This window comes from Momordica charantia, assembly GCF_013281855.1.
Source record: "Momordica charantia cultivar OHB3-1 chromosome 3 unlocalized genomic scaffold, Mcharantia_2.0 BLBB01000003.1, whole genome shotgun sequence".
NCBI lineage: Eukaryota > Viridiplantae > Streptophyta > Magnoliopsida > Cucurbitales > Cucurbitaceae > Momordica > Momordica charantia.
This window is the reverse complement of record NW_028275161.1, coordinates 12,895,086-13,039,264: the sequence shown is the minus strand read 5'-3', so window position 1 is coordinate 13,039,264 and position 144,179 is coordinate 12,895,086. Positions and strand designations below refer to the sequence as shown.

Genomic DNA, 144,179 nt, shown 5'->3' with positions numbered 1-144,179 from the left:
GCTTTCAATCAATTAAATTCATGTTGCATATTACTCGCTTCATCATATCCTTGTCCTTGCAAATTATGGTGCTTAATCCACGTTTAGAAAAAAAAAATATCAATAGCTTCCTTACGTGATAGATCATTTTTATTGGTGATATATATAATTCCAACAAATCATCCAATCACATGACCTTTGTCTGCATATCGTAATATAACTGACATTTGCTCATTCGAAGATATATCATTGGATTTATCAATCCAAAATAAAAATAACTTATCACTCATATCTGTTATAACTGCATTCATACTTTCAACTTATCAATAGAATTCACAATATATTTTGAAATCTCAGGTGCAATCAATTTCAAATTGTCTATAGTAGTTTTCAAAGTCACAACTTCAATATCCTTATTGTGATCACATAGTCATCTTAAAAGTTCAATAAATTTACCTTGATTTTTTTGAATCATCTATCTCATCGTCATCATACCACGAAATGGAAGTTATTATCGTAATAAGAATAGAATACAATCAATTGATGCACCTAATCGAGTTTGATATTCAACTCGGTCTGACATCCTATTAAAAAGATGTCTCAATATGTTGTTTCAGTTTAAAAAAAAGTCTCACATGTAACCCAAGCTTGATTATGTATACTATTAGGACCACCAACATGAGTTTGCAATTTCTTTTTTTTCTTCCAATTAGAATACCTTTCACTAACAAAATGACCACCTCCTGATTGTTCACGAGTTTCTAGCTTGAACAAGTAGTAATGTATTAAACCGAGCTAGATTAAATCATCTTGACCTTGGTCCAAATTTCTTGAATGGAAAAATGATTTTACGGCTAACAAGGACTTTTTTGTAAATAAACTCAGTGAATTTAGACTTAAAGATTACATTGGTAATTATAAATGTTAGATCTTAGAATCAAGATCGGCATGCAGTTCTCCTAAATCAACTTCTGTTATGAAACTATCAGAATTAGTATTGCTATTCTTCTTTGGAGATGATGACACTCAATTATTATTTTCTTTTATAACATCTCTCAATATTGATTTCAAGTTAAATCTAAAAAAAAATATTAATAGAAAAATATTCAAGAACTAGAACATAAATTTAACATTTATGAGAACGAAAACTAAAATTCTAAAAGGAATTGGAATCTTACCTGTAGGGGTGGGGGATCGAACTCACAACCTCATAGTTTGAAATATATGTCAATTACCGCTGAGTTATGTTATCTTTGGCCTAGCAACTAATGTTGTTGAAAGTGAGAAATTACGTATTCTTGGCAGCTAAGGGCTCGTTTGGTAGCGTTCCTGTTTCTTGTTTCTTGTTCATGCTTCTCATTTTTTGAGTAACAGACATGTTTGGTAACCAATCACATTTCTCGGTTCTAAATTTTGAGAAACGTTTCCAAAAAAGGAACCAATTTTTGGAAATTACGAAATGTAGTTTCGTTTTTGTCGTTTCTGTTTCTTTATTTTGTGTTCAGGCGCAATCCGAGTTGAAATAAAATATTTGTCTCAGAGAAAGTAATAAATGGCTTTGTGTTCAACCCCATAGTTAAACAAAAAAATTTTTAATTTTTAAATTAATAATATTTTAAAATTTTATTTGAAAGTTTATTTTTATTTAAAATTATTATATTTTCTTAAAAAAAATTTTAATTTTTAAATTAAAATATTTTAAAATTTTATTTGAAAGTTTATTTTTATTTAAAACTATTATATTTTCTTAAACAAAAAATTTTCTATTTTTTAAATTAAAAATATTTTTCCTTATTTAAACTAATAATTCATACTTTTATATTAAAACAAGTTTATATTGTAAACTATATTTTCTTTAATAAATCACAAATTTGTTTTTTTATGTTTTATATTTTTTTAACTTAAATATTTTGATAATTTATTCTTTATTTAAAGCTATTATATTTTATTAAATAAAAAAATTCTATTTTTAAAATTAAAAATATTTTGAAATTTTATTTTTTATTTAAGCTAATAATGGATACTTTTATATCAAAAAAATGTATATTCTAAATTATATTTTCTTTAATAAATATTATTCTTCGTGTCTATGTTATATTTTTTTATATTATATTTACTAAATTTTATTCAACTAGAAATAAAAATTAGCTAACCTGAATAAGGTATAAATTCTCCGTCAATTAAATTACTTTTGAACCATCATGCATGGGTGGCCCATTGGTCTAAAGGGATTATAGTTAATTAAGAGGAAATACCTTAGGAATTAGTAATTCTTATGTATTTTCCGACACTTAATGTTGTAGGGTCAGACGGTTGCCCCGAAGAGGGAATTCGCTATCACTAAGGTAAAGTCGAAGCCCTAGGCTTTTCTTTATTCGTTTTACATTACTTCTTTTTTTTAGTTTAATCACATCTTTCTTTGTCTATCAATCAAAGAGATTAAGGTTTGATTTAGTTGGTAATTATCAGTTAATTAGCAATCCCTATAGAGACGATACTTTACTTATCACTTTATTACTTGTAGTGATCCGTACACTTGCGAAATAGAACAACAGGGTGTTGTTTGAGTCAGAGTAATGCCGGATCTGTAGCTGCAGGTGGAAAAAACTAATAGTATGGTAAAAATGGTGGCTAAGATGGAGACTTTTGTCTTGTGATTGTAGGGAGAGAAAAGTGACGGCAATGAGTTTTCACTCAAAACTAAAGAAAAAAAATAATTTTTATTCAAACCTCTTCCCCACCTTCCTAGCTTGTACTCTTTTTTTTTTTTTTGAAAAAATAGACCCTTCATTTAATTTAATATAAAATATTATTAAATGTTATTATTCTAATATTTAATAACAATAAATTATATTTTAAAAAAATCTATTGATATTAATTAATAATAACAAAGTCAAAATTAAAAATTAAGTATACATTTATAATATTTTATAATAAAATCATGCTCACCAATAAAAGTTATATAAATTTTTATTGGAAGAAAAAATATTAGTACTAGAAATGAAAAAGAAATAATTTATAAAATAATTAATTAAAAAGTTGTGGATCTCATTAATAAAGAGGGAGAAATGGTAAAAAAGTAGTAAAATAACTCTAATAAATGTGTGGGGTCCACAAAATAAGGAATGGAAATGAGATTGATGAGGGTGTAGGAAATAAATGAGATTGCTTTTTTTAGGGAATGAGATTTCCAAATTTGTGGTGGGTCCCACAATTTGATTTCATTCCTACAACTTGTTAAACATCATCAAATGGAATGGAAAAATTCATTCACATTCCTTATTCTCATTAAAGTAAACATGACCTTACTGAAAAATGAAGTTATCTCCTTTGAGTATGTAAGATTCAAGATCACGAATGACTCACCAAAGGCCTAACAAGGAGGGTAATTTTTTAGTTCTCATTATGTATGAGAGCAAAACCTTAATGTTTGTATGTACTGTGAGAATCCATAACCTTTTATTTGAGTGATATGTATGGACTTGATGGATAATACACTTGTGTTGTGATGCACTGCGAGAATCCATAGCCTTTTATTTGTATGGTCCGTATAGACTTGATGGATAATGTGTAACATCTTCACAACTCAGTTTTTTAGTGGTTTATCTCTGATAGACTTGATGAAGCAATAACGTAATAGTGAAGGTGGGCTATCTTATATGAAAGAGTTAAAGGGTCTCTTCCTAGAGCTTTCACAATGACCCGAGGTTTTATGTATATGACCATTAATAGCACTCAATTTCTATCGAGGAATCGAAAAACAAATGATTAAAACATGTTGTGGGAGTCTCAACCATAATTATTGGAAGTTTAAGAGGTAACTCACTTTCACTACTTAGGTTGTTGCCTTACTTTACATATTAATTCAAATCGAAAGATATTAATGCTTAAATTTATTTTACTTTTTTTTCTCAGAAAACTTTTATTTTTACCATTTGTCATTGATGGGATAGTTGTTGAGAATGCCAAAGGAAAAATATGTTTTTATAGAGCAAAATAAGTAATAATTTTATTATTTCTTCTTTTTACAAATTTTAATGAAAAACGTTTTATTTCTATTTTAATTAATTATTCAAACGTTACTGAATTAATTATTTAACAGTTTGATTAATTAATTCATTTTTGTTTTGAAACATTTAATTAATTAATTTAGTTAAAACGTTTCATTTTTTTAAACAAAGTTGAGTTTTCTTCTTTGGGGGCTTTTTCATGAACTTGGGACAACGTTTTCTGAGCATGTTCTTCGGTTCCATTCGACTCCGACGAGTGCACACTTAAGTTCGAAGTTGTGTTAACCATAAGGAGCAACCGGCAAGTATACGATACAGCAGCGTGGTCGTACCGAAATTATTTTCAAGGCAGTGATTCATCCCACGACACAATGATCATCTTCATCTAAATTTCTCCTTTTAGTTCCAACAAGTCTCTGATGCAAAAGATCTAAAGTATTATTGTTGTTTGAAGTAGTAGGTAATTAATTGCAAGAATCAAAACTATTACAAAGAGAAACAAGAGCTTGAAGATTATTGTCACTTAGCTGAGAAGATAGGGACCGATGTTGATAAAGATTGAAACAGTAAAGGCCTTCATGGAGAGTCCCTTCATGGAGAGTCCCTTGAGCAGCACCTGTCGTGTGGCTTGGTCCTTCACACAACAAAAGAAAGGGGGAAGCTCAAAGAAAACTGAATTTTCTTTGGCGAATTGACTTTCACTTCTCATATTTCTAGTAATGGTAGGGAAAATGAAGAAGATTTTTGAGGTATCACTTGAATGGTGATTTTGAAAAATCAATTATACTTAAATCTCTTCTTTCAAAATCACTAATTCTACAATCACTCCCAAACTTACCCTAAGAATTTTCATTATTTTGATTGTGCCTATGTTTTCGTGTGTTTTATTGAACTGAAAGATTTGTCGTAGGTAAGGTTCCATCTGAGTTTATTGCCTTATTTTCATTCCAAGTTTCTTGTGTGAATAAAAGTGTCATTGCATCTTGTATATTTTAAGGGTTTGTTTTTTGGCTGTAATCACTGAAATCATCGACTCAAACTCTGTACCAAAATCAGGAAGAATATACATGACGTGATATTCTGTAGGAATGGGTTTGCCAACAGCTGCTAGAGCATCAACGCATTTCTTGATTTTCGAAAAATAATCTTTCAACAAACCTCATTTTGCAAATCTGAAGTTTTGATTTGATTTTCATGACTTGAGCTAAAGTTCCAGAGGTGAAAATTTGGAGTAGGCAGTTCCAAGTTTCTTTAGAAGTGGAACGACACGCTGGCGCATGCTGCCTTCCTGTGTCTACTAGCCTTCCATTTCCTCCGACGTTGAACTAACAAGCAAAGAAGAGAGATTAACTTATGTTGATGCTAGAATTCTGCCTCCCGGGATCTCACTGAATTCGCACTCATCTTCAATAACAAAAGGATTGATGAGACCTGCAAAATAGTACAACACTAAGACCGGTGTGGCTTTTGCCACACGGGCTCCGATGCCTAAGTTAGTATCGGAGTAGTGGGGTATAAAGAGTAGGGTTATTAGGCATACCTCTAGGGTTTGACTTACCCTTATATTTATAATGGTCGACTCCTAATCCCTTCAGGATCAGCTGAATTCTAATCCTCCTAGGGTTTACATTCGTCAAATCCTTATGCACTCAGGAGATCACAGAATGGGCCTCACGTTGTACTATTCAGGGCCGAGACCAAGTCGACTCGGACTGGGCTTACACGGGGTCGGGAATCATTACGGCCGGCCTAGGTCGCTGGGCCCCAACCCGCTTACCTCTCTTCGGCTCTCTTTCCTCTTTTCAGTTACTTAGCCTGATCTCTACATATCTTTCTGATCTTGTAATGCCATGCATTACCTTTAACAGTATTTTCATGAGATTATATTATTATTGTTTTTTTTAGGTAAGCTAGTCAAATCTAATTAGCTTTATGCCAATAAACTTTAATCAATCCTAGTTAATAATTGTAGGCTTCTAATACTCTAACTAATTAAGCTCAAGTTAATTTTATTTACTTATTAAAAAGAAATTTACAACAAAATTTAGTGATTCATCTTATCAATGTTTAATTAATTATGTATGTTAATCAAAAATAAATATGCATAAGAGATTAATAAGATTAGCGAGATTAATTGTATTTAAGTAACAAAATTAACAATACTACTTTAGTAATTAGATAAATGTTGTGAAATATGGTAATTGTAATGGTAGAACTATTTGAGTATTTATAAAGTTTCATACATTTTATCCAAAGTTTTATTTTAAGGTAATTAACCAAGTAAAACCTCATATTACCTTTATTTTACTCTTTATTTTTCTACCTCAATTAAATTAACTTAATTGGGGAAATATATAAAGTTTTACTTAACTCATAACCATGATTAGGCAATATAACTCACCTTCCACTAACCATGATTAGGCAATATAACCCACCTTCCACCTAAGAGACACATGTAGTAATTAAGTTAGTTAGTAAGACCAAAAAACACTAACAATCCCATTAAGTAATTGGCCATGTATGAGGAGAGAGAAGAAGTTTGTTCCATCTTCCAAGATTCATGTTTGTTTCATCTTCCAATTGTTTCATCTTCCAAGTCATTCTCCTTAAGTTACCTATGTTTGTTTCATTCATTTTCCTCCAACAACATTTCTAAACAAATCTGAAAATGTCCTCTCAATCATCTATCCTATGTTTTAAATCACACCTTAGAGGAGTTGTGGTTGCTTTTCCAAGTCCCTTCAAGGATCGTTCATTGCGGTTTTGTCTTTTCGGTAAGAACGGTTTCTTTTAGTCTAGTTTTGTAAGTAGATTTTTCCTAATAATTTTTATAGAACCTAAGCATGTTCATATCCATTTTCTAAGGTTTCCATCATCATTTCAAGCTCTCTTAGTTGCTGAAAATTTTCTCTTTTTATTTTTTACGGTAGAGAGGAAAACGCACCAACGATAAGCATCATTCTTCCTTGTGTAAATTATTTTAAGGGTTCATTATTAAGATAAAATAGGTACTGTTTAGTCCTTATTTTTGTTGATTTGAGATCTGAAAATTTGAATTTAAAAGGTCGTAAAAATGTTCATAAAATTCCTTCATAACGGTTTTTAACGGTTTATGTTATTTTCATAGTTTTAGCTTGTTTAGTATCAAATTTTGGATTGTTAATTCTGAATTTTTGAGACATGACCAGCACCTTTAAACTAACCTAAAATGTATTTGAATGTATTAAAATTGATTTTTATGATTAGTTTTACCTACGGTTTAAAATTGTGAAAACTAGTGCTATGTGTTTTCTCTAGTTTTTTTGTAAATTTGCAAAATCAGTAAATTATTTTTATCGATATTATAGTATATAAATCAGAGGCTAATATGAAGATTTAAAATTACTTTTCACAAATTTATATATATATTTTATGATTATTATGGACTAGGTTAATTATTAAGGGATTTCTACTAGTAGAATAGTGAACATATCTAGTTATGAGAACTTATTGGAGAAAGCTTAGTTTAGGTAATTGAGTCCTAATTTTAGTTGTGTTAATTGTTATTAGGAAGCTTTAAGTAAGCTTAGTTTAGGTAATTGAGTCCTAATTTTAGTTGTGTTAATTGTTATTAGGAAGCTTTAAGGAATTTCTTTTAGTTTGCGAAGTTCAGGTAAGTGGATTCTATCATAAGTTACCGCCTTGTATGTTTTGTTGTATTATTGTTTGATTGTAAGTGAATTATGTTATGTGTTGCATTGTTTTGTTATTGAATTATGTTATTCATGTTGCTTAAATATATTTTGTTATGGAATGGTGATGGTGGTTAAATTTTATGTATTACAAAGCATGTTATGATTCTATGGCTTTATCATGTCATTTTAAGTATGTTTAATAGCAAATCATGTTTAGGTAAGGCATGACATAATGTGTGATGCATTGCATTCGTAGTGAAGTTAGTAGTCTTATGTGTCATGGATTTAGGTAAGATTAATGTTATGCATGAAATACCCAAATTAAGCAGTTATGTTATGCAGCTAGATGTATGATATGACATGTATTGTTTCTGCTAAAGGCTGGGCCCTAGGAAACAAATTAGTTCATGTTAATGGTATTTATGGGGGGTAATTACCCTATAAATATTACATGCGGAATTGACGGTTATGGTATGAGGTATTTCTGTATAGCATGGCGCCAAATTAAGGATTTAGATATGTAAGTTTATGCTAGGAAGCACAAGTATCTTAAGTTAAGTTGTTCGTTGGTTTATATGTTAGGTTGAGGTATGCGTTCATATAAGCATGATGTGTGTGTTTGAGCATGAAAGGTTCCTTATGATGGGAACTACTTACTGGGTATTTTTTTTTATACTCATTCCATGTTGTTTCAATTTTTTTACAGATAGTTATATAGTTGACGGGAATAACGTCGAGGATGACTTGGGCATTGACGAGGAGGAGATATGAGACACAGTTTAATTTTATTTATAATCTATACTTTTAATTATGACTATACCACATTTTTACTTGTTTCATTTAAGGATAATAATTTTGTGATTTCCGCTGCTAAAGGTTTATAAGTTAAGTTTTATTAAGTTATCGTTTTCATTTTTAGATGAAAATACAAGTTCTTATCTTATTTTATTTTAACGAAATTATGTTTTATGAGTAATTATCTCAATATTATATTTGACATATAAAAATTGGGGTCATTACAGATCTCCTTTACTTCTATTTATATGATTTTTGGCAATTTTCTCCCTATAACAACTTATCTTGTTGTTTCCGTTGATTGTAGGCTAGATTTGGTTTCTTCACAGAAATAGAATTCTCGCTTACATGTATGAATTCTAGTGGGATCTCTCAATTTCCTTGAAGATAGACCTCCAATCCATGACCTTCAACAAGAGTTGTAGTTACTTGAAACTTCCAGAGTAGAAAATTGCTATAATTTAGTTTCACAGTTTTTTTAGACAACATGTTGGGGAGAGGATTCAAACTCACAACCTCTTGACAATTTAGTTTCACAGTTGAAACTTTGTTTTCAGATTTATCACTTGCGAGACAAAAGTACCATTGTTGACATCTGAATCCATTGATCTTAGACAATCATGAGACTAGGTTTCTGATACCATCAGAAAATAAAGAGAGAAGAAGATAAAAAAAGAATATTGCAGCAGGAGAAAAACCTTGTTTCATTCTAATATCATTAATTATATTTATATGTACAATTATCAGAATTTATAATGAATGAGGTGAAAAAGCTTTCACTCATAAAATGAAACCAAAATAGAGAATTACAACTCACACTCATCACACGTAATAATATTTAACTAAGCCTAAACACAGTGGTTACAACTAATTAACAGTAAAGAAAAATTATCTTAAAAAAACAGTAAAGAAAAACAACTTTCATTCTATTAACACAGTAGGCATGATACTTCTAATGGAATGTCTTGACGAAGGAGAGTAGAAGGTTGAAATAACTCAAACTACAGGCGTAGTGAGCGATCGAAAGGAATGGTCGATATTGAAAGTGTGTAAACAAAGTCCTACATTGGTTAAGAAAGAGAGTGATTCATATGTAAAAACTAAGGATAGAGACACTAGAGAGACATACACGAGAAAAGAGAAAAGAAATAAATTCTCAAATTGATTGATCAAAGATGAGGAATAGAGGCACTATTTATAGGTTACAAGAGGAAACAAAATCTAGGAATAACCTACTAACTTCCCTAACAAAAAATGAGATTTATTTGCTAAAATTAAACACAAAATCTAAACAACTTCTAACTAAGTCCAAATAATCTTAACTTCTAACTAATTCAACACTCCCCCTCAAGCTGGACTATACAGATTGAACAGTTTCAGCTTGATCAACAACCTTTCAAACATGGGTCTCAAGAGTTCTTTCGTTAGGATATCTGCAGTTTGATCTGATGATGAAACATACATCAGATTTATAAATTTCTCTTCAATCTTCTCTTTGATAAAATGTCTGTCAACCTCAACATGTTTAGTACGATCATGATGCACTGGATTGTGTGCAATAGCAATTCCAGCCTTGTCACTATGGACTTCCATTGAACTATCAAACTTGATCTTGAGTTCTTGGAGAAGGAGTTTCAGCCACATTATCTCACAAATACCATGAGATAATGCCCTGAATTCAACCTCAGCACTACTTCTTGCAACAACTGATTGTTTCTTACTCCTCCATGTAACAAGATTACCCCATACGAAGGTACAATATCCTGTCGTAGATCTCCTATCTTGAACAGAACCTGCCCAATCAGCATCTGTAAACACCTTAATCTTTCTGTCATCATCCTTTCCAAAAAATAATCCAAGTCCTGGAGTTCCTTTAAGATATCTAAGAATATGATACATGGCTTCCATGTGTTCTTCAGTAGAAGCATGCATGTATTGACTTACAACACTCACTGCAAATGCAATATCCGGCCTAGTGTGGGATAAATAGATTAAACTTCCAACAAGACGATGATTCTTTGTCAACGGGTACCCCATCTAGGCTCTCTCCCAACTTATGATTGGGACTTATTGGAGTATCAGATGGTTTACATCCAAGCATTCAAGTTTCCTTCAAGAGATCTAGTACGTATTTTCTTTGACATACAGATATACCAATTCTGCTCCTTGCAACTTCCATCCCTAGAAAATACCGAAGTGTTCCCAAGTCCTTTATTTCAAACTTCTTTCGAAGTGCCTGTTTTAGTCTCTCTATTTCTTCATGATGGTCACCTGTGACGATAATATCATCGACATAAACAATGAGGATGGTGATCTTACCTTGAGAGTGCCTATAGAACATTGTATGGTCAGTTTGAGCTTGGGTATATCCTTGTTTACAAACAGCCTTTGAAAATTGCCCGAACCATGCACGTGGGGATTGTTTAAAACCATAGAGAGATTTCTTCAGCTTACACACCTTCCCATCATACTTATCAATGTCAAATCCAGGAGGAAGGTTCATGTACACCTCTTCTTCCAAATCTCCATTGAGGAATGCATTCTTGACATCTAGTTGTTGTAGTTTCCAATCCAAATTTGCAGCAAGGGACAAAAGGACAAGAATTGTGTTTAATTTTGCAATGGGTGCAAATGTCTCCTGATAGTCTACCCCAAAAGTCTGAGAGTATCCTTTGGCCACCAATCTTGCTTTATACCTTTCAAAGGACCCATCAGCCTTATATTTGGCAGTAAAAATCCAACGGCATCCTATCGTTGGTTTATCTTGAGGACGATCAACTACTGTTCACTTATCATTAAGCTTTAAAGCCTTCATTTCATCATCTACTGCATTTTTCCACTGTGGATTGCTCATAGCCTTTTGAATGGATTTTGGTACCTCATTGGCTTCCAGATTGAGAGCCAAGGTCTGAACTGCTGAAGATAAATGACTATAACCAACACATCGAGCAATTGGATGTTAAGTACACGATCTCACACCCTTCCTAAGTGCAATAGGGAGATCAAGATCATTTGTATTGTCTTGAGGCACAAGGGTAGATTGTTTAGTACCTAAGGACGAGATGGATTCATGACTTTGCTGTAGAGGCTGTGGTAGCTCCACTCCTCTTTGAACCGTTTGTCGCCGAGAATAAACAAGAGTCTCAAGTTGCTTGTCACTTCGATTTGGGTTGACTTGATCATCTTCATTATTACAGGAAATAATAGGAACTGACTCTTCTATCTGAGTAATTGGGACGATCGGGGTAGGTATTTTTGGCTGAGGTGACTCGGTATTTAGCCCATCAATCTCAGGTATTTTTTACTGAGGAAACTCACTTATGGTATTTAGATCGTCAATCTCCCAAAAATTTCCATCAAGACTACTTGTAATGGGAATCCACGTAGAGAGAAGAAATAAATTCTCAAATTGATTGATCAAAGATGAGGAATAGAGGCACTATTTATAGGTTACGAGGAAACAAAATCTAGGAATAACCTCCTAACTTCCCTAACAAAAAAGGAGATTTATTTGCTAAAATTAAACACAAAATCTAAACAACTTTAAAATAACTTATAACTAAGTCCACATAATCTTAACTTCTAACTAATTCAATATGGTATATAAAGGACAATGATCTTTTATTTGTACGAGACATCCTAGGTGAAACCAAAAGTGAAGTTGTGCTCACCACAGCTATGATACGAGGATGCTAAATGACAATTTTTTTTTAATAATTATGGGAATGGGTATCGAGCTACTAACTAATATTCAAAAAGTAAAATTATTTTTAAAATAAATTAATAAAATTTTTAAAATGAAAGAAAGTTGTCTGAAAAAGAGTATTAATAGTGGAAAAGTAACAATTTTTTTTTAATTTTAATGGGAATCCACGTAGATTTTCCTTAATAAAATTTTCCAAGTTGACAATTGAATTCCATAAACAGCCTTTAACCACTTTAATTTTTTTTTTCTTTTTGGGTGTAAAAAGAAATGCAACGTGTTTTGTGTCTAAATCCTTAATTTTGACGTGTTTGATTTGTGAAGCACGTCATTAAATTTCTCAACTGTCCTTTTTCTTGAATAGGAAACTTTTGCAGCTTACTCCATAAAAACAAAATCCTAGTAACAAAATCACCCTCTTGCATGTTTATATTTTCAAAAATGCCATGCTTATTCATACATTTTGGCCTGACTTGAATATAAAACAATTGGTTAGTGTATATGTCTTGGTCGTAAAATCAGATATTTGAATCATGTTGAACTCAACAAAAAAAACATATGATATTTTTTTTAGTACAATAAATATCGAAATAGAAGGTTGAACTTCTGACCTTTAAGAATGAAATAAGGTATTTTAACCACTGAATTATACTCTTATTAGCTATAACTAATATATTCTTTTAAACATCATGGTAACTCCTCGAATTAGGATGCATTTTAAAAGAATACGAATCAAAGAAGTAAACATAGTAATCCTATTAACTTAAACTTTTTAATAACATTGGTTTTCTTAAGAGAAATTTAGAAAGATGTTTGTTTGCCTAGTTTATTCTTGGGAATGTTTTAAATTTATATAATATTCTAAAAGTACTTACGGATATTTATATAATTTATATATTAATTTATTGTGATTTGCATTTATATAATAGATTTTTTATTAATTTAATATTTTGTTGTTTCATATTAATTTTGTATATACATATCTATTTCTTTAGAACCAATCAATTCCATATTGTTTTAACAAATAATTATATTAAATATAAATTTCATTTTTAACTTTAATTTTTTCTAAAAAGATAATTATAATAATTGATGTTATATGAGATGAAATTTATTTATCATATTCTCGCATTATATTTTTTAGAGGAAAAATATTAAAGGTATGTTAGCGCTAAAAAAATGTTACTTTAAAATTATATATTTATAATATAAATATTATTAGTAATAATTCATTTCAAGTATTAAAAACAAATAGAGATATTATATATAGTTTAATTGAATTGAGTTGAATTTTATTTTATATGTGAATGTAATATAAAAATATACCCAATTTCATAAATTAAGTTATTTACTAGTCATCAGTACATTTTTATTAAATTATAAAATTAAAAAATAAAGAAAGTAAATGAAAGTAAATATATATATATATATATATATATATATATATAAAAGAATGAAAGGAAAAAAGGTAAAGAAATGATATCCTCGACATAGGAATCTCGAATATTCATATTTCAAAAGGTATCCAAAATATTTTAGATGTCCCCATACGTGCACTCCACGATACGCGTATATCTTGAAGCTCAATTTCCCCTCCCACATTTGTTATACAAAAAAACATGACGTATATCGCACAGCCACAAATACGAAGGAGAAGTGGAGAGACCTTCAAAGGTAGAGAGAAAAAGATCTTGATATCATCTCAAGTATTTCCTAAATTTTCAAATAACCAAATTTTAATTTTTACTATGTACCCAAGACATTAGAATTTTGAAAAGTACTTCAAATTAACCACGCTTTATTAGAAATTATACTAATTTTATATTTGGATTCATTTTTTAAGTGATTTTCAATACCAGTTGGACAACAAATAAAAACCCCTCCTTAAATAATCAAATTGGTTTATAATTACTTAAGAATCACTCTAAAGTTGTTAGACTATCCAAAAATGATGATCCAGAATTACTTTAGAATCATTTTATAGTAATTTAGCATTCGTAGAATCACTTTTAAATACTAGTTAATCTCACGTGCGCATGTGGTTATAAACATTTTAATATAATATTTCTAACAATTTAACATATAGAATAACAATTCAACCGAACTTTTAAATGCACTAATATTTTGTTTCAAATAAAATATATTTAATATAATATTTCTACCAATTTAACCTATAGAATAATTAACAACTCAACGGAATTTTTAAATGGTACTAATATTTTATTTCAAATAAAATATATTATTCGTTGTCAATTTTTCTTTCTTAAGAAAACAACAATAATCTTTTTGTGTGTTTTCTTAAATTATTTACTCATTCTTTTATCTTTTGTATATTATGTAATAAGGAAGAATGAACCAAAAATTAAAGAATTGAAATTTGAGAGAGAAACTGAATACTAGGTATGCCATGAAATCATTGAAAAAATGTAGAATAAAGAATCACATGACCAAGAAAAATAAAATAAGAACAACAACAATCAAAAAGTCATATTAAGATAAATAAGAAAACTAATACTAAAATATAACATGAATATATTTTAAAACGTGAAAAGAACCTTAACTAAATATTAAATCAAACTTGAAAATAACATTAACTAAATATTAAAACACGAAGGTATCATGAATATATAACTTAAAAGTAATCCACATAAAAATATTAAAATAATCTAAAAAAAATAAAATTTGAAGATAATACGAATACATAATTTTGTTACTCTACCTCTTAATCGATTAAATATGTTTTTGGAATCTCAAATATTCTTTTGACATGGTTCAGTTTTCACACATGAAGATAAGAAAAATCTTCATTAATATTTTGAAAATGAGTTTTAGGTCATGTTTATGCAGAGATGTGCACAACAGTGTGTTCCTGATTGTAGCTCGAACTCGGCCTCCGGACCGACCTGAACACTTGGGCGGACCTGCACAAAAAGGTGAGCACTCCGACGATCAAGTCAGTATAGGTCGGATTCCAAGTTTAGTTCGGAGCCAGAAATCATCGTACCTGATCGGGGAGTGAGGTCCTCTACTTATGGGTGGCGGTCCCGCTAATCTAGCGACTGTTACATTCGGTAATCTCGGGGCCGTCGGTTACACCCGGTAATCTCGGGACCGACGGTTACGCCCGATAATCACGCCGCAGACAGTTGCTCATCTCGGTCCCTACCGAGCTCCCCGGTAGGTCAGACCTGGGCCAGGCTCACCTCGGCCCTCATACTTAGCATTTGTCGGCGTTGGTGGCGGCCATCTCGGCTATCCGAGCTGGGCATGACTCATGAGCCATCTTGGAGCATCAATGGGGGTCCTCCACGTGTCCAGGGTATTCCCCTCCCCAAACATTGGCCCCCTTTCTGTCTGGTCCGATCTCGACCTGGCAGAGAAGTTCATTCGACTTGCTTTGGACACGTGGCGACTTCCTATTCGTGGGAAAATACAACCGTCGCGGAAGATTTATCGTCGGAATATTCAAATATTCCGACGCTTCGGATCTCAGAGAGGATCCTTGCCGCTCGTTGATTACACGTGTACGGTGGGGAAATTCTTCCGGCGGGCTATAAATGCCCCTAATCCTTCAGATCATACCTTACGTTCCTTGAATTCTTGGAGTTCGATCTGAAGGCAGCTCGAACCCTTGGTAGGTCGGTCTCTTCCCTCTCTCTTTCGAACGTAATTGCCATGTCGTCCTCTATTAGCAGCAACCTAGGATCCGATTTAGCTCGTAGGTTAGAGTCCGAGCTCGAGGAGATAGAAAACTTTAGAATCTCCGATGACGGGGAGGATAGTGACGCCTCCACTTCAGGTCAGGGTTTGGAATACCCTTCTAGGATACCTGAGCACTACCTCGGATCCCTTCGTAGGGGGTTTGCTATCCCTGAGAACATCCTCCTCAGGCTTCCGGAGGAGGGGGAGAGAGCTGACAATCCTCCAGAGGGATGGGTCACTCTCTACTTCAAAATGTTTGAGTACGGCCTCAGACTTCCCCTTCACCCTTTTGTCCAAGAATTTCTCTTCCGGACTGGGTTAGCTCCGGCTCAAGTGGCCCCCAATGGGTGGGGTGTCATTTTCGCTTTGGCCATCCTCTTTTGGCTACGAGCTCGGGATAGTGAGGAGGCCGAGCTGTTGGACGTAGATCAGCTCCTCGCGTGCTTCGAGGCGAAAAGGATAGCTAAGAAGCCTGGTCGGTTCTATATGTGCGTAAGAAAAGGTGCAGGCGGTATAGTTAAGGGGCCGACCTCCATCAAGGGATGGGTAAGGAAGTGGTTCTACGCTTCCGGGGAATGGCTCGCGAAGGACGAGTCAGGTCGTTCCTTCTTTGACGTCCCCATTAGGTTTGGGAACCTAGGTACGGAGTAGTTCTTACTTTTCGTAATTTTCTTCTGTCATTCAGGTCTAACTCGGATTTTGTCTTCGTGCAGTTTCAATCCGACCAGTCCCCGAGCTTACGCAAGCCTCCTTCGATACGCTGAAATACTACAAGGAGCGCTTTTCGAGGGGTAGGAAGGTCGGAACCCTGGTGACTGACGAACTGCTGCTTGAGTCCGGGCTGCTAGATTACAACCCTGCAGTTCGTCCCATTGAATCCTCAAGGCCGAACTCTGAACTTGGTATGCCGAGCTTGCTTCCCCCCTTTTTCCTCTAACCTTGCGCTGACCCTTGTTTTTATTTCGCAGCCATGGTTTGCGGATTTGCAAGCGGCGTGAAGCGCAAGTCTAAGGGCCGAGCCCATGCTCTTGAGGCCGCCCAGAGTTCGAAACCTGCCACCCCTGCCGTGGCAGGGCCTGCCTCGGAAGATCCAGCCCCAGTGATCGAGCTGGAGTCTTCTGGGGGTCCCTCGAGGGAGAAGCGCCCCAGGGATCAGACCGAGGTGGTGGACGACCAGACCGAGGCGGTGGACGCCCCGCCTTTGGGCGAGGAGGCGAGGGAGGAAGCCCCTCTGAAGCGAAGAAGGAAGAAAAAGAAGGCGATCTCCCCCTCGGAGGTCGGGGCTTGCAGGGTCTTGCCTGCAAGTTTCGCAGATCGGGTGGACGATCCTGTGGCCAGGATGGGCGGGACGTCCGACGTGACGGCACGGTTCAGAATTGAGCCGTCAAGTTCCGGGGTGAGGGACCAGGTGTCCCGCATCTCAGCTGCAAGTTTGGACCGCTGCCTAAGGAGGGCGTCCAAATTTGTGAGCGACCCTGGGTCCGTTATGCAGAGGACCATCGACTACGCCGCCGAGGTAAAACTAGTGCCCCATTTTTGCTTGATTTCGCCCAACTGGTAGTCCGATCTAACTTTTTCCTTGTATCATTTCTTAGGCGTTCGTGGCTTCCATTCAATCGGCTCTGGCTGTCAAGGCCGAGCTGGATGGAAGGGAAGTTCTGGCAGCAAGGGAGAAAGAGGAGTTCTCCGCTGCCTTGGAGGTTGCTTCCTCCACCATGAAGGATGAGCTGCTGAAGGCTCACTCTGAGGTGGAGGCTTTGAAGGCCGAGGTGGAGTCCCAGGCCGAGCTGCTGAAGAAGGAGGAGGACAGGTGCAAGGCCCAACTCCGAGCTGCCCACGCTATTACCAGGGGCCTGGAGAGGGAGAAGTTCCAGCTCCTGAAGGAGAAGGACGACATGCTCCAGGCGCTTGAAGCGAAGGATAAGGAGCTGGAGCATGCGACTGCCGAGCTGGAGACGGCGAAGGAGCGCCTCAGCAATGGAGTCCTACTGGAGGAATCGTTTAGGCAACATCCTGACTTCGATGGATTTGCCAAAGATTTTTCCGACGCGGGCTTCAAGTTCCTCATGAAGGGCATTGCTTCCGACATGCCCGACCTTTAGATCGATCTCAGCGGTCTGAAAAGGAGGTATGCCGAGAAGTGGGCGTCTGGTCCTGGCGGCACCCCTGGCCCCCAAGCGTTGGTGGATCAGTATGTCAGAGATTTGGACTCCGACTACTCCGATCCCGAAGAGGACCAGGTCGGCCCCACTCAAGAGGGCGCTCCTCAAGCGGGCTCTTAGGCGACCACCCTTCACGAGGCTTTTCGCTGATCTTCCTCCCTCTTCTTTGGTTTTGTAAGTGTCAGGGCAGAGCTGCAAAGTCTATAAGCCTTGGCTCTGCTCTTCATTCAATAAAGAGACTCCCTTTTGCTTCCACTTTGTTGTTGGCAACCTCTTTTCTTTGCTTTTCCTTTGAACTGCAGCTAATGTCACCTCGCACCTCTTACTTTTGAGGTCGCGCCTTTAATTAAAATAATTTGAAAGTTTGAATTTGAATCTCTGTCTAGCATTCAATGCATTGCATCAACTCTGGATTTTTAACATTTTACCCTTAACTTAAAAAAGGTAACAAGGCTAAAATCCTAAGTCCGTAGCTACTCTTCAAGTCCGTAGCTATTCTTCATATCATTCCTCGTACCCCCAAGTTCGGAGGCTTGATCATTTTGAATTTTCCACATCGCCCCCTTTGCCTTGAAGGTTTGAATTTTAAGTTCGTCAGTGGTTTTGGCATCGCACCTCGTACCCTTAGGCTTCGAAGGATTGAATTTGAACCAACTGCTGGAATGCGATCGCGTGGGAGTCCGTGGCCCCCATTTAATTTTTTGTCGAACTCGGAAGCATGAAATTAAATCATCACATTTATTCCGATCATAATTCTGTTGGAACAGTCTTTACAGATGCATTGAAAATCCTTTTGTATTTCAAGGATAATAACGCTTCAGGTGCTCCGCGTTCCACGGGTGCGCGAGGACGTCTCCTTTCAGATCGGCCAATATGTACGTCCCAGGTCGGACTATGCCCTTGATCTCAAACGGGCCCTCCCAGGCCGGATCAAGGGCACCCACATGCGTTTGGACCCTCCTTAAGACCAGATGTCCGACCTGAAAGGCCCGAGGTCGAACGCGGGCATTGTAATGTCTGGCCATTCTGCTCTGATATTCCGCCAGGCGTAGCTGGGCCATTGCTCTTCTTTCTTCCAACAAATCGAGGTTGAGGAGCAGCTCATCCTTATTCGTCGTAGGCTCGTAATGCTCTACTCTGTCAGATGGCATGCCGATCTCAACCGGGCCTACAGCTTCGGAGCCGAAGGCCAGGGAGAACGGGGTCTCGCCCGTCGACTCTCGTTGGGTGGTCCGGTACGACCACAGAACCTCTGGTAGCTCCTCGGCCCACCTACCTTTCTTGGAGTCTAGTCTAAGTTTGATGTCTCGCTTGATGATCTTGTTGACTGCCTCCACCTGCCCATTTGCTTGCGGATGTGCGGGGGACGAGCTGAGATGACTTATACCAAGTTTGCTGCAAAAGTCTTCGAACTTGGCATTGTCAAACTGCTTCCCATTGTCTGTCACTATGGCCTGCGGTATACCAAAGCGACATATGATATTCGTCCATACGAAGGACGTGACCCTGGATTCCGTTATGCGGGAGAGCGCCTCGGCCTCGGCCCACTTGGTGAAGTAATCCACAGCAACCACAGCGAACTTGGTCTGGCTCTTGCCCAAAGGGAAAGGACCAATGATATCTACCCCCCACTGCGCGAATGGCCATGGGGCCGAGATGGGGGTGAGCAGCTCGGGAGGTTGGTGGATTATGGTTCCGTAGCGTTGGCAATTGTCGCAAGTTCTAATGAACTTCTTGGCGTCCTGGCTGAGGGTCGGCCAATAGTATCCATGTCGGATCACTTTGGCTGACAGCGACCGGGCGCCTGAGTGATTGCCGCACACTCCTTCGTGGATCTCTCTGAGGACGTACGGGCCCTCTTCAGGGGTTAGGCATCTCAATAGAGGCAGGGAAAAGCCACGTCGGTACAATGCCCCATCTCGGACCACGAACCGAGCTGCCCGCCTTGCCAACTTTCTGCGCTCCTTGGGGTCCTGTGGTGAGTTGCCCCTAATGAAGTCCGCGATCGGGTCCATCCATGAGGATTCTGGAGCGCCGATCTCCATCAGTTCTGGCTCTAAGATGGAGGGATTATCTAGGATCTCGACGGGGACCGACCTGGCGAGGTCGGTCTCGTACGCCGATGCTAACTTGGCCAAGGTGTCAGCATTAGAATTTTCTGCTCGCGGAATCCTACTTACCTCGTAAGTTCGAAACTGGGCGAGGTATGATCTGACCTTGCCCAAATACTTCTCCATTCGGGTGTCTTTGGCTTGGTATTCATCCTTGGTCTGGCTCACAACCAGCTGGGAGTCACTGAAGACCTTAACACAAGAGGCCCCCAATGCTCGAGCGATTCGCAGGCCGGCAATAAATGCTTCATACTCAGCCTCGTTGTTAGAAGTCCGGAAGCTGAACCGCAAGGCATACTCAAATCGCTCACCCCCTGGTCCGAGCAAGAGGACCCCGGCTCCGCACCCCCTCTCATTGGAGGATCCGTCGACATAGACTGTCCAAGGCAGGTCGGACTCGCTCAGCTCGGAAGGTGGTGTGAGCTCGGCTATGAAATCTGCCGCTGCTTGTCCTTTCAACGTAGTTCTGGGTTCGAACTGAATGTCGTACTCACTTAGCTCTATTGCCCACTTCATTAGGCGTCCGGAAGCTTCCGGCTTGTGGAAGATACTTTTAAGGGGCAAGTTAGTGAGCACCACCACCATATGGGCTTGGAAGTATGGTCTAAGTCGTCGGGCCGAGGTGACCAAAGCGAGAGCCAACTTCTCCATCTGAGGGTATCTAGTCTCGGCTTCGGTCATAGCCTTGCTTGTGTAGTAGACCGGGTTTTGCCGCGCTTCCTCTTGCCTGATTAGGGTCGAGCTGACGGCACTGTCAGACACTGCTAGGTACAATTGGAGCTTGTCCCCCGGCATGGGCTTGACAAGCAAGGGTGCCGAACAGAGGTAGCTCTTCAATTGCTGAAATGCTTGCTCGCACTCCGCTGTCCATTCAAACGGCCCTTTCTTTCGTAAGACCTTGAAGAAAGGGAGGCACTTATCTGTCGACCTTGAAACAAACCGGTTCAGGGCCGCAATCCTGCCATTGAGGCACTGAAGCTGTTTCAGCGTTTTAGGTGCCTCCATCTCGATCACGGCTTTAATCTTTTCGGGGTTGGCCTCGATTCCCGGTTGTTTACCATGAAGCCAAGGAATTTTCCCAAGGAGACTCCAAAGGCACACTTAGCAGGGTTGAGCTTCATTTGATATGCCCTCAGAACCTCGAAGGCTTCGGCCAGGTCGGAGAGATGCGACTTAGACTGCTTGCTCTTGACAAGCATGTCGTCCACATACACTTCCATATTCCGGCCGATCTGCGTGGCGAACATTTTGTTCACCATTCTCTGGTAGGTCGCTCCTGCGTTCTTTAACCCGAAGGGCATGACCTTGTAGCAGTACAGACCTTGGTCTGTTATGAAAGCGGTATGACCTTCATCTGGGACATGCATCTTGATTTGGTTGTACCCAGAGTAGGCGTCCATGAAGTGAGCAGTTCGTGCCCGGCTGTGGCGTCCACGAGCTGATCAATCCTCGGCAGTGGGAAGCAATCTTTCGGACATGCCTTATTTAAGTTCGTAAAATCTACGCACATTCTCCACTTGCCGTTAGATTTTTTAACTAATACAACATTGGAGAGCCACTCGGGATACGAAATTTCTCTTATGTATTCAGCTTTCAAAAGTTTGTTAACTTCCTCAACAATTACATCACTCCTCTCCTTGTTTATAGGTCTTCTCTTTTGTTTCACAGGTCGGAATGATGGATCTATGCTAAGGCGATGCGTCATAATTTGCGGGTCAATGCCAGGCATGTCCTCATGGGACCACGCAAAGACGTCCGAGTTGGATCTGAGGAAGTGGATTAGCTCCTCTCTGTCGGTGGCCCCCAGCTTGGTTCCTATGCTTACCTGCTTCTCGGGACTAAGCAGAGGAACAAGCTCGAGCTCCTCAGTGGGTGCGGCAAACTCCTTCCTCGGCAGGTCGGCCTCGAACTCGAGCGTCCCATCCCTGAGAGTTTCGAGGGCGCAGACCGATGAGCCTTTGAGTGCGGCGGCATAGCACTCCCTCGAAGCGGTCTGTTCTCCTCGGACCGTGCCCACGCCATTGGGGGGTGGAATACTTCAAAATTTGATGAAGTGTTGAGGGAATGGCCCGAAATGAGTGGATGATGGGTCTCCCAAAGATGGCGTTATAGGCCGATCTACCGTCAACTACCACGAACTCGGCCATTTGAGTGACCCGAGTTTGGTCCTGCCCCAGCGTGACCGGCAAGTCGATGCAACCCTCTGGGATGACCGATTCTCCAGAGAACCCAACCAGCGAAGTCGGGCTTCTCTTCAATTGCGACCTCGTCCAGCCCAAGGCGAGGTAGGTCGGTAAGGACAGGATGTTAGCGGATGCGCCCCCGTCTACCAGCACTCTCCTGACCACCACATGATCAATCAAGGGAGCAATCACAAGGGCATCATTGTGGGGCAGGTGGACCTCCTCCAAGTCTGCACCGTCGAAGGTGATTGGGCAGGTCGGCCCCTGCTCCCTGATGATGCACACCTCGCGCCTGGCTTCACGGGCTAACTCCTTTCTTTTATGTCCGGATTGACCCCCGCTTGGCCCTCCAAAAATGGTATTGATGACCGCAGGTCGGTCGGTGCGCCGGGGTGGCGTCCTTGAACGCTTTCGCTCTTCCTTTTTCTCTCTGCTGAGCTGGTCCTGGGCTTTCCCACAAACTTCTTGAAGTAGCCGTCTTGAATTAGATCCTCAATTTGGCGCTTCAATTCCCAGCAGTCCGACGTGTTGTGGCCGTGCTCCCGATGGAAGCGGCAATACTTGTCCTTGCTGCGCCTCTCCGGGGCTCCCGAAGTTTCTCCGGACGCTTGAGTAGTTTTTCCATTCCAGAATCCTCGATGTTCGTTAGGATCTCGGAAATTGGAATCGTGGTTGGGGTGAAGCGCTCGTAAGGTCGGCTCCTGGTAGGTCCGTTCTCCGCCCTTCGATACTCAGCTCGGCCGCTGGAGAAGGATCCCTTGTCCTTGGACTTGGGATCTGCCCTTTCATCTTTCCCACTTCTGCCCCGGCCGATCTTTCGTTCAGGTCGGTCGGTTTTGGTTCGGAGGAGCTCCTGTCCATCGATGACTTTCTTCGCCTTCTGGAGCACCTCGGCGAAGGTGGCCGGGGCCTCCTCTCCAAGTTTCACCGTGAGGACTTCGTCGGCTAGACCGTTGAGGAAATAGCACATGGCCGAGTCATCGGAGCAGTGTGCAACCTTCAACTGCTCCTCCTGGAATCTGGTGACATACTCCCGCAGCGTCTCACCCTCCTTCTGCCTGATGGTGGCGAGATGGGTCGTTGTCTTTTTGTCATAGTGCCGAGAAGAGAACTGGGCGAGGAACTCCCTTCTCAGCTGAGAGTAGGTTGAGATCGACCTGGCTGGCAGTCTCCGGTACCACAATCGCGCGCTGCCAGTAAGCGCAATCTGAAAGGCGCGGCATTTGATTGCGTCTGATGCCGCTTGGAAGTCCATGAGGCCTTCAAAGACTTCAACATAGTCCTTGGGATCCTTCATCCCGTCATAAGGCTTCACGGTAGGAGCTTTGAACTTCGGAGGGATTGGTGCTTCCAAAACGTCCGAGGTGAAAGGCGATTCTCCCAAGTCGCCATCGTTCAGTGAATCGTCTTTCTGCTCACATTTGGCCTTTAAGGCCTCCACCTGAGCATCGAGCTCCCCCCTCAGCTGGTCGAACTCCTCCCTTGTGATTATCCCCGCGAGATTGTGAGAGGATTCAGCCTGCTGGTTGGAGCTCCTGTGGGAGCGGGATGGTGACTGCCCTTTTCGGAGAGACGAGCCTCTCTTTCTGTTGAGATGCTCACGGAGGTCTCCCCTCTGGCGAGTGTACCCCTCACTCTCGTTGTCTTCGGGACGTTCTTCCTCGGCTGGGCCGAGGTGGGAACCCCTTTGCTCGCGTACGTCCATGCGCGTCACTCGATTTTCAGATCGGGACCCTGCGCCTGCAGCCAGCACCATTTCGTTATACATTGCCTCCATAGAGCGCATTTGTGTGCGCATTGCCTCCATCTCTCTCTGGAGCGCATCAAAGTTCTCGCTTGTTGGAGCCGGGGCTGGACCCCGGGCGCCCTTCTTAGAGGTCCCACCTCGGCCACGGGTGGCCTTGGACGTCCTCGGGTGCGCAGGCGGTAGGGCAGGCGCGATGATCTGTGCCGACCTGCGGAGGGGTTCCGTTGCTAGGCCGTCGTGACCTTGCCCCTCTACCGCCGCTGCTCCGACCTCCCTCTGGTGGGCATCGCTGGCAGCTAGAGTCCTTCGATCTGTCGTATTAGTCGAATTCGCTGGTTGAACTATGTTCGCTCGCGTGTTGGTTTAAAGGAATTAGGATGACTTAGATTGTCAGTCGTTCCCACAGACGGCGCCAAATGTTTATGCAGAGATGTGCACAACAGTGTGTTCCTGATTGTAGCTCGAACTCGGCCTCCGGACCGACCTGAACACTTGGGCGGACCTGCACAAAAAGGTGAGCACTCCGACGATCAAGTCAGTATAGGTCGGATTCCAAGTTTAGTTCGGAGCCAGAAATCATCGTACCTGATCGGGGAGTGAGGTCCTCTACTTATGGGTGGCGGTCCCGCTAATCTAGCGACTGTTACATTCGGTAATCTCGGGGCCGTCGGTTACACCCGATAATCTCGGGACCGACGGTTACGCCCGATAATCACGCCGCAGACAGTTGCTCATCTCGGTCCCTACCGAGCTCCCCGGTAGGTCAGACCTGGGCCAGGCTCACCTCGGCCCTCATACTTAGCATTTGTCGGCGTTGGTGGCGGCCATCTCGGCTATCCGAGCTGGGCATGACTCATGAGCCATCTTGGAGCATCAATGGGGGTCCTCCACGTGTCCAGGGTATTCCCCTCCCCAAACAGGTCATAAAAGAAAAAGACATAATTTTTCATTTTAGAGATTATTTGTTATGACACCTATACGAGGATAGATGCATCGTTTCATCAAATAGTTGTAATTTTCATTGGATTAACTTCTCTCAACACACCTTTTCACTTGAACAATTACAACTCTTTTGGATTAAACTCCTTATTTCATCCAATGGTCACAACTTTTTGGATTTTTTATCTCAACAGACACCTTAACTCGAACAGTTGTGTCTCTCGTAGAAATTTGAAGGGCAAAATAGGTATATATTCAAAAGTCGGGGGCAAAATGGAAAGACAAAGATTCTCCTCCACAGCCCCATTTAGATATAGATATAGATAATGCGTAAAAAAAGAAATAGTGATTACAAATTTACAATCACTTTTAAGATGATGTAATTAATCAAAACAAACAAGTGTCGTAATTAAAATCATTATTTTAAATAAAAAAATATCAAACTCACCCGATAAAATTAAACTCAAGAGCAATGGTTGAGAGAATGGACATAGAACCAAGGCTCAGTATAGTCACAGAAAACGAACATCCATACAGTTGTATAAGATTGTAACGATTACTAAATTTATAAATAAATTCTGTCACAGTCATAAACTTTTTATTGTATCAATCTGAACAAAGTTCAATTGTTTAATATTTTTAATTCAAACGTAGAAAGTTTGAATCTCACTTCCATATATTGTTGAATTAAAAAAAAGTTTCTCCCTAGTTTAGAATAGTTCTTGAAAAAAGAAAATATTTTTTAAAAATGCATTTCATTAAAACTTCTTCTAAAAGTATTAGTAGAATTTTCAAAATCATTTGTATAATTGAGTTAAAAGTACATTTTATCCGTTCTAAATATCATCTTAAACTTATTCTAAATATTTTAGAACTTCGTAATACTAAAAAAAAAAGAAGAAAGAAAAAAAAACATAAGGCATAATAGGTATAAAAAAATAACTAAAATATAACGCCTCTAAAAAAATAGAATGGAAATAAGGCTAAATATATATTTTAATCCTTAATGTTCGAGAGTTTTTCAATTTAGTCCCTATTGTTCAACAATTTTTAATTTAGTCTCTTATATTTTAACATTTTTAAATTTAATCTCTTGTCGTCGATGAATATTCAAATGGATTTATGATAAACTTATATATGACATATACTTTTTAATCAGTGAGAATTTGGAGGATAAAAAAAGGTCATTAAGATAAGAAGACAACTTCAAATGTAACTACTTAGAAATTTTAAATAGGAATGCGAAATTTTTCTCTCTTGTATTACTTATTCTCTGCTCTAAATTTCCACCAATTTACTAACAATTATGTCAAATAATTAAGTTCATCATCAATTTATTTTAACTTTTACCAACAGTGAGAAACTAAATTAAAAAAAATATATTAAAATATAAGAGATATGTTAACCGTTCGAAATTTTCTAAGGGAGGGATAAAATTTTACGTCATTTAACATTTTATATATAATAAAACTAGAGAATAATTACGAAGTCTGAAATGTTATGGGTACTTTTTGAGTTGCGACAAGTTAAGAGGGACCATTGTTCTCTCCTTCCTTCTTTGCTCTCCTTTATCAAGAGACTAATATTAAGGACTAAAACATATATTTGGAATGGAAAGAAGATATGCGCTTATGATGGTATTGAAAATACATTTTCTAAAAGAGCAAATATATTTTTAAAAACACAATCGTTTGATAATTGTTCTTATTTCTGGTTTCTAATTTTGTTAAGAAACATTTTCAAAACTGTATATAAATTTTGGAAATAACAAAAATCGAGTTTCTTGCTCTGGTTTTAGTTTCCAATTTTTTCCAAATACATAAATAAAACTATTATTTTACTACTATTAACTTATAAAATGCATAATTAAATATAACTTACAAATTTTGAATACTTAAAATAACAAATTAATTTTTATATAAAAAATTTACTTTTTAATTTTTAATTTATAATTGTAGGGAACGAGAAATAATAAATATTTTACCAAATTTGTTTCAATTTTTTTTCAATAAATAAAAAAAAAACAGGAAACAAATCCCCAATACAATTATATTTTTATTTATTAAAAAAACGATAAAGCAAAAAAACAAAAACGTCACCTAAATTCTGTCATTTAGTAACAAGTGACTTTCACGTGATTCGGCAGAAGCCAGTAACTAAACTCCACCTCAGCTAGAAATAGAGTGAATTTCCTTTTTACTGTTTCTGAAAGAATTGATTTTTTTTTTTTTTAACTTTAACAAATTATACCTTTAAGTTATAGTGACCTACTCATTTCTAAGTAATTTTTAAAATTTATAAAGTTTAATTTCAATGAAAACCAAACCATGACAAATGAATATAAAAAGTCAAGCCTTAACAAATAAATGCACAAATTTGATTATTGAATAAATCTCCCAAAGCTTATTAATCTCAACAGTATATAAATCTAATATTGTCCCGATCAATAAAATGTCACTATTGTACTAAAAAAAAGGAAAATAATAATAATAATGAAATGACATGTCACTATTTTTGTAAGGGAAATTAAGCTATATGTCCTTTTTTTTTTGAGTTTTACCATCGAAGTCATCTTCAAATATCTCAAAATTGTTTATACGCTATCCTAGTTTTCAGTAATCGATCAAAATCAACTTTATTAAGAGCATATTTGCGTTTGCCATTGTCAAAATCACTTTCTTTTCATAGATCATGTTTGGTGATTTTAGAAAATTAATTATACTTAGATCTCTTTTTACAAAATCACTCATTCTACCATCCTTCGCATATTCACCCTAAATTTTCGATTTTCAAAGTCTTCAATGGATTTCTTTAAAAACATTTCTTAAAATGAGAAACTAGAAATAAAAATATTTCCAAACAACCCTCATGGTTGGTTTTGGGTTTGATTTTGAGTGTCTCAGTTTATTTTTATAATATATAACATTATAAATGCAGAGACATAAAGGTAGGAATTCAAACTTTCGATGTATACACAATTTTAAAATGTTACTAAATGGCTCGACTAGTAGAGAGGCGAAATTAAGTCGGTTAGGTCGGCTTTGAGAATTAAAAAATTAACCATTTTTTTTCAAAGAAAAAAAAAGGTTAATGGATGGTTTTGCATGTAAGAGGGAGAAGAGAGAAATAGGTGGGGTTTGCATGTCGGAGAGAGAGGAGAAACTATTTTGAATTTTGGGTGGTTGATCTTACATGTTAGAGAGAGATAGGTGATTAAAATAATATAGAAAAAATATTAAAGGAGAGAGAAAGTAGAGAGTCGATGAGAGAGAGCGGTTTAGACCCTTCGATCCAAACCGATCTCAATCGGTTTTGAATAATGAAAAATCGACCTCTCCACCAATCGATGTTGGTTTGATCGATTTTTAGTCGGTAAAATAAAGTTTTTAACTTTCTACTTTCACTTTCATCTCTATATGTTGCATATGTTGCATACGTATGTGTTGAGATTGACACATGAAAAATTAATTATTTAACGTTTTGTTAGGAATGAATAAACCACAACTCAAAAACTTAATTGATGGGTTAGGTAAATTTAATTTATATATTGGATATTTAACACGTTTTAATTAATTGATTGATTTTGTTTTGTAATGTTTCAATTAATTAAATAAAACGTTTCTTTTTTTCCTTTTTAAACTAAATCGAGTTTTGCCAAACCGAACATAGCTTAAGTGGTTAAGACATCTATCCTGACCAAGAGATCATGAGTTCGATCCCTACCCCCATATGTTGTATCAAATTGGTTTCGTAGCAAAACTTTTAAAAATCTTTCAGACGCAAACTTCACTCAAGTTATTTCAATTCAGACATTACAAGACACATCCAAGATTTGAACTTAAATTACAACGGATCACAATGGTTGAAATATTATTATTATTTTGAGTTCAACACATGGGGATGAGAATTTGAACCTTGAACCTTTTAGTCAATGATATATTCCTTAACCAATTAAGCTATATTTAAGTTGTTGGCCTTAAAATATTAATCATGTATCTTTGTAATTTTATATTTTAAAAAAATTCATGTAATTTGTTTGGGGTGAAAATCGTATTGTCACGTGGAGGACAAATAAAATTCCAATTTAGAAGGTCTTCCCTGGTGGCCGACCTGAAGTGGCCGACCTAAGGTCTTCCCTGGTGGCCGACATGAAATGGCCGACCTGAGATCTTCTCTGATGGCCGACTTGAAGGTCTCCTCTGGTGGCCGACCTTAAAATCTTCCTTAAAGGCCGACCTCATCAAGGCCTTGTCTAATGGCCGATCTCATCCAGGTCTTGCCTTGAGGCCGATTTCCAGGTCTTGCCCAAAGACCGACCTCACTATGGTCTTATCTGAAGATCATTCAAGGGGAGAATGATATTTCATACTTAGTCAAATTCAAGATGACAAGAGTATGAACTAGAATAGCTACTCTCGACATGCCGACCTTGGCCTCGACATGCTCAACCATTGGTCGGATTCCTTGTTGGGTACCTGAACCTATAAATAGGCACTCACTCTTCAGTCAGGTATCATATTCTAGCTTGGTCTCCATACTGAGGTCGGACTTATAACTGACTTGAGCGTCGGAGTATTTGTTATCTTGTGCAGGTCTTTTCCTCGCGAAGTAGTCTTTCAGCTCATTTAAGACACTTCAGCTCATTCGAGTCAGCTTACCTTGACCTCTTGAGCTGGTCATTCTTTCCCAAGGACCAGGTCAAGTTCTTCCAGCGATCATATCTAGACTAGGTTATACCTCGATCAATTTTTGCATAAACATTATTATTTTGATAATTTCTATAGGTTTAATTACAAATTCAATTCCTAAATTGGATATTTCATATTTGATTATAATAACTATATTTTATATTTGATTCTAATAACTATTAAGTATATGTTATTAATATTGATACTTAATGTTGTCTGATTATTCTTTTTTTTAATTTAATAATTACAAGGTGGGAGATCGAGCTAAACTGCTATAGATATCTTTATCTACTAAGTCATGCTTAGATTGATTTGTCACAGCACATTTATTAAATTAAATAATTAATGATTTGACATTATGTGACTCAAAGAAATAAGTTAGCTAAAGCGGTGTAAGTGAAAAAAAAAAATTTAGGGCAAAGGGCAAAATACATTTTTAATTAGATTTTTGGCTTGACCCCTTTTATTGAAGGAAAAATAATCTTTTTGTCCCCGAGTTTTGAGTTTATATAGTATCCATTTGGTTCCATAAGTTTCAAAATGTTACACTTTTAGCTATGAGTTTTGAGTTTACTTTTCATTTGGTTCATAGGTTTCAAAATGTCACAATTTTATCTTTGAGTTTTCATTAAAGCTCACTTTAAGTCCAGGAAGAACAAAACCCTTAGGGCCCATTTGGTAACGTTCTCGTTTCTTGTTTCTCTTTTTTTGAAAACATTCTTTAAATTGTATAGAAATTTTGGAAACAAACAAACAAGTTTTTTTGTTTCTTGTTTCCGTTTCTAATTTATTACAATACATAAATATAAATATTATTTGATTATCCTTGAATTCATTAGTGTTGGGCTATGCAATTCTATTTTTCTTTATTAAAAATGAAGAAACAGAAACAAGAAATGATAACGTTACCAAACGAGCTCTTAGTAACCCAAATGGAAAATGCCAGCTAAAATAGTGATGGCTCCATTTAATTTTAAGTGATATTATTTATATGCTTACATAGTAAAAAATATTTCAAAAGATGACGTGTTGTAGACAAAAATAATAAAACATTATCTCAACCCATCTTCCCTCTTTCGATACTCTCACCGTCAATCACCCGTTGTCTGCACCCTCTCAACGCTTCCGAAACCATGACGCCCTCTTTCTCTCCTTCTCTTCCCCTTCTCCTACCCCACGGTCACCCTTTCTTTTTGACACAACCAATAATGGTAGTCTGGTGGGGCCTTACAGATTGCTAACAAGAAATGAGTTTGTGAAGCACAAGCCATTCAAAATAGTCGCCACCATCCGATTTCATTGCGATTTTAAAAAGTGACCCATTAATTAAAATCATTATGGAGTTGAAATTATCATTAAAGTTGACATTTCGAAGCCCGAATTTTCTCATATAGTGAAATGATTAATAAGAAAAAAAACACTGAATTGAAGAGACTCGAGGGACAAAGAACCACTCAATCATTGTGAAACATGACAATTAAAAATAACTTTATGCTTCTTTGGGTTGTAAAAAATATGTTAGTAAGCAATACACCTAGTCCTCTAACATGATAACACAATCTATATTCGACACAAGAATAAATAAACTTTGCGTGATATTATTATTGAGTAATGGTTCTATTTATAGACTAATATAAACAATTATTTACAAAGTTGTTAACTAACTCAATGTATAATACTCCCTTTCAAGATGGGGACAAAAAATCAGACAAATCCATCTTGGATAACAGCAATACAAAAGGTTTAAAAGGTAAAGGCTTGAACACATCTGCAAGCTGCAAATCAGTATGAATACGGAGTAATTTAATCGAGCCATCAATAATCTTATCACGGAAAAAATGGCAATCGAGCTCGATGTGCTTCGTACGCTCATGAAACATAGGATTTGAAGCAATGTGCACTGCAGCCTGGTTGTCACAAAACAAAAGGGCAGGGGCCGAGCAAGAAATCGGTAAATCAGCTAACAAATGAGTGAGCCAAACAATTTCACTTGTGGTGGCAGCAAGCGCCCTATACTCAGATTCAGTAGAGGAACGAGAAACAGTATTTTGTTTCTTTGCCTTCCAAGAAACTAAAGATTCACCCAAAAAGATGCAAAATCCGGTAGTGGATTTTCGTGAATCAACACAAGAACCCCAGCATCAGAAAAAGCCCGAATCTGGAAAAACTTTGAAGGGGAAAGTAAAATACCCTTGCCCAGCAAGCCTTTCAAATACTGAAGTAAAGCATGAATAGCAAGTAAATGAGGATGTCGAGGCTGGGATACAAACTGACTTAACTTGTGGACAGCAAAGGTAATGTCGGGGCGTGAAACCGTGAGATATAAAAGTCTTCCTATCAAACGACGGTACACAGAAGGATCCTCCAACAAAGTACCTTTAGAAATAGACAACTTTAAATTGTGATTAAAGGGCAGAGAGCACAGTTTAGCAACCAAAAATCCAGTATCTTGAAGTGGTTGATGAGTATAATGTCGTTGGGATAAGAAAATACTAGCAGAGGATCGGACCAGTTCAAGGCTTAGAAACCATCAAAGAGACCCGAGATCTTTCAGCTTAAAAGCATGGTTAAGATGAAGCTTTAAGCTGTCAATAAGAGAAGAGGATGCCCCTGTGATGATAATATCATCAACATACATGAGTAAAACAATGAATGAAGATCTAGTGCCCCGAACAAATAGTGAATAATCTGACTTAGTTTGACGAAAACTAAGCAATAATAAAGCATTAGAAAACATATCGAACCACTATCTTGAGGCTTGCTTAAGGCCATAGATCGACTTATGAAGCTTACAAACCAAACGCTCCCCCTGAGTTGATACAACATTATGCTTGTACCCAAGAAGTAAATCCATATAAACCCTCCTCCATTAAATCCCCGTGCAGAAAAGCATTATTTACATCATGCAGTATAAGAAGCCAATTAAAAGAAACAACAAGAGACAAAAGAACCTTGATAGTTACCATTTTGACAATGGGAGAAAAAATCTCGATGTAGTCAAGACCTTCTTGTTGAGTATAGCCCTTTGCAACCAAGCGAGATTTATAACGATCAATGCTTTCATCTGAATTATGCTTGACTTTATACACCCATTTGCACCCAATAGAATGATACCCAGAAGAAAGCAACACCACGAACAAAGTGTTGTTTGTTTCCATAGCTTGTAACTCAGCAGCCACGACATCACGCCAATAGGAAAAAGGGACAGCCTGATGATAACATTGAGGTTCATCAGGAGTAGAAATAGGGTTAGAGTATTCCCTATTAGAAGCCTACTCAAATAAGAACTAGTAGATTCTCTTTCGCTTATCAGTCGACCGGCTTTCATCGTTGCAACCTTTGCATTTCTTGCTGAGATCCCAAGTCTCCAAGTGGGCCCTCTTGGCCACCCGCGACCTTGGTTTTTTAGAGAATCCCGCTCCTGCGTCGTGGGACTTGTAGCTCAGCAGTCTACCGTGTGGCGAAATATCTATAAGAGGGTGGCAACTTATCATAATTCAAGTATTTGTGCAACGAATACTTGGGAGCAGAAGAACCAATAGAACTAGTTCCATGAATGAGACCACAGTGATAATCACAAAGATATGATGGGGGACGAGTTTGGCGAGTGTACCTGGACAATAGTAGGCACAACAACATTCTCACTGGGAGGAGAATGTGCAACAATATGTTCAATAAGGAGCAAAGCAGAAGCATCAAAAGAAGCAATATCAGAACCAATATTATGATCATGTTGACCTTGTCCAACAGAAGTAGAACCACTAGGGGAACAATTAACACCAACAGCATGAGTAGCATTATCAACATTAGTAGGAGAACAAGCATTTAATTAGTAGGAGAACAAGTATTTAATTAATTTGCAAAACTATGTCTCAACAAGTCGAAAAAATCGAGGAACAATCACTAAAGCGTTAGATTTACGTTTCATCAAGAAAGTCCATGTGTATCGTGAATAATAATCTACAAGTGTAAGGAAATACTTGCAATTAGCATGAGTAGAAGAAGCATATGGTCCCCATACATCATAGTTTACCAAATCAAAACATGCATCAACAAGATGATTATGAGATTCAAAACGTAGTCTATTTTGTTTAGCTAAAGGACAAACAAGACATGGATCCTTAGAGTCATGCTTAGGAAAAAAGACAATATGCAAAGCATCTTTCAGTACAACTGAATGCTTTGATGAAGGGTGCCCAAGTCTATTATGCCAAGTATGAAAACTAGGAACAACATTACAAACTGTGGGAGAGGGTTGTGTTGCTGTGCGAGGAGCCAAGAAGGGAAGCAAGTAAAGTCTCTACCAAAGATCAGCTATGCCAATCATTTTCAAAGAAGACTTGTTGTGAATAACACAATAAGTGTCAGCAAAAAGTACCGAGAAAGACAATCCCTTATTTAAAGCACTGACAGAGAGCAAATTATAACAAAAAGACGACACAAACAGAACATCCTTGAGAACAAGTTCTGAGGTAACATGTATATCACCAATAAATTCTATTGCAACATGAGTCTGATTCGACAATGACAAAGTAATTCCAGAAGCTGGCATAACAGAAGTAAAAAAATCTTGCATATAACAAACATGAGTGGACGCCCCCGAATCAACCACCCAATGATCATGTAAGACAGTGGACAACAAAGATACATTACCAGTACCTGCAACATGGGATGAACTAGAGGCTGCCACATGAGAAGAACCAGAGGTTGAATCGGAACCAGAAACTGGTTGAACACTGGTCAAATATGATTGTAGAAGGATTAATAACCCTTGACACTAGTCAGTACTCAGGGAAGCAAGAGAAGTCAAGGACTCCGATGAAGTATGGCCTGAAGTAGTAGACTTAACAGAGTCAGTATTGACTTTAGGGTTAGAAGACCCTTGCTTGTTGCCAGAACTGCGATAACCCGATGGATAACCATGCAACTTGTAACATCGATCAATAGGTCAAGCAATCCGCAGTGGGTATAGAAAGGCTTATCCTTCTTCTTCGACTGAGAAGATGAGGAATGAGCAGAAGGTGATGATCGATTAGTACCAGAGGTCTGTGAATTTTTGCGTATCAGTAAAGCGGTGGGAGAAACCGAATTAGAAGGAATAATCACACGTTGCTATGCCTCTTGTGCTACCAATGAAAAATCACGACTGATCGATGGCTCCAATTCCATAAGTAGTAATTGGGCACATAATTGACTAAAGGAATCATTGAGGCCCATCAAGAAGCACATAACATATCCCTGCTGGTAAACTTCTAGGAGCGATTTGACGCTGCCACAAAAAACAACGTCCACATGAACAAGACGATTGATAGGGAGAAAGTTCAGTCCAAAGAGTCTTGAGATGAGTGAAGTATGCGCTAACAGAGAGTTGATCTTGAACCAAATTGGATAGATCACGGTGCAATTGGAAAATTCGAGGACGATTCTGACGTTGAAACCTTTCCTTTAGGTCGAGCCAAATTTCTCTTACCGAATCAGTGAACAAAACACTCACAGAAATTTCTTTGGACAAAGAATTTAGAATCCAAGCAATAACAACATTGCTACATATAATCCAAGAATGTAACAACGCACCAGTCGACCGTGAAAGAGATCCATCTACGAATCCAACCTTGTTCTTCACCGTTAAAGCGATTAGCATCGACCTACTCCAGGATGTGTAATTCTCATAAGTCGACAAATCAGAAACGAGAACCAAACTTGTATTATCGAAATGGTGAAGAAAATAGAGGTTGAAATATTGTTAAAGAGAAGGCAAATTCGATGATGGAGAAGCGACTTCCGTACTGGCAGTAGGATTAACAGTCTCTAGATACCTCAATAATGGTCACCTAACTTCAAAGCACTACAATGATAGGTACTAAGGAATATAGGAATGAAAAACCTAAACGAGACACGAGAATAGGTTGTTGAGAATGCTCCAGAGTCCAAAAACTCACTCTCTACTCCTCTGCAACAGTTCTGTTGCCGCCCTTCCAATTTGTCTCATTCTTGCAACCTTAAAACCGTAAATTGTTGTATTTAAATAATCGGTTACAGTGCCATAGTTTTAACGAACTCCTAGCATCCGCATTATTTTGGATTTACGACAACACTGTGGTGTTGGAATTAATTTAATAATTAATTCATATGTGGGTAACAAATCAAAGAGCAATTATATTTGAGCTATTTAATGGGCATGCAAGTGATCTTAATTATGGGCCCATGACTTCCCATTTAGTGGTGTGACTTGTTGAGTAGAAACCAACCCATTAATCTTAGGGGATTATGGAAAACCCTAGGATTCACCTATAAATATATGGTTATGGTCTCCAATACACTATGATTCTTGAGTCTCATGTTCCCCATCAAACAGAGAGTATTGCCCATATTTGGTCTGGGTTGCATAGTTGAGGAAGACCATAAACCACAACTTCTTGCAAATCATGATCAATCTATCTAATGGTTCAGGTAATTCTAATCTCTTTATAGATTTTGGTTTTCTTCCATGCTTAGATCCTTGGCCTTGATTGTTCTAGAATTTTATGGCTTTTATTTTAGAATAATCATGAATTAGGGTTTATTTATTTTTTTTCAACAAGTGGTATCAGAGCACGTTTTGCATGGATGATTACTGGATCTCTAAAAGTTAAGTTGATTGTTCTTTTAATAACTTATTTATTTAAACAAAAAGTTATTAAAATTATTTGGATTGATAAGATGTTTGAACAATTTTCACATGATTAAAATTCTTAATTGATTGAAAATTGTTCGAATTTATTCCTGACTAATTTGATAAAGTTTAATTTTTTTTATTAACAAATTAGTTGTGATGGTGAATCTTTAGTTTTCATTAAAAGAAAATTAAAGAAATTGCGGCACTCCAATAAGGTGTCGTTTGAAGATAACGGTTGGTGCATGGAGATAATGCCTTAGCATCAACTATTTTTAAATGTTGCAGTGCGCAAACTTACAGATGTTTTTTTTGTGGCTATTTATTTAATTTTTAATAATTATTTATTTAGTTATCAATTTATATTCTGTTTTGAATATTCTGGGCGAATTTAAATATGGAGATCGATTTAATTTTCCTTTTATGTTGTGCTAATTAAAGATTGTTGATTATGGTGAATAAATTAACAATTTAATCAATACTTTGCACAATTTTTAAATTTCTATGAATGTTTTGATTTAGAAATATTATTGTTAATTGTTGAAAATAACTTAGGTATTTTATTTTCATATGGAAACAATTAATAATAATTAAGTAATAATTTTGTGACATTTTTAGTATTGTTGTTTATGTGAATTGTGATCGGCCCAAAGGAATGTCACAATTTGGCCAAATAACAAATACACTTACAATTATGGAATTAATTATTGATATTAGATTATTGTGCTGCAATTAGTACTTCATAGCCTATGTTGAATTGTTGATGAGTAATAATATCAATAATATTCCTTTTGGAAAAATCCAGTTTTTATTTTTTATTTCTAGATTTAATAAATTGTTTAGAGGACTTTTCCTATTATTAAATTATGCATATAAAGATATTATTATTAATTTTGAAAATAATTTTGGTAGTTTTATTTTCATAAAGATAAAATTAATAATAATTAAAGTTATATATGTTGCATAATTGTCTGATCCTTTTGGTTGGTGTTAATTTGATGAATCATGCTACCAAAGTAGCCTCTGATTTCTGATATTGATATCTTTCAAAATTATCAGATGTTTTTGGATCTGTGTATTTATGCACCCTGTAGTCGGCCCAAAGGAAGACTTCAGTTTGGCCAAATAACAGGTCCACATATAGTTAGATGGTGATAACATGGATAATATAAAGTTATGTCATGTGAGTGATTGTCGGCCCAAAGGAAGGCTTTCACTTGAAATGATTGATTATCAATGTTTGATCACCACATGGAGAGTACCACTTGCAAATTGATATTGTCGACCCAAAGGAAGGCTATCAATGTTGTGTTAGGTATCTTGTTGTCCTCATTGAGTTTAATTATAAAGTATTTTTATAAATACTTAAGGTTAATTTCAAGCATGTTTTATTATTGAATTAGTTATTGTTAAATATTATTTAATTGCCTTACTGTGTATTTAAGAATAATTTCTATTCAAATTTGCATGAATTTTTGATAAAGAAAGGAAACACTTCAACTTTTGCAAATCAATATCCCTCTAAGGTTTAATTGAGATCTTGAAAAGTCGGAGTAACCTTAATTACATAAGTATTATGACGGTGTTTTGCAACATTCAAAGGGATTATGTTTAATGAGGAAATAATTAGGAAAGTTCCTTAAGAATTGTTTTGAAAAGTACAAAAGGAATAGACTTTAAATTTTTTGTTGACTATTTTTTAATAAAGAATAAAAGAACACTAGTGAGTACACTAAAGGATCTAATGCACAAAATTTAAAATATTAAAGGATTTACTTGTGCATTTGATACTATTTGAGACATTATACTGTAGGTATGCAGTGGGTTATGATACTTATAATTGATGTTTCAAGGAAAATGGGTTAAGTAAGGAAAGATAAAATTGTACTCATTAATTGTTTATTTTCTTAAAGAAAGAAATTAAAGTTGGTACTAAGGTTTATTTGGAACATATGTTCGCCTAAACCACAAAAGAATCAAGCTTAGGACTTCTCTTGATATTTTTAGGAAATTTGAACATATATAAGAAAAACAAAAAAGGTTCCAAATACATTGCCACATGAGGTACAAAGAAAATTTGGCTTCTCACTTAAGGTATTTAACAAGCTAGACTTGCATATGAAAACTTATATTATGTGTTGAATAGACTTTGGTATTTCTATTCGTTGCTTGTTGTTTTTCAAGATTAAACAGACATTCAAGTCTGTATTAGGAATGATCAAGGGGACATAACTGGAATTGTCAAATTAGGTGCTATTGAGAGTTTTAGTATTTTAGAACATCAATTTATAGCCTATTCAATATGGCTTCTTCAAATGTTTAACAACATTACATAAAATTATAAGAAATTAAATTTACTCTTGTTAAGGGCACCGATATTTGATATAGAGAGGTCTTTATTCCTGGATATCTTAAAAGTCATCATATATTAATTCGTAGTGAATGAAATCGTTAGGAAATATGATGGATTGAAAAGATAAGATCTAAGTCATTTGCTAACTCTTTAAGGATTTATAGAGCTAATAAGTAATATATATTTTCAGGCAAACCTGAGATGTATGTTGCTTATAAAATGATTCAAAGCTCAAAAAGGTGTGGTAGAAAATATGACAAATCATTTTTCCTTACCCTCAGTCTATTTGGAGAAAGCACTCAAGTTTGTTATAAAAAAGTTTAAGTGGTGTACCAAATAAAGAAACAACTAAAATCACTTGCAATTCAAGGTTTTACGAGACTTGAACTTAAGGTTTTTAGTTGTTACTCTAGATATAGTCTTTCAATATATATAATTTCTAAAGTTAGTTCCCACTTAAAGTTAATATGGATGAGATCTTAAAGTTTCTTAGCGATGTTGAGTTTGGAGGGAAGATAAAGTAAAGAATGTTGTATTTAAGAGAAATTTAGTTATTTTCTCTTTATAACAATATTAGCAAAGAATAAATATTCTTCTCATTTTAGTAAAACAAGTTCAACATTGTTAAAAATGTGATTAAGGTAAGTAGAAGAGATAGGAGAAATATGATTATAAAGATTAAAGTTTGATAAAAAGAGTATATTCTCTTTGGTTAAACAAAGTCTTATCTCTTAAAAGGAAAAATGAATATCATAAAGAATGTGTTAAAACAACAAACAACGATGATATTTTACATTTTGTTATATTGCTTTTAAAAGACAATGTTAACAAATATAAGGCTCATCTAGTTGTTATGGTTTCAAATCTTAAGGCTGACATTAATTTTTTAGAGATCTTTTCTATGGCTTCTCGAAAAGTTATTTCAAGTAAATGACAATACTTATAACTTTTTGAGTTTTGTCAGATGAATATAAATATTGGTTTCTTAATTGTATAATTTATGAAATCAATAAATTTGTATATTTTGGAAACTTTTGATCTAGTAACACAAAGTTTCAAAAGGTTTATATTCATCTGTGATCTCAATGAAGAATTTTTTATCTGCAATTTCATAATTTTCATTACATATTGATATTATCATATGTAATATCAGAAGGTAATAGGAGTAATAATTATGAATTACAGGTTTAGTGGGAGTAAATTTATTTACCTAGTGTAATATGCCTGCGACATAATAAAGGTCTTGTTAGAGGATGAAAACTTGCATGAACATATCTCTTTTATATTGTGAAATGATATTGTAAGATCAATCTCAAGGAACATTGAGAATTCACAAAAGAACTATGTTGAAAGGTATTGCAAGTTCTCTAGCATAAAGATTTATGCAGTAGGGGATATTGAATCACTAGTGAAGATTAACTCACTATCAATAGAGGTCCCTTGAATAATAAAGTAAAATAAAATAAAAATTCATGCTTGAAGTCTATATGCTTCCGTTGTAGTATTCATATCAAGAATGAAAGGCAATTTTTGATAACTCTTAATTGGATTTAAAGACTTATAAGGTGTTTAACAAAAAAAAAAAAAAGGTTACATGCTCACTCATCAAAATCATATTAATTAGAGATCATAAGGCTATTTTATTTTGATAATTTGAGTTGCCATCTAGTTCCACCGTTGATGCTATATTCACTAAGAGTTTAAACGATACTACTATCTCGTGGTAAAGAGTCACTTTAGTCCCTTTCACCACTAAAGTTTGTGTTTATAGCATTTTGTATGTGTCAACAAACTTAAGAATATGGTTGCAAATTTTGTCATTAGGTTGTTTTGACAAAGATATGTATTTTTCCATATTACAGCAACAAAAGCTTTTGTATGAATATTTAAGCTTTAGTTGATAAAGAAAATTCAGAGTTTTTTTGTTTAAAGAAATGCAACTCCATCATTGCGGATCTGCTCATTAAGAATTTTCACAAAAGTTTACGAGCATAATGCTCATATAGATGTGAAAATTATGATATGTCAGTTGAGTGGGAGTTTGTATTTTCTTAAATTAGACATGTTGTTTTTCTTTTCTGCAGAATAAAGAAGATAATTTATTTTGTTACTCTGAATGATTTTCTTTCTAAATGTAGTTTAACATAAAGCTCGAAAGCATAAATTTGGATCTCTTTAAAGAATAAAGTTGGACCAGTTGAGAATAGACATGTTTAGATCACATTACATGTAATTCCCATGCTGCTCTTCCACACTTGATCCATGTCGTTGAGTATATTTGGTGTGGTGATCATTGAAGGTTGAGTCGCGATTATACATGTGACAACAGCCGCTTTGGTTCTTTATCAATATGCGACATGGACCGGATTGTTATTAAAGGGAAGTTTATTTTAATAGCATTGAGATGTGCACTAAAGAACTAAATTAATATAATTGCTAATAAAGAAAATTGTTACCCGAGTGGGAGATTGTTGGAATTAATTTAATAATTAATTCATATGTGGGTAACAAATCAAAGAGCAATTATATTTGGACTATTTAATGGGCATATAAGTGATCTTAATTATGGGCTCATGACTTCCCATTTAGTGGTGTGGCTTGTTGAGTAGAAACCAGCCCATTAATCCTAGGGGATTATGGGAAACCCTAGGATTAACCTATAAATATATGGTTATGGTCCCCAATACACTATGCTTCTTGAGCCTCCTCTTCCCCATCAAACTTAGAGTATTGCCCATATTTGGTCTGGATTGCATAGTTGAGGAAGACCATAAACTACAACTTCTTGCAAATCATGATCAATCTATCTAATGGTTTCAGGTAATTCTAATCTCTTTATAGATTTTGGTTTTCTTCCATGCTTAGATCCTTGGCCTTGATTGTTCTAGAATTTTATGGCTTTTATTTTAGAATAATCATGAATTCGGGTTTATTTAATTTTTTCCAACATGTGGCACTACGTTGCAGCACAGCGACGCTGTCCTCTCTACCAAAATGGCCCTGCAGCCCGCTCTAATTCAATCCTTTTCATTATTGCTTCGTTCCACTTCTTTTTTAGCTCCACATTCTCAACACTTTTGTGTAAGGATCAGAAGAGTTACTAACAATTCTATTATGTTAGGAATCAAAAGTGAGCATATGTGAAAACTCAAGTGTAAAAGTACAACATTCTAAAACCTAATGACTTAATAGAAACTAAACTCTAAAATGTAAAGCAAAAATATATATATATATATATATATTTTTTTTTTTCCTTCAATTTATACAATCGTGACATATTTTCTTGTGTCATTTATTGTCACATCTTATCAAATTATCACTTATTAGTATATATTTTTTTTGATATCTGAGTGTTTACGTGGACCTCGACTAATCTCACAAGGCAACCGCATGACCCTACAATATTTGGTGCCGAAAAATACATAAGAATTACTAATTCTTTAGGTAGGTGACCATCATGTGGTTTGAACTCATTCCCTTTTAATTAACTCTAATCTTTTTGGATCAATGGGCCACTCACAATGATTCACTTATTAGTATGATCAACTTGTCACGTCAATAGTCAATCTAAGTAATAGTATAGTTAAATGAATTAAAATTACTGCGCTAAAAAAAACTTTTCATTTATTTAACTTCAAAGTACTAAATAGAAAACGTCCGGAAACCATAACAAAATTTGGAACTTAGCTTTCTTTCATATTAGCCAGCACACTAAGCATGAGTTTCAATTATATTTCAACGTCAGCCTCAAAAAAGAAAATAAAAAGGGAATAAAAATAATTTCAAACATCGTTTTTCACGAGGTTGGTTGGTTTGGGACAGTCAATATCAACAACCAATAAAAAGCTCCCAAAATGGCATATTTTTAAATTTCATAAAATGTGAGGGGTAACACTGTAATTACACATCGTCGGAACCCCACGTAACGGTATATACTACCACCAGGTGCCTCGTGCCTGTGAAAAACGTTTTTGTCGTTATTCCACTCAGCCACTCGAATTATTTATTATTTATTATTATTTTATTTTCCTATTAAAAAAAAACTATAAGAACAAAATTACTTGGTGGAGCCAATTTTGTCTTTTACCACCGTTACATATTTGACAATTAAAAGAGAAAAAATGTAAAAACAAAAATATTTTATAAAAATTAATGAGTTGTCAATTTTACGATGGTGGTGAGACCAGATTTGATCCTCATCGTTAAGAGCTAAACTATTTTGATAAGGACAAAGTTGCTCATTACTAGTGATGAGCACAATTTCATCCTTTTACCTTTATTTTTAATTTTGGTCCCTCTATTTTCTATTATTTTGATTAATTTATTCTTAATTTTGTTCATTTTAATTATTATATTTTTGAAACTTATGTAATAGTATATGTATTTTAAAAAGTTACTAATTTATTTTTTATTTGTAAAATATTAACACATATTTTATATCAAAATAAAAACTTTATTCTAATAAGAAAAATTATAGCTACACCTGAAGAAATTTAGGCAATACTTAGGCAATAAAATATTATGGTAAATTATATAGTAAAAAAAAATGAGATATAAATAAAAATAAAATTATCCGACCTATAAAAGGTATAGACAGAAAGGAATGTTTTGAAATTAAAATTACCTTTAAAAAATTAACAAAATACTACTCTATTACCTTTAAAAAATTAATTTAGATATTCGAATGTATTATTTTATTTAAATACAGAAAATCCTCCACTGACGACCGGCACAGGTTCCGGGTCTCCCACAACCACCAGTTCTTTCTTCGTCTTTCTCCAGACTCTGTTTTCTCAGTCTCAGTCCTCCATTCATCAAATTGAAGACCCGTTTCTCTTTCGAATTCGGTAACCACAGCTGTTCTCTCAAGATTATTCTTGCTGGATTTTCCAATTTGAGGTGCTTTTGCTGTTTCTTTCGGTTCTTGTTATGGGAATTTTTGTTTGCTTTGACCAGTTTGGGCGTTTTTGCTTTGGTCTGGAGTTTTTAATTTCTTCGAATTACCTTTTCTAACGCCTTGGATTTTGAAGTTCTGGAGTGGTTTCTTTTGTTTCTTTTCTATTCGATGCTTGTTATGGAAGAGTAGTAATGGTTTTCAATTGGACAGCTATTATCTCAGAATGAGAATTTTTGGTACAAAATGTTTCTTAGCCGGTTGAGGAGTTGCTTGAGTTTTCTAGTTTTGAGCTTCTGTTTTGGGGCTGAGTTGAATTTTGACCTATCTGCGGTGTGTTGTTGTAGTGAAGATCGTGATCTGAGATGGCTACTGCTGGAACGTTACCGTCTCAGCTTACGGGGTTGAAAGGCGGAAATGTAAACTTGGGATTCGCTAAGAGGCTGGAAATGGTGAAAGTCTCTGATTTAAAGAGCGTTAGGTCTCGTGGAAGGAAGGTTTTGGTTGTGCGGAACTCGAATCCTGGCTCTGATCTTGCGGAGCTTCAGCCTGCATCGGAAGGGAGTTCTCTATTGGGTAAAAGTTTAACAATGCATTTGGGGTATTTAGTGATTTTTGGTGGTAAATAAATTGAAGGAAGGGAGAAATGAAGTATGGATTTTACTTTTCTTGACTTATCGTTCACTTTGTCTGGAAATGGTAGAGAATGGTCTTTGAAATTAATAGGGAAATGAGTTGAATCACTGCTAAACCAAAAGTTTAGCACATCCTTTTAGTATATATTTTAAAATTATTAATATCACTTAGGGAGAAAATGACATTGTAAGGTCCAAACACAAACACAGTACCTCTGATTTTCACATGTAAATTTTTTTTATAAATCCTTGACAATATGGCAAAAATGTAATTTACATGTAGTGTTGATAGATTTGGTATTGAAATTGATAATCCTATCTGAAAAAAAGTGGTGGACTAGGTGAAATATGAGTCGTAAAAAATTTATTTCTGTCACCCTATTGTTTGTTGCATCTAAGAATTGATCGCCGAATAATGATGACTTTAACCAACCCTTATCTTAACAGTGAATCAGTGATGAGATCTGAGGAACTTAGTAGTGTATCTTAACAGTAAATCAGTGATGAGATCTGAGGAACTTAGTAGTGCATCACACACGTGCAACCCAGTGTTTGATGTTGAATTACTAGTTCACCTTTTACCTTTTTTTCTTCATTCTCTGAAAAGCCAAAGATGACATGTTCTTAAAGTGTGCCAAGATGTACTTTAAAGGGTGGTTTCGGTTTATTTGATAAATCGTCATCCATTGCAGTTCCTCGACAGAAGTACTGTGAATCCATAAACAAAACAGTCAGGAGGAAGACACGGACAGTGATGGTTGGAAACGTTGCTCTTGGTAGTGAGCATCCCATAAGGATTCAAACAATGACAACAACTGACACAAAAGATGTTGCGGGAACAGTTGAACAGGTTCGTTAATATTTCTTCCATTTTAGATATGTTTTCTTTATGTAATCCCTTCATTAGTACTCAAACAGTTAAAACATTCTTTGATTACACATATTATTGTGAGATGATGTAGTCAATGGAACATGAGTATCCACACGATTAATGTTAAACAAGTTGAAAGCTCAAAATCAAATGATGATAGGTATAATTATGCAATAAAAGTTTTTGTGTAGTTTGTCCAAATTATTGTTTATTTCTTCTCAATGACAATATGGATGATGGAGTCTACAGCAACTAAGAAACACATCAAAATAATAGAAAATTTTGATATTTTATATCATGGTGTCATGTATTTATATGATTTTGAAGATGACCAATTTGTATTAGTAGGTCATGAGAATAGCTGACAAGGGAGCAGACATAGTTCGAATAACAGTTCAAGGGAAGAAAGAAGCAGATGCGTGTTTTGAGATCAAGAACACCCTTGTGCAGAAAAAGTAGGTCTATTATTATTTATCACACAATTTTGGAGTTTTTGATTTTGTTTTTGTTTTTGTTTTTGTTTTTTGTTTTTTGTTTTTTTTTTGTTTTTTTTTTTTTTACGTTTTATGATGTCCCTCATGGTTCTATTTTGCAGTTATAATATACCTCTGGTTGCAGATATTCACTTTGCTCCTACTGTTGCATTGAGAGTTTCTGAGTGCTTTGATAAAATTCGTGTAAACCCTGGAAATTTTGGTATGCTATTTACTGTACTAACATTCTGCCAAATTTTCTTCAGAATGAATGTTTATGTGTCGAGCTCATGTTCAATGCAGCGGATAGGCGGGCTCAATTTGAAAAGCTAGAGTACACAGAGGATGATTATCAAAAAGAACTTGAGCATATTGAGGAAGTAAGATTTCTTTTCACTTCAAAACTTTTTGTTTCTACCATATATTTCTAGAGCATATTACAATTTTAGTTCTCAGAAGGAAAAAAAAAGAAAAAGAAAAAGCACGTGTTACCAGCTAGCCATATGGTCATGATAGGCTATATCACCACCAAATTCTATGTTATTTTGATTGTCTGTGAATCTTGCGATAATGTACCTATTGGAGACTTTCTCCATGAATATTGAATAATAAATTTTTTTCCCTATTTTAATTGAGAAAGGTTTTTACTCCGTTGGTTGAGAAATGTAAGAAGTATGGAAGAGCAATGCGCATTGGAACTAATCATGGGAGCCTTTCAGATCGTATAATGAGCTACTTTGGTGATTCTCCAAGGGGAATGGTGAGCAATTTTTCCTCTAATACTTATGAACAACCTTTTTTCTTGATTTCCTTTTTGAACTTGGCATAGGATTATCATTAATAAAAGTTCTTCCGAGTCATAACAGGTTGAATCTGCATTTGAATTTGCAAGAATTTGCCGAAAGTTGGACTACCATAACTTCGTCTTTTCCATGAAAGCAAGCAATCCAGTAGTTATGGTTCAGGCATATCGTTTGCTTGTAGCTGAAATGTATGTTCAAGGCTGGGATTATCCATTACACCTTGGAGTTACTGAAGCTGGAGAAGGTGAGGATGGACGAATGAAGTCTGCCATTGGCATAGGAACCCTTCTTCAGGTATACTGTCACCAGATGGGGTGATGATAGTCCTTTTATATCATTGTGGTGTACTCTGTTATCTGCTTGCACAAATTGTATGTAAACTCTGGATCCTGATATCATTAGGTTTTATTTTTAAATCCTACTGCAAGATAGAACAATTTCATTAGAACGATGCTTGATGTGTGCACATTTACTAACTTTCACTACACTTCTAGTTTCTTGTAAAGAATATGTAGTCAATTAATCTTGCAAATTTCTTCAAGTGACAATGGTTGGGTTGATCACATACACAAAGGACTGCACATTTAGAAGTCATATCAATGTGGAGCATTAAGAAAATGCTTTCTCTTCTGCAGGATGGTTTGGGTGACACTATTAGGGTTTCTCTTACAGAACCACCTGAGGAGGAGATAGATCCTTGCAGGAGGCTGGCAATGCTTGGTATGAGAGCATCTGAACGTCAGCAAGGAGTGGTAGGACCCTTTTTTGTTGTTGTGTGTAGTCAGTTTATAAATCTCTTTCATCTGAATATTTTAAACTCACGATTCATCCTTGTCTGTAAGGTTCCATATGAGGAAAAACACAGACACTATTTTGATTTTCAGCGGCGATCCGGCCAGCTGCCCGTGCAAAAGGAGGTCAGATTTTTATGATCACACTTCTCTGTCTTTCTGCTGTCTGTATTTAGATTAAGAGAAATGCTTGATTGTATGTACAGGGTGAGGAGGTGGATTATAGAGGCGTGTTGCACCGTGATGGCTCTGTTCTCATGTCAGTTTCCTTGGATCAATTGAAGGTGCACTAAGACTTTCTTAATTTTAACTCCCATGAGGTGTCCCAAGATGAGAAAGGTGGACTAATGGAAACTAACTTCTTCTTTTCCAATCTCCAGATGCCGGAACTTCTGTACAAGTCTCTTGCTGCAAAGCTTGTCGTTGGCATGCCATTTAAGGTCTAATTTGTTCTGCTTTCTGTACAAGATAATCCATATCTTTTCTACTTTCTGGGTTTTCTTTTTCCTCACAGTTTTTTGCCAATATGGTTAGGATCTAGCGACGGTGGATTCAATCTTACTGAGAGAACTTCCTTCAGTAGATGATGCTAACGCTGTAAGGACTTTCCTCTCTGATGCGTTTTTATTTCTGCAGGGTGGGGAAGGGGGCATGTAGAAATTGATGTATACTAATTTTGATTTTTTTTTTTTTTTTTTAAATTTTCCAAGTCCATCTGATGAGTCCTAATCAAAATTTGATTTTCTATCTCATGATCAGCGTCTAGCACTCAAAAGGCTGATAGACATAAGTATGGGTATTATAACTCCTTTATCAGAACAACTTACGAAGCCATTGCCTAATGCCATGGTTCTGATCAATCTCAAGGAGTTGTCCTCTGGTGCTCACAAACTTCTACCTGAGGGTATGTGCTATTTTCGATTTTAGTCAGTTCCCCTTGTTTCTATTTCAGTAGGTGTTTTTTTTTTTCTTTTTGTTATTTCCATTTCACATCCCATGTCGATAAATTCTCTCAGGCACGCGCTTGGTTGTGTCTGTTCGAGGCGATGAAACATACAATGAACTGGAAATCTTGAAAGAGATTGATGCTACAATGATTTTTCATGATTTGCCATATTCTGAAGACAAGGTCAGCAGAGTGCATGCTGCTAGGAGGTATAACAATACGACTTTACGAGCAATTTATTAATTAGTATATATATAGAGCAACATGTCATCGTATCTTGCAAATGTTAATTTCAGGTTATTTGAGTATTTATCAGAGAATGCTCTTAATTTCCCTGTGATTCATCACATTCAGTTTCCAAAGGGCATTCACAGGTAGTCACTGTTCCTTAACTTCATTGTTATTTGACGTGTTCGGGTGATGAATTATATTTTTCCCTTTCTTCTTATAGAGATGACTTGGTTATCGGTGCTGGTTCGAATGTGGGAGCGCTTTTGGTGGACGGGCTTGGAGATGGTATCCTATTAGAGGCCTCAGATAAGGATTTTGATTTCGTTAGGAACACATCCTTCAATTTGCTACAGGGTTGCAGAATGAGAAATACAAAGACTGTAAGAATTTGTCCGACCTCGTTTGATAATTATTTTATTCTTGATTTTCTGTTTTTAAAAATTAAGTTTTTAAACATTATTTTATTCTTGATTTTCTGTTTTTTTAAACATTAGTTTCACCAACGTGTTATCTTTTTCTTAAAAATCTAAGTCAAATTTTGAAAATTAACAAAACTAATTTGTGTTTTTTAACAACTCAAATAAGCTTATAAGAAAGGTAAAAAAAAACATAATTTTAAGAAACAAAAAACTCAAAACGAAATTGTGATCAAACGGGCTGTCATCTTTTAGTGAATGAAAACTTTCGTTGATTATATCCTTACACATTTAAAACTGCAGGAATATGTTTCGTGCCCATCTTGTGGCAGAACATTGTTTGACCTTCAAGAAATTAGCGCAGAAATTCGGGAGAAGACATCACATCTGCCTGGAGTTTCAGTAAGTTAACACAGCTTTGAAACTTTCATTAAATGAACATCAAAAAGCAACACATTTCAATGCAATTTGCTTCATATAATTCCTAATTTCCCTTCTTCCACAATGTCAGATTGCAATTATGGGTTGCATTGTTAACGGTCCCGGGGAGATGGCTGATGCTGACTTTGGGTATGTTGGGGGTTCCCCTGGAAAAATCGATCTTTACGTCGGGAAGGTAACACTGCATCCATTTCTTATTCTTATTCTTCGTCCGCTGACCGCACTTATCAAAAATCAATCGAAGGAAGAAAGAAAGAAACATCTTCACTCTCAGATCACAAAATAGAACCTAGGAGGAAACTAACCAAATCATGAACCTAAACAAACCAAACCAAACCATGTAACTGAATGATACTGTCTCTCTTGATAAGAAGTTGAATTTTGTTCAGACTGTGGTGAAGCGTGGAATCGCTATGGAGAATGCGACCGATGCTCTGATCCAGCTAATAAAAGATCACGGCCGTTGGGTCGAACCTCCTGCAGAAGAATGAGGGAGGCATAGGCATGGTTGGTAATGTAGTGGTTAAAAGAATTAGGAGAAGATCTGGATGAGGGGAGACCACAGCTTTGATTTGTGTTGTAAGTGAAATGTCAATTGCTGAGCTCCAAGTGAAAGAACAAGCTTCACAGCTTCCCAATTGGTATGTAACTCACTCTGTAAAACTTCCCTTCACCAATAATTTTCATCTATAAATAGAGTTTTCAACCACTTCATGCATTGAATTGCAACTCTCTTATCTCTCAATTCTTTTGATGTCTTTTTTTTCTCTCCACATGCTGCATTTTGGGAGCAGATTGAAGCAAGATATTTTTTTTTTTCCCTTCCGGTTGATAAGTGACGAAATTAAGGGTCTGTGTGGTAACATTTATTGTTTCTGTTTCTTTTTTTTTTTTTTAATAAAGGAAAATAGCATTGCATGCCTCTAAGATTCATGGATTTATGAATGATAAAATAAAATCTTTATTTATGTTAGAACAAATTGGAAATGAGAACAAAAAAAACAAGAAACAATTATTTATTTATTTATTTTTCAAAATTTCTATACAATTTTGAGATTGTTTCTGACAAAAAAATGAGAAACAAAAACAAATTAGTTAATTTTAAAGGTTTTGAGATTTGTTTTTTAGGGAGTTGTTTATTGGGATAGGGATTGGGTGGATTTTCTCATTGCTCATATTCAGATGAATGTTCAACCTTTTAAAAGAGCAAAATGGAACTTCAAAAAATTAGGGATGAACTTCGAAGTAATGTATATATGGGAAATGTAAAATAATATATTTAATACTTTTTATTATATGTGAAAAAATTAAATACAAAGAAAGCTTCTAATAATATTGTAATTAATGATGGATGACGATATTGAGGTCTCAATTATAGGGACATATGAATAAAATATTGATATTCATGGATATCTTTGTAAATAAAATTTTTTATAACTTCTTTTCTTTTCCAAAATAAATTATGAATCTGAAGTAAAAAAAAAATTATAAATCTTATTATTAGTATTTATACTAATATTTGGTGATTATTTGATAATATATTTTATGTTAAAAATACTATTTTGTTCAACTTTGTTTTATTTTGGTCATGTAGTTTCATTTTAGTTCCTGTATTTTAAAAATGTCCGTTTTGGTTCTTGTAATTTTAAAATATGCTCACTTTAGTAGACAATTCTTAATTATCTGGAAAAGATTTTTTAAAAAAAGAATTTTAATAAAATTTGAAAAGATTTAAAAAAAAAAGAATTTTAAAGTATAGGAACAAGATTAAAATTATTGTTGAACTATGTACTTAAAAAAAATCAAATTTCATCAGATATATCACGTATCAAGCATGAATTTGCTAACATTGAAAGCTAACCTGTTACGTTGCATATGTACAACGACATGAAATCGGTATATACATATATATTATGACACAAGTAGTATAGAAATGCAAAAATCGATGAGTAGAGTATACAGAAGGTCGACATTAGATAGATATAAAAACCATAAACATAAAAGAAAAAGAGAAATTATAATGTCATAAGATAGTGGTAAACTTTGATGGCCATATTATTCATATATATATATATGAATAATATATCATTTTTTTGTATCATTTGATAAATTCATATATAGAGTATATCACTTATATACCTTTTTCATATCCCTTAATATATCATAAGCAAAGATGAAACAATGAACATTAAAATGTGTTTATTCTAAGAGAGCCAAAATCCAAAAGATTGATCAATCAATCTATAGATTTAAACAATATAGGTCAATTGACTAGTTTCATAAAATGTAAAATAACTAAAATTCATCGAATCTCTATCAACATGAACATAGTTTAGCGGTAATTAACATTTACTCCTTCTTTTGAAGTTGAAAATTCAAACTTCCATACCTCAACCTTCGTTGTATTAAAAAAAATGGTCGGTCACTTTGATTTGGATCATTCTAGTTAGTTTCAATCAATTTGATTGGTTCAATCCGTAAAGTTCTTCCAATGCCAATTTTCACTGTCTTTTTGCTATAACTTTATTCGGCCTCTATCTATACTAAACTAACAAAAATTGAGTTGACATTATTTCAACGTCAAATGAATCTAAATTTTCATAATATCACAAAAGAAATAGATAAAAAATTTTAAAATATCAACAAAATATCATTACATTCTAAGGCTAAGAATTTCAAACTTATTTGAAAATGGTGGTTAATTGTTGATTTAAATATTTCTTATGAATTTTGTATGTTATGAATTTTTCTAGAAATAACTATCGAAATCGATAATTTATAGATGTTTCTATCGACATTTTTGTTAAATTGAGACCTCCACATGTTCTACATTGATCAAAATTCAAAATTCTCTCATTTTCATTTGTTAAATAATATTTAAGTACTTTGGGATAATTCTGAAAAGAAAAGAAAGGGTTTACTAAACACGAAATTCATGAAGGGTTAAGTCCTCAATCACTTCCCAATAGTATATTTTGAGGTTTGTTTATATAATTGGGATCTGATTCTAGGCCAATAGAGAATTTTTTCTCATCTGAAATTTACAAATACTAAATTCGTATACGATAACAATCGACACTTAATTTTAATAAGATTTTTTTTTATCATATGGACTAAATTGATATAAATTTTAAACTACGTGGACTAATATTATCAATTTAAATGTACATAAACTAAATCGTTACATACTACTAAATAGTACAATGAATGATCAATCGTGTATTCAAATGCGTATTTTAAGCTCAAACTCTATAGTTGATAGAATTGTATAAGTCACATCTCTCTTTTTGATGAGACACATTTATTGTAGACTTCTATCTTTCCCTAAGTTATCATTTAGGTTACATTTAATTTCTATGATAATAGATGGAAACTAAGAAAAATAATAAATAGAAGTTCAAATGGACCGAAATCACAAATAAATCAATTGAAAAAAAACTATATACCAACAATTTTCAGAATTTCTTCTTTTTTTATTTAACTTGGACTTTAAAATATTTTAAAATTACAAAGTAAGATAGATAAATTATAAAGAAAGAGTTATAAAATCGCGAATTTAAAAAAGTTTCAATACAAGATTCAAATTTTCAAATTTTCAAAACTTCAAAATTTCAAAATTTCTCCCTCTCACAATTGGAAGATATAAACAAATTCAGTTTAGTTCTTCTGTCAGTATGCAAATATGATTGTGATCTGTGAAAGGAACTGAAGAAAGACAATAATTTCCACACATAAAACCAATTTTTCGCTGGTAATATGATGCATCCTCGCCAATTTTCTCTTCTAAAACTTTCTCAGCAACCAAACAGGAATCAGATGCTCGAGAACTCGACAGAAAAGATCAGAAAATCAAACCAGGAGGCAGAGTATGAAATTTGAATTCGAAAACATTGAAACAGAGCGGTAAAAACTAACACATCAGTGATGTATAATGGAATTGTAATCGAGCAAAAAGAATATTTAATCAGGAGTTGAAGAACTGTGGATGAATCCCTAGAAAAAAGTGTATACTATCAAATCAATTACATTAAAAACAACCAAAAAGTACCAGAGCATGGCGGATTTCAGAGAATCTCTCTCCTCGCTGCGTATCCATAGCCAGATCGGCGAATATTGTCTCGGCGCTTCTTGTACACCAATCCTCCAAATCCGGCCAAAACAACCGCTCCGATCACGCCTACTGCGACTCCGAATTTCTGAGCTCCACTCATCCCGTCCTTCGATTCGCCTTCCGATTCGTCTCCTTTGCTCACATTGCTCCGGCTAACGTCGGCAGATTCGGATGGCGGCGGAGACGGAGCCGGAGAGGAAGGAGGAGGCGACGAAGGCAATGGAGACGGAGGTGAACCGGGAGCGAGATCTGATGGTGGATGCGATGGAGGGGAACTAATCGGTGCATTCCGAGGAGATGCGTCCGGTGGACTGGAAATGGAAGAAGGAGAGCGCGGCGGAGGGGAATCGGCGCCAGTCTGCGGCGGCGGAGCGGGGGATTCCGCCGGAGAATCCACAGAGACAGAGAATTGAACCAAAAGCAGGACCGAAAGAACTACACAGCAAATCGATGCGAAATTGGCCATTGTTTCTCACAAATCTTCCACAAAAACGACGGGATTGAAAGCAGCGGCACTGAAATCCAGATCAAGAACACGATCGGAACAGTTGAAAAAGAGAGGAAAAAGAAAGCGGGAATTTAGAAGAGAGCGGAAGAATCAGATCTGGTTTTCGAAAACCGGGGGGAGGGCGCTCTCGGGATCAGATAAAAGCGAAGGGCCTAGATTCACGAGCACGGAAAATCGGCGGACGGCTGAGATTTAGCCACGTAGGTGGAGTGCAGGCGTACGCGGCGGAGGCGACGGCGGCCCGGCGGGAGGAGACACCGCGAGAGGTGGCGGCGTTTTGGGATTTGAAATCGGAAATTCCCCTGTGGGATTTTGGAATTCCAAGAAAAGTATATTTAAAGTTATGGAGAGCAAGTCGCTAAGGAAAACTTGTCTTTGGATTTTATTTTATATTAAAAAAAATAACAAGTTTTTATGAGTCAACACAAATAGTTTACCCTTTTTTTTTTTACTTTTATTCAATATATTATATATAATTTGGAAGTTTATATTATATTATGTAGGTTGGGATATACAAGATTTCGATTGATTGAATTTGACGTAACAATTTGAAATCTTAGTGGAAACTAAAATTTGTTGTTTCTTGTTTCTGTGGAAGCTTGAATAAAATTCTTAAGCCGATCAACGATAATATAAAAATGTAGAAGTTGCGCGAAGATAAAGTTTGGGCTCAAAAGTTAAGTAATAGTGACGGAATAGTTGATGCATGATGGCATTAATTTTATATAAAGATATCTTCTTAAAGGCATACTTTAAGTGTGAGTAGAAGAGAACTAGACCTATATTACTTACTACAAGAGATTCATTAAGGATATTATGGGAGTCGTTGGAGCAGAAAGACTAATTCATAAGACCTACTCCTGCTTAATACTTTTTATTGAAGAATAAGAATAGATGTAAACAAACTCATTCAGAAATGCATTAAGTGCCAATGATTTAGTTGAATTTTCTATTTGTCAACATGAGCATAATTCAATTGATTAAGACATACATCTGTGAGTACGATGTGGTTCATGGATGAACCAAGTAGAAATTGGTGGGCATGTGATACCTGAATAGAGAGGACGACTACATATATGAACCAACATCACATAAGATAGGCTTAAAAGAATTGAAGGTAATTAACTATCACTCACAACCTCGTGGTTGGAGATATATGTCAATTACTGCTCACTTTAGCACCTAATGCGATTCTTAATTAGCTTTGTTTGATAATGTTTTTGTCATGTGAAAAACATTTTTCAATAGGTAAAAACAGTTTTTTCACCGGATTTGGAAATAACATAGAAATGTTTTTGAAAATAGTCAAAAGCACTTACCATTGTAGAGTACTTTTGGAGTTAGTCAAGAGGTTGGGTGAAATGCATACACTATCTTAAACTCTAATATTATCATTTATGAAAGTTTGAGAGTTTAATTTTTCTAAATTAAAAAAAAAAGATGCTATCTTTTAAAAGTCGGCACAAACCAAGTAGCTATTTATTAAACATGTAAAAAAAGAATATACTTATTCCTAAAAAAATATCAATCTAAAGTTTAGACTTACTTTCAATTTGGTCATGTGATTTTAAAAATTTCAATTTTCAATATGGTTTATGTAGTTTTAAAAGCTCTAATTTAACGGTCAAGTAAAAAAACCTATTTTTTTTACCTATTTGAAAATCCACTAATTTCTCCTCCATTTTTTTACTCAAACGTAAATAACACAACGAGTTAAAAAAAAAAATACAAACTCATTATCATATAAAAAAATGTATTACCTGTTGTATATTAGGTATACTAAAAGGAGGGAAGATTCATAAGGTTCGACCAAACTGTAAGACGAAATTGAAACTTGTAAAATTATAGGGATGAAATCAAAATCTAATTCAAAGAAAACTTTTGAAATCATCGACATTAAATTGAAAGTCAACCCGAATAAATTTATAATTTAACTATTAATCCAAACGTGGCATTTTAAATAGCTTCTAAAACGTGGAAAGCAGAATTTCAACTATTTTTTTGTTATTGATTTGCTTTTCCACCAAACTCTTTTTTTTTTTTTTGTTGAGAAAAAAAAGTAGTGATGAGAGAGAGAGGATTTGGGCCAATAGAAATTGAGTATTGTGCGGTGACCGAACAAGCCGGCGATTGTGGAAATGACCAACTGATTGTACAACTCTTCAATGCTACGCAAATGGGAAATTCGATTTTTCTCAAGTACCCCTGGAACCAAGAAATTTGCAGTTATGCCCCCCACCTATTAAAATATCTTAAAACACCTCCTCTTAATTTGGTATTTACTCCCCATCCTACCCAATGTTTTAAATATTAAACGAAAGTCAAGACGTCATGTGATATCAAAGTAGAGAGGAGGAATATATAGATGAACAGTACTACATCTGAATGAAAGAGATCATGTGGTCATGAAAATCATGGTTGTTGATGCGTGGATTTTGACCCTCTGGTTCTTTTTCTCGCACACATCTAACTCGATGATAAGGGAATCGATACCTGCAAAACCAAACTGATCTAAACCGGTGTGACCTCAGTCACACAGGCTTCGATGCCTAAATTAGCGAGGGAGAGTTGAGAAAATAGCGAGTTAGGGATATGTCACTTGCCTCCCTAGGGTTAGGATGCACTGCTATTTATAGCTGTGAGGGTGGTTCCAGAACCTTCTTGTAGTTGAGCCCTAATTCGGATTTGCGAGGCCTAATGATCGGCCTCGACCCTGAATAAGTGTGTTTAATCTCTTGATGTAGATTCGAGCAAAGGAAGCCCACATGGTATCTTGGCCCGAAGGCGATTGTTGAGAAGTAGGCGCCTTGGCGACGAGGAGGTCTCGACATCGAGGTGGGGTCGGCGCCATGACGGCCTCGGCGCTAAGTCGTCCTTTGGGCCGACCCGTTACGTCGCGTGTCGATCTCCCCTAGTCAATGATCTCGGGCTTCTTGTCTCGTTTCGGGTCGTTTCTATTCTGTATAACAATGACCCCCACCCTCAAAACAAAAAACGAATAATTGCGTCAAGATCTTTGTTTTGAGAGTACCTGTCGCTTGTCGTTACCGCGAGATCATTCTATAGCCTCATTTATAATATCAGTGGCTAATAATGTCAATGTTTCTAATGTACAGAGCTTCTATCAAAAGCTTTTGTCCAATTTTGGATTTTAGCTGCTTGGTTCCTGCCACTGGTTTTGTGCCTTGAGCTTGTCGATACTATTCATGATTTGGAAGTTTTTTCCAATTCTTCGTTGGCCATAATCAAGTCTCTTGAGCCTGGTTTTATTCTCATTTGAGTTTAAACCATTTACTTTTAGCCTTGGGATCTAACTTTAACAGAATTAATGTCGATACCTTTGGATTTCTAACTTGCCTGGTTTTTTATGCCAAACAGTTTTATATCCTGTATTTTTCTGCTCTAGTTTTGACCATGCCAGCCATTACTGGCTTTTTGCCTGTTTGGCTTGCTTCTAGGTCTGTCCCAATTTTGAGTTTCTTGATTGGTCGTAGATATGTAAATATATGATGCCCCCTGCTTGAGAAATTTATTTCAGCATGAACATAAAAACTCAAGTATCACGTCGAATGTCGAAGACTTTATTAGTAGGAAGATCGTCCTGTCGAAGATTTAGTTACAATAACCTTAGTTGATCCACATAATGGAAAAACACAAAAATGTCTAGAAATATGTCGAACTAGTGGTAGTATCTTTTGAGGTGCTGAGCGTGCAATGGGTGTAGTAAGACCTTTCCTCGTTGGTCTTCTAGAGCATAAGTGCCTGTTCGAACCACTTTAGTGACTTTGTATGAGCCTTCCCATGTTGGCCCGAATGCCCCGCTAGTTGAATCTTTGGTATTAGGCATAATCTTTCTTAACACTAAATCACCTTCTTTAAAGTCACGCTTCTTAACCTTCGAGTTGTAGTATCGAGCTATACGATTTTTGTACTCAGTCGTTCGTAGTCATGCTGTTTCTCGACGTTCTTCTAATAGGTCGAGGCTGAGCTGCATGGACTCATTGTTGTCGGGTAGACTGAACTGCTCTACCCTTGGGGAAGGGAGACCAATTTCCACTGGCACCACTGCTTCAGAGCCAAATGACAGTGAAAACGACGTTTCTCCCGTTGAAGTACAAGGTGTTGTTCTGTAGGCCCATAATGCATTGGGAAGTTCCTCTGCCCACAACCGTTTGAGCTTTTCTAATATGGTTTTCAGAGTTCTCTTGATGATTTTGTTGACTGCTTCCACTTGCCCATTAGCCTGCGGATGTGCTGGCGAAGAACAGATGTGTTTAATGTCCAACTCCCTGCAAAATTCTCGAAAGGCAGCATTGTCGAACTACTTTCCATTATCACTGATAATGGTGTAGGGTATTCCAAAGTGGCATATTATGTTCTTCCAGATAAAGTCGGTGACCTTTTTCTCAGTAATTGTAGCTATGGCTTTAACTTCGGCCCATTTAGTAAAATAGTCGACTGCCACCACTGCAAATTTGGTCTGACCCTTTCCTAGTGGGAGAGGACCTATAAGGTCCATTCCCCACTGAGCAAAGGGTCAAAGACTCATTATACTCATTAGAGGCTCTGGCGGTTGCCTAGGTACTGTTGCAAACCGTTGGCATTTGTCGCATTTTTTGGTGAATTGCTTCGTGCACTACTACAAAATTGGCCTGTAATGTTAGTTGTCAACTAACATCATACATATTAGATGTCGGTTTCCAAACCGACATTAACCCGGGTGTTATCGTATGGTACAATGTCGTTTCTCAAACAATGTCGGTTCCTAACTGACATCAATAAAACCGACATTAATGATTTGCGATGTCGGTTATATCAATGTCAGTTCCCAACCGACATGAACCGGGGTGACATTGTAGCCTACGATGTCGGTTGGTCTGTAATGTCAGTTACAAACCGACATTGATTGTTTATATAATGTCAGTTAATTACCGACATTAATAAATCCGACATCGTTCCTCTATAACTGACATTGTTTTCGTTCACAATTACAATGTCAGTTGGTTACAATGTCAGTTCTAAACTGACATTGTTTTTTAAAAAACCTGAAACAAAAATATTAATAAAATATTCCACATACCATAATACCTAAAAGACCTGTATCAAAATATTTCCAGCTAAACAATCGTACAAAATAAATTAATAATTAAAAGACTTGTATCAGCACATCACAAACACAATCTCAGCACACCACCAACAGAATCAGTAGAAATTCTAATACACATGTTCAATAGAATTCAGCAATTAAACAACAACAACATACGTTGTCAATCCTTCTATAATATCTCATTCATTAAGTAAGCAATATTAAGAAGTGTTGAGTAGCTCACAAATACAACCAATGCATTTTGACATAAACATTCTCATGGTTCAAGGTTTTACATATTAAAAGGCTAAAATGATAAAACTATATTTACTATCTAATCCAAACTAAACGTAGTTCGCAACATATCCGACCCATTCATCCCGTACCTCATCAAGTTCGGCTTGAGTATACGGCTTTTTTGAATTGAACTACATGTAACAAAGTATAAATAATATAAGTATATAATTCGAATATGAAAAGTAGAGTTGCGTTTTGAGCGTGCATGAAAGACATACAAGATTAGGTATTGGAGTGTCTGGATTATGCATAATCTGTCGAATGTTCCTCATGACATAATATCCACACTCTACTGATCCTGATTGACGTGGGCACTATACATATATAAAAATGTTAAGTTTTAGAACTTATAAAAAATAATAACATAAATGAATATAGTTATACTTACTCGTACAGGAAGCCTAAGTAGGATTTTTTCTACCTTGTGTAATAGTATTTTGTGCCATAAACATTTTCAGAGCCCTAAATATATTTTTTAAAAATATAAGTTATCAATCATACACATTAATGTATCAAACTAAAAATATAGATAATACTTATATATTCACAACATATTTAATGTCTTCCTTTATAGCAGGGTGCAAAGAGTCTAAAACGTAAATCATATTATTATGCAGATCAACAACACATAATGTCCAATGATTCCTATAAGAAAAAAAGTTAACACCAGCGTAATATATAAACAAATATAAAATAATTAAATTATGATAACCACAAGTTTTAAAAAACATTGTTTCTTACCCGCTATTGTAAGGTATCATTATTTTTTGGCTTGTCTGTCCTAAAGTGAAAATGTTAGCCAACTTTTTTGCACGTTCGTCTAGTGAGGAATAACTTTCTTTGGCAACTTCAGATGAGTCCACTATCTTAAACATGTCGCACTTAATGTTATCCTAAAAAAATTTCCAAAGATATCTCTAAGACAAAGGACTCTTAGTCTAAAAAATATTTATAATACAATTATTACAACATTATGTATAGAAAAATATATAATCACTTACGCAATATATACTATTATGCATGTGTTCGATATCCACACCATCCCACAAAATTGCATAATATCATCTCGAAAGAGAGGTATTTCCTTGAATTCGCCAAATACTTGAGCACTGATGGCGACCCAAATGAAATCATCATCTTCCATAGTGCGTTGGACAAGGCGATACAAAAATTTTATCGAAGAAGGAACATCAATCTGATCAGGATACGAATGCAAAATATCTTTTGCTTTTGATTTAGACCCCTAACATTAACACAATGTGATATAAATATGACATATAACAACTACTTATATGAAAGATTACATTCACATTTAAGTAAAGATGAAAAAAAATACCTTGTCGTCTTTTGTGATTGTTACTAGTTTACGAGGCCACGCAATAAAGCAACCATTCGTTTGGTGAAGGGTCTCGATTTCACCCTCAATTGGAATAGGAAGACGAACATCTTCTTTTCCAATGATGACATCAACAGTAACCTTGACGTTATCATTTCCTAATGGAACTCCATGGATCATACATTGTGTCTCTCCATCGAACATTGTGCCGATGACAACAATGTTTTCAATTGACCCCAATGATAGTTTGCAAGTTTGTTCCTTCAAACAAAATAAACAAGTTATAATCGAAACAAGTTATATTAATAAACCTTTAAAAATATTTTATCTTACTTTTAATGGCAATTCTGCTGGACCTTCAGGTTTATTGCATTCTTCGATATTCTTTTCCATTGGAGTACTCTTTCGACTGGCTCTGGAGGAAGGTGGAGTTTGTTGATTTATGGGAGTTTGTTCGCGCGGTTGAATTGGTACTGGACTTGGTTGGCTTACTAAAGTTCCTCCCATGTTTGACCTACCCTTTACCTGATTGAAATAGTAGGAAGGTGAAACAAAATCACCTACGCCCCGCACCCGTCCACAATGCTCCGGTGTTCCCAACGCTTCTGTTAGAACATCATCACCTTCATGTTTACTTTCTAACTCATCCTATTGCAAAATAAAGTTAACTAATTCAATTAACGATGAATGAAAAATCAAATTATATAGATATACTTAAAAATCAATCAACTTACAATCTTTTGTGCAACACGTCGAGTCTGATCATTCGAATAATCATTTGTTGTTTTCTTTAGACGTGCATGCTTCCATAAACTTGCACGATTGGATGGTTTACCAGATTTTTTCTATATGACAAAATATAACAGAATACATTAAATGACGGAGTATCAAACTCATTTGCAAAATAACATATGCAGTAAATAAGATAAACAAAAGCTCAAATTACTCACCAACTCCTCTACTAAATTTGCATAACCTTTGCGTGATAGGTAATGGTTATATTTGTTGTAAGCTCTTCTTTCTTTCTGTGCACGACTAAGATTCTACACAATAATATAAAACATGCATTTAATATAAATATACTTGATTAACTTATACTTATATCCAATGAAATTAAATTACATGGAATTCTTCTGATAATCTAGCTCGAACAAATGCATCCCAATGAGACTGCTCAATATGGTCATATTTTTCTGGAGGAGAGGCCAAACATTGTGGTTGGTCCTTAAATGGAAGGATATAAGTCTGAGTCAATTTGGTCTTAAAAGTCCTATGTTTTCTCCCAGCCGATTGTAAAATATTATGTCTCGCTCGAGGGTCAACTACAAATTTCATCTATTTCCAAATGAAAAAACAAATAATGGTCAAAATGCATGACGTAAAAAAGCGTGAGGTAATTAAATCATGATCTAAAACATACCTCAACACACTCAAAAATCATGTCTCTCAAGTCACGTGGGACTTTTTTCCAACTACTATATGTAATGGGAATTTGGTTCCTCACACAACATCCAATATAACTCTGCATCTTTTTAGCACTCTCTCCAATAGGTTGACCTTCATCATTATATGAAACCACTTTTTGCTCCTCGTTATCTTTTATGTGTGTTAATTCACGCATTGTGGTGACACCCCTAGCCACCCTCTCCCTCGACCCATCAGTACAAGAATTTGTTCCTACCTCGTTTGATTCCTTTTCGCTGCTACTACTTGCGGAATCCATAAAGGAAGAAGTCTACATATAGACATATAATTTAACATCAGGTAAAGAATAATAACAAGTAAGTGAATGAATTAATACATAAACACAAAAGAACACATTATACCAGTTGTCAATCCATGTACCATCACAGTCAATTCTTGTATATATTAAGTATCTTCATCCATATCATTAAGTGCATCAATATTAGGCATTGATTTCAATAACTCATAGCAATCAATTACTGTATCTCCCAACTCATCATCATTAGATTCATCTTCAAAATCTCGTTGAGGAGGTGTGAGAACAACTGACCAACTTGGATTCATAGGGTCACTAACATAAAACACTTGAGTAGCTTGAGATGCTAAAATGAAAGGATCCGATTTATGTCCAATTCGACTAAGGTTAACGGTTGTAAAACCAAGATCATCTACTTTAAGACCTTTATTGTTGTCAACCCAATCACATTTCAATAGCACAAACTTTAAATCATAGTAATCTAGCTCCCATATTTCTTGAATTACTCCATAAAATGTCATGTCTGAAATAACAAAACTCTTATCTTTAGTGCTGGCAACTTGCATGGTCTTGGCAACTAACTTAACACCACTATTTTGGACATTTCTTATTTCATCACGTTCTCTCGTGTGATAGTGACGACCATCAACCATATAACCAGCATATGTGGCTACCTCTAGACGGGGACCGTTAGATAACCATCTTAAAATAGGTGATATAGAGTTGTTTGGGATCTCAAGTGCAAGTGAAACCTATATAAACAATCTAGAATTATTAATCTATTTAAAATACATACATACCTTTTAAAAAATATTAAAATAATTTTACCCGTTCACGTAGCCAAGAAATGAATGTACGGTTGTGTTCGTATTGTAACCATTTTCCATTCTTCAACATTCTTTTATTGACTGTTTTCAAAAACTTCATGTGTTGCCTATAGCAAATGATACATCACATGTTATTAAAATAAATAAACACAACATAAATCAATTTTGATGAAAAGCGTATAAAAGTTTATACGTACTCTATAAATGGAAGTACATCACATGTGTTCTCTAGAACATAAAGGTGAGCTTGATCCAATAGTTGTTTTCCTGGTCTGACGTAAGACATAGCTGATAACGGCCTTGTTATCGAATCTTTGCTTTTTACATTGGAACCAAATCCAATTGGATCCATCTCAGATAAAAATTCAGAACAAAATTCCACAGCTTCTTCTACAATGTAACATTCTCCAATACATCCTTCTGGTCGATTTCGATTTCTCACATAACCTTTTCAAACTTTCATGTATCGCTCAAAATGATACATCCATCGTAAATAGACAGGCCCACAAAGCTGCACTTCTCTCACTAGGTGCACAGTAAGGTGAACCATGATGGTAAAGAATGATGGTGGAAAATATTTTTCTAGTAAACATAAAGTGATCACTATTTCATCTTGCAAATTCTGAAGCTTGGAGGGATCGATCACTTTACTACATATAGCATTGAAGAAAAAATAGAATCGAATGATGGCATATCTCACATGTTTTGGTAAGACCCCACGAATTGCCATAGGTAGCAACTGTTGCATGAGAACATGATTGTCATGAGATTTGAGACCATAAATCTTCAAGTCAGTGAGTGACACAAGATTTCGTACATTGGTTGAGTATCCATCAGGGACCTTAATTTCGGATAGTGATTTACACATACTCAGTTTCTCCGGACGTGATAATGTATAACATGCTGGAGGTATGAAAGTTCTCTTTCCATTTACTTGTGGAGCTAATTCTGTCCTTATATTTAGCTCAACCAAATCTTGTCGAATCTTCAATCCATCTTTCGTTTTTCCAGGAATATCAAGCAATGTGCCAATTATATTTGTGCACACGTTTTTTTCAATGTGCATTACATCTAGACAATGTCGTACATGAAAACTTTTCCAATATTCTAACTCAAAAAATATTGATTTTTTCTTCCAATAACAGTTAGAACTATTTGCTGCTTTATTTTCCTTTCTATTCATTTGACCTAATACAGTTTCAAGTTTACTTGTTCTAACAAAAATGTCCTCTCCACTTAATGTCTCTGGTGCTAGTTCAAATTCTTGTTCACCATTGAAAGTCTTCTTCTCATTTCTATATGGGTGATATCGGGGTAAAAAACGACGATGTCCGAGGTATGCTATTTTGTTTCCATGTTTCAATCGAATGGAAGATGTATTTTCTCCACAAATCGGACATGCATGATACCCTTTTACACTACAACCACATAAATTTCCATATGCTGGAAAATCGTTTATAGTCCACAATAAGATAGCTTTTAAGACAAATGTTTCATCTCGATACGCATCATAACATGCAACCCCCTCAATCCATAGTTGTTTTAGATCATCAACCAAAGGACCAAGATATACGTCTATATCATTTCCAGGTTGTTTAGGACCAGATATTAATGTGGTTAACATCATAAACTTCTGTTTCATGCACAACCATGGTGGGAGGTTATAAATAACCAATAAAACTCGCCAACAACTATACCTACTACTAAGATCACCATGTGGATTAATTCCATCAGTAGACAGTGCTAAACGAAGATTTCTTGGCTCAGAACCAAACTCTGGCCAAAGATTGTCAATTAATTTCCAAGGAGAATCCACAGGGTGTCTTAAAAGCCCATCATTTTCTCCACCTCTAGCATGCCAATTTAACAATTTAGATATTTCAGCAGTTCGAAACATTCTTTGGAATCGAGGAATCGGAGAAAAGCCACATGACCTTGGCCGGAACACCTTTTTTTTCTTCTTTGGAGTTCTTACGAAGCTTCCATCTCGATGTTTTGCAAATTGGACATGCATCTACATCAGAAAGGTCCTTCCTAAACAGACAACAATCATTGACACAAGCATGAATCTTCTCAAACTTCATTCCAAGAGTAGACAATGTCTTTTTATCTTTATACGTAGAAATTGGGATTTCATTCGGCTGTGGTAGGATATCATGTACTAGAGTTAACAATTCAGTGAAACTTTTATCACTCCATCCATATTTAGCCTTCAAGTTATATAATTTTAGCAATGCAGAGACTTTAGTGAAATTTTTATTGCCCGAGTACAATGGTTTCTGTGCATCAATCAATAGTTGTTCAAAGTTTTCAGACTTATTTGAAAAATAGTCTTGTGCAGCTTCAAACATATTTGTTGTATTCTTTATGCCATCATCATCATAATCTTCTTTAGTAGTACCACTTTCATCCTTATCCTTCATAGGTAGTTGCTCACCATGCCAAATCCATATCTTATAACTCTTATCAATACCATAAATAAATAAGTGTTCTCTAACTATGTTCAACTCTTGTAGAACTGCATTTGCACAGTTCAAGCAAGGACACCATATGCAGTTTGACCCTTTTGAATGTCGTAGTCCATTTTCAATGAAGTTCTCAACACCCAAGTTATATTCCACTGACATTTTATCTTTGTTCATCCATGACTTATCCATATATAATAACTAAATTATCTACAAAGAAAAAAGGAAAAAAATACAAAGAAATAAATACAAGATTCTATAACATTTTAACTTGAACAAAATACCGATCAACTGAACAAGAGGCATGAAACTTCCATTACTTCCATTACTTCCATTAGTAGTTCTGAAAATCCGATTCCCATTAAAATTTTCAAAAGTATATGGATAACGTTGTGAAAGTATAATGACTGTGACTAAAAGTTTAAAGTACGTATCATGGTCAAAACAGACATTTAAAAAATACAAAGAACAAAATAGTATTTAAATCTTTACTTATTTGAGACTAATGTTCATAAACAACCATTCAGTTTTCGGTGAGGATGAAGTAATCTAAGATAAAGAAATTGTCTTGGAGAGAGTGTGGAAGATGAAGGCATTGCGGCAAAGGATAATTGTACTATGCTTTTGTGCTCCCATTTCTTATATCACATCTTTGGCTGTTGGCTGTTTTATTTCATTGTAGGAGGACTTGAGAAGGGAAAAGTCAGCAAAATCCCGATACAATGTCTGATCATTGACTCAGTCACATGTGCTGCTAAATTTTGAGGATAATACCAAACGATATATTTCGACATACTCGTTATTGTTATCTCTTTTTGAGTCTGTTTTGAATTGCTCAGAATTTTCCTTGATTGCCTCTACTGTATTCAATTTCCATTCTCTTTCTTTTTCGAATTCCTTGCATTCCAACCTACTCCTTATCTAAAATTATGAACTTATAAATTATTAAAACATTAGGGGGAAAAATTGAAATACACACAACAGTAAACAAGAATTAAAATAACTAAAATAACAATCAAAGTACCTAACATTAATATTAAAATAACCCTAAAATTAAAACTAACAAAAATTTCTCAGCAATCTATAACTCAATCCATGTTTACAGTCACAAATACAACCAAAAAATCAGTAAAATAGAACTAAAATAGATGGTAAACGTATAAAATAAGGCTGAAAATAGTACTAACCTCGTGGATACTAAAATAAAGGTATTTGGAAAACGACAACAACCTTTCCATACTGTGGGGCCTCTGTAGACTTTAACTTATGGCTCAAATGCTGCAAAAGCACGTGGAAGGAGAAATTCGAATAACAACAAAAAATTCATTGGGGTCAACGAAGGGGACAAGTGTGTTGGGTCTCGATTAAAGAAAGTATCAAACAAAATTAAAAATTATCGACAAACAAAAAAGTATGAAAGTAGAGAGCTTACGGTTGTGACGGTTGAACTTATGGCTGGAGGAAGAAAACGACGTCTCTTGGAAAAGGTGGACGAAAACGGAGAAGGTTACGGCTGGAGGAGAAGGTTACGGTTGGAGGAGAAGGGTTACGGCTGGAGGGTTTCAAAACGACCAAAACAACGTCGTTTTGAAACCCTAATGTTTTTAAAACAAGGATTCAGAACGACGTCGTTTTGTGAATGTTAAGTTTTAAATCAATTGATAAAACGACATCGTTTGCCTTAAAGCAAAACGACGTCGTTTTAGATAACGAGGGTGGGAGTTTTAAACATAAAATAAAACAACGTCATTTTGAACCCAAATGTGCGTGCTTTAATGTCGGTTTTAAACCGACATTGTATAATGTATCTAATGTCAGTGTTAATTTAAAACGCAAACGACGTCGTTTTTCAATTCCCAAATTACGTTATTGTAAAACGAATCGTGTGCGCCTATTTCTCCTGTCTAACCATGACGTTTCTCAACCGACATTAATTGGCATGTATTAATGTCGGTTCTTAACCGACATCGAATATGACATTTCCGGAAAATAAGGCGCCTCACTATAAAACTGACATCATTTAGTCAACCGACATTGTTTATAAATGACTAACTGACATGGAAGGTAACAATTGTTGTAGTGGTGTCGTTCAGCATGGTCGGCCAATAGTACCCTTGTCGAACTATTTTGTGACTTAGGGATCGTGCTCCAGAATGGCTCTCGCAAACGCCCTCATGTATCTCTCTCGTGACGTAGTCAGCTTCGTCGGGTGTTAGGCATTTTAAAAGCAGCAACAAGTAGCCTCTTTTGTACAGATTGTCGTCTTTAAGTACGTATCTGGCTGCTCATCATTGTAGCTACTGGGTCTCTATCTTTTTAGTAGGCAGGATTTCGTCTCTCAAATATTTAATCAAAGGGCTCATCTAGTTTTCTCCTGGTTGCCCCTGTTCGTCGATATCCATTGCTTCTTGAGCTTTTATGCTTGGCTCGGGTAGGATCTCGACCGGTACAGTTCTTCCTAGGTTGGTTTCATAAGCTGCAGCCAGTCGAGCTAACGCATCGGCGTTGACGTTTTGAGCCCGTGGAATTTGTCGAATCTCATATTTTAAGAACTGGTCGAGCTGGTTTTTTACCTAAGAAAGGTATTTCGCCATTCGCAGTTCTCTAGCCTGGAACTCCTCTTTCACCTAACTTACAATCAGCTGTGAATCACTGAGTATCAGTATGTTCCTGACTCCAACGTACCTAGCCACCTTTAGTCCTGCTGGCAGAGCTTCATACTCGGCTTCGTTGTTGGACGCATGAAAACTGAACTGCAGTGCATATTCGAATCTCTTTCTATCTAAAGAGAATAGTAGAAGTCCTGCCCTGCATCCTCGAAAATTTGAGGACTCGTCTATGTAGAGTGTCCAGGGTTGCTCTTCCTCAACCAATTGTGGGTCGACACTATATACTTGAGGTTCCGTTGGGGTTAATTCTGTTATAAAGTCTGCCACAGCCTGCCCTTTCATGGCAATTCTTGGCTTATAGTGAATGTCGTACTCGCTGAGCTCCACGGCCCACTTCACCAGTCGCCCAGAAGTGTCTGGCCTTTGCAAAATCTATCGCAAGGGAAAGTTGGTGAAGACGGTTATTTTGTGAGCTTGGAAATACGGACATAGTCTCCGAGCCGAAGTGATCGGTGCTAACGCCAATTTCTCCATTTGCGGGTATTTAAGCTCTGTATCTACCATTGCTTTGCTTGTATAGTAGATTGGAAGCTGTCGTCCATCTTCTTTCTTTATTAGCGCGGAACTTACTGCAGTGTCGGATACAGCTAAGTATAAGTAGAGTTCATCACCCATGATTGGCTTTGAGAGGAGTGAGGCTGCCCCCAAGTACTGCTTTAGATCCTTAAAGGCAATCTCGCTCTCTTCTGTCCATTCAAATTATCCTTTCTTCCTCAGGATTTTAAAGAACGGCAGGCACTTGTCAGTTGAACGGCTAACGAATTTGTTGAGTGTTGCTATCCTTCCATTGAGTCCCTGTAGTTGCTTCAGAGTTCTAGTCGGATCCATCCCCATAACAGATTTGATCTTATTTGGATTGGCTTCGATTCCCATTTGGTGTACTAAAAATCCCAGGAACCACCCCAAACGTGCATTTGGTAGGATTCGGCTTCATCTTGTATTTTTGCAAAACGTCGAATGCTTCTGCCAAATCCTCCTCGTATCGCTTGTTCTTTCGACTCTTTACTAGCATATCGTCTACGTAGACTTCCATATTTTTGCCGATTAAGGCTGCAAATATCTGATTCACCATTCGTTGGTAGGTCGCACTTGCATTCTTCAATCCGAACGACATCACCGTGTAGCAGTATAAACCTCGACTCGTGACAAAAGAGGTTTTCTCTTGATCTGGTATATGCATCTTGATTTGATTATATCCGGAATAGGCATCCATGAAACTCAATCTTTCATGCCCTGCAGTGGCATCAACCAGTTGATCTATTCGAGACAAAGAAAAAGAATCCTCTGGACATGCCTTGTTTAGGTCTGTGAAGTCGATGCACATTCTCCATTTGTCGTTCGGCTTCTTTACCAGCACTACGTTGGATATCCACTGGGGATAATGTACTTCTTGAATGAAGCCTACTTTCAGTAATTCTTCCACCTGTTCAGCTACAATCTCGTTCCTTTCTTGGTTGAACGCACGACGTTTCTATTTCACTAGCTTACAGCTCTCGTCGATGTACCATGACTCCTCGATCGATTCCTGGCATGTCCTCATGTGACCACGCGAACACGTCGGTGTTGCTTCTGAGGAAGTTTAATAAGGCTTTCTCTTTCCTCATTCCTCAACCTGGTTCCAATGTTGATTCGTCGATCTTCGGCTATCAGAGGGACAAATTCTACCTCCTCAGCCGGTTCTGCCTTGTCATGGATGGTTGAATTAAGTTGATGACTAGGGCTCGGCCTTGCCTCACCCGAGGGGTCGGTCGCTTCTTTCAGGTTCGAAGCTGGTTCTCCCCTATCGATGGTGGTCGGATTAAATCGATGATCAGGACTCGGTCTTGCCTCACCCGAGTGATCTGCCGCTTCATTCAGGCTCTTCTTTTCGAAACTCTGATGGCTCTCACCAGGATTCATGTCGCCTTCCGGATTAGATAGTCGATGATCATGGCTCGGTCTTGCTTCTCCCGAGTGATCGGCCGCTTCACTCCACACGCCTCGGATCGGGATTTCACCTCGGACCGACGAAACTTGCTTTGATGTATCGTTCCCACAAACGACGCCAATTGTTGATGCGTGGATTTTGACCCTCCGGTTCTTCTTCTCACACACACCTAACTCGATGATAAGGGAACCGATACCTGCAAAACCAAACCGATCTAAACTGGTGTGACCTCAGTCACACGGGCTCCGACACCTAAATTAGCGAGGGAGAGTTGAGAAAATAGTGAGCTAGGGATATATCACTTGCCTCCCTAGGGTTATTTATAGTTGTGAGGGTGGTTCCAGAACCTTCTTGTAGTTGAGCCCTAATTCAGATTTGCGAGGCTCAATGATCGGCCTCGGCCCCGAATAGGTGTGTTTAATCTCTTGATGTAGATCCGAGCAAAGGAGGCCCACATGGTATCTTGGCCCGAAGGCGATTGTTGAGAAGTAGGCACCTTGGCGCCGAGGAGGTCTCGGTGCTGAGGTGGGGTCGGCGCCGAGGCCGTCAGCTAGGTCGTCCTTTAGGCCGGCCCGTTACGTCGTGTGCCGGTCTCCCCCAGTCGATGATCTCATGCTCTTGTCTCGTTTCAAGTCATAATTAATAGTTATTACTTATACTAACAAAGTAAACATTCATTTTTGATGACTCAATAACTAACTTCAAAGTTAAGCGTTGGAGTTAAGGTTTGTAAACACAGTGTTCTTCTAATTAGCTCACGAGATGCAGGAAAATGTTGGAGCAATTAGATGCGAATTCAGATTTCAAATCCTGTTCCGAATCTTAGGCCTAGGCCGGTACACCTCAATATTATAGAAGTGTCTATAAAAAAATATAAAATGTCGATGTCGATAAATATTTCTGAAACTTATTTGAAATTTTGTGCCGGAAAAATTTAACAGTGTTGGAGGTATATAATCAATTCAATTGTCATTACGATCCAACTAATTGTTTTAGTGAATTATATTATTGGCTAATAAAACTATAAGATTTTTTCCTCAACAGGGGGATTTTCTATTACTCAAATATCTACATATTATAAAAGCCTTTTCTTTAAATTATTATAAAAAGCACTTTGATTGGAAGCTCTAGAACCACACTGTGCAATGATCTAGCACGTCCAAAGGAAAAAAATGACAACTTAATATTTGGGTGTGCTTTTTTTCCCCCTTAATTTTTGGTTACTCATTTTTTTAGAGTTTCAATTCTATCCCTTATATATTAAACTTTCTTCAGTTAAATCCCTATACACACAAGAGTTAAGCTCAAGTGTCATAACTTATGAATGTTCGTCATTTTCCAATACAAATATTGTAGCTAACATATTTTCGTGAATATTTAGTTGAAAACATTGAAGAGGTATTAACTTTCAATATAGTTTAATTGATGAAGCATTAATATCTCTTTTCATGATCATACATTCAAATCTTTTCTCTAAATTTGTAATACAATACTATTGAAAAATATAAATAATAAATAATAAAAACTCAAGAGAGGAAAAAATATTAACCAACTCTTATATCATGTATATGAGTTATGAGATTCGAGGAGAAATTTTTTTCCTCCAAAATAATTTGACATGATATTGTATAACATTTCTCTTAATTCGTGAGGAAAATATTTATTTTTATGAGATTGAAATATTTTCTTTTTATGAAAAGAGTAATCATCCAAAATGATGCACGAGAGAGAACCATAGTTATTTCTGATATCCAATTTTTTTCCACATCGATCAGAGTGAAAAAAAAAAGAAATATTGATTAAATAAAAATTTGAAATTTACCAAATACTAAAAAAATCCAAAAAAGAAATTTAAGAAAGTGGGTGTAGGCTGTGGACTAAAGAAAACAATATTATTTACTATATATTATTTTGTTTCTAATTCTTAATTGAGTATACCACAATATTTCAAAAAAAAATTACTATACGCTAAATATATATTTTAGTATATATATACCACAAAAATGTAAAATTTCTATCAATTTTTTAGAAATTTCAGAGGAATTCCTCCCTGGATTGTGCTTAAATTTACTCTACTGCTTAAACTTCTAGAATTATATAACTACAATAAAATAATGGAGTATAATTTTTAATTTTGAACATATAATTATTATTATTATATATATTTTTTTGGTTCGTCACCATCCACTACAAATTTATTTCATAGATGTGTGGTGATATCTTATTTAATCCTTATAAATAAATAAATAATGTAATCACATCTATAAACTTTAAAGTATAATTTTTTAGTCACTATTATTATTACTAATAATTAGATAATGGCATGACTCATCTAAATTTAGTTAACAATTTAACTAGAGCTTAAAAAAAAAAAAAGCTAGAGCAATTAAATAAAACTATAATTCACCAAAATAAACACAACCAAAGCTAATTTTGTAACTTAAAAGTATTAAATAAGCACATAAAGAAGTAACAAAACAAATAGCTATCTATTTCATCAGTTTTTCAAAGGCAGATCCACTTTTTTTGCTTTACTTTTTTCCCCATGGACATACACTACAAAACTTAATAGGCCCTTTTTTTCCTTCTTTTTCTTATTGGAAAGTGGAAATTGAGTTAAGTTTTTTTTTCTTTTTTTTTTCCTAAAGAAAAAGGGAAAAAAACATTTTCTTTTAATTTCTAGTCTCTCCATATGGTCTAAAAATCTGGCAGCTGCAAAAAGTGCATAAAAGATGGGATAATAACTTACAAAACTATTTAAGAAGTCTTCACAATTCATCCTTTACGTCAGTGGTGCTGCTCTTTGGGCTCTCTTTGGCATCACCAGATTTGGCTTCAGAACTTACGGCTTTCGGACTCGAAACTGGCTTCTGTAGCTTGAAAGGGATGGATGCATTTTTCTTGATGAATTTGTACAGTGCCACAACGGTACGATCGGTATCGACAGTGATCTAAAAACCAAAGCAAGCAGCCGAAAATGGATACGATCACTTCTTGGGAGCAAGCGGGCAAGACGCAAGAAAAAAGATATCAGCGAAACCAGAAGATTATAATGTTTACTTACAGGGTCAAAGCTCTTGTTTCCAGCTGGGAAAAACAGAATTGTTGGGAATCCATCGGACTGTAAAGGGAAAAAGAAAACGAAGAGCCATTCTCTAAGTTTCAATTGAGCATCATCACAAGTTCAAAAGATTGTATGTTCCATCAAGATTCCAGAATATGGATAAACAAAAAACACAGAACTATAGCCAAACAAAGGCGAGTAAATTTGGCAAAACCACAAAAAGCGATAAGCACTAAGAAACTAGCTTGTATTGTTCCAACGGGTAAGAGCAACAATGATAAACAATGAAGGGAAACAAAATCACGATACCTTCGCCCGGGGATGTTCATTTGTTGTGCCATCCATCTTAGCAATGACAAGTGAATCGATGCCACGTAAATGTTTGGCAAGCTTGTTATAAGTTGGTTCCAGTGCTTGGCAATGCCCACACCAAGGAGCATAGATCTGGAAATGAAACCTAAATCAGTATATAAGGCACTACATGAGGGGGCAATGAAGTGAACATATAAATGCTTGTTGGATTACTCGATACCTCGAGGAGAACATCCTTCGATTCATCTAAAACAATATTGTCGAAGTTGTCTCCAACCACTACTTTCACGTCACCATCATTCTGCATGAGTAAGGCAAAACCACATTCTAAAGATCAAATGTGAAGTAAAGTTGAGTTAGCAGGGAGAGTGAGTTCATTCAACTTACAGTCTCAGGAATGGGATCTGACTTATAAAAGGGTTTTAACTTGTCTTCCAAGAAATTTTCTCCGAAAGCCTATCCGAGCGAATTAGATGAGAAAACATTAATACTTAAGAAATAACTTAGATGAGAAAACATTAAACAAAATAAACAAAGTACTCTCTACAGGGATGGGAAGGAAGATGAATCGCCGAACCTTAATATTATCCAAAGTAACTTCCTTAGCAAGCACAAATTTCTTGCTGTCCTCATTTCCAGTGTATCCAAGAACCTATATGAAAATAAAAGTTCAATTTTATCACATCATTTGAATGTACAAACAACCAAGTTCGACTAAACTTCCTCATGAAGCACAAATTTGTCGCTGTCCCCATTTTCAGTGAACTAGAATTTGTTTGTAAAAATTGGGTTGCAAACTGAATTTTAAAATCTTTTTCTATGTCTCAATTTCAAGCCTATTTGCAAAAGTACTTTTTATTGTTGTATTTTCATTTTATTTTTCTAATATATTAATTTTAAAATATACTGATGTTTATAGGTAAACAATTAACTTGGAAAATGTATGGAAATGAGAACTCACATTTTATACTACCTACTAAATTTTAGGTATCATGAACCCACGAACCAAACATAGATAACACAAACTCAAGTTTCAATAACCTATTCTATCTCTTTTTGTACAATCCAAATACATATTACACAGATTTAGACTACCTAATCTCAACCTTTACAAACTTAGGCTTATTAAAAATGCAATGCAACTAAACATTCCATGATTCGTCTCAAAATACATGTAGGAGGTAATGAAAAAATCACCTGCGGGAGAGCTTTTTCGTAACCGGTTCTTTTCCTTTAGTTATCTAATTTCATATCATCAATGAAATTGTTTCTTCTCAAAAAAAAAAAAAAAAAAAAATCACCTCTGGACCATTGCCACTAATGCCAAAGTATTCTGATACCGGCTTTCCAACATCTTCATTGTCAATTTCCACATAAACGAAAATAAGCTGCATCAAACATACAAAATTTAGAAAGTAAACAGAGAAATCCTTGGATTGCAAAATGCTGCAGTCAGAAATCCAGCAGAAAAATGCATATCATTCATAATTTCTCGTTTATGAAGCGAATATTAATTTTGAGAGGAATGATTCTTTTGTCTTAATCTCAAATGTAAAAGGAAGGATTTCTTGAAGCTCTACTAATCAACAACTGTACCTTTCCTTTAAAAGACTTCGACGACTCTTCAAATATGGGGATTAGTTTCTCTGAATCATTTGAAATCGCAAATAGAATCAACTGGCACAGAAAAATACAAATGTGTCAAGAATAAAGGCATTATAGAGCTGAACTTCACAAACAAAGTTGTTTCAAAGTGATTTCCATTTCAAGGAGCATGTTTTACACTACATACCTGTTTCTTAATTGAACTTTCGAAAATCAATGGTGCGCTTTCTCTCGTAAACTTTGTAACTAATGGAAGCTTATTGGCAAACACAAAATTCAGCAATTGCAGACTTAGAAAACTCGCCATCTGTACCAGATATGAAACTCGGTAAAATACAATCCAGCCAAAATATATCATATCAGAGAATCAGAAATCAGAATCTCAAACTGATTAGTAAAAACAAAAGTAATAATCTAACCAAAGCGGTTCAGTTTTTCAGCCTCCTTCTTAAGCAATACCAAGGCAGGGCGTTTTGCTGAAGCTTCAATGTGGAAAAGCTTGGCCACTTCAGGATCCACCGTTTGGTAAAAGTTGACATCATCTTCCAGTCTTGAAGCAGCAGCAAGCTCATTGCTCTCAGGGCCCTGTCAAATAGCAACACGAAATCACGAAAAAAATAGTAACCTATAGCAACACGTGCAGCTCATGAAGTCAATCGAAGAAAATGCCATTCCATTTCCAATCAAGGATCATAAATCCAAGCATATAAAGTGGACAGAGCATAAAACAAGCAGAAATCAAGTGAACTCACCACCAAGGAGTTCAGGTAACCAAGAACAACTTTAGTCTCAGAAGTCAGTATGCGTTCAGCATCTTCCACCGAAGTTATGTTGTAAATACCAGGTCCGATCTTCTTCTTGATCCAGGTTACTATAGCATCCCTGTAAAAAGAAGTGGAAATTATCGTATAAATACGAGTGAACAGTGAACACACGCAGATCAAGAATGCAATGTAACGTTGACTCATGAACGCATTGTAGCAAACAGTGGCATTATCTAGATCTTGATGCAAAAAAAGCAAATCCGAAGCAGAGCATTCGCTCCATTTCCCAAGAACCAACCAGAGGTAGATAAATCTTACAATTGAGTAGACTTACTTGGTCCGCTGTCCAGGGTAAGACTTGTGGACTCCATCGGCAAAGAAATAAACAGTCGGAAATCCTTGAACGTCGTACTTCTGCGACAATTCATTCTCCTCCGTCGCATCAACCTTCGCCAAAACCACGTTCTCGCCTTTCAATTCAGTGGCGGCAGCAGCATACTCCGGCGCCAGCGCCTGGCAGTGACCACACCAGGGAGCGTAAAACTCCACCATAACAAACCGGTTCTTCTCCACGAAATCGCTGAAGTTACCCTCCTTCAACACGACGACATCCTTCTCGTCCACCTCCGGCGCCTTGTACTCATCCCGATCAGCATCCGAGTCCTCAAAATCGGAGAAGTCCCCAAAATCCTCGTCCTCGGCACCTCCCTCAAAACCATCAAAGTCGGGGAGGTGACGATGAGCGGAAGCACCGGCCGCCGCATCCGGCTCCTCGAGAAAGCTGAGATCTTCGTCCTCGTCGTCGATGGTCTTGGTGGGCGGATCTTTAGCAGGGGAATCTTTGCAGATTACGGAATTGGAGAAGAGAAGAAGAACAGCGAGAGGAAGAAGAAGAAGAAGAAGAAGAGTTCGAGTTGCCATTGTGATGCGAAGAAGAATTTCGGATCCGAATCAGATCTGGATTTTGGAATTTGGAATTCGGAGTGTGTTTTAGAAGGGTTTATAGAGAACAAAGGTCAAAGGCTTAAAAACGACGTCGTGGAGCCAGGTTAGGAAATATAACGGTCGAGCTGGAAATGGGATAACTTCTCATTGGTTAATTAACGTCACAACACAATTCACACCAATTTCAATGTCATCTTTTGTATTAACAACACTAACAAATATTTCATTTAATGTCATATTTTGTATTTGAATGTCATTTATTCGTTTCAGAAAAAAAAAATATATATACTTCATTTAAAATAATAATAATAATAATATCTATAAATAGGATTATTTAATAAATAAGCCTTATTTGATAGTGGTATCATTTTTCATTAGCAGTTTTTTAGTCCAACGTGGGATTCGGTCGAATATAGATTTCTCAATTAGTTGAATTAGATTCAGGTTGGTTTATGATTTCAATTGTTTAAAACGAGGCTACCTGAATATTGTAATTTTTTTATTTCAATGTATTATATTTTATTCTAATAAAATATATCTAGATATTCCAAAAAAAAATAAACTATATTTCTGCCTCTTTTACCCAGAATCAAAATTTTCATTCCTTTTGAGGTATCTATTAGATTATAGGAACGTAAACCATTAATGTGGTGCATTTCAAACTTTGTAATAACTCTTCTTAGAATGATGTAATATTATTAATCTCTTACAACCTCATCAATCTCATTCTCATTTTTTTATTTTGCGAGTATGCACTATATAATAATTACTTTACAATTCTTATTCTCTCTCTTCTCTCTTATTTATTAATGAGATCTATAACTTTTTAACGATTGTTTTACATATTTATTGATTCTTTTTATAATACTAATAAATTTTCTTCTAATGAAATTTTATACAACTTTTATTAGTGGTTGTGATTTTAGTATAAAATATATATAATTTTTAATTTTTTTAATTCTACTTTGTTATTATTAATTAAAAGCCATAAATTTTTTATAATAGAATTAATTATTATTAAATATTAAAACAAAAATATACTTTTAGTCCTTCAAATTTGAGGTTGGTGTCTATTTAGTCCATTTAAGAATGAATACTTTTCTCTCATGGTCATTGGTTTAAAATAACTTGGCATGTCGAGATAGCAAATTTTAGATGAGGTGGAAAATTTCATTAATTTGATATTATTATTTTTAATTACATAACTTCCTTTTTAATGTTCTCCCTTCCCTTTCTCTCTCTTCCCCACTCCAACCGCCATATATATTGGCTCCTCTGTATTCTTCAATTCAATTAATGAGGAATGAGGAAGAGATTTTCTCCCGATTTTAGCATGGTATCAAAGCTCAAGTCTTGTGACCGAGTTCGAATTAGAGATGCATCTTGATTTCACTTGTGAGCCTCCTCCCAAATTCATCCAGAGTCTTGGAAAAGAAAATGAGGCGATTTCTACGGCCAAATCACAAATACTAATTCCCGAGGCAGAGGCAGGAATAATAATAATCATGATGGAAGGTCATGAGACAATTGTCGTGTTCAATGTCAACTTTATGGAAAATTTGGCCACACTGCTCTTGAATGTTATTCACGATTTGATCCTAAATTTCAAGGACCTCAAGCTAATAATGGTACTTATTCTCACGGCCACAACATCGCAATTTTCAGCCTATTTTCCCGCAAATTTCAGCAATGCCAACTGCTTCTAATTTAAACTAAGATTGTAATTGGTATCTTGATTCTCGAGTAACAAATCATCTCACCAATAACTTCAATAATCTCTCAGTAGGTACAAAATACCCGGGAGGTAATCAAGTACAAGTCGGAAATGGTGCTTGTTTGTCTATCTCTATTTTGGCTATTCTTCTTTCTTATCTCCCACAAATCGTACTCTATTTCATGTTTCTCACATAACCAAAAACCTCATAAATTCGAGTCAATTTGCTAAAGATAACTCTGTCTATTTTGAGTTTCACTTTTTTTTTTTTTTTTTTTGTTATATAAAGGACCAAATCACACAAGCAAGGTGATGCTCCAAGGGAATCTACATGAAGAGTTGTACAAGTTTAATCTGTCTTCCTCCCCTGTTCCATCTATCTATGAACATTATAATTCTCAAGTTTTCATTATGCTACTCCAATTGTTTTTTCACTGCTTTAGTTTTGTCTTCTACTATTTCACTCTCTCCTATTGATACTTGGCATAGGCGACTTGGGCATTCTGCTCTTCCTATTGTTCGTCAGATTTTAAGGTTGTGTTAATCAAATTTGTCTTCAAAACTACAATTTTGGTAATGCATGTGTTGTTATTGGTAAAAACTCATGTTATTCCTTTTTCTCCCTATGTTACTACGCTCCATTACGATTAGTTATTTCTGATTTATGGGGATCGACTTATACATCATCTCGTACTAGTTTTCAATAGTACATTAGCTTTGTTGATGTATTCTCTCAATATAATTAGATATTTTTTTCAGTCTAAATTTGATGTTTTTCTACCTTTGCACTTTTAAAACTATGGTGGAAAAGCTTATAGGTCATTCTATTTTACGTTTTCAATTTGATGGTGGTGTGAAGTTCAAGTTCTTCACACCCTTCCTTTGAAACCATGGGATTTAACATCGCATTAGTTATCCTTATACCTCACAACAAAATGACATAGTTGAATGTAAACATTGTCATAATGTTTGCCTTACTTTACTATCTCAATCTTTCATGCCTCTCCCTTTTTGGGATGATGCATTTTCCATAATTGTTTACCTTATTAATAGATTGCCTTCTACAGTCCTTACTAGTGTGAGTCCCTTGGAGAAGCTATTTCGTAGACAATATGATATAGAAATGAGTGATCACGGAGTGCACGAGGAAAACCTACAAGAGGAGCAAGCTCAAATCAACTCAAATGAAGCTTATGCTCAAAGTCAACTCAATCATGAGTCAATCATTATGCCACAAGGTCCAATCACTAGAGCTAAAAGACTACAAGAAGGGTTGAATGACAACTTCCTAGCTAAGGTGTTCACACTTGGTGAAGAGTTGCATCACTTCAAGCTTGAAAAGACATCTTGTCATCCAAGAAACTTCATTAATCTAAAAATCCAGATTCATCCACATATGTAATTTATTATGTATTTCTCAAGGGTTGTGTCTTTTCATTGTGTCTTTTCAATTACTATAAATAGGGATGTATATTGCTTCTAAACAACAACATTTGATTGATGAGATTTTAGATTGAGTTTAGTCTCTCTCAAGCTTTAAGCTTTCTTTGTATTCTTGTGTTTAGAATGCATTGTTAGAACTTTCAATCTAGTTTTATCAATTAGGTTGTGGAGAGTTTGAAATCTTGAAGATAGGAACAAGTTTTCTTTTCTTCTTGATCTTTGATCATCTTACCAAGCATAAATCTGTTTAGCTTTCTTGGGGTTGGTTCATCATATTGTTATTTGGGTTATTCTTATTATTGTTGTGGTGGTTCACCTTGAATAGGGGAATTCTCATGCATAATTGAGATAGTTCCTTTATCATTTGGTATAAGAGCTTTGGCTCTAAACAGATTATATCTTTATTCGTTTTCCATCTTCATCATCTTTCTTTCTTTCTACTTTCAACCATATCTAAATCCATTTCGTGTGACTCTTGATCTTCTCATCTTTGCTTCAGTTTTTTTTAATATGTTGACGTGTCATCTTCTTTTGATTCACACCATTTTACTAATATCCCTTTCTTTTTTCATTCCATTTTGCTTATTAGAAAAAGTTTTTGTATTTGTTTTCTAAATTTTTGATTTTGTGACTTTTCACATTCTATGCTATATTGAAGTTTTCTTGAATGATTCTCATAAGAATACTATAAATACTTGTTTAAGTTTGAGATATTAGAAGTAAAAATGTTTCACGAGAGGCGAAGACGTCGTGTGAATCGCCACATTAGTGAGGATCCGTTTTGGAAGGCTATGAGAGATAATTTTGCTGAAATGCGCAAATCTATGGAGTACATTTCAAAGTTAAATCAAGAATTAAAATTGAGGGACCAAGCCACGGAGAGACAAGCTGCACAATTCATTCAAAGGGAGGAAGATTTTCCCGAGCCTTAAGAGGATGACAAATCAATGCAAAATGAGAGAGAACATCCAAATCTCTAAAAGGATGATTTGAACAAAGTTGAGGTCGTTATGTATGATGTCAAAAAGGAATATTCAAATGATGAGATTGTTATGTGTGATGCTCACGAGAAAGATTCAAATGATGAGGTTGTTACGTTTGATGAGAAGACAACAGAAGATTGTAATGAGTTATGCTCTGAAAAAGAGGTGGAGACAAAAGTAGTAGAAACAAAGGACGGTGAAAAAAGTGACAAACGAGATAAAAGTGTTGATGAGAAAAATGGTCTGATTACGAGATTTTTTGAAGCTAGTATTATATTATTTTCAAAACGACATATACAGGAGCTTGCAAAAGAACGAAGTTACTTTCTAACAGGTGCACTTAAACCAAGTGTACCAAGATTTTCTTTTGACTTTTTGCAGAAAGTTAAAGTTCTCATTGGAAAGCAAAATTCAAAAGTTGCTTTTAAAAAGAGTAAATTTCGTTCACATGGGACACATGAGTCTAAGAGGCTACACAAGAAGCATCATTCCAACTTCACTTCCTACCACATCCAAGATAAGAAATTCAAAGCAGAGGGGGATCCAAGTAGTACAAGTTTATTGGAATGCACATGACTTCAAATTTGCCATACAAGGAGATCATTTAGATTCGATGACGAATCTTTTCGAAGAAGGGGAGAATGATATAGAAAAAAGTGATCACAGAGTGCACGAGGAAAGCCTACAAGAGGAGCAAGCTCAAATCAGCTCAAATGAAGCTTGTGCTCAAAGTCAACCCAATCATGAACCAATCATTATGTCACAAGGTCCAATCACAAGAGCTAGAGCTAAAAGATTACAATAAGAGTTGAATGGTCACTTCCAAGCTAAGGTGTACATACTTGGTGAAGAGTTGCATCCTGATATAGAAATGAGTGATCACGGAGTGCACGAGGAAAGCCTACAAGAGGAGCAAGCTCAACTCAGCTCAAATGAAGCTTATGCTCAAAGTCAACCCAATCATGAGCCAATCATTATACCACAAGGTCCAATCACAAGAGTTAGAGCTAAAAGACTACAAGAAGGGTTGAATGGTCACTTCCAAGCTAAGGTGTTCACACTTGATGAAGATTTGCATCCTTTCAAGCTTGAAAAACATCTTGTCCTCCAAGAAACTTCATGAATCTAAAAATCCAGATCATCCACATATTTAATTTATTATGTATTTTTCAAGGGTTGTGTCTTTTCATCCAAGGTTTGTATCTTTTCATTGTGTCTTTTCAATTACTATAAATAGGGATGTACATTTGCTTTTCAAATAACAACATTTGATGGATGAAATTTCAGATTGAGTTTAGTCTCTCTCAAACTTTTAAGCTTTCTTTGTATTCTTGTGTTATAATGCATGTTTTAGAACTTTCAATCTAGTTTGATCAATTAGGTTGTGGAGAGTTCAAAATATTGAATACAGGAACAAGTTCTCTTTTATTCTTGATCATTGATCATCTTTTCCCACCATAAATCTGTTTAGCTTTCTTGGGGTTGATTCATCATCTTGTTATTGGGGTTATTCTTATTATTGTTGTGGGGGGTTCACCTTGTATAAAGGAGTTCTCATGCATAATTGAGTTAGTTTCTTTATCATTTGGTATCTTCTCAAGGTATTTGATTGTTCTTGTTTTCCTTGTTTTCGTCCCCATCACAATCATAAACTGGATTTTTGTTCTCAACCATGTACCTTTATTGGTTATAGTTTTATGCATAAAGGCTATAAATGTTATTCTTTAAATGGTAGAACTTTTATGACACGAAATGTTATTTTTGATGAAGGAACTTTTCCTTTTTGTAAGAACTCTAATATGTCATCCGCACCACCCATCCATATTATTCAAAATTTGCCTTGTTTGACTTTATGTGTACCAATACTTTTTGCACCGCTTGCACCATCTAATTATCCTAGTCCTTTGGCTGCTTCATCTGGATCTCCTACTATTGAGATTGTACCTCTCGCCCCAAATATCATTGTACCTCTTCACCAGCTCCTTATCATGTTACATATTCACAACTACCATTAACTGTTGCTCCTAACGTGCCTATTTCTTCCTACTATGATATTAACCATTTGGGTAATTTTGTTCTATCAATGAGTTATGTTGATTAGAATGTTAACTCCCTTACGAAACCCTATTCCTCAATCTGTGTTCATAACTCTCATTCTATGGTAACCAAAGGAAAGTGTGAGATTTTTAAATCGAGAGGTTTTGTGCTTGACTATATTGAAACTGAACCTGCCACTGTCAAGGAAACATTGCAACATGAACATTGGCGGAAGTCAATGGTTGAAGAGTATAATGCTCTTATTCGTAATCATGCATGGGATATTGTTCCTAAACCAAGGGACAAGAAGATTATTGGATGTAAATGATTGCTCAAAATCAAAATAAAATTAAAAAAATTTTGATGGGTCAATTTCTCGATATAAGGCACACCTTGTGGCTAAAGAGTTTACATCAATCTACTAATATTGATTATACAGAGACCCTAAATCATGTGGCAATTAACGCCTTTGACTATCAGTATGTTGATTTCTTTAGCTCTTGCTCATGGTTGATCGGTTCGTCATGCTGATATAAATAATGCATTCCTTCATAGTTTGGTTATTGAGACTGTCTTTATGGAGCAACCAGGTGGGTTTCAATCTTCGAGAACTGCTCCTCTTGTTTGTCGTCTACGTAAAGCTCTTTATGCTCTTAAACAAGTCCCTCACGCTTGGTTTCATCGTCTCAGTATTTTTCTTCATTCACTAGGATTTGTGACTTGTAAAGTTGATTCTTCATTGTTGGTTTGTCATACTAATACTCATTACTGCTATGTCTTGGTATATGTTTATGACAATTTTATTACTGACAATTCTTCTCTTATTGGTTTCTCAACTCATATCGACTGTTCATGGTCAGTTTGCATAGATGGACTTAGGTTCATTGAACTATTTTCTTAGAGTTGAAGTATCTTATCTTCTAAGTGGTGGTATGTTTATTTCTCAGTCTAAGTATATTTTGGATATTTTACAAAAGGCATAAATGACATAGGCTAATTCTATCCACTCCCATGGTGGGCGGCCTGCTGTTGTCTGGTTGTCAAGGTGAGAGATTTTCTGATGTTCTCAATATTAGGGTGAAAGAATTAGATGGAGTGGGAAGAAAACCATTATCTATATGTGTGATGTTCAAGGGTTGCCCATTGCCAACAACAATAGTCTCTTCTCCATTATAAGTATTTGTCAGTCTTAAATTTATCAAATCATTAGTGAGATAAGTGTTGCAACCACTACAAACAACCAAAAAGCATTAGATGGAGAAGGATCAGTGGACATAAAATTGTCTATCATTCTGCAAGTTGCTCCAAAGGATGACGATCTTGGGCAGAAAAATTCATTAGATGGTAACAATTAAAAGCATTGTGTCCAAACTTGTTATAAATTTGACAAATAGTGCGGCAAAAAGGGGAGGAAAAAATACTATCTTGATTATTTCCAGAATTGGTCGCAAAGAGTTCGCCCGGTGAGAATTACCTTCACTAGAGGTAGGAAAATGACCACGACCATTGCCTCGAGTATTTCGGCCACGATTGAAGGAACCACCATTATTTCCACCTTGAAAGGTAAAATTACCACGAGAAGCAACCATAGGTGTGGGAAGAAGTTCAAAAGCCTTAGTGTGTTGATTTAGAGATCGTTCCCCAATATGAAGCATGACATGGAGATCTTCAAGTATGACTATCCTTGCATGTACAAATAGACGTATTGAAGGAACTAAATGCTAGAGGTAATCAATTCAACAATATTTCATTTATGTAGAATTCACATTACTTGCATCACCATTTTTCAGAAAAAAAAAATTAAATCATTATCATGGTTAACTTATGAAAATTTGAATATCATCATATTTGTTGCATTTATGTAGCTTTAGCATGCATATGCATCGTACATTCAGTGTCACATTCATTGGCTGAGACCAAGCAAATATGAAAGTCATGAATACATGTTGGATCCATCTAGCAAACATGCATATACATTATTGTACCATGCATTCAAAGTAAATTACATTGGTTAAGCGAAAGTAAAATGGAGCATATGTATACATTGTTGATTGCATCATCACATCTAAAAACGACAAAAATAAATAAATAAATAAATAACAAAAGAGCATCTTTGATTATCGTTTATCATTCATGCACTAGGGCAATGCACATTTGCAAACGAACTCATCATTCTTGTACATGTCATTCACATGTCCAGTAATGCATATTACCTTTTGATTAACACTTGGGTTTGTGTTGGTTTTATCATCATGCGTCAATTGCAAATCTCATGCACTTACGCATTTTTGTTAAGAAGGATTTCTAAACTCTGCTCTTAGTTAAAGATCTTCCTAACAAATCAAATCATTTCAACCTTTTGACAAAATTAAAACAATCTTTTTTTTGTTAAATCGAACACAATCCAAGATCGAGGTCGAGACCTATGTAAAACGTTGGTCCAGTGTATTGTTTTATATTTTTTTGTTAAATGGAACCTGATCCAAGATCGAGGTTGAACCCTATGTAAAGTGCATGTCCAGTGCATTTTTATTATTATTATTTGTTAAATGAACCCGATCAAAGATCGAGGTCGAAGCATGTGTAAGCACAAGTCCAATGCATTTCTATTTTTATTCTTTCTGGTTAAATCAAACTTGATCTAAGATCGAGGTTGAAGCTTATGTAAAGGATAGGTCCAGTGCATTTTTATTTTTTCTTGTTGGTTAAATCGAAGGACAAGTGAAGATCGAGATCAAAACCTGTTTCAAGCCAAATCTGGTGCATTTAATTTAACTTGTTGGGTAAATCGAATCTGATCCAAGATTGAGGTTGAAGCTTGTATAAAAGTGTAGGTCCAATGTTTTTTATTTATCTTGTTGGTTAAATCAAAATTAATCGAAGATCGAGGTTCAAGATTGTGTGAAGCCAGGTCCGGTGCATTTAATTTATCTTGTAAGTAAAATCAAACCCGATCCAAGATTGTGGTCAAAGCATGTGTCAAGCCAGGTCCGTTGCATTTTATTTTCTCGTTGGTTAAATCGAGCCCGATAGGTCAAAGTATGTGTCAAGCATAGGTCCATTGCATTTTATTTATCTAGATTCGACACCTAATTGTGGATTTAGGTCTTTATCTGAGCTACTTAGAAGAGCGAAGAATATCCATGTTTCCTAGTAAATCAACTAGGATGTCACCCGACACAAGATTGTTCCAAGTCAAGCATGCTTAACTTTTTAGTTCTTATGATCGAGCTACCAAAAAGGAAGGTGCACGTTGTTAATATAAATAGTAACTATCAATTCATTTAAGCTTTTCTTACCATGCTTTTCATGATCTTATGATACCTCTCATTCAGATGTGATATCAGTTCATCAATGTACCTCTCCTTTCTACTCGAGCGTCATATTTATTTTTGTTAGTTAAATCGAACCCGATCAAATATTGTAGTCGAGGCTTGTGTCAAGCCAAGTCCATTGCACCTTATTTTATCTTTGGTTAAATCGAACCCAATCGAAGATCGAAGTTGAAGTCTATATCAAGCTAAGTCTATTGATCATATTTATTCTTATTGGTTAAATCTAACCCCATCGAAGATTGTGGTTGAAGCTTGTGTCAAGCCAAATCTATTGCATTTTATTTTATCTTTGGTTAAATCGAACCCAATCTAAGAATGTTGTTGAGATTGAGGTCAAGCCTAGTGACAAGCAAGGTCTGCCACCATCTGGCCTTCTTTAAATAAAAAGTTTGTCTTCTAAATACTTTGTCTTTTTGTCGTTGTCTACCCTTATAGTCATGCCAAAGTAGACAAAGGGGGCAAACTGTAGACATAATATTTAGTTTAACTCTCGTTTTTTTTTATACCTTACCTTATTTTGATTAGTTTTTATTTTACCTTCATAGTCATTTGAAAAAAACTAGATTTTAATTTTTTTATTGTTATTTAATTATTTTATAAGGTAAAGTTTTAATTAAATTAAATGAGTTAGATTTTATTTTAAGTATTTTGATTTTATTAGGAAAGTAAGAAAATTAAAAAATATATATTTTGGATTAAAATTTTGATTTTAACTAATTTTGTTTTTTTCCTTTGTCAAACTCTAGTAACATGATTTTTTTGCTCTTGCTCTTCCTATCCTTTTTTCCCAAAATTACTTACTTTACCATAGGTTACGTTGGTTTTTTTTTTTTTTTTTGCATATATAAGGTAGGAAGGTTTCTGAAGAAACGAAGAACAAATAAAGTAGAGTAGAACAAAACTAGGGAAATGTAATAATTTTTTTATTAAAAAAACTCATTTCTTCTTTCCCTTTTCTTCTACACTCTCGAAAACCTAGCTTTTTTCTTTTACTTTTTTGATTCTTTCTCTCTCTAAAACTCCACCATTTTCCTCCATATCCATCATTTTTTCTCTTCCTCATTCTCATCTGAATCTCCCCCACCCACTTTACAGGTGATCTCCAGCGACATCGAGAGTAGCAGCGATGCCGACAAACACTCCTACGTGAACGACAGACTCTAACGGCAACGCGAACGACACAAATTTTAGCAACCCTTCATGCAACAACAAATCTGGCGGTAGATCAGTGACCCACTACAGATTCGGCGACACTGCTTCTTGCAACCCTTCCTACAGCAATATATTGACGCAAACAGTAGTTCCTACGTGACCTCCAGACCCGCGACAGTACTTTAGTGACACAACGTCACTCCGACGACCTACAACGACAAACCCAGAGTTCCAACTAGGGGTGTTTATTGGTCGGGTCGGGTCGGTTTTTTTAGGCCGAAATCCCAACCGACCGACATGTAGTCGGTTTCCAAAAATGGAAACCGACCGACCGCTTAAATAAGATATAACCGACCGACGAAATGGTCGGTTCGGTCAGTCGGTTTTCGACAAAACCGACTATTTTTTTTTAATATCAGTGTGTGAACAGTGTGCAATATCCGAGAGGCGGACCGACGGCTGTAGGACTGGGTCATGACAGGGGTTGGATCTTGGCAATGGCTGGGTCACGGTGTAAAGTGACCGATGGACGACGGGCTTTTGAGTGACGGAGATCGACGGTGTCACGGCGGCGAGGACAATGCGACAGAGGAGATGGTGAGTGTGAGTCGTTTGTGGGCGATGCGGCGGCGAGGCAGTGGCTGGGAGAGTGGATAAGGGAGAGAGATGGAGGAGGGGAGGCTAACCCTAATTTTATTATACAAGAAGATCAGGTAAAAAGAAAAATACATGAAATGGGAATATAGAAGTAGAAAAATAAGAGAGGAAGAAGATGAAAAGAAGAAGAAATGAAGAAGAAAGAACGGTAGTGAAGTGAAGAGAGAAAGGTGAGAGGAAGATTTTGGGAAATGGGAAGAAAGAGGAAGGGATAATAAATAAAAATGTAAGTGATATTGGAAAATGGAGATGAGAGAGGAAAGAAAAATAAATAAATAGAGGGTTGTATGGTTTCGAGAAAACTATGTGCCCCTAGATTTTTCTCCAAACCATTTCCAGGAACGCACCATCTTCCTTAATATACATTTATAAAAATGAAAAAGTCGGTCAGTCGGTCGGTTTTTCTTCTTCTGAAACCACCGACCGACCGACTAGTCGGTTTTACAAAAGGCAAAACCGACTCCGACCGACATGTTGTTGAAATTGACCGAACCGACACGGTTCAGTCGGTTTTGGTCGGTCGGAGCGGTTTTTCGGTGCATGGTGAACACCCCTAGTTCCAACAACGCACTATGACACCCACAAGCGGCGGCATAGCAAATATCGATGTACCCAATGGCACACATTCACGGTAGTACTCACTCTGGTGAACCCGAATGCTCAGACATCCATCTCGATGCGTTTTTCAAGTAGCCCAGTGCTAACTCCAGTGACCTTTAGACCCATAGTAGTGATGGGATGTAAATCTCATAGCAGAAGCGGATCTTCGTTCATGATTTTTTGAGAAAACAAAATAAAAATGCAAAGAAGAAAATACAAGGGAAACTTACATTTGAAGAACTTTTCTTCAACGATTTCTACCCGAACACCACCACCGAACCTTCATTGCTATCCTCTTGGATCTCGAGATCGTGCTTGTGGGAGCATCGTTTGGAATCTTAGGGAGAATTTGAGCGAGAAAGCTATTGAGAGAATTTGGGAGTTCTTCTTCTTTTGTTCGTTGTGTTATCTATTTTGCAAAACTGCAAAAGAACCAAACAAAAGCAATGACATGGGAGGTTACCCCACGTCACTTAATTGCCCACTCCCCTACAATTGCAGGAGAGTTAAATATTAATATTAATAATTAATATAATTAATTAATTAATTAATCATATTAATTAATAAACGTTAATTAATTATTAATCTAATTAATAATTAATTAATATATATATATATATCAAATAAATAATTAACCTTAATTATTAATAAATAATTAACCCTTAATTATTTATCACATAAATAGAATCATATTCTATAGCATTTCTCTCGTATAGCCTATAGTTCTAATGTACATCTTATGCACATTATTTTTAATCTATAGTTTTAATATGAGTCTTATTCATATTAATTTTATTTGAATCTCATTCAAATAATTTCTCTCCTAATATATAGTTTTAATTTAGAATTAACTATATATTATAATGTATCAATATACATATAATCCATTAAGTAATTTGAACAGTTCAAATTCTTCCAAAAACTTGATCCTCGTTTTACCCATTATGAGCTAGCAAGGGGACCTAATGGACCTACAGATCAGAAGCTCCAACGATACGAGATTAATTGGTCAAACTTATTGACTGAGATAATGAACATTCGTTAACTATGGGTCACTCCACTAAAGACCTGCAGCTGCACTCTTCTCACTGCAGAATGTTTTCGTGTCCATAGATATACGACCATTAATGACAAGTCAATCCTTCACGAGTGCTCGTAACTCAAGTTGGGTCAAATTACCGTTTTACCCCTGAGTTACATCTTACTCCTTAAATACCACTGCTCCTCTAATGAACAACCCGGTTATGGTCCGACTAATAACCGGAAGTCCCTCTCGGGCCCATGCGAGGGTGAGACCCCTTGTTCAAGTCCCGGAGTCAGCATTTAACAGAACATACATCTACTCCCCTAAGTCGGGGAGAAGTGAATTTCATCTTGTGAAGTTATGTTCCCAGTTTCCCACTCGGTCTCGTCCCCAAAATGGTAGGAATATTGTGTCGGCAACTCGGACCACTCTCACCCATACAGATCAAAGGATGAGCCCTCAAGGGCAGGAGTCCATAACTCACTCAGGATTGAGAATGAGTTGTTTGGTCATCCTATGAAATAGCAATATGTTAGTCAACGGCGTTACATCTAAAGATTGTCTATTTCGCAGTCCGGTCTTATACAAACTCATTGTATAGGATACCCCCACTCGCATGTCTCCACACGAACGACCTGGATCGAGTCGTCTGTAACATTTACAAAGTGGGTAGTATCCATAGTATTGCCAGAATAAGGTACCCAGCCTTATCCATATACTATAGACCCTTTAGGTTATTCACGAGATATTATACACTCGTATATCAGGGGTATATCAAATATACACCTAGTATATCAAATATATACCCAGTAAATATATTGTCCCGGTTACATGATAATAACCTTGGATGTTTAGTTTATTGGATTTTGGACAATGCAATGCTATGAATTCAACAACAACAAATTGATTGAGTAAAACTTTATTGAATATACATTTGGTTTTTACATAATTACAAACTACGAGTTTAGGGCAACACACCCAACAAGTAGAACTTCAACGACAACATCAGATCTTGAGCAATGGCGGCAGTAACAACAAATTCTGGCAACCTCCATCATTCCAGTGATTAGAAGAACCTATGTGAGAAAATGTGGGTTATGAAGTTTTTTTTTTTTTTAAAGAAAGGGATAGAAGATTTCTTTTTAATTAAAAAAAATATTTTTTGTTTGTAATAAAAACCAAGGTTTTTAAATAAAATAAAAGGGAAAAAAAGAAAGGAAACCTTTTAAATAAGGTTAAAAATAAATAAATAAAAAAGTAAGGGTCGTGTTAAATCGTGAAGTTTTGTAATTAATTTGTATTTATTTTCTTCTTTTATGCCTTTTGTTTCTCCTGTAATGGCTGGACACGTGTCCCTAAACCCTAAACTCTATGAGCATGACGTCTTGTTCATTTCCCCTTTTTCAGATTAGGATCTTTCACAAATATAGAATGCTTCTTTTTCAGAACATTCCTCCCTTCTCTTTCTAGCCTCCTTATGGTATTAGAGCATTGGTTCAACAATATGACACAATATCCTTCTTCATCCTCCCTTTCTAATATTCTTGAGTTCTTCATCCTCAACCCTTTTACCAACTGGAATAACTAAACCCACAAATAATAATGTACAGTCGTCGTCGAAACCCGTTACTACCGGACTGCCTCCACTACTAACGATGTTCCTTCCTACTCCTCCGCCGTTTACTGGTGTTTCCCGTCCACAGTTCGGTATGTCCAACAATTGTCTATGCCTTCATTACCTGCTCCAGCTCCGACATTCATCCCACATTTTTCCCGAACGTGTCTTACTCCCTCACGGTGAAACTCACGGATTCAAACTATTTATTGTAGAAAAATCAACTTCTAAATGTGGTTTATGCTTATGGACTTGTGGGATTTATTAATGGCATTATTCTTGCTCCACCAAAGTTTCTTGATAATATTCACCATTAGGTAAACCCCGATTTTCTCACTTGGCAACAGTGTAATAGAACAGTGATGTCGTGGCTGTATTCCTCCCTTACAGAGGAGAAAATGGGTGAGATAATTTCGTTTTCTACTGCCTTTGATATTTGAGAGTCATTATGAAAAGCATATGAATCTACTTCTACAACTAGGGTGCTCAGTCTTAAGTCACAAATTCAGCAAGTTAAGAAGGATGGTCTGTCTGTCTCACAATACTTAGCAAAGATTAAATAAATTGATGATAAGTTGTCATCCATTGGTGAACCTATATCCTCAAAGATCATATTTCATATATCCGAGAAGGTCTTGGGATTGAATATAATGTTTTTGTTACTTCTATACAAAATCGTTGTGATATGCCGACTCTTGAGGATGTGCGTACTTTGTTACTTGCTTATGATTACAGATTTGAGAAACAAAATTTTGTGGACCAATTAAGTGCAGTTCAAGCGAATGTGGCTAATTTCCAGTTGAATTGACAATCTGGTCATACCCGTAATCAACGATTTCCCTCCCAACATAATCCATGGCCTTTTAATTTCAAAACTAAACCTGGCGTACTTGGAAAACCAAACCAAAAGCCACAACCTCCATGGTCTCCAAGTCCACCGTCTCCAAGAAATCCTAAAGTCCAATGTCAGATTTGCTTTAAATTTGGTCATACAGCTTCCAAATGTTACCACGGGGCCAACCTTCAAATATAAGCTCAACCTCTTTCCCACCAACCAACCCAATCCTCATGCCTTATTTCATCATTTTAATTCTTCTAGCTCTCAGCTCCAACAATCCAATCTTACAGCCATTGTGCCTCTTACATCCAACTCTTTTTCCCTCCTCAATCCCACTGTTATACCCGATAAAGCATGGTATATGGATTCTGGTGCCACTCACCACATTTCTCATGACATTAATTCTCTCTCTAATCTCATGTCTTACACTGGGGGTGAGCAAGTTACTGTAGGTGATGGTAAGAATATTCCTATTTCTTATATTGGTCATGCACTTCTAAGCTTCCTATTAACCTCTCTTAAGTCTTATATACTCATCATATTTCTCATAAATTGATTAGCATTTACAAATTATGTTATGATAATAAAGCCTACGTTGAATTTCATCCAAATTTTTTTGTTGTGAAGGATCTCAATTCTCGGACTATCCTTCTACGAGGAATCCTTGATGGTCGACTTTACAAATTTCAACCCAACTCTTATTCACATACGGTCTCTCTTTCAACTTTGCCATCCATGCCGCCCTAATTTCCTCCATAACTACTTCCCTTTGGCATTTTCGTTTAGGACATCCGACAAATACAATCGTTAAACAAGTTTTGTCCTCATGTAACATTTATTCTTCTAAAATAAATGAGTCTAACGTTTGTATTTCTTGTCAAAAAGTAAAGAGCCATAGGCTCCCTTTCTCTTTAAGCAATACAAAAACTACAACACCTTTTGAACTTGTTCATTATGATCTTTGGGGTCCTTCCCCGATTAATGCTATAAATGGTGCTCATTATTTTCCTTTGTTTATTGATGATTTTACTCGATTTACTTGGCTTTACCTACTTAAAACAAAAAGATCAAGTTCTTCCTTTATTTTTTTGCAATTCAATACCATGATTCAAAATCAATTTCATTATGCTGTCAAAGGTATGCAAACTGATTGGAGTGGAGACTTTCGATCTCTTTCACCATTTTTAGCTCAACATGGAATCCTTCATAGGGTGTCTTGTCCATATACTCTCCAACAAAATGGCAAAGTTGAAAGGAAAAATTGTCATGTTGTGGAGGTTGGTTTATCTATTTTAGCTCATGCATCTCTTCCTCTTTAATTTTGGCTTTTTGCATTCCAAACTGCAGTTTATTTAATTAATCGTATTCCTACCCCAATTTTGTCAGATCAAACGCCTTATACATGTGTTTGGGTGCTCGTTCTTTCCTTTTCTCCGTCCTTATAATAAACACAAACTTTAATTTTGGTCAACTGAATGCATTTTCCTTGGCTTTAGTTCTAATCATAAGGGTTATTTATGTTTGGATTATGCTACTGGTCGTTTATATGTTTCTCGTCACGTTGTATTTAATGAAAATGATTTTCCTTTCTCCAATAAAATTTCTCCAATTTCTAATCTTAAATCACATAGTCCAGATACCTTTCTGTCTCCCCATGCTTAAATTCTTCTCACTTTGGCTTCACTCACTCATCCCCGATGCAAGGACAACCCTCACATGGCCTTGCTAACTTTTCACATGGTCTTGTACCTTCAACAATTAATGCTACCACACTCATCTTATCTCCCATTCCTTTCTCTTCCCAAAAGGTTGACCCTCTCTCTTCTGCCTTATCTCCTTCTCCCTCGCCTTCAAACTCCCCACCGTCGCAACCCATAACATTTGCCCTTTTTTTCTCCAGCTACTTCTTCTATATCTTCCACTTGCCCATCATCCTCACCATTTCCATCATTCCATGCGTTACCCATTCCAATTCATAAACAAATCTCAATCATCCTCAACTGACATCCTATGATAACTCATTCGAGAGATGGCATCTTCAAACCCAAAGCATGGTCGACTACTTTACATCCTCTACCCGATCCATCTCTCTTTGAACCCACCTCTTATAAGAAAGCTTTGGACTGTCCGGAGTGAAAATCTGCCATGGAATCTGAGATCAAGGCTTTACATAATTAGAATACTTGGAGTCTTGTTCCTCCTCCGATCAGTTGCAAACCAGTGGGATGCAAATGGGTTTTTCGACTTAAACTAACACCATCTGGTGCAATCGAGTGTCATAAGGCACATTTGGTGGCAAAAGGGTTCAATCAGACTTTGGGATTGATTATTTTGACACTTTTAGTCCAGTTATGAAGCCCGCCACAGTTCGAATCGTGCTCTCTTTTGCTGTGAATTTTTGATGGTCCACTCGTCACTTAAACGTTCACAACACTTTCTTAAATGGCAATTTACTTGAAGAGGTATATATGGACCAACCTCCGGGGTTCATCAACAAGGAAAATCCTCGGTATGTTTGTCGTTTAAATAAGGCTTTATATAGTCTCAAACAAAGTCCTCAAGCATGGTTCTTAAAACTTAGTTCATGTTTACTCGAATGAGGATTTTCAACTTCCACTGCCATTTTGCTTGTTCTTGTGTATGTTGACGATATAATTGTCACTGGAAATCAAGATGCTTTATTGTCATCTCTCGTAGAAAGTTTAAATAGGGAATTTTCTTTGAAATATTTGGGTCCTCTGTCTTATTTTTTTGTGTATTAAAGTGACTACTACTGACTCTGGTCATCATTTGTCACAACACCAATATATTATGGATCTCCTTAATTTTGTGGATATGGTTGATTGTAAACCTCTGCTGACGACTGTGGCTTCGGGTGTGTCTCTGTCTTTGTCTGATGGTGTGCAATTGACTAATCCCACAGAGTATCGGAGTATCGTAGGAGCACTGCAATGTTGTACAATCACTAGACCAAATTTGTCGTTTGTTGTTAACAAGGTTTGTCAGTTCCTTCATACCCCAACTACTACCCATTGGACTGCTGTCAAAAGGATTTTGAGGTATCTCAATGGTACATTGAGTCATGGTCTATCTATCGTGTCCTCCTCCTTGACTCTAACTTGTTATACAGATACGAATTAGGTGAGTTGTTCGAATGATCGGTGCAGTAAAAGTGGCTATTGTACATATTTGGGTCATAATTTAATCTCGTGGTCCTCCTCCAAATAAAAAATAGCGTCTCGTTCTAGTGTTGAATTGAAATATAAAGGTCTTGCTAATGCAACTGTTGAAATTTTTTGGGTAGCATATGTTCTTAAGGAGCTTGATTTTCTTCTTAGTCATATACCACTACTCTTATGTGATAACATTAGTGCTACTTAGCTGTGAATCTCGTTATGCATCAACGAACTAAACGTGTAGAAATCGATCACCATTTTGCTCGTGAGCGTGTGCTGAATCGTCAGCTTATTGTTAAGCACGTGACTTCTGGAGATCAAGTTGCTAATATCATGACCAAAGGCCTACCTATTGGTCGATTCCAAGGACTTCGTACCAAAGGCCTTAAACCGTGAAGTTTTGTAATTAATTTGTATTTATTTTCTTCTGTTATACCTTTTGTTTCTCCTGTAATGGTTGGACACGTGTCCTTATGAGCATGTTGTCTTGTCATTAAATACTGTTCATTTCCCCATTTTCATATTAGAGTTTTTCACTAATATAGAATGCTTCTTTTTTAGACCATTCCTCCTTCTCTCTCTAGTCTCTTTATGCCATTTGTTTTTTTTCGGAATATAGATGTCCTGACATTTTCAGATACTCGAAATCTCAGATGCCCGAAATTTTAGATGTCCTGAATTTAAGAAACACGTTTGTTTTGTAGGAAGATTTATAGAGATATCTGAGAATATTTGGATAGCCAAGTTTGTTTTGTAGGAATTATTCGTGAGAATGTTGTAAATTTATGTAATGTTCCAAAAAAATTTATTACGAATATTGATATAATTTATACATTAATTTAATATAATTTGTATTTATATTGGATTTGTTTTTATTAATTTAGTATATTTTTTATATGTTATCTTGTACGACAAATTAATTCATATTAATATAAGATTTTTTCGAAAAATTATTAAATATAAATTTTATTTTCAAATATAATATTTAAAAAAACAATTATATAATTGATGTTATCATGAAATAAAGTTTTTTCTAATTTAATATACAAATGACATAGTAAAATTCAGAAAATGAAAATAAATTGAAATGTAAAGACTAAAATGCAGAAAATTAAAATTAAAATGCACAATATTAAAATGCAGATAATAAAGAAAATAGATAATTTAAATGCAAAAGAAAAAGGAATGTAGAAAATTGAAATGTAGAAAGCTATAATGCATGAAATTTGTCAAATCATTTTGAAAATATAAAATAATGTTGTTTTCGAAATTTTGTTGGGATTCTATTTATACTGTGTTTTAAATAAATCATTCAAATAACTTTTTCAATTTTTTAAAACAAAAAATCTTTTTAAATTCCCGATAAAAAATGCAAAGGAAAAAACAATGATGAAAACAAAGAAGATATTGATCTTTCAATTGGAAGGTTTGTCTTGACATAAGTTCATGAAATAATATATTATAATTTAATAGAAAACACAATTGAAAAAATGTGAAAAGACTGAAACATAAAGCAAAATGAAGAAAATAGTGTAAAAATAAATACCTAATATTGAAGAAGGATGCAGAGAAGATTGAAGAAAGATTGAGAGTAGATTCTGAAAGCTTCTTTTCTTGAAAATTAAGTAACAGAGAAAATGAAATTGTTGCAAGAAAAGAAACATATTATTAGCTTAATATAATAGGGTTAGTGGTAAATTTGGTCATTTGATGATGTTTGATAAGAAGGTATCTCAGAAACCCATATTTCAAACGGTAATCAAGATGACTTCAAATTAGGGATTCTGAGGTTGCCATCATCCTTGGATTCCTCGTCATTTTAGGATTACCACAATCCAAACACACAGTAATCCAAATGCCCATGGGATGGGCATCTTAGTTACCACCAAGCAAACGACACCTAAAAGATTTCGGTACATAAATTTTGTTCTAAAAATTTAAAATGAATGTCTTTAAATTATAAAGTAAATAAAAAGTCCGAATTTCAAAATAAAATAATTCTGCTCTACGTGGTGATGTTCAAAATAGTGATGCATATAGATTCATGTAGGGTGTTCAAAAAAACCCGAAACCCGAAGAACCCGAGCAACCTAACCCAAATCCTAAGGGTTGGGTTGGGTTAGTAAGTACTCTCGGTTCAGATTGGGTTACGAATTTTAAGAAACGACTGGTTCAATTCGGTTCGCCGGTTCACAAATTAAAAATCGATTCAATCAAACCGAACCAATTATAAATTAAAAAATATACATATATATACATACATACATACGTACGTACGTACATATATACATACATACATTTCAAGGTTTCTTTTTATTTTTCCTGCCGCCTCCATTTTCCTTTCTCTGAATCTCGGATTTCTCTTAACAATCTTACCAAATCTCAAGATTTCTCTCAACAATCTCACTAAATCTCAAGATCTCTCTATAATCTGACCATCATGCCCTCAAGGTCTCACTTACTGATCTCTCACATCGCACCATCTCGCTCTCATCTCTCTCAAATCGCACAATTGTTGCACAAAACGTAAGGTTTCTTACATGCATCTCTTCTCTCCTTTCTTTTTTCTTCTTCCAGCCTCCAACCGCCTAACCTCAATCTTACATTCTCCTCCTAAGTTCCTCTAATTTCTAGCCCAATTTTGCATTTTCTCTGGTTGTATTTTTGCCTCAAATCTATCTTAGTCTAAGGGAGCTTTTGCTATTTCGCTTCGTCTATACTCCCTAATCTATTCATGTATCACTAGTGGGTATGCTCTTTGATCTATTTGTGCATTTTGATCTATAACCCGACGATCCAACACAAAAATATAAGGGTTGGGTTAGGCGATTGAATCAGGTCCATCAGGTTGAAGAATCAACCAACCCGAAATTTCGGGTTGGTCCAAAAAATACTCTTTACTTGACCCAACCCAACTCGTGTACACCTTTAGATTCACGTGCTTAAATGATAACTCGATTTTTGAATCTAGAGATGCTGAATTTTTCAAACTTGTGTTTCCTCTAATTAAAAAATGTTGATGCTCATGTTGCTCTTTCAAGGTTTGATCCGTTTAATTAAACTAAATAATGTCGTCACCTTCTGTTTAAAATGCACCTATGAATTATCCTAGAAGGAAAAGAAAGAAAATGGAGAATAGTTTTAGACCAGATTTTATATCTACTTTCTAATAAAGAATGTTGGTAAAATAAAAGAACAATTTGTTTCTGCGTTTTTTATTGATGATGATCTTAAATCTTATGAAAATGCATTAAGCTCTATTCACTTTCATTAACTAAGTTGTTACCTCAGTTCACTACGCATTAATATAATTGAAAGATAGTAATGCCTAAGTAACAAAATTTATTCCTTCATCCAGTAAATGTGTCCTTAAAACTAGTTAGTTATTCGTGAGAGATTCTTGAAAACGACTATTAGTTTTCAAGAAACCAATTTCTTTTCAATTATTTCAAATGAGTAACTTGTGTGAATGACTACTTCCTTTACAATTTCTAAATTGTGGGAAATGTATACTTGATATTTTAATATCCACATTTTACTTAACTAAAAATAGAATATGTTTTTCTCTATATAAGATTTTTTATTTTTTACAAAACACGTCGTTCTGCCTCCTTCTATTCTTCTATTTTCCTTTGGATAATTATAATGTTTGTTTCAGCTCCTCCCCATGAATCCACGTTGATGCTCGAGTAGATTGGAGGGGTATATATGGTGAACCAATACTACATTCAAATGAGAGAGACCCTAAGATCATGAAAGCATGATTAAGAAAGCCTTAAAATAATTGTAGTTACTACCTATACTAATAAAGTGCACCTTTATTTTTCGGTGGCTCAATCATAAGAACTTCAAAATTAAGCGTGCTTGACTTAGAGTAATCTTGGGTTGGGTGACCTTCTAGTTGATTTACTAGGAGTAATCTTGGGTTAGGTGACCTCAAAGTTAAGTTGCTTAACATGGGAATGACGGGGCAATTAGGTGCCAAATCTAGATTCTGAATCCTAAGCCTGCAGCGTTACCACCACGTGTCTTAGAATTGTTGTGTTAACCTTTGGGACGAATAGCTGAATCTTGGTTGCACCATGGTGGAGCCGAAGTTTTGTTTTCAAGGTAATGGTTATTCTACGAGACAACTTTATTATTATTATTTATAGTTTTCCAACAACCTATGTAGGTAATGGTTATTCTACGACACAACTTTATTATTATTATTTATAGTTTTCCAACAACCTAGGTAGGTAATGGTTATTCTACGACACAACTATATTATTATTATTTTTAGTTTTCCAACAACCTATGTGTAAATCGAGATCATCATTATTCGGGGTATTGTATCTTGATTATTTTGAGTTTTTTATTCCTGTACCTAAGTATTATTGGGTTTAGAATACTTAGAAGCTAGGTGCTTTTATTGGATCTCTAGGGGATATTATCGGGGAGAGTTATTGTAATACAATCCTTAACATTATTAATGAATTACTCACATCTAAGTAGAAAACTGAACGTAGCCCTTAGTAAGTGAACCAGTATAATTTGATATGTCATTTTTCTTGTGTTTTACAGTTTTCTTCCTTATTTGCATATTGTGGTTGTGTTTAGATTTTCCTGTGGAAGGGGAAATTATTCAAGACCATTAATTTCCAACAGATGGTATTAGAGCTGTAGGGTTGCAGATCATGGGAAACAAATATTACACACACCATTACTATGAAGGGGTTCTAAAGTTCACTGGAGAGAATTTCAGTTTTTGGAAGATGTAGGTAAAGGATCTTCTTACTTGCAATAAGATACACAAGACTATGAGGAAGAGATGGATGAGCAGGTCATAGTCATAAACATTAGATGTCTTTATCGATTGGTGTATCTAGCCTCGTGGCGAAAGAGATGAAAACGAAAGAATTGATGAAAGCCTTGAAAGATAGGTATGAAAACCCTTCGGCAACACTAAAATACTTCTATGGACGAAGTATTTCAATGTTCACATGGAGGAGACAACCTCGGTGAATTCCCTCATTAATGAGGTCACTAACATATTGAATAAACTAGAAGGGATGAGAATCAAAATTGATGAGGAGGTGAAGGCTATGAAGCTACTGACATCTTTGCCTGACAGTTGGGACACGATGAAGACCGAGGTGTCAAATTCGTTATGGGATAATAGTCTAAAATTTTCATGTATTTGTGATGCTACCTTATCTGAGGAAACCAGGAGAAAATTGAGGAAAATGTTTGCATCTACTTTATGGGTAGACAATAAAGTTGAATCAGCTTTGGTAGCTTAGAACAAGGGGAAGATCATGATGAATTTCATAGGGAAGCAGCAGCATATAAATAACAGGGGTAGTGAGAATTCCAGCGGAGAAGTGGAGTGTTTTTACTGCTACAAAAAGAGGCACATTAAATGCTTTTGCAGGAAGTTCAAAGAAGATTTAGAGAATGGGGACATTATTGCAAATATTGTAATGGGGATTGAAGAGTTTCTAGCTTGCGTTGAGAGGAATACATATGTAGACCATTCATCAGAGTAGGTAGTGGACACTGCAGCATCAGTGCATGTCACTTCAGATAGATGTCGATTCTCATATTTTGCTACTGGTGATTATGACTCAGTGAGGATAGAGAATGAGAGTCTCCAAAGTGAGAGGAATTGGAGATGTTTGTTTGAAGACAGGTGAAGGGATCGAATTGGTGTTGCGAGACGTCAGGTATATTCCTAGCTTCAGATGGAATTTTTTATCTGCAGGAAAGCTGGAAAGCTCAAGAGGGAATCTAGGGTGATGGCGACAAGCTACAAGGGACCTTCTGTTTATGAGTCAGAGTTTGGGATTTCCAAGGTTCACTGAGACAGAGAATGCACAGAGTGCTGCAGATGGCTCAAGGCGAGACCTCAGAGGACAAGCAACATTGATGGCCAAGAGGATCTGCCACCAGCTCAAGTTAAACTGTTTGGAAGTATATAAAAGGAAAATTGGAATTTGATAGGCCATCAAGTTCATACCTCAGCTGTCAGACGTTCAAGCGAGCTGGTGAAGTCGTCGCATAGGCGAATTAGTGCATTGAAGGGTACAGGTCCTCTGTCTAGTGTGGCGACATGCTTCAGTGGGAGTGTCAAGCCTAATGTAGAGAGAGAATCTTCTTTCAGATGCCAGTGATTTAGATCTAAGAAAGAAGCAGCGGTAACCACTTAGATCAAGTGAGAGTATGCGACTATGTCTCTAAGCTAGAGGACAAGACCACGTAGAGCTGTCCAGTCTCGAGGTAGAGTCAGATAGAGCTTAGGTAGGGTTGAGCAGTTGGATCAGTTGGTTGACAGAGCAATCAGAACTATGCCTTAGTATGGTTGTCAAGATGATGGGACACTATTGATCATTGGGAGGCAGAGAATTGTCATTTTGTCTCTAAGTGGGAGATTGTTGGGATTGGTGGAGCCAAATCGACGTCGGAACGAGCTAGGGACGAGTCGGGATCAAGCCGGGATGAAGCAGGGATGAAAAACAGGGGAAGCGGAGCGCTGCAGGCCAAAAAGCCAAGAAGATAGCGCTGCGGCGCTGTCCTATTATGTACGCGCGGACGAACATTTCCGTCCATAGCGCCATGGTGTTGGGTGTATTGCCATAAACTCATAGTTTGTATTTTGTGCAAAAAAAATGTATATTCAATAAAGTTTTATTCAATAAATTTGTTGTTGAATTCATAGCATTGCATTGTCCAAAATCCAATAAACTAAACATTCAAGGTTGTTTCATATAATCGGGACAGTATATATACTAGGTATATATTTGATATATTTGGTATATATTTGATATACCTCTGATATACGAGGTATATGTCTGATATACCCCTGATAACTAAAGGGTCTATAGTATATGGATAAGGTTGGGTACCTTATCCTAGCAACACTATGGATACGGCCCACTCTATAAAGGTTACAGACGACTCGATCCAGGTCGTTCGTGTGGAGACATGCGAGTGGGGGTATCCTATACAATGAATTTGTATAAGACCGGATCACGAAATAGCCAATTTTTAGATGTAACACCGTTAACTAATAGATTGTTGTTTCTTAGGATGACCAGGCAACTCATTCTCAATCCTGAGTGAGTTATGGACTCCTGCCCATGAGGGCTCGTCCTTTGATCTGTATGGGTGAGAGTGACCCAAGTCGCCGACTCAACATTCCTACCATTGTGGGGACGATACCGAGTGGCGAGCTGGGAACATAACTTCACGAGATGGAATTCATTCTTCCCCGACTTTAGGGGAGTAGATGAGTGTTCTCTTAAATGCTGACTCCGGACTTGAACAAGGTGCCCCACCCTCTCATTGGCCCGAGAGGGACTTCCTGTTATTGGTCGGACCATAACCGGGTTGTTCATTAGAGGAGCAGTGGTATTTAAGGAGTAAGATGTAACTCAGGGGTAAAACGGTAATTTGACCCAACTTGAGTTACGAGCACTCGTGAAGGATTGACTTGTCATTAATGGTAGTATATCCGTGGACACGAAAACATTCTGCAGTGAGAAGAGTGCAACTGCGAGTCTTTAGTGGAGTGACCTGTAGTTAACGAATTGCAGGGGAGTGGGCAGTTAAGTGACTGGGGTAACTCCTCACGTCACTAGTTTTTTGGTTATCTCTTTTGCAGTTTTTGCAAAAGCAGAGAAGGAAAAACAAAAAGAACGTCCAATTCAGTTCTCTTGATCAAGCTCTCATTCTCTCAAAAACTCTCCCACCTATTCAAACAGTGCTCCCACAAGCACGATCCTGAGACCCAAGAGGATAGCAAGGAAGATTCTCTGGTGGTGTTCGTATGAAATCAAATTGAAGAAGTGTTCTTCAAAGGTAAGGAAAAACAAGTTTTTCCCCTGTGTTTTTAATTTTGTAAGTTTTGGTTTTGTTTCTCAAAAATCAAGAATGATGGTCCGCTTCCACTCTGGGATTCACATCCCTTCACATGATACCGTATCAAAGTCTATAAATTCGCAGTTTTGGGTTTTAGGATTTTCTAAGCTGAAAGTGGGGTTTCAGCAGCCTATTTTCAGAGGGTTTTGACAGCTAATCAGTGGCAGCGACTCGGGTGTTTGCATCACACATTGGGAAATCAAGATCATCATTGTTTGAGGTTTGTATCATAATTATTGTGAGTTTTCATTCATGTACCTAAGTATTATTGGGTTTAGAATACTTAGAAGCTAGGGGGCTTTTGTTGGGACCTCTATCGGGGAGAGTTATTGTAATCCAATCCTTAACATTGTTAGTGAATTACCCACATCTGAGTAAATGACTGTACGTAGCGTTTAGTGGTAAACCAGTATAATTTACTGTGTCATTTTTCTTGTGCTTTACAATATTATTCCATATTTGCATATGGTGGTTGTGTTTGGATATTCCTATGGAATATGAAATTATTCAAAATCATTAATTTTTCATCAGGATGCAATACAAGCAATGAAATAATACAACAAAATGAAAATTAGAGGACGTGATTAATGACTATTTTCAGCATAAAATCGATGGCAAAAAATGGTGGGTGATCAAGGAGAAGAAATTTATGATAACAGTGGAAGACATGATTTATTTTAAACCGTGTTCCGTACATGATGAGTTAGCACAAAAACTAATAACAATGATGTGGAGAAAATATTATGCAAATTTCATTAAAGATCTTCAACCAGATAAAATATATATGTAGACACCGCATTTGATCTAACTTAAATTTTTTATTATTATTTATTTAATTGTTATTATAAAAAAAATAATAACATAAAAGCCAATTATGCATTTGTGGTTTTTTTTTATTGTCACAAAAAGTAAATAATAGCAAAATGTTTGTTTTTTATTTAGGAGTCAAAGTGGGGAGTAAGTTTCGTTATTCTCCCCATTTTTTCTTCAAAATTAATTTGATGTTCTAAACTGACTCACTTTTTCTTTTATATAAGAAAGGGGTTCTTTTGGTTTAAAAGAACAACAGACAAGAACAAAGGAGATGAAAAGAGAGGATGTTGAAAATTTTCTCTCTCGACTTTACTCCACTAAAAAAACATCTCTTCATCTTTTTTTTCCTCCCTCTCACTTACCATCATTTTCCCTTCTTCCAAACACCAATTTCCCTCATTTCACGCTTCCCTGACACACCCATGTCACAAAATCACTCCACTCTCTCCCTTTCATTCTTCTTATCTGGTTTCAGCCTTAACGAACCCAAAAAACAAATCCTCAATCTCTATTGGTTTCAATCTCTATTCCTTGGTGGTGTTGGGTTTCTTTCGGGCCATGAACCTTCGATTTACTCGCAGCAACTGACACAGTGGAACTTTCGACGATTACATAGCTAAACCCGACAGCAGGAACTCGAACTCCTGTGGTGGCAAACAAACCGGTGCAATAGCGACCTGCAACAACCCAGGCACGACTGCAGAGTTCAGGCACAGCAACATATCCGACATCCTGTGATCTCACAACTAGGTGGTAAGTCCTCCATGCGATTAGACTCTAAAAGGAACATAGCAACACAAACTACAAGACCTTCAGGGACCTCCAACCTCCACGGTACTGACGACCTCCAGTGACTCATTTTGGTGCAACCACGACCAATACTTCTACGACCTCCATTCCGATGATTAAGGCAACTTAAGTGAGTAAAGGTGGTGCTTTAAAAAAAATGTTAATAAGGATAAAATGTTTTTGGTAAAGAATGTTTTTTTATAAGGAAAAGAAAGGTTCTGAGAAAAATGATTGTGCAAAAGGAAATGTTTGAGAAAATTTTTTTTTTAAATAAAAGAAAAATGTTTTGTTTTTACCGGTAAAAGAAAACCAAGTTTTTAAGAAGAAAAAAAACCTTTTAAAATAAATTTTATTTGAAATAGAAACTAAAAAATTTTAGTAAATAAAATTTGTTTTAAAATAAAAAGAGTTTTTTTAGATAAATAAAAGAAAAGATTTTGTTCTATGTTTTAAATACTGTTTTTTTTAATGCAAAGCGAAATAAAAAATTTTATTTTTCAAGATAAAGGAATTTGTTTAAGTTTTTTTTTTTAGAAATTTTTTTGAAAAAAATAGTATTTTTTTTAAATAGATTTTGTTTTAAAAAGTAAAACAAGATTTTTTTTTTAATTCCAAGTGAGTAAAATAGAAGAGTTTTAGCAAATTTGTTTTAATAATAAAGTTTTTTAAATAATTTTTTTTAAATATTTTTAATTTATCACTTGTTTTAAAACAATTTTTTTAATAATTATTATGAAAACTCCAATGACAGAGATTGGAAACTTCCAATATTCTCGAGGTGATTAAATTTTCGTAATGGCCTTTGTGCCACTCATACATTTAATTCATGTTTTAGTATTAAAACATGAATTAATAACATAGAACATTTAAAATAAAACAAAAAAAATTCTTTTGGACCAATAAAAAATAACAGGATAATTTTATGATAAAATATGGTAGCGTTTTTGAATGGGTGTTGTAGGGTGCTAACACATTCCCTACATTCAATCGACTCTCGAACAAAAATCTATTTTTCGAAGAAGAATTAAAAAAAATAGGTGATCAATCACACCCTATAGAAGCGCTACAATTGTGTATATTTGCAGCGTTTTATTAATGTGTTGTTAGGAATTGCTGCTAATTTGTAAAGTCTTGTTGCAGTTAAAACCATTGCAAAAAAATTGTTGCAATAGATCTTTTTTCCTGTAGTGAAAATTTACTGTAAGCAAAGCTTACTCCCACAAATTATGGAGTAAACCTGAACTATTTAACATGCAATTGACCATGCTTTCAAAGTTCAATTCTTTCTTCCATCTATACCATTTTGTTGTGGTGTATAAGATGTCGTAGTTTGATGGATTATACCATTAACTTCAAAAAATTCAGAAAGTGATGATGATTGATATTCACCACCTTTATCTTATCTAAGCACTATTATTTTCCTCTCAAGTTGATTTTCAACTTCTATCTTATATGTTCTAAAAGCATATAAGGTTTAATCTTTACTATGTAATAGATATACATAGCAATATTTGCTACAATCATCAATGAATGTGACAAAGTATCTATTACCGCCTCTTGTGGGAGTACTTTTCAAGTCATATACATCACTGTGGATTAAATCAAGTAACTGATTACTTCTTTCCACAGATGAAAATGATTTTCTTGAAAACTTTGATTCAACACAAAGTTTACATTTTGTCTATTATCAATGTTAAAATTAGGCAATAGTCTTAAACTTACCATTATTTGTAAAGAATGCTAATTGACATGCCCCAGCCTAGTTAGCCATACATCACACAACTCAACAATATAAGTAGAAGAGTTGCTGTTATTATCTTTCTTGGGCACTTGTGCCAGTACATTCAATTTAAACATGCCATCATTTAGATAACTATTTCCCACATAGATACCCCTAGTCAGAATAAACTTATTCGACTCAAATACAAGCTTGAACCCGTTTTTATTTAGTAGGGTTCCTGACACAAGATTTTTTCGAATCTTTAGCACATGTCACACATCAATGAAGGTAAGTATATTTCCAGAAGTTCATTTCAGCAAAATTTTTCCTCTCCCTTCCATTGAGGCTGTTGAAGCATTTATCATGTACAGTTTATCACTGCCATCTAGTTTCTCATAAGTGGTGAATAATGATTTGTCCCACAAACGTGCCTAGTAGTACCAGTATCAATCCACCAGCCTTTGGTGTTAGAGGCCATATTTACCTCAGAGATGACAGTAACTAGATTGTCATCTTCCCCAATATTGGCCTGGTTGTTGGAGCTTTGTCCCCTCTTGTGTCTGTAGTTTGCAGCTATATGGTCACTCTCACCACAAGCATATTCTAGAATGCGCTTGTTAGCGTCATTTCTTGGCCCAATATTAACGTTCTTTGTTTTGGATTGGATCTTCTTGGGATGACGCCTTAAACTTCAGCAATATGTGCTTTATCTTCAAATTTCTGTGGCTCTTTTGTCCCTCTTTCTGTTGTTCTTTTCAATGCAGAGTTTCACAGTAAGATTCTCCATAGAAAACTCCTTTCGCTTGTGTTTGAGATAACATTTGAATTCTCTTCAAGCAAGGGGCAACTTCTCAATCACACCAGCAACTTAGAATGGTTCATTAATGACCAATCCTTCACTTTAAAATCAATAATGATAATTTGTAATTTTTCCAACTTATTGACTACCAATTTGGTATCAACCATTTTATAATCTAAGAATTTTCCATCAAGGAATTTCTTAGTACCAACATCTTCCAGCATATAATTCTGGTCTAATGTCTCCTACAATTAGCTTGAAGTATCAAAGGCATTGCAGTAGACATTATACAGGGTGTCATCCAGACAACTCAGAATGTAATTGTGAAATAAAAAGTCCCAATGCAACCATGCTTGCTTGACAGCTTCAGCTTGAGGAGTGATTGCCTATAGCGGAGTAGTTGGGCATACCTCTTCTAGAATGTGAGTAAGATGCAAGATGGTGAGATAGAATATCATCTTCTGTTGCCATTTTTTGAAGTTTTCTCTCTTGAACTTCTCCGGCTTTTCAGCATGAGATTTGACAATGGTCGATCCCATCAGCGCATAAGCATTGGTGGAAGTGTTTGCAGTCATCGGTTAATTGTCTTCAGATTGTTGAGTAAATATACGTTGTATATAGAAACTGTGTAATACTGACAAACAGATTACAACGTAACTGGCTACAAACAATTATAGATCTTGACAACTTGCTAAACACCAAAACTTGATAAATATAGTCGAGTCACGCTTCAATAGCGCGGACCTAAAGACAATTATTCGCTCTACACAAGTTGCTAGCAGACTACAGCGATTGTCTCAGCAGGATACAACGACTAACTCAGGTAGAACTGCAACCTCGAACTACTCGGATCTAGTAGAACTCTTAGATACTTGCTCTCAACATAAACAAGAACAACACCCAAAAAGAAGAGAGAATTCATGTGAGAGGAGGAATAACTCAAATGAGAAAACTTGATATCTCAAATGAGGAAAACCACAACTATATATAGTTATCCAAACATGTAACCCGTCACACAAAATTAAACACATATGTAACTTTTTTTTTTAGTTTACATATGTAACTTTGACACATAAATGTAAAAAACTTCTCACTTAAGAAATAACTTTAGTTTAACATATGTGTGTTTTTAATACATAAAGTTACAAATGTGTAACTTTGTAACTTAAAGACAAAAAGAAACAAAAACTACAAATGAACTTTTATTATGTAATTAAATTCCTCAATTTCATTCAAAATTCACTTTCTTTCACACGTTAAAAATCCAGCATATAATTAAAAATATGAAAATAATATTTTAGAGAAGTATATCTTTATCATACTATTAAAAAAAGACGTCGGAAAAAAGGTCATCGAAAAAAAGAAAAGATGTTTGGAAAAAAAAATCGTCGGAACAAGTAAAATGTAATGGTGGTTTACAACAATAAGAAAAATAGAGAATTAGAAAACTTTTGTATAAATGGAAAGATTTAGAGATTATTATTGATGGTAAGTTATTTTTAAAAAGTTTGAAAAGATTAAAATAGGTGTTTATAAGGGCAGATCTACGAAGGGACCAGGGGCACGTGCCCCCCTAGATTTTAGTTAAATATTGTTTAGCATGCAATTTGAATTGAAAAAGTGCGTGTGGTCGGCTAGCTTTCTACCCGTGCCCCCATCCTCCTGTCCCAATTTTACTCAACCTTTTTTTGTTTTGTTTTTTTTTTATTTCCTTTGTTTCTCTTTTATTTTTTGTTTTTTCTTTAAATTTCCTAACAAATTATCTCTTAAGCTACCTCGTATATTTTCCTAAAAAAAAAAAATTGTCTTTTAATTTTGTCTCACGTCTTGTGATCAAATCTTACTTTCTGTTATTTTACTAGTTAATTTCTTTTTTTTTTCTTCACCAAAATATATCCAATTCTTTTTAAAAAAAATTTATTCCACAAAATATGTCTAATTCTTTTAATTTAAAAAAGTAATTTTTAAATTCTTTTTACAAAATATATCTAATTAAATTTATTTAGGGGAAGGTATTTCTTTTAATAAATTTAAGTTCATGATCATCGATAAATGTTATAATTTTTATCTTTCTATTAAGTTTACTCTAATTAATCTCATTAATTTAAAAAATCTACAAAAACTTATTAATTTAATAATTAAGATTATCAAATTAAGTTTGATTAATGCACAGCGTGCACGGTTAAATAATTTTGTCAAAACTTATAAATTTAGAACAACTCTAATCTTGATTTTATCTAAATCCTATCAATTATTTTCATACCAAAACATGTTTTTTCTATTCATTTGACACATAAGATTTTTTTCAACAAAATTTCAAATGATTTCTCAAAAAAAAAAAATCAATCAAACGAAAATATGTCAATGGTAAATTGTGTGACACATTTTTAAATTCAAGATGAAAATTAAAGCATTGTCCAATTGTAAGGTGTATCTTAAGGATGAAAAAACGACCATTCAACCCAAAAGCTTAAGCTGATGGATTGGATAAAAGTTGATGGGTTGGGTAAATTTAATTCATTTATATTTGATATCATCTAACAATGTAAATTGATAAACATCGCCAAATTATTGTATAAAATTTATATTTTTCGATTATGTTATTTTTATGCATTTGTGCCCCTCCTGACACAAAATCGTAGATCTGTCATTGGGCGTCGACCAAATATGGTACGATTTAAATTACATTTAAATATAATTGTTCGCATATAAAATACATCACATTAACTTAATTGATATTAATTAAGGACAATCTAAGAGTAAAACATTATAATTTAAATCCGAAAATTTTAAATTTATAAATATATAACATAGTAGCCCTTTATGAAATATTGAGTATAATTTGACTCACATGATAAAAAAAACTTTTTAAAACTAACAGTTTACTCATTTTATAGGGTTAACTTACTCAACATGAATATGTTCATTTTATAGAAAATCGACAGGTTGAAATAAAATCTTATAATAAGAATTGACAAACTCATAAAAATTAATATTTATTAAATTCATATACTATTATAGTTTAAAAATTCAACACATATTATTATGCGGCAATCCTTTCATACAATCGTATTACATCTCGATTGTGCCCATTTGTTATTTGTGTTCAAGGTGCATTGTAAACTTGCAATTTGTTGATGATTTGATAATTGATTATGATTTGTGAACTTGTTGGTTTGAACCTGAACATTTCTTGTTTGATCGTAAACCTGCAAATAGGAATGGAACCGGGGCGAGGTGCGGCTGGGGGCCATCCCAAACTCGTTGGGGATTTGTCCTCATCCTCGCCCCATCTCCTAGGGGTGCAACCCAAAATCGACAAAACCGCCAAAATCGATCGAAACTGAACCAACTTCGATTTCGGTTTGGCTCAATTCGTCAGGTTCGGCTACATAATATGTTAAATCAAAGCATTTTGGTTCAGTTGCGGGTTCGTTGGTTCCAAACCGTATGAACCCGAACCGAACCGATTATATATATATATATATATAATATTTTTTTAATTTTCCTTGCAATTTGCATGCAGGTGACAGGTGTCATGTTCGGCGTTTGCTTCCACCCACAATTCATGTAATGTATGCTTAAGTGAATATGCCTCCTCATCTTTCCAATTCTATCTTGGAAGTTGGAAATTCGTATTGGAATCGTCACTCGTCAGACATTTCACAACACAATTGAATTCAATTAAATTCAATCCAATAATTAAATTATGAATTCCACTATTCTAATGGAGGGGAGGTGGAAAGGTGTTGGCCCCATTTATTCCAAAATGGCAAATTCCAAATTTCAAAGAGGCCCAATTCCCATTCATAATTTATTTTATTATTTCACTAATGGGTGGCCCGATTATATATATTTATTATTTCTAATTCTTTATCTTGCAACTTGCAAGTTTAGAATTTCTATTATTACCTCATTGGACATTGAATGATTGAATAATGAATTGAATCACAAAATCACTGATGGCATCGACATCAATATCTTCATTCTATTTCGGTATTTCTATCCCTTCCGAATCTTAAGTTAAATAACACAAAATCAAATTCAAATTTCAATCTTTAAAAATTTCTAAATTAAATTAGGAATCTCAATCAAGAATAAGATTGATCGTTAACTGATAGTCTAATTCTAATTTTATCAAGAAATAATTAATTTAAATTATAATTTTGATTATATCTCTTTTTTATTTTCAAAATAAATACTTAAACTTACCTTCCGACTTCCTTCCTTCAACATTGTTGATTTCATTCGTTCGTGATTATGATTTCCAGCAGGCAGCAAGTAAGTTTCTATCTTTATCTTCTAATTTCTACTGAAAAAACTACGTTGATCATTCCCTTTTCTATTTTCTTTTCTTTTCTACTAACATAAACAAACAAAGTTACAAAAAAAAAAAGAAGATAAATTGTGCTGCTGCTATACTTTTCTATTTTTTTCCTTTTATATTCTTTCAATTTCAAGATAAACTGCTTTTTATTTAGCCAATTTTAACCAAGTTTATTTTTTCATGTTTTACCTTTTGTTAAAAATGATCTTTTTCTCCACAGTTCACTTTTTCTTTTTTGGTAACAATTTATTAGTTGAGTTGGCTAAATTTCATATTGTTTTTTTAGGTAATTGTGATATCATGTCAAATTCAGTACAAAATGAAGAAAGTGCACATGATTATGGGGATGAGAACGAGGATATGGATGAAGTTGGTGAGATGTCACTACCACCCCTCAAAAAAGGAGGAAAAGAACAATGGTATGGGATCACTTTACTAGATTGCCTGATTGTACTGAAGATAAACCACGAGCCAAATGTAATTATATGGTACTATATATGCATGTCATACAAAAAGGAATGAGACCGGGACAATGAGATTACATATTGAGAGTTATTGCAAAAAAAACCCTTATGCAAAAACAAAAGACGCATATCAACAAAAATTGTTGTTTAAAAATAATGAGAATGTAGTGGTAAATACGACAAATAACTCTCTCAAATGCGCAGCTTTTAGTGCAGATAATGCTAGAAGACTCCTTGCTGAGATGATCATAATTGATGAATTGTCATTTAGATTTGTGGAGAGTGAAGGTTTTGGGAGATTCGTGGAAGGGAGCATCACTTTATTGGAACCAAAGTTTGTTCTTCCTTCACGGACTACAATTGCTAAAGATATTTTAGCAATATATGCAAGCAAAAAACAAGAGATGAAATAACTTCTAGTGAATCAAGGGTATAAAATTTCACTTACAACTGATACTTGGACATCCTTTTAAAATATAAATTATATGGTCTTGAATGCACATTTTATTGATAGTAATTGGAAGTTGCATAAGAGAATCAACAATTTTTCCCAAATTGATAATCATAAAGGGGAGACCATAGGAAAAGAAGTTGAAAGATGTTTGAAACAATAGGGAATAGAAAAGGTGTTGACGTTGACTGTCGACAATGTTTCATCAAATGATACTGCTATTGTTTATCTAGTTAAGCGTTTCAAACAAGGATTGGTGCTGAATGGTGACTTTTTGCATGTTAGGTGTTGTGCACGTATTCTAAATTTGATTGTGAGTGATGGTCTGAAAGATGTGCATGAGTAAATGACTAAAATTCGAAATGCTGTAAGATTTTTTAGATCTTCTCTTGCTAGATTTGCTAGATTTATAAAGTGTATTGAAGAGGAGAATATATCTAGCAATAGTCTTTTATGTCTTGGTGTTCCAACTAGGTGGAACTCGACATATTTAATGCTTGATGATGCAGAAAAATTTGAGAAGGCTTTTGAACGATTAGAAGACCACGACATAGCTTACTTTAACATGAAAGATGATCAGAATCCAAAAAGTACTGATTAGGAGATTGCTCGTACATTTACTAAATTTTTATCAGTATTTTATGAAGTAACCCTTAGAATTTTTGGTTCTCTTTATAGTACGTCCAATATGGTCTTCCATGAGATTTCTACTATCCAAAATTGTATAAGAAACTATTCTTGTGATAACAGTAATCCCATTCTTGCTAATATAGCAACCAAAATGTAGTTGAAATATGATAAGTACTGGGGGAATAATAAAAGGGCAAATTACTTATTGTATGTTGTATTTGTTCTCGACCCTTGTTATAAGATGAACTTTCTTATATACTGTTTCACTCAGCTATGTGAGGCTAATGTTGCAAAGGAAATGGGAAAGAAAGTGGAAGATATTTTGAGACAGTTATTTACCAATTATAATTTGTCTATGCCTAAGAATGTTACTTTTACTTCAAAGAGTCGAAAGAGTCAATCTATTGCTGCTTCTACTAGTGATAGTGTTGTACATCATTTTCGCTTTCAAGGTACTAATATGGCAAATTATAAAAATGATGTTGATGTGGATTCAGAGGTGGAACATTACTTTTCAAAGCATAATACAGAAGTGATGGGATGAGAATCCTGGAGTGGAAGCGGATCATCGTTCATGATTTTTGAGAAAAAAAATCAAATGTGCAAGAATAAGAAATACAGGGAAAACTTACATTTGAAGAACAGTTCTTCAACGATTTCCCGACGAACACCACCAAACGATGTTTCGTGCTATCCTCTTGGGTCTCGAGAACACGCTTGTGGGAACGTTTGTTTGGAACGAGAGGGCGAATTCAGAGAGATTGAGATGCAGAGAAATGCTTGAGAGTTTTTCCTTGGGCTTCAATGTCCTGTTTTTGCAGAACTATTTTGGAATAAACAAAAACAAAAAACTCTGTGACGTGGGGAGTTACCCCACGTCACTTAACTACTCACTCCCCTGCAATTTTGCAAGAGAGTTTTTTTATTATATATAATATTAATAAAACTAATATTAATAATTAACATATATAATAATTGATATATATATATATATATATATATAAATCAAATAAATAATTAACACTTAGTTATTTATTACAAAAATAGAATCATATTCTATAGCATTTCTCTCGTATAGCCTATAGTTGTAATGTACGTCTTATGCACATTATTTTTAACCTATAGTTTTAATATGAATCATATTCATATGAATCTCATTCAAATAATTTCTCTCATAAGATATAGTTTCAATTAGAATTAACTATATATTATAATTATCACTATACATATAATCTCCTTAACAATTTGAACATTTCAAAATTTTCCAAAAACTTGATCATCGTTTTACCCGTTATGAGCTAGCAAAGGGACCTAATGGACCTACAGATCAAAAGCTCCAACGATACGAGATTAATTGGTCAAATTCATTGACCGATTTAATCAACATTCGTTAACTACAGGTCACTCCACTAAAGACCCGCAGCTGCACTCTTCTCACTGCAGAATGTTTTCGTGTCCACTGATATACGACCATTAATGACAAATCATTCTTTCACGAGTGTTTGTAATCACAGATGGGTCAAATTACTGTTTTACCCCTATGTTACATCTTGCTCCTTAAATACCATTGCTCTTCTAATGAACAACCCGGTTATGGTCCGACCAATAACCGACAGTCTCTCTCGGGCCAATAAGATGGCGGGGCCTCTTGTTCAAGTCCTAGAGTAAGCATTTAAGAGAACACTCATCTACTCCCTAAAGTCGGGGAGGAGTGAATTCCATCTTGTGAAGCTATGTTCCCAGCTCCCCATTCGGTCTCGTCCCCAAAATGATAGGAATATTGAGTCGGTGTTTTGGGCCACTCTTACCCATACAGATCAAAGGACGAGCCCTCATGGGCAGAAGTCCATAACTCACTCAGAATTGAGAATGAGTTGTTTGGTCATCCTAAGAAATAGCAATCTGTTAGTTAACGGTATTACATCTAAAGATTGACTATTTTACGGTCCGATCTTATACAAACTCATTGTATAGGATATCCCCACTCACATGTCTCCACACGAACGATCTGGATCTAGTCGTCTGTAACATTTACAAAGTGGGCCGTATCCATAGTGTTGCCATGATAAGGTACCCAGCCTTATCCATATACTATAGACCCTTTAGGTAATTCATGGGACATTATCCACTTGTATATCAGGGGTATATCAAATATATACCTCGTATATCATGGGTATATCAAATATATATCTAGTATATCAAATATATACCCAGTATATATACTGTCCCGGTTACATGATAATAACCTTGGATGTTTAGTTTATTGGATTTTGGACAATGTAATGCTATGAATTCAACAATAAATTTATTGAATAAAACTTTATTAAATATACATTTGTTTTTACATAAATACAAACTACGAGGTTATGGCAACACACCCAACAAGAAGATGATGAGAATTTTAACATCTTAGACTGGTGGAAAGTAAACTCTTCCAAATATAAGGTTCTTAGCAAGGTTGCATGAGATGTTTTAGCAATTCCAGTGTCTACTGTTACTTATGAGTCTGCATTTAGTACTGGTGGGAGAGTAATTGATCATTTTCGCTCCACAATGGCTCCAGCTATAGTTAAGGCACTTATTTGTGCACAAAATTGGCTACGCTTAAATGCTACTAGTATTAACCTTTGATCACATTTGGAGGAAGTTTCTCGCATTGAAGAAGGTTTGGAACTTCATTAAAGAATTACATATATCATATATGTTTATGTTTTCTAATGTTAATAAGTTAATTATAACTTCCTTTTACTTTTGCAGGTTTCAACAAAATGTACATTAGATGAAGCAACAAATAATAACATGGATAAGATTACATAAGGAAAAGAGAAGGCTTCATGAACTATTGTTGTTTAAATTTTAATGTTTGAGTTTACGTTTACAATTTAATAACTTTTCAGTGTCTTACTGTCTTTTAGATTTTATTGTTTATTTTAAATTTTGGACTTATTGCAATTTGTTTTTCTTAGTGCTACTCGACATTTGTTTACTTTTATTTATGATTTATAATTTCATTAGCAAATACTAAATAGCAATATATTGTTGACTATTAACTCTTCACTTTTCATTATTCAATTGACTGTTGATGTTAATTTAGAATTTTATTATAATAATTATAGTTCTAACTTCTAAGACATCGAAAGTATTATATAATATATTATTAGTAAAATGATAATGAATTTGATTATATCATTATAATTGAAACTTTAACATTAAAATATATCTTAAATTCTTGGAAAGTTTTATGTAATTTCAAAATTATTTATTATTTTTTCTTTTTCTGCATCCGTTAATTTAACGAGTTGTTGCTTCCGTGTAAGAGAGAGAGAAAAAAACAGAAAAAATAAAGGGGCAAGTGCAGCAATGACCAAATTTAATAACTCGTTTTAAAAAATGTTAAACCTATCTGATATGGCAATAATAGCTAAATGATTTTTTTTAAATACTGAAAAAATGTTTAGACAAATATACCCTTGTAACAAGTTAGGTATATATGCATAATTTTAGGGATTTAAGATTTTTACGAATAACAAAAACAACCGACCTTAATATTAGGGAATCAACGGTATCTAATAAAAAATAAATCAAATTAAAATAATTATCTTAATTCTAATTTAAAATTGCTAATAAAGTAAATTAAAAAAAAATGATAAGATTGTGTTGGATAAATCTTGAAATTTACCCATCCTTAATATAAGATTTACAAAATAAGAGAGTAAATATTATTAGGGAGGAATAAGCCTATTTGTTTTAAAAAAATCAAGAGAGTAAATATTATTAAAATTAATAAGATTGAGTTGTGGTAGATTTTGAAATTTACCTATCTTTAATATAAGATTTACAAAATAAGAGAGTAAATATTATTAGGGAGGAATATTTTAATTGTTTTTTTAAAAAATGAGGGTTTTCAAAAAAATCACATGAGAGAACTCAAAAAGAAAAAAAAAAACACCTTATCTAATTGTTTTCACGCCCAGAAGACAGCTACAGCAGCAGAAGACAGCCGCATAACAGTCTTGGCGAAATCCTTAAGCCCACGTCATTGCAGAAGACAGCCGCAGAAGATAGTCACCGACGACACCGAGAATTTCCATCACGTCGTCGCTCTCATACCCCACCCTTTTCATCCCGCCGCCGCTCCCATTCAACCGCAGAAGATAGCAGCCGACGACGCCGAGAATTTCCATCACGCTGCTGCTCCCATCCCCCGTCGTTTCCATCCCGCCGCCGCTCCCATCCAGCGGCCGCTCCCATCACGTCGTCGCCAAGACTGTTCCTCTAGTGTGAGAGGAAGGTAAAATCTTTGTTCTTATTTTGTGTATAAAGCTTACTTTAAAAAGATATATTTTGTCTTCCTAAATTTCAGGTGTATTTTTTAAATATATAAATGTGGGGCCTACACATGAGCGTGTTGTTAATAACCAAAATTGAGGAGTATATGTGTTTAATTCCAACAAACTTTCTATATGGTTAAAGTTAGAGGTGGAATAACTCGACGATCAAGTGAACGATTAAAGGTTGGTGGAATAGCAGGACGTCGAAGAAAAACCTGCACAAAAACCTGTACAATCACCTTAGATAGTGAAGAAAAGGTATAGATATAACAGTTTATATATGAGTTATTTGTTTTTTTTTTTTAAATCTTTCCATAGATGTCTTTATCTTTATATATACAGATTGAATCATCAAGGACTCAAGTAGAGACTCCAATAAATAAGGGAAAGAAAGGTAAAAAATTGAATGAGACCAGCAAAAAGAGAGGTGGAGGAAACTTGGGTAAGAACTCAAAAGATGTTGATGTTGAATAGTAATATTTTAAAATTAGATTCACTAATTTAATTCTAATTTTATGTTTAAGGGAAAAGGAAAAGGTATCAAGATAGTTGAAGGAGAGGAGGTTGGTAATGAGGTAGTTATTGGGATATACATGTACTTACTATAGTTGTACAGAAGTCAATAGATATATTGACGTTTTAATTTGGTTTATGAATTGATATATACATCTATTTACTTTCATATTTTGCTAATTGCTGAATTATTAGTACATACATATATAGATGTTTTAATTTATTGGGATATACATTTACTAGTTTATTTATTTATGATACTTTAGTTGTACAACGGTAAATAGATGTATACACTTACGTACTTGGTTGTTTCTTGAATTGCGATATGTACGTAACGTACGTGTATTGTATTCTAATATTGGTTTATCATCAATTGGTATATACATTTACTGATCTTATAATTTTGATAATTTTTCTAATATAAGGATGATACAAAAACTAATGAAGAAAATAAAAGGGTGAATAATGAATCTACCGATGAAGATAAGGTAAATAACTTAACTTCTAAAAATGTTTCAGAGACAGAATCTGATGAGGATGCGCGTCCAAAGAAGGCTACAAATTTAAGAAGAAAGGTAGAACATAAAAAGGTAAAGAATCCCTTGTTAAAGAAATTGTTGTATCCATTTTTTCCATTTCACGTACCACCATATAAAATTGTGATTACTACATTCACCATTGTTACAAAGAAATAAGGAGCTAAAAGAAGAAGATATAGTAGAATGGCAGAAGGATGAGATGAAGACCGTGGAACATTGTAATACGTTTAAATTAAGTGAAATTACTAATAAAAGAATTAAAATAATGAAGATAAAATCACTTGAAGATAGGAATCAAGTTTGAATTGAATAGCAAGTTTGTTGGATTGTTAAATACGTTTAAAACGTAGGAAGGACATTATGGAGAAAACACTTTAAAATGTAAAATTCCTAATCGATCCTTTAGCCATTTTTGCAAAATTATAAACTAAGGAACATTTTCTTGAGTGGGGGACCAAATTTAGCCATTTACTTAAATTTCCCTTAGTAATACAATTGAGGACTGGCCCAAACAGATATGCAGGCTCAGCCTGAACCGTGCAAGGTCCAGCCCAATTCCACACGTGCGAACCCACTCGCCTAGACCCGAACCTGCGCCTCAATCTCATCCGCACGTGTGCGATTTACTCGCCAAGCCACACCGACGAACCTGTCGGTTCTTCGGTTGGTTAGGCGCGGTTTAAGAAGAATTTATCAGTCAGCTCAATTTTTTATATTTTATACTGTATAGTTTTGGTTCTACCATCAAGTCGACCGAATCGAGCCGTCTACACTCCTACCGTCTCCGAATTTTTGGAGGTGAGGACGGGGCGGAGATTTCTTGATAAATATATTTATTATTTACTTTTATATATATATATTTTAATGGGAGTTAAAATTAAAGGAAATGTGGTTAAATAAGAATTGTGATCGGGCTTTTTTCAAAAAAATTTAAAAAAGTATTAATTAAAACTAATATATATTAATATTATTATATATAAAAGATATAAAAAATAATAAAATATTAAACGGGATGGGGCGGGGAGACCTGTTCTCGTCAGGGACCCCGTTTAGGATCCGGGTCAAATCGGAGATTCCTGACCCCATCAGATTGGGTACCCGCAGAGTTATTTTTCATTATTACAAACGGCTCGTCAAATCCAATCTGACCCGAAAATATAAGGATCGAAGTGGGTTGAGTTGCAAACTTGATTGGGTTCACCGGGTAAAAGAGCCGATTTTGGGTTGGTCCAAAGCCACTCCCTCAACCCAAACCAGCCGGTGTTCAAATGTTCACCCCTGTTAACCACGTTCTTTCCCTTAAACAAACCAACCGAACCCCAACCTCTCTCTTCACATTACGCTTTCTTCCCCTCCCTCTCAGCAGTTTAATAGCACCGCCGTCAGCGCCGCTCATCACGACAGTGCTGCCACCGCCGCTGTCACAGTTCCTCACAGCAGTGCGGCCGCCGCCTCTCTCCCCACTCTTCATTCTCATGCCCGACTTCTCTGGTATTCACTACCATCTCTCCTCTTCATGCTTCACACTCGTTTCGAAACTCTAATGCTGCTTTAGCAATCTATTTGGGTGGAATTTATCGAAATATAAAGCATTCTGCTTGTAATTTGTTTCTAAGTTCATGGAATTTTGTTCAAGTTGGATTGTTATTTAATCTGACATTTACTTTGTGTTTTTGCTCGTTGCATCAAATATTCAAGTAATTTGAATTAGGGGGAGACTTGTGAGGACGCAGTCACGAAGTTTCGACTTGTTGCTTTTCGCCATCAGACTTAAAATCTTTTAGTTGTTGTCTTCATCTTTGATCGGAGATGAATAGAGCGCAAGTGGAAGGTCTGGTGTTCACTAAAGAACCATACATTGAGGATGTTGGACCTCGTAAAATGTAAGATTAATTGGTTTCTAATCATCATATTAAGATGCTGGTTATTATTAGTCTATAATCTTTTATGTCTATTTTTTTGTTTGGCTCTTTCTGTAGCAAGAGTATGCAGTTTACTACGTTCTCCGGATCTGAAATTAGCAAAATGGCTGAAGTTCAGGTGTACAAAGGCTTATATTATGATACCACTCGGAAACCCATTGAGGGCGGCTTGTTGGATCCTCGAATGGTACAATTGCTTTCTTATATTCTCATGGGTGATTGGAGGTTCATGTTCATTAAGTTTAGTTTTTTTTACCTTTTTTTTTTATTATCAATCATAATAAACAACTACGGACTGAATCTAGCTGCTGTATTTGACTACCACAATTAATGATATACACTAATGCTCTCCCTCAAGATGGAGAAGGAATGGAATTGTTTGGCCCAAGATTGAGAGTTGAGTTGTAGTATTGTATAATGTTGACCTATGTAGAATGAAAGCCAATGTCTATATATTTTAGACGCTCAAGAAAGCTAGATGGGATACAATGTAGAATTAGATGCATAATTTTCATGAATAGCAAGGCTGTAAGTGACAAAATCTAGAAGTTGTTGATCAGTTAACTAACTCATTTGCAACAACTGAAATCTATACTTCCCCAATTTCAATCTTCGTTCGATCGGTTTAGCCTAGTTAAGTTTAAAGCCTCTCAGTGGTTGAGAACTATTATTCTTCTCTTATTTGTTGTAATTGGGGTACTTTTTGTTCCCATTTTTAGTTTTTTCTGTTTATCGTTCACTCTTTCGAGAGTTTGTATCGTTGAACATTTTTGTTCCTTTTTATTATTTCAACAAGAAGTTCGTTTCTTGGTAAAAAAGAAAAATTGAAGTCTATACTAAGCCTTTGGTGAAGATGAGTAGTCATTGGTTGCTTCTTAGCCTTCTGAGAACTGTTGAACTCTGCAAAAAATATCAAAACCACGGGTGATTTGTGAGTGTCTAAATAGAATATGCAACTAGATTTGACCAAATATCTTGAGTCGGACAAAATACATGCTTTTTAAGAGAGAGAAGAGAGCAAACCATTGCTAGGAAACCCAATGTTCTCTCCGTACTCTTCTCCCTCCCCAACCATCAACCAACCAGCCACCCACCCCCACCACCCCACCGCAGCCGGTAACCATGGCCTTCTCTTCCCCTAGCTACCTTATCCCATCCCCTACCCGCCTCTCCCACCCTTCTACCGAACATAATGAACACTTGAAACTACCCTGCCCGTAAAGCTAAGATAGAGTGTAAAACCTTCTCGATCAAGGTTGATGATTTCTTCTGAGGGAGTCGTGCCCGCTTATTCTAGATTGGAAGGGATGTCACCTACTCCCTTTCCCTGACTTGGGCATTCATCTACTGGCTTTCTTCATCTATCAACCTACTGCTAGACTCCTCACTCACACACAAATTCTTCAAAGAACACCGTAGTGATGACTACACCCTTTGGATTGAGAAGTTGAGCAACAAGAAAGGCTATTGGCTTGAGATTAACGAGCTTGACAGTAATGGAGGCAAGAATAGGATTATGCTTCCTTATGGTGTTGGAAAGGATGGATGGAAGGCATTTTACAATCTCCTCCATAACTACCCCTCTGATGACAAACCTAAGGCACACTGCCTTTCTATCGGGGATCATTTAAACCACCCTTCTCTTCAACAGAACCCTATTTCTAATGAGCAGTCGCCGACCATTTACAACCAAACCACAGATTCTCCCTCAAAATCGACCTTGATCCCTAAAATCTTCGAATGGAGTCGTGGATCATTGTTCAATGTCATTCCTTACATGATGATTGGTACTCCATCCTTCAGACCATTCAAGAGTCGCTGAGTGACTTCTGCTCCATCAACCTCATTCACCCTGATATAGCCCTCCTCAGATGTGAAGATGACAAACAAGCCATTGCACTCACCTTCACTGACGATTGGCAAACCTTTGGCCATGCAAACTTCACTTCCTTATATGGAGCACGAAGAATATAAACTCCAATCGTCAAGTTCCATCTTATGGAGTTTGGATCACAATCCGGGATCTTACCCTTCATCTGTGGACCGATACCATCATCCCCTACATCAGTGACAAGTGCAGTGGATTCTTAGAAATATCGAAGGCAGCTTCAAACCTTAGAGATCTTATGGAACTGAGGATTAAGATCAGAAACAACGGCTATGGCTTCATTCCAGCGACTGTAGAGATCCCATCTGCCATTACACATGAAGATGACCTCCTTGTTCACATTGATCCTTTCTTCATTGCCAGTAATTTGATCGGAAATCGTAGACCTGCCAATAAGGCCCCAGGACAACCATACAACAACATTGCCGGAGCTAGCCATCCCCGCTGTCAAACTCCCTCCGGCGCGGTTTGCATCGAGACTGCTGCTATTGGGCTCGAAAACCAAGGTGCAAGGCCATTTGCCTCTGCTGCACGTAATCATTTGACAGGGATGTGGACCCATCACGAAATTCTCTGTCCTTGACAAAAGGAAAAGCACAAGTCAATGACCACCCTGCCTCCTCTGCCCTGCCCCCTACTGTCATGGTACAAAGCCATTAATTATCAATAAAGGTAGGGATCACGTGAGACGTGACTGTACGGGAGAAACACTACCCATCCCCTCTCTTCCAAAAACGGAAACCTCGATTTATCCAAGACAGCCCCACCTTTGATGGCCACGATGAAATGAACTATTTCTCTAGCCCTCTTCCCGAGGATAGTCCAATCCTACCCATCTGCAACAACCCTAATACTCCTATTACCCCCACCATCCTTTTTGGTGATTTGCCAATCCTCGAGGCCACTGACACTCTCTGGTGTAAACCAATTCTTGAAGAAAACTCTTTATTCTGATTCTGCCTTGTACAAAGGAGTGGGTTGGCTATTTATAAGAGACCAACCAAGGACTAAAGCATACTTAACTAAAACGAACTAACTAAAACAGAAAGTACTAAGACTAACTCTTATATAACATAAGGTAACTTAACGGATTACATCAAACTCCCTCTTTGTTGAAGAAAAACTCGTTCTCGAGTTTAGTTGGCCAATGTAAATGCGTCTTCAGCTCGATACTTATACAGATCTGCAACATTGAAGACTGGAGTGATCCTTAGATCAGTAGGAAGGTTGATTCGGTATGCATTGTCGCCATACTTTTTAAGTATTTCAAATAGGCCAATCTTTTTGTCACTGAGTTTGCTGTAAGTCCCTGTTGGAAATCTGGATTTCTTTAAATGAACCATGACCAAATCCCCCTCCTCAAATGTCTTCACTCTTCGGTGGGCATCTACTGCTGCTTTGTTGGCCGCTGCAGCCTTGGTAAGAATCTTCGTTACTTCCTTGTGTAGTTCTACTATTCTTTCCGCCATTTCCTCAGCTTCCTGATTCAAGTCAATAGAAGAGGGAAGATGAGCTAGGTCCACAGTAAGCCTAGGTAATTTTGTATAAACAACTTCAAAGGGAGACTTCCCTGTCGAACGGTTGCGCATATGGTTAGATGCAAATTCTGCTTGAGCCATGTAAGGTCCCATTGCTTCGGTTTGCTCCCCCCTAAGCATCGTATTAGATTGCCGAGGGTGCGATTTGTTACCTCCGTCTGCCCATCCGTTTGTGGATGGCTGGTAGTACTAAATTTGAGGCTGGTGTCAAATTTCTTCCATAGGGTTTTCCAAAAACGACTCAGAAATTTGACATCACGGTCGGACACTATTGTTTTTGGTATGCTGTGTAAACGGACAATCTCTCGGAAGAACAGATTAGCCACATATATAGCATCCGAAGTTTTTTTACATGGTAAGAAGGGAGACATTTTACTAAACCGGTCAACCACGACCCAGACAGAGTCATATCCTCGTTGTATTTTTGGTAATCCCAGAACGAAATCCATAGAAAGATCTTCCCAAATAGTTGTAGGGATAGGGAGAGGGCAGTATAATCCCGTATTATGAGATTGACCCTTGGCTTTTTGGCAAATATTGCATCTGTTGACAAAATTATTAACATCTTTTCTCAACTGTGGCAAAAAAAAAAAAAAAACGAGCAGCCACTAGTTCATATGTTTTGTCTCTTGCCTAAATGCCTAGCCAATCCTCCGCTATGTAAATCTTGGATCAATATCTCCCTTAAAGATGTGTGTGGGATACATAAACGGTCCCCTTAAAGAGGTACCCATCAAGGATATGGAAATCATTGTTGTTAACATGCTCATGGCATTGGAGCCAAATAGTATGAAAGTCACTGTCATGTTCATATGTATTTGGTAAATGACCAAAGGCAATTACTCGTCCAGTGAGTAGAGTTAATAGGCTAGCCTTCCTACTAAGAGCATCAATAACTTTGTTAGTTGTTCCAGCTTTATGTTTGATTACAAAATCAAATTTTTGAAGAAAAGCAATCCACCTAGCATGCATTCTATTAATTGTTTTTTGTGTTTGTATGTATTTAAGAGAGAAATGGTCCGTGAATAGTATGAATTCCTTGCCAATTAGATAGCGTTCCCACTGTTTGAGAGTTCTAATTAAAGCAGAAAGTTCTTGTTCGTAAGTACACCACTTTTGTCTAGGCGGGGTAAGCTTTTCACTAAAGTATTCTATTGGGTGGTTCCGTAACTTCCGTCGGGACAACACAGGCCCTATGCCAATTCCTGAAGCATCTACGACAACTTCAAAGGGGTGGGAAAAGTCAGGTAGGGTCAAAATGGGTGTGGAACTAAGCTTTTGTTTCAGAGTTTGGAAGCTAATGTCTTGTTCCTTATCCCAACCGAATTTACCTTTTTTCAGGGCATTTGTTAATGGGGCTGCAATAGAGCTAAAATGTCGGATAAATTTATGATAAAAGGATGCCAAGCCTAGGAAACATTGAATATCCCTAACAGATGTGGGAGTAGGCCAGTTTTGAATAGATTCAACCTTTGAAGGGTCGACCGAGATACCATGTTTTGATATATAAAAGCCTAGGAATGCTATTTCACTAGTGAGGAAGGAGCATTTAGCTAGGTTAATGTATACCTGATTGTCTTGAAGAGCTTGAAATAAGGTTTGTAAGTGTGTTAAGTGATCATCAACTGTTTTACTATAGACAAGTATGTCATTGAAATAAACTACGATAAAGTTATTAAGAAAAGGACGTAAAACCTGGTTCATGAGGCGCATGAAAGTGCTCGGTGTGTTAGATTACCCAAAAGGCATCACGAGCCATTCAAATAGCCCTTAATTTGTTTTGAAGGCTGTTTTCCACTCGTCGCCAGGTCTGATCCGTATTTGGTGATAGCCACTCTTTAGGTCTACCTTTGAAAACAGCTGTGCTCCACTAAGTTGATCCAAAAGGCCAGACTGTCGAGATAGGAAATCTATATTTGATTGTGATCTTGTTTATAGCTCGGCTATCGACACACATCTGCCACGAACCATCTTTTTTAGGTGCCAATAACACAGGCATTGGACAGGGACTAAGGCTCGGTCGTATGTGTCCCTTGAGAAGAAGGTCATTGACTTGGTCTTGTAGAATCTGATACTCAGTGGGACTCGTACGATAGTGTGGTAAATGGGGGGTAAGGAGGCACCAGGGATAAGGTCGATGCAGTGCTGTATATCACGCAAAGGAGGTAAGCTCGAGGGGTCTTGTGTCAAGTTAGCAAAATTATCCAATAGGTGCTGAATATCCGGGTGATGGTGGGCATGAGGCGTAGGATTTGAGTCACCTTTGACCACCAACACCCATATCAAAGGGTCGCCCTTTGAATAAATGACTTACCATTAAAAATGGTAAATAGTTGCTTAGAAGGAGAAGGTGATTCTTTCCGGGTCTTGTGATCCAACGTCGAAGGCAATAGAAAAATTTTCTTGCCCATCCAGTGAAATTCATAAGTGTTTTCCCTGCCCTTATGTATAGCTTGGAGATCATATTGCCAAGGACGGCCCAAGAGAATGTGACAAGCATCCATATCGATGACATCACACACAATCTGATCACGATATTGGTTACCAATGCTTAAGGGTAAGAAGAAATGGATGTCTCACCCCCTTTCCGAATCCACGAAACTTTATATGGATGGGTGTGTGCATCAACTTTGAGGTTAAGGGCAAAGACTAACTTATGAGAAACCATGTTCTCACTGCTGCCACAATCGATGATGATGTTGCACACTTTTCCGTTCACAGTACAACGGGTACGGAAGAGGGCATGTCACTGGTTGAGCTGATCGACCTTTGGTGCCAAGAGAATTTTTGGATAAAACAATTAATGAAATCACCATCATCAGGCTCGACATAGGTGAGTTCTTCCTCCCCAAGGGACTCAATCTCAGCATCACCGGTATCAATGTCATCGACCAATGCCAGGGTTCGTCGTTGCGGACACTCGTCGGACAAGTGACCCACTTGTCTGCAGCGATAACATTTTCCCATTGTCGGACGGACATACTGATTCATCCCTTTCTTGGATACCAAATCAGTGTTCTTGACTGGAGGAAAAGTTTTAGGTTGTTCCTCTGTTACTTTGGAGCTGGAGGCAGAGGAAGAGCTGCCGACAGTGATTGGTTTGCCAGTGTTCGAGGGAGAAAATTTAGAACTAACCGTCTTATCCCAAGCTGTTCGACGAACCGGTTGCCTGCCCCATCTTCGTTCTATCTTTTCTTCAATCTTTGTAGCCATAGTGATAGCATCTGTCAAGAGACCAATGGGTTGGATGTCCAACTGATCTTGAATGTCTTCTCTGAGGCCATCAACAAAGCAGGCAATCTTGTAATCTTCACTTTCGGTTAAGTTTGTTTGGGTGCCTAGACGATGGAATTCTTCGATGTAATCGGCAATGGTCTTAGAACCTTGGTGACATTTCTGATATTGCTGGTACAATAATTGTTCAAAGTTGGACAGTAAAAATCGTTGACGCATGAGGCGCAACATCCGTGGCCAACTACGAATGGGACGCTTACCTAGGCGCCGTAGATTTATTTCCAGCTGATCCCACCAGGCTGAGGCACCAGACTGAAGTTTAAATGCCACAAGCCGTACCTTCTTATCATCCGGTGTATTGGTATAGTCGAAGAAGTTCTCAACGTTCTTTACCCAGTCCAAGAAAGCTTCAACGTCCATCTTACCGTGTGAAAGGAGGTAAGTCAATCTTCATTCGAAAGTCTGTACGCATGCCTCCTGTTTTGATGTTCGTCCCCCTGAACGAGGATTGTGTCGAAAAAAATCCTCCTCCTTGCCAGAAGAGTCTGATTCTTGAAGTCTCAGCTGCCAATCTTGATGTCGTCTTCCACGGCCTTCCATGTTTCTTGGTGGAACCAGAGTTTGGGATCGGTTTCTTGGACGTTCTTGAAGTCCAAATCTTTGTTGGCCCTCACGATTACCCAAATCCTCACGTAACCGTTCTTGTTCCAAAGCAATGTTTTCCAGGTGCTTTGACAAATTTTCCATCAACCAGTGGATAGTCTGCACACTGGAACGAACCTCCCCCAAGGAATCTTCTACCAACAATAAACGATCAGTAGCTGTTCTTGGAGAGAGCGGTTGAGTTGTTGAGAGATCTGCCGCAGGTCCCTTGCCGGAAGGTGTTGTGGACTTTCCTGCCATCAGATCCCAAGGAGTTTTTCGGGGCTCTCATACCAATTTGGTGTAAACCAATTCTCGAAGAAAACTCTATTCTGATTCTGCCTTGTACAAAGGAGTGGGTTGGCTATTTATAAGAGACCAACCAAGGACTAAAGCAGACTTGACTAAAACTAACTAAAACAGAAAGTACTAAGACTAACTCTTATATAACATAAGGTAACTTAACGGATTACATCACTCTCCTGGCCACAAAAACCTGCATTGTCACCAAACATAGCCACCTCTAATATATCTACCCTACAACCATTGACTGCAGAACCTATCAGCATCGAATACGAGGACAAGGCTTTGGAAAAAGGCTTGTTTTCACCTAATGGTTTTCGGGTAGTATTTAGAAAATTATCTAAAGGAGCCAGGCTTCTGCATTATGGCGGTTCCACAAACAAAACCAAAGACAAAAAAGCCTAATAAGATGGGTAAAACAAAGGTGGGAACCCGTGAGCTCAAAAGCCTCACTTCATCTATCAATTATGAGAAACAGAAGCTTCTTCAGGGGGGCTTCCATTGCTAAATGAAGCTCCCGTCATGGAATGTTAGAAGGTTGGGCTCGTGGAAGAAGAGAACCTAATAAAGCAATCCATCTCCCGCCTTAATCCAAACGTGGTGATTCTTCAAGAAACAAAGCTCTCCACTATAGACACCAAAGTATTTCCCTCTTTCTTTTCACTCTTTCGAGAGTGTGTTTTTTGAACATTTTCATTCCTTTCATTAATTCAATGAGAAACTTGTTTCTTGTTCAAAAAAAAAAAAGAGACTATAGACACCATCGTTGTTGTAAGTCCCTGTGGAACGCTCATGGATTTAATTGGACTGCCTTAGATGCAAATGGAACAGCTGGTGGAATTCTCATCCTCTGGAATGATTCAGACTTCACTGCCAATGAGATTATAGAAGATCCCACTCCTCCATCTTCACGTGAAATCCATCTAACTTGCACCATTTACCATTGAGCCAATCAAAGTTCAAGGGTCTTCCACTTTCGAATCTAAATAAAGCCTTATCTGCTAAGAAAGGGTTAACTTAGCAATTCTTCGAGAAGAAACTTTTTGAGGGAGGCATCGATTGCCTTTTAGCTATCCTGAGTGCAAAATCTTGAGATAACCATGACATTATCCAAATATGTTTCCACAACTTCATGTTCCTTTTGAACACAATAATAGTTGCTCCCTTTTCTTCGAAAACCTCATCCTCTACGGTAGGGGATGCCATCATACTATCTCTGATCTTAGCCCACTCTGCAAAAGAAAAGTTAGAGGGCACCCTACAATACCTTCCCTTTGAAATTCACCAATGATTCTTTTATCATGTCCCAATAGGTTATCCAATCGATCTTTCTAATCCCTGCAGGTACAATTATGAATTTTCTTCCACCCGAAGGGGGCCAAACAACCCATTTCAAAAACCAACCTTTCAAGAGTCTTTTTTCGGAGTCGACAAGTTCTGTTCCCATCCCTTACTTGCATGGAAAATCTTGAATACAAAGGACAATGCAGAAGTTCCACCAAAACATTTTCTAACCACTGAAGTTGGGAAAGTTGAAGAGAAATATGAATATTCTTCCTAGAGTCTTGAGAAAACGGTCACTATCGCACCCAACCCAATAGTAATTGTATTGAATGCTGGAATTTCTCCAATCCATTTGAAAGCAGCCAAAAAGGACGGTGAGCTGGTTAGGAAGACATTGGCAGCGGCTTAGGATAGGAGGACGTCGGCAGCGGAGTAAGGTTAGGAGGGAGTTGGCAGCGGAGGAGGACGTCGGCGACAGATTAGGGTTAGGGGAACGACGGTGTTGGGTTGGCCGACAACACCGAAGGGTTAGAGCGGCGGCTAGGGTTAGGGATGGCGAGCAGCGGCGATGGCGAAAAGAGGAGACCGAACGAGGAACCCTAGCGGCACAGATGAGAGCAGAGGTGAGGGTGGGGGTAGTGGCGATGGCGGATGGAGGAGAGGCCGGTGGCTAAGATTAGGGTTAGGGTTAGAGCGCGGCGGCTAGGGTTAGGGTTAGGATTAGAGAGTCGACGACGAATGGAAGAAGACGATAAGGGCTAGGGTTAGGGATAGATGGCAGCTAGGGTTAGGGTTTGCAAGATGCGGTGACGGTGAACGGCGCGGCGGCTAGGGTTAGGGTTGGGAGGGAGAGAGTCGGGGTGAAGCTTCAAAATATCCACTGCTGATTTTTTTAAAGTCAAGGGAACATTGACAAGGCTGATTCATTGACTATGTTCCAAGATTTTTTCAAAAAATGGAGTTATCAATGCTGTCCAAAATGAGACTTACATTTGTCTCATACCCAAAAAGAAAGAGGCTAAAAAGAAAGAGGCTAAAACAGTGTACGACTATCGACCGATCAGCCTCATCCCATGTGCCTACAAAATACTTGAAAGGGTTCTCCCCGAACGCCTCAAAAAGGTATTGCCTCTCACTATCACTAACCATCAATCTAGAAGGAATAGATATTGGATTCCGCCCTTATCGCAAATGAAATCATTGATGAATGGAAAACTTGAAAGTTAGAAGGGGTGGTGATCCAACTGGATCTTGAAAAGGCTTTCGACATGGGTAGATTGGGACTTTCTTGATATAATCCTATTTCACAAAGGATTTGGGGAGAAATGGAGGAGGAAATGGATTACGGCCTGTATCTCTACTACAAGCTTCTCCATCATCATAAACGGGAAACCGAGGAGCAAATTCACTGCTACAAGAGGCTTGAGCAAGGGGACCGCCTTTCCCCTTTTCTCTTCATTCTCATCACTGATGTCTTCAGTCGGCTGCTTCATCATGGAGAAGAACAAGGCCATATCTCAGGTTATGTCTCAAATTGTGGCTTGATTAGAATTGATCATCACCTTTTTGCAGATGACACCCTCCTCTTCTCCAAAAAGGATCCCTTCTACATCAAAAACCTACACAAGATTGTTAAGTTTTTTGAGATTGCTTCGGGTCTCAACATCAACTACAACAAATCCAGTGTATTTGGCATCTCTATCTGCACACGGACCATTAACAAAATCACCAAAGCATGGGGCTGTTCATCGGGAAGTTGGCCATGCACTTATTTGGGATTACCACTCAACGGTAACCCAAAAAAGGAAGCTTTCTGGTTGCCAATCATTGAGAAGCTTCATGTTCGGCTTAGTAGATGGAACAACTACTTCATTTCTAATTCATTTCTAAGGGGGGAGGCATACCATTCTTCAATCCATCCTCACGAACCTTCCCACATACTTCTTGTCTCTTTTCAAAATATCTGGCAAACGGTAGAGAAGATGGTAGAGAAGATGGATAAGATTTTAGAGACTTCTTATGGGAAGGACCAAGAAACAACGGCAAGCCCCATCTCATCAATTGGAATCGCACACAGCTCCCTATCAATGAAGGAGGTCTCGACATTGGGAACATTAAACAGAGGAACCATGCTCTCCTCTCAAAATGGGTGTGTGGCGCTACATAACCGAACCTAAACAACTATGGAGAAGACTTATCTCAGCAAAGTACTATGGAACCCTCTCAACTCTTTTGCCTATAGCTGCCATCCAATTCTAAAAGGACCTTGGCCTGCGATCACTCTACAAACCAACCTCGTAAAGGCAATAGCCATTTGTTGGCGGAGGGAGAGAGAGTAGCCAAATCAGCTTTTGGAATGATAGATGGTTTGCATAGGGCACCATTGCCTCTCTCTTTCCAAATATATACACTCTAGCAATGAATGTGGGAGCTACAATTGGAGACCAATGGTCTAGAACTACTTCCTCATGGAACTATAATTTCTGCAGACCCCTTAAAGAGGAGGAGATTGAAGAACGGATGCAATTATCTGTCTTGCTCAGCCCGATCTGCCCCCCCTTCTTGAGGATCATTTGGAGTTGGCCCCTAGAGCCATCGGGAGAGTTCACCACTAAATATGCCTTCAATCTTCTCAACACTCACCCTGCCCAATCAGCTCCCACCCTTTACCCTTGTATATGCCAAAGAAAATGTCCCAAGAAAATCAAATTCTTTTGTTGGGAACCAGCCATGGGGCTTTAAATACGCATGACAGAATACAGAGGAAGCACCCTTACATATCACTCTCCCCCACTGCTATCACCTCTGTTTTGGAAATTAAGAGACACAAAGTCACCTCTTTATTCTCTGTCCTTTTGCCACACGTTTTTGGAGCAGTGTTCTCTCGGCTTTTGGATGGTCTACAGTCCGTCACTCGCATCCAACCATTATTCTTGATTGTTTTTTGGTGGACCATCCTTTCAAACATGGCAAAGCTATTCTATGAGTTCAAATTGTTCGGGCTTTCTTATGGTCTATATGGTTAGAAAGGAATCGTCGGGTTTTCAAATGAAAAACCCTCTCTTTTGGAAACTTTTTGATGATAGAGTTCTTGTTTTAGCCTTGGGTTGGTGTGTAATTGTTTCTACCCCTTTCAACAATTACTCTCTTCATGATCTTATTACAAGTTGGAGAGCTTTCTTGTAATTGCCTTTGAGGCCTTTTGTATATTTCATACCATCAATGAAATATTTGTTTCATATAAAAAAAAAGGAAGAGAGAAAACCATCTTGGGTAGTCATTGGTTCAAAGGGGCTAGTGTAAAGTGAGAGGGAATGAGTTCAAACCCCATAATGGCCACCTATCTTAGAAATTAATGTGTTTCCAATACCAAATGTTGTATGGTCAAGCGGTTGCCTTGTGAGATTAGTCGAGGTGTGTGTAAGCTGGTTTGGACACTCACGAATATCAAAAATAGAGAGAGAGAGAGGAGAGCATCTAGATGGCTCTTACAAGAAAACCACATTTTTCTCTATCTTCTTTAGTTGCATCGTAGGAACCTGCAGAAGTCAAACTTATGTTGCATTGGCAACAACCTTTGCTTTGCCCCCTCTTTTGTGAGGATTCTAAAGGAGTCAAATTTAACCTGCAGAAAGGAACTCTTGTGTCTAAGTTATGCTGCAGTTTTGTTATTCGTGTAGAAAGGATGTGGAAACCAACCTCTCTTTGTTCATTGTGATTTTGGGGTCAAAGGTTGGCTCTCTATCTTTGGTTTATTTGACCTCAACTTTGCCCCGAAAAAAAAACAGAAAAGATTGACTTCTGGAAGTGCTTTCAGGATGGTGGCTAAAAAACAACTAGAATATTATGGAGAAGTGATATTAGGGATTTTATTTGGTCTTTTTGGTTAGAGAAAGACAATAGGATCTTCAACGATGGTTAAGTCCTCAAATGTTATTTGGCAAAATGTATCAGCTTATGGCCTCAAATTGCCGTGCCATTCATATAGATTTTTGTAATTATAGCAGCTTTTTAATCAATTTATACCTCCTTGGCTGAGGGATCTCTCTTCCCTCTACCTTTTGGCTGTATTTCCGTTTTTCATTAATGGAAGTCTGTCTCTTTTGAAAAAAAACTTGAAATTACTGTCATCGGTTTTTTTAATTTCATGGTTGATGCTGGGGCCGTGATTGCAAATTTTACGACTTTATTTATTACATATTTTCATTCTCTCTCTCTATCTATTATTTGTTCAGAAAAATATTGTTCTAAATGATTGCTTTTCCTCTTGGGATTGTGTGTCAGGGTCCTGCAAATAAGGGATGTAAATGTTCTACATGCCATGCCAATTTTGGTGACTGCCCAGGACATTATGGATACTTGAGTCTTGCTCTCCCTGTTTTTAATGTTGGTTATTTTACTACGATATTGGAAATTCTAAAGTGCATTTGCAAGGTATTGAACAGATAAGTGAAATGCTTTCCCTGGATTAGTGCAAACTTTCTTGGAATTTATTTCTCATGTCTAAAGTTTCTCTACAGTCAGTTCTTCTCGTATACTTTTGGAAGAGAAGCTTTACAAAGACTTCTTGAGGAAGATGAGAAATCCTAAATTGGAAGCCTTGAGGAAGTGTGAGCTTGCGAAAAAAATCGTAAAGAAGTGTACTACCTTGACAAGTAGCAATAAAAGCATGAAATGCTCCAGATGTGGATATTTAAATGGTTTGGATTTCACCTTTTATTTTGATGTAGACTCGAGCTAAGCCCCATTTATATGTCAATTATAATTTATTCACCTCTGTTTATAAGGCTTCTCTAATTTTGGATGCTTGTTTTTATTTGTTACCTAAGCTATGTTTGGGACTAGTGAATTCATACTCAACTAAAATCGATTTGCAAATGCACATGCATGATTTACCTGATTATAAAATAAAAAGGCAATCCACTTTGTTTTCATGTGTTCTTGCATGATGTGGTGATCTTTCATTTTCTTATTTGAATCTCAACCATGTGATTGGTTTGCACCTGCATAAAAGTGGGCTTATAATTGATTGAACTCCATTTTTTTAATGGGAAATAGTTTCATTGATAGTATGAAATTACGAAAGAGGGGAAAGATCCCAATCCATGGGAGTTAAAAAAACCTCTCCAACAAGATGAAATAGAAGCTATAGTGATGGAAAAGAAGAGAATATTTACACCAAGTAATAGTTAAAGAAACCATAGCATCAAAAAACCTAACAAAATCTCCTTTTCAATAAAGATTCTCTTATTCCTTTCAATACAAGTACTCCAAGAAAAAGACCGCGACAAAGTTCATCCAAAGAAGCTTCTTTTCCTTCTTCAACGAGTGGCCATGGGAGAAGAGTAGGGTCATGGAAGAGCTGTAGACCACCCAAAAGCTTACAAGGATGCCTCCCAAAAAACTGCTGCAAAGTCACAATATAGGAAGATGTGGCATTTTACAGAGCTTGTAAATATATAGCAGAGTTTGTAATTATATCTCCCTTTTGGTTTCATCTTTCTTTTATTTAGTTTTTGTTGTTCTTTCATTCAACTCAATGAAAGTCTGGTTTCTCATAAACTGAAAAAGGGCAAGTAATTATATCTCTCTTCCTTTGCGAATTGGAGCAGCTGGAACTTCTGCCATCATTCATGATGGTTAACTCCAAAATAGCTTTCAATCTTCATGGTATAAATAACAATGAAGGGCCCATGACATGATTGTTATCATATTTTTAACCCTTTACTTCAGAATTCTATTCTTCCAACTTAATTGAAACCATACTTATCCAAAAAAGAAAAAAAAAATTGAAACCATACTTGAACATGCTCGTTAATCTTGTTGGAAATTTGACCTTCTGAACTAGTTGTGTGATCATTTTATTGTTCTGTTAATCAAAATTTGTAGGGGATCTGGGAAATGTTTTGGGTGGTAGGATATAAGTTGTGTGATGTGATATTAGAAATGGATATGAGAAGCCTTGGGAAGTGGGGAGGTTACATTTCTCTTGAACTCTGCTGTATTTTGTTCTTTCAATTATGACATTACAGATTTTGCCATTGATAGTACACCTAGTCCGAAAGAGAGCATGTCGTTGATAAGAAATATCGGTCTTAGGAGTTAACAGCACTCGTTGAAGAACACATGAAACGATATCACCTTCGTCTGGTGCCGTATAATCAATATCATCAACAATTTCCTCACTGCTGTCCTCTTGTAGGACATCCTCTTCGACCATATTGATTATCTTGCGGTGCGGACATTCATTGGATAAATGACCGGTTTGTCCACACCTAAAACATTTCCCTAATGTAGGCGATGGTATATATTGCCCTGTTTCTTTCCTGTCACCAAATCAGTGTGGTTAGACTTGACTAAATCAGTGTCCAGAGTTTTACCTTTTGTTGTAGTAACGGCATGGTTGGGAGAGGAAATGTTGTCACCCGTCGAAGTAGGCTTCTTGGAAGTTCCACCTTGTTCCCAATTGGTCCTTCGGGTGTACTGTTTTTTAGATCTATTTCCCACTTGTTCTTCAATTGTTGTGGCCGTAGAGATGGCCTCATTTAAATAACCTATTGGTTGGAGGGCGATCTATTCCTTAATATCCGAACGTAGTCCCCCAATGAATCTTGCCACAAGATGTTGTTGTCCTTCCAACAGATTTGTTCGAGCTCCCAAGCGGTGAAATTCTTCAGAATAGTCAGCAATCGATCTGGATCCCTACCTACAATTTTGATACTGATTATATAAAATTTGTTCAAAATTAACAGGAAGGAAGCGTTCCCGCATGAGTTTCTTCATGCGTTCCCAACTTCGAATGGGTTTTTACCATAACGATGTCTATTAATTTCCAGCTGATCCCACCACGCCGAAGCTCCACCTTTGAGTTTTAATGCTACAAGTCTTACTTTCTTATGTTCAAGTGTTCCCATGTAACCAAAAAAATTTTCGACATTCTTTACCCAATCAAGAAACCCTTCAATATCCATTTTACCATTAAGCATAGGTAGATCAATTTTCATCTTGTATTCATTACTATCTTGGTTTCTATGTGGGTTAGGATATCTACCAAACCAGTCACCTTCAAAGGCAAGTAGTTCTTCCTCCTCCTCGCTGGAAGAATCCGCATTGAACTCAGTCCGCCGCTGAAACAAAGGATTCTGATTCAGTTCTTGATTGAAATGTCGTGGTTCTTGGAGGTTTCTTGGACCCAAACGGATTGTTTGTGGTCTTCTTGGTGGATCGGCTTGCTGTTCTTGCTGAAATAAATGTCTTCGATCCTCCCTCTGTACTTCTTGATCCAATCTTTCTTGTTGTCCGTGGTGCGTCGGACCGGGGATCGTTCCACACTTAAAGCATCAAGTTTCTCATGTATAATCTCCAAGATGTGTTTAATCTCGCCAACATCCTATTGGATGGCTTTCACCTCCCCTTCAACCGACAGCAAGCGTTCGGCTGACGATCGTGGCGAGAGAATGGAGGGCTGCTCCATTTCTTTGTTGATGAGGGAAGAGTCATCGGTGATCGACTTTTTCCCGCCATTTGGTGCCCAGAAATTTGGGTGCTCTGATACCAACTTGATGTACAAACACAATGGTTTCTTGAAGAGAATGAAAGATATCTTTTATTAAGAGATCAGCCTCTATTTATAGAGTTTGGCTAACAACTCACAAAACAGTAAAAACTAGTTACTGTGTAGTAACTAATAACTAAATAAAGAACAAAGCTTGAAAGCTACATCTTAAAGGAAAACCTTAAAATAACAACTAAAACACTACATCACTACCAATGGTGGGTTGAGGAGCTTTCAAGGGTTTTGAAAATGGAGAACATTGCTACATTGGTGGGAGGGATGGGCTAATTGCTATGTAGAAAGGAGCCGAAGCTATCTCGCTTATTAATTAGAGGTAATAAGGGTGCATGAGTTTTTAATGGGGACAACTAACCCTGTGTTCATGAGTGCGTTCCAGTTGGAGCTTTTGAAGTTACAAGGGACTAGTCTCAAGTGAAGCACCATGTTTGCAACTTGGATGGACAATATGAGGTAGGTAATAGATGTTTGTAGACATACTTGAGATGCTTTGCTTCTAAGAAACCAAAGACATTAAATGAGTGACTCAGGTAGAATATTGATAAAACACCTTATACCATGTCATCACTAAAATCACTCCCTCGAAATTGATATATGGCAAGCCACCACCACTACCTTTGATCTGATATGAGTAGTCCTCTATAGATCAGTTGTTGCAAGAACAAGGCACAGTTGTCAGTGACCTTAAACTTAAGCTGCCAACAAGGCCCAAGAGATTCTGACAAGCATTGAAGGGGTGCAACCTATCAAGTTGAGGACATGGTTTGCCTCAAGCTACACTCGTACTACAAGTCTTCGTTGGTAGCCCAATGGAACAAGAAGTTGGCCCCTCAGTCAGATGGAGCTCCTTTTAGGTGTTAGAACGAGTGGTGAGATTGCTGACAAGCTACAATTGCTGTCCTTGATGGAATATATCCTGTTTTTCATATTTTTTAACTTCTTACATATAGGACTGGTTTCCGAGGTCAGAAAACTGACTGGTTTTTTTTTTGGTTTTTTGTTTTTTCGCTTAAAACTCCTCATCTGCCTCATCTCTTAAAAAAATTAGCATCTCTAAAACTCCTCATCTGCCTTCTATTTCGTGCCCTTATTTTTTCTCCTTTTTTTGGATAAGAAACGGATGTATAACGATTTGATTATATAAGATAAGAAACGAATATATTAACACAATATAAAAGAAACAACCTAAAGGTGGGGATGGAAAGACCCACTCCCAAATCTCTAACATTAAGGCCTTCCAATCTTGAAGGATAAAAGATAAGTTGTAATTACAGAAAAAATTTCTTCTGTTTAGGGCACCATAAAGATGTAGTAAGCTGCCCTTTTTCCCCTCCTTAAAAGCACTTACTGCATTTGACCAAAAAACACTGTAATAGAATGTGTAGGGATGTGCAAATGTTTTTGGACAGAAAAGGTATGATTGAAGATTGAAGTCGTAGGAAGTGGGGAGGGTGTAAACCTCTTGAAAGTCTGCTGTATTTTGTACTTCCTTTCTTGTGGGTAATATGGGATCCTATATTCTTCTGTGAGCTCTGTTACAAACACAATTTTATACTGGATTAGAATTGGGTTAAAAATGTTTTAAGTGCTCTTTATCTTAGATCTCTGTGTATACGTGGATGTTATTTGGCATTGTCAGCATGCATTGCATTTTAAGGTGTCCAAGAAATTTGCATATTAGTGCAAGTCTTTGTATATATTTTGATGAAAGAAAGGTTTCATTAATATGTGTTTCCATCATTATGAGAACACGTTTTAGAGTAGAGCATGTATCATTGAGGTGAATGTGGCTGATTTTAATGTCTTTATGACAGCTGTGTACATTCTGGTTTGAGATCAATAATTATTAGCCATATATTTTATGATTCTATTGTAGGTTCGGTGAAGAAGGCTGTATCTATGTTGGGAATACTACATTATCGTGAAAATCCAAGGATGCGGGGATGGTATCAGAGGATCTTAGAGCACCCTATAATGTGTCGAATGATATTTTGAACCCTTTAGAGTTCTTTCTCTTTTTAAAAGGATGACAGATGAGGTATACATTGATAGTATTTAGGATCTTCTTTTATATAACGCACTCATCAATGACACTTATTTCTCTTCATATATATCAATGAAAAGTTGTTTCCTGTTAAAAAAAACTCACTAATGTCACTTGCTTCGATCGTTGTGGCCATTGAAATGAGTTGTGTATTGCATAACTTCTCTAGGTGTGACGCATATTATTTTCCTTTTACTTTCATTGCATTCCATTTTTATTTTCATGACATCCTCCTTTGTGCAGGACTGTGAGTTACTCTTTCTATCAGATAGGCCTGATAATCTCATCATTACTAACGTTGCAGTGCCTCCTATAGCTATCCGTCCTTCTGTAATTATGGATGGTTCACAAAGGTTCTTTTTCTTTCCTTCCCTTCCTTCACATATATTGAACCACAATGAAATTCAAGTTTTTGATTGTATATTTTTTTAAGACATCATATTGTCATTTGTAAACCATCTCAAGGTGGCATTTATAAATGGTTTTTAAAAATTTTCTTTTTCCTGTTGCAGCAATGAAAATGATATAACTGAGAGGTTAAAACGAATCATCCAACAGAATGCAAGTGTTAGCCAAGAGTTATCAACATCAAACTCACTACCTAAATGCCTGGTACATTGTGGACTTTGGTGTTTTTATTTTAAATGATTATATATGTGTGTGTGTGTGTGTGTGTGTATAATTTTTTCATTATTTTGCATTTCTTTTGGATAATAAAGATTGCTTTGGTTAGAATAGTCTTTTGTGGAGCTTCTTCAATATAATAAAGCGGAAGGTTGGATAAGACAAGACTTACAAAGTGTCAAGCGACTCCTCTCGATCGAGAGTTGAAACCGTTTCCACCTATCCAACCTTTTTTCAATTTTCTCCACAATAGTGCTCCAAAAAGCAACTGATCTCGGATTTCCTCCCAAGGGAAGCCCTAAATACGAGAATGGAAGGGAAGCAATCTGACAATTCAAGGAATCTGCAATCTGACAAACTTTTCCAGATTGTATATTAATGCCACATATTGCTGATTTCTCCCAATTTAACAGAAAAACCAAACATATTTTCATAAACTTTGATTAGCCTGAATGAGATTATCCAACATACCATCATCATCTTTACAGAAGAGGATATCATCTGCAAATTGCACGTGGGGAATGTGACTCTTATCCTTTCCAACCAAAAAGCCTTCAAAGAATTATCCCATGTGAATACTGTCCAAGATGCTATGAAACATCCCCAACTAGGAGAAAGAGGATCACCTTGCCTCAAACCCCTAGAGGCCAAAATACGACCCTTAGGTCTACCATTAATAAATATGGAGAACTTAGTTCCTCTTACAGAGCCACTGATCCATCTACGCCATTTCTTCCCAAACTGTTTTTGTGTAAGCACATCTTCTAAAAAGGCCCAATCAACCTTATCAAATGCCTTTACAAGGTCTAGCTTTAACAACCAACCACTACTCTTCCGAGCCTTATAATCCTCCACTGCTTCATTGGCTAACAAGATCAGGTCAAGAATATTCCTACCTTCAATGAAGGCGCTTTGATTAATTGAGATTGTAGAAGGCATAACCTTCTTAAGACGCTCTACTAGAACTTTGGCCAGCCCCAGTAGCTTATAAATAGAAGAACAAAGGCTTATTGGCCTAAAGTCCCGAATCTTTGATACCTTTGCCTTTTTTGGAACAAGGCAAATGAAGTTCTCCTTAAGGCAAGCATTAATGTGGCCGTTTATATGAATTGCTTGAATAACCGGACAAAAATCAGCTTTCTGTGACTGCCAAAACCAAATATAAAATTCTGAGGTAAATCCATCAGGACCCGGTGCTTTGTTTTTGCCAAGATCATCTAATGCCAATTGCCAACCTTATTTCTGATTCTTCAAAGCAACGTTCCAGCCATACCCGATCAAATGAGGAAATGGGTCGCCAATTAATCCTTCTTGGAGAAAATCTGGGACCACTGTTTGCAGAATATAACCTTTCGAAAAAGGTAAAAATTTCTTCTTCTATATCTTTCTGATTGACTAACGTTTGACCGTACTCATTAATCAACTCGAAAATAACCGATTTTCGCTTGCGAGCTGCTAAATATTTGTGAAGAAGCTAGAATTTTCATCTCTCTCCTTCAGCCATTGAATCTTGTTTTTTTGGAACAAATTCCTTTCGGAATCCACATATAGCATCAGCAGATCCACTTGGAGATCACTCCTCTTTTTAGCTTCCTCATTAGATAATCCAGTCTTCCTCTTTGGAATCCAAAGAAGAAATTTGCTGGAGAATTCTGTTTATGACTCCTTTTTACTTTTTTCATTCTGCAAGTACCAACTTCGAAGCAAAGACTTTAGATTTCTCAGCTTAGAATTCAGAGAATAACCTGCCCAACCATAGGATTGATCATTAGCTAAGTTAGATTCAATCATACTGGGCATTGAAAGATGAGGAGATTTTGGAGCTTTCGGAGCTTCTTTCTTGCATTTCTTCAGTTACTATTTCAGAAAATGATGATGTTCGTGTTGGAGTTTGGAAAAGTCGGGCCTCTTCTCCGTTTCTTCTCTGTGCAAGTCTGAAAGAGCTGATTTGCGGGTTTCAAAAGCTCTTCTACTCTCTCTTTGGAGTTCGGGCAGCCCAAACAAGTTAATATGTTAATTTGGATTCTATTATATGGCAAAGTCAATACAGCAGATATTTTGCAGAGAAAGTCTCCAAAGCTGGCTTTACAGCCATCCATTTGCTTTTTATGTGCAGAAAATGAAGAAAGCTTAAATCATGTCTTCTTTTTCTGCCCATATGCTGCTGTTTGTTGGAATCTTTTTCTCCAGATGTTCCAATTAGTATGGGTGTGGGATCGTGAGGCTGCTAATAATATTTTTCAGATTCTACATGGCGTTGGGTTGGCACCTAAAGCTAATCTACTTTGGATTAATGGATTTAAGGCTATCATCTCAGAATTATGGTTTGGGAGAAATCAAAGGATTTTTGAAGATTCTTGTCGCCCGCCATTGGAATGCTTCAACATTGCCAAATTCAAAGCTTCTCAATGGTGTGCTCTTTCTGATCTGTTCTCTTCGTACCCTAGTATGATTTGTATGAATTGGGAGGCCTTTATTTCTCCTTTGTAGTCTTGTCTTATGTTTTATTTTCTATTTCTTGCTTTCTCTATCACTCCTTCGGGGAGTTTGTATCTTTGAACAATTTTGTTCCTTTTCATATATCAATGAAAAGTTCGTATCTTGTTAAAAAAAAATACAATCTTTGTTAGACAGCCACAAATTAAAGAACTGAAAGGGATTGGACCCCATTGGAAATCACCAGCCTCCAAAATAATAGGAAAATGATCTGAAGTGGTTCTTTCAGCACGAGACGCCTTGGAGTTGGAAAAAACGCTCTCTCAACCATTGGAGAACATGAATCTGTCCAATAAGGAATGATTGGACTCGAGACCAGGCTTAGACCAAGTGTACTTGCCCTTGGCTAAAGGGATTAACACCAAATCTAGCTTGTGAATCAAATTATTAAACCTCTTCATTGCTTTAGATGATCTAAATTATTAAAACTCTTCTTCAGATGATCTGGTACAGGATGACCTTTCAGAAGGCCACCAGATTGTGTTGAAATCGCCACCAATACACCAACATTTTTCAGATAGCGTCGAAATATCATGGAGTTATTGAAAGAAAAAACTTCCTTTCCTTGTAATCTGTCGGACCATAAACGAACCTGAGCCAAATATTGTCAATACTAGAAAAGGAAATAAGAACTGATAGAGAATACCCCCTTGATGACTTCTTTTACACTAATCCGGCCTTCATTCCACATTATTAGAATTCCTCCAGACTTTCCAAGTGCATCAATGGTTGACCAACCTATATCTTTAGAACTCCATAGAGATTTAATCAAAGATGGATCAAACGGTTGAATTTTTGTTTCTTGTAGGCATACCACATCCAGGCTGTGGTTCTGGACAAATTTCTTAATTTTCAACCTTTTTTCATCCTTGCACAGCCCCCTGATATTCCATGATACAATCTTCATTGTGAGTGAGAGATAGGAATTAAATTGATACCCACCTCTTTAAAGAAGGAGGAATTAAGACCTACTTTTCGTTTCCATTGTCTTCTACAAACATTTTTGCAAGTACCTCAAAATACTGCTCGCATAAAACTTCATCTGGAGTGACGATGGAGTTAGCAACTGGTGATGAATCCGGATTACTAATGCTGATGAGATCTGATTCATCGTCGCCAAGAGATTCATCAGAAGAGGCAGTCAGGGAAGTTATTATTTTGGTAGATCAGTCCATGTGTTAAGGAGGAAGGCAGATGATCACAAGGTTGCATTTTGGAACCCGAAGCGTTTCCTGAGGGAGGACACTCTCTTTCTTCATTGAATGCAGAAATTAAGTTTGTTCTTACTTCTTCAGCCATGACTATATCATTAATAGCCACCTTTTCCCCCCAACTTCTTGAATAAAAGAATGGTAGAGGATCCACACGACCGTTTGGCTTCCTTGCTTCAATGGGAAATGAGGACCCTTTAATTAATCTCAGCGGCTCACCTGTACTTTCATTACAACCTGAGTCTCTTGAAATTCTGCCATTATTATCCAGCCGGCAAGGAGGGTATGACTTTTGCTCTCTCTCTTTTTAAACTTCGCCATTAATGTCCAGCTGGCCTAGGGAGTGTGAATGTCGGCTGTCTTTATTTGGAAAATTAACCAAATCGGGTACTTCTTGAGCCAAGAAGTTCAACTTTGTATTTGAGTAGATATCAAAACCGTTCGGAAGGGACCTTTCAAGTTCCATAACCGTTTGAAATCTGGCACAATCCAGAGGATTCGATAATGACTCAAAATCAAACAAAGAATCCCTAGAACGGAGGTGATTTGAAGGGTTACAATCCGAAATACGAACTGTAAATGGCCCAAGCTTCTTATGACTTATCTTCACCACTACTGGTAAAAAACCACATCGATTCTAATCAACTCGAATTACCACTTTAGAGGCATCCAAAAGATTCAACGTTTTAGTTGATATTTCAACTAACCCACCACAATACTTTCCAATTGCTTCAAA

At 36.3% G+C, this 144,179-nt stretch overlaps 5 protein-coding genes, 3 long non-coding RNA genes and 3 pseudogenes across 12 annotated transcripts; 6 read left to right on the top strand and 5 right to left on the bottom strand.

Moving 5' to 3' along the window:
• The first annotated feature begins 6,509 nt into the window (after nt 1-6,509).
• On the top strand, nt 6,510-9,050 carry LOC148212415 (uncharacterized). The gene is made up of 2 exons (XR_015789894.1): nt 6,510-6,763; nt 8,370-9,050. It is a non-coding gene; the product is annotated as an uncharacterized LOC148212415 (long non-coding RNA).
• A 755-nt stretch (nt 9,051-9,805) lies between these two features.
• LOC148212414 (secreted RxLR effector protein 161 pseudogene) lies at nt 9,806-10,495 on the bottom strand (annotated as a pseudogene).
• A 32,895-nt stretch (nt 10,496-43,390) lies between these two features.
• On the top strand, nt 43,391-49,908 carry HDS (4-hydroxy-3-methylbut-2-enyl diphosphate synthase). Of its 4 annotated transcripts, none has more exons than XM_022303322.2 (20): nt 43,391-43,545; nt 43,945-44,168; nt 44,920-45,077; nt 45,447-45,553; nt 45,694-45,794; nt 45,875-45,951; nt 46,212-46,331; nt 46,438-46,668; nt 47,010-47,126; nt 47,217-47,291; nt 47,372-47,449; nt 47,546-47,605; nt 47,700-47,762; nt 47,925-48,069; nt 48,182-48,320; nt 48,408-48,485; nt 48,563-48,722; nt 49,062-49,160; nt 49,270-49,374; nt 49,589-49,908. In XM_022303322.2, the coding sequence occupies exons 2-20, from the start codon at nt 43,958-43,960 to the stop codon at nt 49,688-49,690; spliced, it is 2,226 nt and encodes a 741-aa protein (XP_022159014.1). In that variant the 5' UTR covers nt 43,391-43,545; nt 43,945-43,957; the 3' UTR covers nt 49,691-49,908. The 4 variants fall into 4 exon arrangements, with proteins under 4 accessions (XP_022159014.1, XP_022159012.1, XP_022159013.1 ...); XM_022303320.2 differs by having other exon boundaries at nt 43,940-44,168; XM_022303321.2 differs by having other exon boundaries at nt 43,420-43,597.
• A 3,195-nt stretch (nt 49,909-53,103) lies between these two features.
• LOC111025456 (uncharacterized) lies at nt 53,104-54,201 on the bottom strand. The gene has a single exon (XM_022303318.2). It carries the CDS (start codon nt 53,774-53,776, stop codon nt 53,264-53,266), a length of 513 nt encoding a protein of 170 aa, XP_022159010.1. The 5' UTR covers nt 53,777-54,201; the 3' UTR covers nt 53,104-53,263.
• Nucleotides 54,202-59,062: 4,861 nt separating this feature from the next.
• Nucleotides 59,063-66,728, bottom strand: LOC111025455 (uncharacterized). Its single transcript, XM_088121510.1, is given in 11 exon segments — nt 59,063-59,332; nt 59,420-59,515; nt 60,538-60,798; nt 60,871-61,185; nt 61,272-61,382; nt 61,488-61,580; nt 61,660-61,872; nt 61,958-62,272; nt 63,086-63,191; nt 63,282-65,009; nt 65,011-66,728. Coding segments are annotated over 11 exon segments (4,053 nt in total). The 5' UTR covers nt 65,742-66,728; the 3' UTR covers nt 59,063-59,248.
• LOC148212413 (uncharacterized) lies at nt 62,354-63,055 on the bottom strand (annotated as a pseudogene).
• A 5,887-nt stretch (nt 66,729-72,615) lies between the features above and the next one.
• On the bottom strand, nt 72,616-76,871 carry PDIL1-4 (PDI-like 1-4). Its single transcript, XM_088121511.1, is given in 13 exon segments — nt 72,616-73,096; nt 73,210-73,266; nt 73,519-73,653; nt 73,742-73,822; nt 73,909-73,977; nt 74,099-74,173; nt 74,823-74,909; nt 75,118-75,198; nt 75,314-75,400; nt 75,402-75,433; nt 75,546-75,711; nt 75,879-76,008; nt 76,225-76,871. Coding segments are annotated over 13 exon segments (1,770 nt in total). The 5' UTR covers nt 76,812-76,871; the 3' UTR covers nt 72,616-72,913.
• A 17,056-nt stretch (nt 76,872-93,927) lies between these two features.
• On the top strand, nt 93,928-95,969 carry LOC148212412 (uncharacterized). Its single transcript, XR_015789661.1, has 2 exons — nt 93,928-94,742; nt 95,157-95,969. It is a non-coding gene; the product is annotated as an uncharacterized LOC148212412 (long non-coding RNA).
• Nucleotides 95,970-112,024: 16,055 nt separating this feature from the next.
• On the top strand, nt 112,025-116,333 carry LOC148212411 (uncharacterized). Its single transcript, XR_015789619.1, has 2 exons — nt 112,025-115,966; nt 116,059-116,333. It is a non-coding gene; the product is annotated as an uncharacterized LOC148212411 (long non-coding RNA).
• A 3,642-nt stretch (nt 116,334-119,975) lies between these two features.
• LOC111025460 (DNA-directed RNA polymerase III subunit 1 pseudogene) lies at nt 119,976-133,944 on the top strand (annotated as a pseudogene). Its single transcript, XR_015789958.1, has 4 exons — nt 119,976-120,175; nt 120,383-120,567; nt 120,664-120,793; nt 133,780-133,944. The product of XR_015789958.1 is annotated as a DNA-directed RNA polymerase III subunit 1 pseudogene (transcript).
• A 5,045-nt stretch (nt 133,945-138,989) lies between these two features.
• LOC148212410 (uncharacterized) lies at nt 138,990-142,226 on the top strand. Its single transcript, XM_088122219.1, has 4 exons — nt 138,990-139,106; nt 139,356-139,465; nt 139,625-139,724; nt 141,981-142,226. Exons 1-4 carry the CDS (start codon nt 139,095-139,097, stop codon nt 142,224-142,226), a joined length of 468 nt encoding a protein of 155 aa, XP_087978345.1. The 5' UTR covers nt 138,990-139,094.
• Nucleotides 142,227-144,179: the final 1,953 nt, after the last annotated feature.

Excerpts from the sequence above, each read along its gene's own strand:
- HDS (XM_022303322.2), top strand. The coding sequence starts at position 43,958 with ATGGCTACTGCTGGAACGTTACCGTCTCAGCTTACGGGGTTGAAAGGC. Across the intron at positions 45,078-45,446 it reads TTGCGGGAACAGTTGAACAG|GTCATGAGAATAGCTGACAA; the intron begins GTTCGTTAATAT and ends TTGTATTAGTAG. Across the intron at positions 47,127-47,216 it reads CTGAACGTCAGCAAGGAGTG|GTTCCATATGAGGAAAAACA; the intron begins GTAGGACCCTTT and ends CTTGTCTGTAAG.
- LOC111025456 (XM_022303318.2), bottom strand. The coding sequence starts at position 53,776 with ATGGCCAATTTCGCATCGATTTGCTGTGTAGTTCTTTCGGTCCTGCTT.
- LOC148212410 (XM_088122219.1), top strand. Across the intron at positions 139,466-139,624 it reads ATTATGGATGGTTCACAAAG|CAATGAAAATGATATAACTG; the intron begins GTTCTTTTTCTT and ends TTCCTGTTGCAG. Across the intron at positions 139,725-141,980 it reads ACTCACTACCTAAATGCCTG|ATTCTACATGGCGTTGGGTT; the intron begins GTACATTGTGGA and ends AATATTTTTCAG.